The sequence below is a fragment of the Chenopodium album genome, chromosome 8, assembly GCF_948465745.1.
Source record: "Chenopodium album chromosome 8, dcCheAlbu1.1, whole genome shotgun sequence".
In the NCBI taxonomy this organism is placed as follows: Eukaryota; Viridiplantae; Streptophyta; class Magnoliopsida; order Caryophyllales; family Amaranthaceae; genus Chenopodium; species Chenopodium album.
The window spans coordinates 68,526,652-68,645,943 of record NC_137841.1 but is presented as its reverse complement, the minus strand read 5'-3'; the positions used below and the strand labels follow the sequence as shown (position 1 = coordinate 68,645,943).

The window sequence follows — 119,292 nt, the reverse complement described above, 5'->3', positions numbered from 1 at the left end:
GACAGCCAAAATCTTTCGCAAAAATATAAAAAACCGTCAGTAAAAATAGTTACGACAGTCAACTGTCGTAATGGGTTTGTCGTAGTTAGACCTGTCGCAGAATTTCATTTTTATGATAGTTTGACTGTCGTAAAGAATTATTACGACAGTTTTACTAATTTCAGCGACGGTTTTATATTTTGTAGCTAAATTTAATCTACGACAATTTAAAATCGTCGTAAATTACGACGGAAAGGAAAGCTGTCGTAAAAATGTTTTTAGGTAGCGACGGCCGGTCATCATAAATGGTCGTCGCAAAAAAAAAAAAATAATAATAATAATTAACGCACCACCACCCCCACTGCAACCTTTCCTACCACCATCCACTCACACCAACCCACTCTTCCCACAAAATTACATAAGAAATATTAAGATCTAAAAATTAAACCCAACAAACAAAAATCAAACACAAAGATAAATGAAAATATAAGATAAAATCAACAAAATTTACAAAACATCAAACAAGAAATACAAATATTACATCAAATAATAAAAACTTATAACAAAATCGAATAAAAAGGAATGAAAAAAAGACATTATTGAAAAATAGTACAAGATTTTAACAAAATAGCCACAAAAAGTCAAACAAAAAAGAAAACCACAACAAAAAAACACAAATTAAACAGAAAAGTAGGCAAAAAAATACTGAAATTAAACAAAAAAAAAAATCAAAAATTAAACAAAAACTACAATAATTACGAAAATACAAAAACAAACATACCTTCAACCAAAATAGCCACAAAAATGAAACGAAAACGAAAAATAAAACAACTTCCATGGTCAAATTTAAACAAAAACCACAATACTAAAAAGGAAAAATTAAAATATACAAACTTACCTTCGAAAATTTCATCTTCTTCGAGTTTTCATGGTAAATCTTGACCATTAAAAGTCCAGATCTAGAATTTTTATGGTCAAATTCGACCACATAAACTCCAAATTCACGAGATTGGACCTCAACACCTCAACTCATGAAGTTTCATGCTTCACCATTGCGAAAGAAAGAGAAAAAAACCCTAAGAAATTTCCTCCTCTTTCATTTATTTTTACATGATAATGAAAGAGGAAAGAGTAGCATAGAGAAAAGGTGTAGAAGAGTACAAAGAAACCGAGAGAAGATGGAGATATGGAGAGAGTAAATGAGAAATAGAGAGAGGAGGAGAGGAGCTGAAAATGAAGAGAGGAAGAGAGATGAGAGAGAAACTAATTCATCATATGTGAAAAACGGCCAAATAATATTAGGGTTTGGTGTGGGCTTGAATTGGGTATTTCATTATAATTAATTTATTGAAAAAAAACAACTTTACGACAACAATAAGTTTTAAAAACCGTTGTAAAGATATTTTTTGTACTCATTTTTAATGTCTATTGCGACAGTTTTATTGGCCAAAAACTGTCGTAACTTAAAAACAATTTATTGTACTAAAGATATTATTCAAATGTTTTATAATTGTCAAATATTTTAATTGGTTGTAATTATTAATATGCTTCCTCCATACATGTTTGTTGAGAGTTGATTAGAGTTTGAAAACGTGCTTATTAAAATAATTTGAACACAAAGATTAGAGAAAGGTTGAGTACTACGTGTATCGGTGTATATTCCCCTGAAAAAAAAAAGTACTACGTCTATAGATTTATTTGATTTGTTTGTTCATCTCCATGGCTTAATCTCTTCCTCAAAGTATGTCGGTGTTATTAATTTAAAAGAAAACAGACAAATTAAACAAAATCACCTCAATGTATCTGTTATTTTTTTAAAATCATCCTCTCTATGTACAGAGGAACAAAATCAATAAGTAAATGAAACCAAACTTAGGAAAAAAAGAAATCAAATTTTCATCCAATTGATAAAGAGGAGATATTATGTTTTAAAGGATCCTTCAACATCTTTGATTTTTTTAATTTGACTTTGATTTTTTTTGAACCTGCTTTATCCAAAGTCTAGATACGCCGCCAATGCCCAAATTCCCTTTCCCACCCCAAAAAACATCCCAAATATCCTTTTTTCATCCTCAAATCAATCATATGGATATGTTTATGAAGATTTTGAGTGGTTTTGGGGGTTGGAGAAAGCAGATGAATGGTTTTGGGGATGGGGGAGAGAGACTTAAGGTGGTTTCAATGCATAATTAAATAAATTTCCCTTACTTTGTCATTAAGGGTATATGGTGAATTTTTATAACAACTAAGGGTTATGTGGTGAATTTGAAAAATCTCAAGGTTATTTGGTGAAAACGAAAATTTTATAATGGTGGTTTAAAATTTGACTATCATAATGTTTTAATGATTATTTAGTTCATAAATTACACATATGTTTTTACGAAGTAACAAATTATATTACTTAATTGTTGATATAATATAATATTATCAACATTTTTTTATTTATCAAAATTTTAATTTCATTTATGTAATTTTTATTTTTCTTTTATGTAGAATTAAAATTTTAAAAAATTGTATTTGCATTGTAGACATTAGAAGACTAACTGTGTTCATACTATAATGTGAAAAAATGAACCAATTATATTATTTATCATTAAAAATAACATTGTAATCATATTCAAACAACCACCATAAAAACTTCCCAAGCAACAAATGTTTTATAATCAGCTCAAATTGTGACCTTTTACATCACAATTTTAATAGACAAAACTTACTATAATGTTTGCTTCGTATCATAAATTCATGATGCATGTATAATGTACGCTTTTGAGAAAATTTACAATGTTTCGCTACAACTCTCTGGATATTAATCCAACAGAATGTGTGACTTAGTCTCAATTTGATTACTACCAACATTGGTCGGACCACATGTGTAAATTTAATGATCTTTCCCTATAATAGACGAAAAGTCATGCATAATCGGCTTATTTGCAAACCATAAATTTTTGTGTACGAATTCCTTAGTAAGTAACGCTGGGATAAGACACGATGAGAATGACACCTTAAAATTTCGGTTACATGATTATAACCAATTTGATATAGATGTTAAGACAATCAATTATCAAATTCTGCAAGAGATGTCAATGTGTGGTTCCTATAGGCGATGCACGATCCGTATAGTTGATCCCTTCAAAAAAAAAAAAAAAAAAGCGAAATGAACATTATTGTATAAAAATATAAAGAACATGTAGTTAAAGTGAAAAGAACATGTTATAGAATTGTAAAGAATATTGCATAGAAATGTTAAGAACATTTAGTTAAAGTGAAAAGAACATGTTGTAGAATGTTAAATAATGTTCTTTATCTTCATGTTCTTTGATTGTCAGTATGTACTTTTATTTGTGACATAATATTAATTTTTTATTTTGAAATGTTCTTTGAATTTTGTCTTTAGATTATATATGGTGGTTGAATAAAAATAATGTTCATAATATTAAATATCATTATAGGTGAACAAAAATTCGGGTCGGGTCGGGCCGGGCCTTAACATAATATCTCGTGAACTAACTCGAAAAAATAGCTGGCTTTTCGAGCTTTTTTCGGGTCGGGCCGGGCTTGGAAGCATTATGCAGTCACCGTTACATGTTGCGGCTAATTTTGGGCATGTAAACTTTACCGAGGAAATAATAAAGCAAAAGCCAGAACTAGTAGAGGTGGTTGATCAAATAAAAAGATCATCACCCCTACACATTGCATCTGCCAAAGGGAACTTGCAAATCGTCGAAGTCTTGCTTGCGGTGAATCCGAGCATTTGCTACACACATGACCAAGATGGTAAGACGCCTGCTCATGTAGCTGCCATAAATGGTCAAATTGAAGTGCTTAGAATTCTTCTTAAGATGGAGCCACAAGCGGCTTGGGAGCGAACTATTGGTGGTGAAACTGTTTTACATTTGTGTGTGAAACATAAACAACCAAAGGCCTTGAAGTTTTTGATAGAAACAATGGATGATGGTGAGTTGCTTAACTTCGATGATGCACTTGGCAATACCACACAGAATATAAGATCTAAATAATTGTGTTGAAATTCAGCAAGCCAACCTATGGAGTTGACCCCACTAACGGGAATAGTTACAGAATAAGGCTTGTGGTAGTGATTTCATACAAACTCTGTTTTAGGTGGTAGTAAAGTTAAAAAAATATATAAATAAATAAATAAATAAATTAGCAGGTAGCAAATGTGAAACATGGTGTTTTTAGTGGTAGAAAATGTCAAAATTTCCTATATTTTAAGGTAAAGTGAATAGGATCAAAGTTCAAACTTTTTCGTTTGAATTAACTGGCATAATTTGACCAAATCCTTATCTGAGCTTTTTGTAGAAAGTATTAGCTCAAGTTTACCCAGAAAATTAAGAATAGCAGAAAAAGAAGAGGAAAAAGGGGGATGAATGTAACAGAATAGAGAGAGAAGAGATTAGAGAGAGAAAGAGAGGAAAGAGAAGGTTGTTAATTCATTTCATAAAAACCGTAATTACAACCCTTAATTCACTTATAAGGCATGGCCTCATAACAGAAAGATTCCTTAAGCCAGCTGTCCTAACTCCAAAACAGAACAGACAAAAATGCAAAAATAATCCAAAAATGAAATAACAGAAATAGCTTAACTACTTTTCCCGCCAAACTCAGGTTTTGGCAAAACACCCTGGCCTATATCATACGCTCCCCCTATAAAGACTTGACCTCAAGGCTTATCAACTAAGAAACCAGGAAATCTGGCCTCAAAATCATCCTGCAGCACCCAAGTAGCATCATGCCTTGGTTTGTTCAGCTATTGCACTAAGAACTGAACTTTAGGACCATCAGGAGTGGCGACAGTACAAGTGTCAAGAATGAGAGAAGGGAGCAACAAAGATTGATCATGTTGTAGAGTATCAGGGGGCACAACTGCAGTTGCAGGCAACACTCCTCGAAATGGCTTCAGCTGAGACACATGGAAAGCATTATGAATCTTAGCTGAACTAGGAAGCTGTAGCCTATAAGCGACCTTACCAACAGCAGCAGTGACCTTAAAAGGACCATAAAATTTAGCAGCCAACTTAGTATTACTCCTGTGAGAGACAGATTGTTGCCTATAAGGCTGCAATTTCAACCAGACCCAGTCATGAACTGCAAACTGCCTTTCTGGTCTTTTGTTATCTGCCTGCAGCTTCATCCTGTGCTGTGCCTTTAGTAAATTAGCTTTTAGGGATCTTAGGACTGACTCCCTTTTTTGCATGCAACGATCCACCACTTCATTCTTAGACTCTACAGGCAAGTAAGGCAGGTGCAAAGGTGGAGCCTGACAGTACACAGCTTCATAGGGAGTCATGCCTGCTGCAGAGTGAAAGTGAGTGTTATACCACCACTCAGCTAAAGGCAAGTATTTGCACCACTCCTTAGGATTCTCACTAGTCATACATCTCAAATAAGACTCCAAGCAACGATTAACTACCTCAGTCTGCCTATCAGTTTCAAGGTGATATGCAGATGACAAAAGAAATTCAGTGCCCTGCAATGTGAACAACCCTTGCCAAAACTGACTAAGAAAAACAGAATCCCTGTCACTAACAATGCTCCTAGGCCACTCATGTAGCTTAAAAACATAGTCTAAATAGACCTGAGCAACCTCTACAGCAGTAAAAGGGTGCTTAAGGCTCATAAAATGAGCATACTTAGTTAGGATGTCCACCACCACAAAAATGACATTCATTCCCATTGACAAAGGAAGACCTGTGATAAAATCCATGGATATATCAGTCCATATACTCTCAGGAATAGGGAGAGGTTGTAAAGCACCAGGTTTGGCTGCAGTGTCATATTTAGAAGCTTGACACACCACACATTTCCTCACAAACTGACTGATGTCCTTATTCATGCCTCTCCAATAAAACAAGCCCTGCATTATTTTAATTGTCTGATCTCTGCCTAAGTGTCCAGCTTCCATAGAAGAGTGGTGCCAAGAGATTAGTTTACCTTTCAAACTAGAATCAGGACCAATAACAGTCTTGACATGTCTTATTAGTAAACCATCCATCAAACTGAAGCCAACCGCAGCCTCACCTTGTAAGAGTTTTTGATAAAGAGCCTGAGTGTTCACATCAAGCACATAGCTAGCCTGGATTTGCTGAGACAAATTTGAATCTATGACAGAAATTGCAGACAGCAAAATCTCTGACCCAGACAACCTAGAAAGAGCATCAGCTGCAGTATTGTCCTTGCCTGCCTTATTCTGAATAACATAAGTGAAACCCATGAGCTTTGAAAGCCAAAATTGCTGAAAAGGGGTAGAGATTTTCTGCTCAAGTAGCCATTTTAGACTCTTTTGATATGTTTTGACAACAAATGGAGCCCCAATAAGGTATTTCTCCCATTTTTGGACAACAAACACCATAGCCAATAGCTCTTTTTCATAAACTGACAGCTTTTGCCATTTAGGACCTAAAGCTCTGCTAATGAAAGCCAAAGGATGACCATCCTGCATCAAAACTGCTCCAATGCCACATTTAGATGCATCAGTCTCAACAACAAATTGTTTAGAGAAATCTGGGAGTGCCAAAACTGGAGCACTCACCAAGGCAGCCTTTAAGTGTTCAAAAGCAGAATGGGCTGCATCATGCCACACAAAAGACCCTTTCTTCAATAATTCAGTGAGTGGCTTACTGATACTAGCATACCCCCTCACAAACTTTCTATAATACCCAGCAAGACTAAGAAAGCTTCTAAGCTCTTTGACATTCTTGGGGCAAGGCCAAGAACTAACAGCAGCAATCTTGCTGTGATCTGTCTCCATACCTTTTTCAGATATAAAATGACCTAAGTACTCCACCTTAATTACAGCAAAAGAGCACTTGCTAAGTTTGGCATAGAGAGAATGTTTAGCCATTAAACTGAAAACATTATCCAGATGGTGCCAATGCTCCTCTATACTCTTGCTATAAACCAAGATATCATCAAAGAACACCAAAACACACTTTCTCAATAAAGGCTGAAAAACAGAATTCATCCAATACTGAAATGAGGAGGGGGCATTAGTAAGACCAAATGGCATCACTAAAAATTCATAGTGACCCTCATGTGTCTTAAAAGTTGTTTTAAAGACATCATTTGGGTGGATTCTCAACTGGTGATAGCCAGCTTTGAGATCTAATTTGCTGAACACCACAGAACCAGACAATTCATCTATTAACTCATCAAGGACAGGAATTGGGAACTTGTTTTTCACAGTTCCCTTGTTTAGTTCCCTATAATCAACACAAAGTCTCCAAGTACCATCCTTCTTTCCCACCAATACCACTGGAGAAGCAAAGGGACTGGAGCTAGTTTGAATAATTCCCCTCTCAAGCATTTCATGAACAAGCTGTTCAATGATATCTTTCTGCTTAAGGGGATACCTGTAAGGTCTGATGTTCACAGCACCCCAACCTTGCTCCAACTCAATTTTGTGGTCAAAGACACCCCTTCTAGGTGGAAGAGCTGTAGGTTCCTCAAAAACCTTTTTAAATTTACTCTGTAGAGCAGACGGTTCATCATGGTCCTGTTCCTCACCAAAAACCTGGATCAAATAAGCAGGTTGGCTCACCTCAGATACTTTTGCTACATGCAGAAAACAAAATTGTGCAGCTCCAGATAATAGCTTTGAGGAAGGAGCATCTTGCAACACATGAAGCTTCTGAATAGGCACACCTCTAAGCAACATTTCAGAATTATCCATGGTAAATCTCATAGTCAATTGTTTGAAATCCCAAGATATAGGACCTAAAGTGCTCAACCACTAGATACCCAACACCATGTCACAACTGCCCAAAGGAATGAGCATGACATCAGCTGTGTACTCATGACTCCCTATAGTCCAAGTAAAGCCCTTAAAAATAGCTTGGCACATTAAGTGATTCCCATCAGCCACTAAAATAGATTGACCCTCAATGTTCTCAGTTTGACAACCCAAAGTTGCAGCTAGGTTAATATCAAGAAAATTATGGGTGCTCCCCGAGTCAATCAAGGTATGCAGTGGTGTACCCTTAACCATTGCTTTTACTCTCATAGTGTGGAAGTTCTGGCTGCCATTAAGAGCACACAAATAAATTCTAGGATCAACCTCCAGTTCTTCCAACTGAACCACAGCTGCATCAATCTCATCCAACCCAGGAATCTCAACTTGAAAAAGTTGAGGTTCTTTGAATTGACAAGTATGATTTCTGTCATAGGGGGCATCACAATAGTAACAAAGTCCCTTAGCAATTTTCTCTGCTCTTACAGCTGCAGGAACATATTTTATAGGCTTACTAGGTTTAGGTGATGTGTTTGGTTTTAGGGTTGGTGTAGGCAAAAGGGGTGGTTTCAAGGAATGAGAAGGGTTGGGAGTATAAGTGGATTTCTGGTAAGAAGGAAAGGATTTAACAGGCTTTTGAGAGTTAGCAGAAATTGATTCACTCTGTAATCTGGCATATTCAATAGCATCAGTAATAGTCTGGGGTTTGAAAGCTCGAACAAAAAGTCGAATACTAGGTTTCAGGCCACCAATGAAACTCTCCAGGAGATATTTCTCAGGTAAGACATAGCTGTTCTGTAGCATAACAGGCCTCAGGTTCTCAAATTCATCTACATAAGACTCAATAGAATCAACCCGACTGAGTTTATTGAACTCCTCCACAACATTGACTCCAGATTCATCCTTAAAACGACTACTGACATCAATAACAAAATCATCCCAATCTACAGCAGAACGAGCAGACAAATAACTAGTGACCCAATTCTCAGCCTTAGCAGTCATGTTAAGAGATGCTAAATCTACCTTTTGATTATCAAGAATCTTACAAAGATTAAAGTATTTAGTGCACTTATTAATCCATAGTCTAGGATTACTACCATCAAACTTAGGAAATTCAAGTTTAGGATTATACCCCAGCTTTGGTTGAGCAGATGCTGGTCACATAGGATTTGTGCAAATGATTCTACAACACAAGCCAGACTTAGCAGAAGAGCTCGATCAATCAAAACGATGGTCACCACTACACATGGCCTCGTCGAAAGGGCACTTGGAGATAGTCAATTTGTTGTTAGAAGCAAATCCTAAAATGCCCGTGATATTGATGGTAGCAGTCCATATTTCCGCCATATATGGACATACTGGTGTTCTTGCTGTTGTTCTTCGGGCAAAGCCACAGGCAGCTCTGGAGCTCACTAACGCCGGCGAAACTGTTTTTCACTTGTGTGTCAAACACAATCGGCCTGAGGCTCTTAAGTATTTGATAGCTTTCACAGATAATGATAAAGTGCTCAACTCCAAGGACAATGGTGACAATACCATCTTACACTTAGCAGTGGCTGCTAAACAACATGTGGTACTCCTAAATTCCTTATATTTCATTCTTCGTTCTGTTTATCATTTTTTTTTAGAGAGCCACAAGAGCAAGGGTGAGAATCGATCCCAAGATCTCTTGAAACTGGGAAAGAACTGAAACTCTAACCAGTAACCACTTGAGCTATCCCTCACTCGTAAATTTGAAAATTGAAAATTATAATCATGTCCACAACCTTTATGATCAATTTCGAACTTTATACTTAGTGGATCTAATTAAATGTAGGTTTAATTGTTTTAGATCGAACAAATTTAGGTTCGGATCCACTACCTAAAATATAGGTTTGCACCTGAATCTTATTAGACCTGAACTGGATTCAACACATTGTCATACCTAATTAAGACTAATTCAACAAGGTTCCACACACCTATTTTATTTTATATCACGTAGTATATTTTGTTAAGAGTATTTACTGTATAGTGATGTACTCTATTGGCTTGATTTATTTTGTGCGATAAGTCTTCTATTTGTGGGCTAAGGCGGTTGCTACACCTATGTTTATGTTACTCCTGCTTAGGTCTTGTTCTATTCACCTTAAAAAAAATAATATTCAGTAAAATTAATTTCAGTTCAGTAAAATTAATATCAGTTTATTAAAAATAACACTAATAAAATTCGGCCATAAGCCGTCGCAATTTTTGGAATTAGCGACCGCCATAAGCCGTCGCTAAAATTTTTTTTAAAAAAAAAACAAAAAAAAAAAAAGAATAATCGCACTACTGTACCCACTACCTCACCAACCACCGAAACCACCTTCACCCACTGCCAACCCAAACCACCTTTACCCACCACTTCTGCCCACCCTAACCACGGAAACCCACCGCCGCTCACTTGAAACCACCTAACCCACCACCACCGCCAACCCAAACCACCTTTACCCACCACAACTCCCCACCCTAACCAGTAAATCAACCGCCGCTCACCTTAAACCACCTCAACCCAACACCGCTCACTCGAAACCACCTCAACACCACTCACCCGAAACCACCTCAACCCAACGCCGCACACAAAATTATAAAAATTAAGAAAATTACCCACAAAATCAGAAATAAAATTATACAATAACTATACAAATTACAGAAAATTACCCACAAATTAGAAATAAAACAATAATATAGATCTTTCAAAAATTATAAACTAAAATTACAATAAAACAACACAAATTAGAAATAAAACAATAATATAGATCTTTCAAAATTAAAAACTAAAATTACAATAAAACAATTATACATAATCAGAAATTAGAATCAATAAATCTAGATCAACAATATAAACTAAATTAGTTATCAGATCTAGAAAACCTTGACTTCTCTTAGGCTCGTTCTTGTGACGGTGGAGGTCTTGTTATAGTGTGTGGTCGTGACAGTGGCAAGCAGCGTGGAGGAGAGAGAAATCGTCGGTGAAGCTTCTGATTTGAGCCAAAGCTTGAATGAGCAGTGATTTTCGGCTTCTTTTTCTTCAAGTCTCAAGTGCTTTGCTTCATTTTTCGGAAGTGAAATTCATAGAATTAGGAGATGAGAATGAAAGAGGAGGGGCGTGAGAAGGATAGAGTGGAGATAAGGAAAATGGAGGAAGAGGGTCGGCTGAGAAGAGAGGAAGAGAGAGAGAGAGAGAGAGAGGAAAGAGAGCGACTGTTAACCGAAAAAAAATAGGGTTAGTTTGAGTTGGGAAGCTTGAGCCCCTTATATACCCTATTTTAAAAATTAGTAAATAAACAATTACGACCGCTAAAACGGTCGCAAATCTGCGACCGCCTTAAAAATGGTCGCAAATGTTATAATCTGCGACCGCTTTATAAACGGTCGCAAATATTATAATCTGCAACCGCCTTAAAAACGGTCGCAAATTGCGACCGTTTCTATAACGGTCGTAATATTCGCCATTTGCGACCGTTTTTTGCGGTCACAATAGAATTGTTTTTATTTAGAACTATTTTTAACATGTATATTATTTTAAAGAAATTTTTAAATACCCTTGCGACTGTTAAATAGCCTAAAAACGGTCGCAAATCTGCGACCGCCTTAAAAACGGTCGCAAATTATAATATTTGCGACCGTTTTAATGACGGTCGTAAAAAAATGGTCACAATTTGACCGAATTTTAGTAGTGTAAGTTTAGTTCAGCAAAAATGATTTCAATTCAGTAAAAATAATTTTAGTTCAGCAAAAATAATTTCAGTTCAGTAAAATTAATTTCAGTTCAGTAAAAATAATTTCAGTTTAGAAAAAATAAGGTGAAGAGAACGGGGCCTAACTGTGAATAATCCTAACCAAGGAAATCAATTTCTCAAAATTTCGAATCTTTATATAATCATAGTTAATACACTTTGACTTTTTTCACTATTCATATAATCGTTATGATGACTTGATTAATTTACTAATTATATAAAAAAAAATTAAATGTTATTGTATAAATGTTACAATGTATACTTTCATAATGTATACATTGTTGAATTCGTTACAATGTATACTTTCATAATGTTAATTTTTCTAGCATATAATTAGAAAAAATTATTGGGAAAAAACCGTGTCTCGACCTGTGTGTTTGGTCAAATTGTAACACCTAAAAAAACACGGTGAGAATCGTCGTAAGATTCTAACTAGGGACATTAAAAAAAAAAAAAAAGTTTGATTGCATAAGAATGTTAACATGCCCTCTCTTATGTTTTCTCCTCATTGTTATGCATGCAGGTAGTAGATATCTTACTAGAAACAAAGATGGATAAAAATGATATCAATAGAAATGGCTTTACAGCGATGGATCTTTGTAGTCGGAGTACGAAAGAAGAGGTTGATATTAAGATTTGGAAATCCCTTAAGCGTGCCAAAGCATCAAGAAGAAAGGATACAGTAAATAGACACCGAGATTGGTTAGAGAAGCAGCGGAATGCTCTAATGGTGGTAGCCTCCCTGATTGCAACAATGGCTTTTCAAACCGGAGTTAATCCTCCAGGAGGTGTTTGGCAGGAGGATGATGGTACTACTCACAAAGCAGGCAAGTCCATTATGCAAGCAATGGATTTTGTGAGATATAATAGAATGGTGATTTATAACACAGTCGGACTGTTTTCATCTCTATTTGTCATTCTTCTCCTTATAAGCGGCCTTCCTTGTAAGCGACTTTCTGTGAGCGTTTTGATGATAACCATGTGGATTGCCGTAATAGCAACAGCATCGACTTACACTATCTCATTAATCTTTCAAGCAAATATTGGTGATCTTCTTTTTATGACCAAAACCGATCAAAACAACTACACGAACGCAAATAAATACAAACCAGTTACTAAAGTAGTAAATATATCTCTTGGAACTTGGATCATCTTTTTGGTAATTTTGGTCCTTGCACATTTTATGCGCACCATAATCAAGCTCGTCAAGGAAATGGTACAATCAGCGATAAATATATGGGATACGAGCAATGGAAGGAGCACAAGACCCCCACCAGTTTAAGAACTAGTAATATTTCTGTATTCATGTTTAGATTTCCAATTATGTTTGTGTTTGCATAGCAATCAGAGCATTCTGTTTATGTGTAGTATGTGAACCTTTGAATCTACTTGTAATTCGTTGTGCTAAGCCAACAAAGGGTGAGCCTTGTGTAAGTGTTATGCTTTGAATTAAATCTGTCAAATTTTCTATATGAAATTAGGTTATATATATATGAAATTTATTAGGATATATTATATTATTTTCCCATTATTATATTATATCAATCTTACTCTATCTAAACTTTTAAGGATGATTCTACTATGTCATCCCTAAACAAAAGGATCATAACATGATGATGTATCATGATATGGTTGGTTAATTTTTCCTTTATTTTTAAAAGACCAAATTGCTTTACCACACTCAAATCGATCAATTACAAATTTTGTGTCACGGCATAAGGAAAACCGATATAAGCCCTGCCTCATGATACAAGGAGAACCAATTTTTTCTGCCTCCTAATCTGGGAGAACCAAAATATATTGTCTCAAAAACTTATTTAAAAATAAATAAAAATACAAACTGAAAGGTCTTTGTTTTCACCTCGTCAACAACACAAAACTCACAGAAAATCACCTTGCATGATTATATTGGAGCAAGGAGCACAACTGCACAAATCACAAGCAACTTAATCTTATTCTCAAAGAGTGACAAAAGCCACGCATGATGTAATTGCATCTAGTCATCACCAACAAACATTATCAAAGCATCAACAATAGAAAGTGTGAAAATAAATCTACATATTTTTGGCTAAAGGTTTATCCCATTGAATTTTCTAACCCAACAGCAGGGGGAATTTTTGTGAACACTTTTAAGATTGTCAAATTTGTGGGAGAGAGATAATAGAATGTCTTTATAATTATTGATCAACATTAGAGTATCTATACTGTATAAAACATATGCTCAGTAGATGGGAAACAATAATCATTTTAAAAGTTATATTGAGAAATATTCATTCAATAATATTTTAACATAAATAATATTAAATATATTATTCTCCTAATAATAATAATAATAATAATAATAATAATACGAAAAATATATTACACTTATATATTTTCCGATAATATTAATTATCCCATAACACAATCTAATTCCATTATACTCCGCTTTACTTTATATTCATCTGCATACCTAGATATATTGTGATATAGAGCGATGAAAAACTTTTGTATACACCTGTTTTACACTAATACTAGTGTACATCGAGTAGTATAAGGGTAACTTTTAGCTAATTTTAGGGTAACTTTTTGCCTTTTTTGGATAACTTTAAATATAATTTTTCTATAAATAGACAACAATAAAAGTTTTAAAAAAGTAATTTAATTACATTCAATCACTAATAATTGATTTTCAGTCATTTAAAATGTTATTCTTTACTAAAACGTAGATAATTTTTTATTTGTATTGGGTTAATTTTATGCATATTGAGGTAACTTTTATTTATAGGATTTTTGATTACTTTATGCTATTTTTGTAATTGATGTACTCTAATTATTATAAACTTGATTTTTAAAGTTTGTGTAGAGCCATAGGGGAATGAAAACTTTTGGTTAATTTGATCTATAAATTTCTACAAGAGAAAAACCGTTTAATCCAGTCTTTTATGCGTCAACGCTTACTAAGTCAACACTAGGTTTTTCTCCTGAAGTCCTTTATACGCTTATTAATTAATTGGTTAGTGTATATGTTTACTTTTCAACAATATAACTACCGTTTACTCGTATTTTTCATCCGTCAACTCTTACTAGCTCGACCCTACTCCTGTCCTTACACGTTGATATTTATGTGCAATCTTACTACATTTTTTTTTAATTGCGGACTTTTAGATAATTTTTTAGGGATACTCAGTCAATTCCCCAGATTTCTGAGGGTATAATTGTCTTTTCAAGTAGCAGTGGAGGGGTATATGCGTCTTTTCATGTACTAATTGAGGGGTATATGTGTAATTTCCTCACCAAATAGTAAAAGCAAAAAAGCAAACAGTAATTAGACAGATCACCAAAAAGTACTGAATAAATGACCCTGCCTTTTTGTAGAAAATACATGTAAATACATGTATTAATCCTGTACATACATCTCTGCTGTATGCATATTCTTTTTGTTTATTTTCTTTGTTGTTAACAACTAGCTTTTGTCTCTTGTAAGCTGAGCTGTATTTTTTGCTTAGGCATGTAGGGTTGGTAAGTTGTCCTTGTATATATAGCATCTCAGTAGGTTAAAAAGGCCAAGAGCCGCAATACATAGAAATCAATCAAGATTTGATTTAATCATTGTTAGTGGTTTTCCATAAACAACCCAAAACAAATACAGAAAGATCGAAACTTTACATGGTATTAGAGCAGCAAGGTTGAAAAGCTTGAATCTTTCACCTTACTGTTTCAAAATCGAATCAAAAACAGAAGAATTTCTTGATCCTTGACGGAATGGCAGGGCAAGATAAGGATACAAAGAATGAGAATGGATATGCAGATCCATTGTTTCTTGCAAACTCTGATAATGCTAATATTCCTCTTGGGAACATTACGTTTAATGGAGAAAACTTTCTTAACTAGAGCAGGAGCATCAAGCTTGCAGTGGGATCTAAGAATAAGCTTGGATTCCTCGAAGGAAAAGTGAGTAAGCATAAGACTGAAGATCCAAGGTATGATCTTTGGGTAAGAAATGATTACATGCTGAGAGGATGGTTGTGCAGGTTTATGGATGAGAAGATTGCCAATAGCTTCACATACATAGACTCTGTAGAGAAGCTCTAGAATGAACTCAAGGAGAGATATGGAGAAACGAATGCTCCTCTTCTCTACTCTCTGAAGAAACAAGTTAAGAACCTTGAACAAGAAAATATGCCAGATCTGAGTACTATTTCAAGATAAAACGGATCTGGGATGAAATACCAGATGTGGAAGGGTTTCCTGAGTGCACTTGTACTGCTATGAAGAAATTCACCTGCCAGCTGCTAAAGAAGTTCTTGGAGATACAAGAAAGGAACAAGGTGATAGATTTCGTGATGGGATTAAACAAAAAAAATGAAAACATTGTTGGGAACATAATGGAAATGGACCCACTTCCAACTCTGAATAGAGCATTTCATTTGGTGCGGCAGGCAGAGAAGCAAAGACATATAATAGAAGGGAAGAACACGTCTCAGTCAAGTGCATTTGCTGTAAACAAAATGAATCAAGGAAGAGGGGCCGGAGGTTTTCAAGGTAGGGAAACAAGAGAAATGAAGATGAAAAAATGGTGTGAACACTGCAAAATGAAGGGACACACAATTGATGGGTGCTTCAAAATCCATGGTTTCCCAGATTGGTTCAAGAACGATCCAAAAGGAAAGGGTGGAATGAAATGTGCAGCCAATGCAGGAAGAGATGAGAGTGACTATGAGCAAGATGATCCACTGGAGAGTACAAGCAATGATGGAAATATAGGAGATGGGAAGCCAGACAGTAAACATGTAGCTGTTGTGGCGCAAGAAATGATGAAGATGTTCAATGCTCACCAATCCTCTAGAGCAAGTTGCAGTAAGATGGCAAATTTTGAGGGTATAATATTAGTCTCTAATGCTGTAATTTTTTCAAAAGCATATGGGAAAGAAATTTGGATTATTGATTCTGGGGCATCTGATCATATGTGTGGTAATGAAAAGGCTTTCACTTGTTTTAGACCATTAAGAAAACCTGTGAAGGTAGGATTTCCAGATGGAAATGTGAAAATAGTTGAGAAAGTTGGAGAGGTGAAGCTCTCAAACAAACTGATCTTGCATGATGTGTTATATGTAGAGGAATTTAGACACAATTTGCTTTCAATAAGTAAATTAATTGAGACTAGTAAAGTGGGTATAGTGTTTGATTCCGAAAGTTGTACTTTATAGGACCTTTACTCTAAATAAGTTGTTGGTAGAGGAGTGAAGGAGAACGGACTGTATAAACTAGTGGTGCAATCAGATGGAAAGCATGAAGCTCTAGGAGAGAAAGGAAAGAAGGAAAGCAATAATGCAGTAGTTGTGTGTGATCAAGATGTAAAGCTTAATGTTTTACATGCTAGATTAGTTCATAGTTCTGTCTCTAAAATGAAACATATTGATATTTGCATTTGTAATTCTACGAAGGATTTTTTTTGTGATGCTTTTTGTCTAGGAAAACACCATAAGCTTCCTTTCAAGCTAAGTAATGCAATTGCGAATGGAATTTTTGAGCTTATCCATGTGGATTTATGGGGACCATATAGAGTCCAAACTGTTACAAGTGAAAGATACTTCCTTACTATAGTTGATGACTATAGTATGGGAACTTGGACACATTTGTTGTCCTGTAAAGAACAGGTGAGAGAAATTTTGCAGACTCTCTTTAATTACATTGAAAATCATTTAAATGTGAAAGTAAAGACTCTTCGAAGTGACAATGGAACGGAACTGTTCCAAGCAGAATGCAGAAACATGTTCCGTGACAGAGGAATAGTACACCAAAGAAGTATTGCTGGAGTACCTCAGCAAAACGGAAGATTAGAAAGGAAACACAGGCACTTAATTGAGACAGCAAGAACCATGAGAATATGTGCAGGGATGCCTCGATATTTATGGGGTGAATGTGTGATGGTTGCTACACATATTATCAACCTCTTACCTAGTTCTGTATTAGGCTGGGAAACACCTTATGAAAGATTGCTCAAAAGGAAGGCAAACTATGATCACTTGAGGATCATAGGGTGTCTATGTTATGCATCAAATACAGACAAGAAACTAGACAAGTCTTGGAACAAAAGAGTGAGGTGTGCATTAGTTAGATATGCTAGTGAACAAAAGGGATATAGAGTATTCGATCTTGAGAAGAAAAAGGTGTTTGTAAGAAGGGATGTTGTCTTCAAGGAAAACATATTTCCATTTCTTATTTCAAATCAGAATAAGGAAGGGAAGAAGAAAATGCTGGGAGAATTTTCTGATGAAACCGAAGTGATAAATCTGACAACAAATCAGAGAGATCCTTTGATTGAAAAGATTGGTGATGAGCCAACCTTCAACGAGGATGAAATAGCGGAGGAAGAAAATGATATGGAGGTAGAAGAAGAAAACGTGAACCCGGATGATGAAATGCAAGAAACTGATGCTGTAGTAGAAAGTGAACAAGAAAATGTTGCTGAAGATGTTCAGCAACAGAATGAAGAATTTAAAAGAAGTACGAGAGAATCTATCATGCCACATAAGTTTAGAGATTATGTCTGTACACTTCCAAGTAGGAAGGGTGACTGTAACATGGCAGATAAAATTGGATTCACAGCTAGGGAACTTAGTGACTCGAGCTCATATTCCAAGGAATATGTAGGATCTTTGAACAATGTGTTCAAAGTAAAGGAACCACACAGTTACAAAGAAGCGAGAAAAGAGATAGAATGGGTGAATGCAATGAACAAGGAGATAGAAGCTCTAGAAAAGAACAAAACACGGGAAATGACAACTTTACCAGAGGGGAAAAAGGCAATAGATTGCAAGTGGGTGTATAAGACAAAGTTCAAGAAAGATGGAACAATTGAAATATTGAAATCTAGAGTGGTGGCGAGAGGAGATAGGCAGGTGAAGGGAAAGGATTACAAGGACACATTCTCACCAGTAGCAAAGTTCACCACAGTAAGAAGTTTGATTGCTTTAGCTTCTGCTCGAAATTGGAGTTTATACCAGCTGGATATAAACAATGTATTCTTGCACGACTTTTTGGAGGAAGATATATATATGAAGCCACCACAAGGATATACTAAAGGGAAAGAAGGTGAGGTATGCAAACGGAAAAAGAAGTTATATGATCTGAGACAAGCATCTAGACAGTGGAATCAGGAGCTTACCAGATTCCTCAAGGCGTTCGGTTTGGTGCAATCAAAAAGAGATCACTCACTCTTTACTAAAGTGAGAGATGGGAAAACTACAATGGTGCTTGTTTACGTTGATGATATGTTAATCACAGGTGATGAAGAGAGCTATATTGCAGAATTAAAGAAAGGTCTTGACAAGGCATTCACAGTCAAGGACCTCGGTCACATGAAATATTTCTTGGGAATAGAAGTCTCCAGGAACGAGGAAGGAATCATGCTAAATCAAAGAAAATATATCAATGATCTGGTGGAAGACACAAGTCTAAAGAACAGCAAACATAGCAAGTTCCCTATGCAAAGGGGACTTAAACTATCTATTGATACAGGGGACGTGATGCCACATCCTGAACAATATAGAAGAATCATTGGTAGGCTGCTGTCATATCTGAGATTAACCAGACCAGATATTTCTTACTCTGTACAGCAGCTAAGCCAATTCATGCAGGAACCTAGAAAGCCACACTTTCAAGCCACGCTACATGTGATTTCTTACTTGAAGGGAACAAGTGATTGGGGATTGTTCTATCCTTCAGGTTCTAAACTAAAGCTTACAGGGTTCTGTGATGCTGATTAGGGAACATGTGCGTTCATTGGAAGATCCTTAACAGGTTATTGCGTGTTCCTAGGGAGTAGTCTTATTTCCTGGAAAACAAAAAAAACAAAAGACAGTTTCAAAGTCCTCAGCAGAATCTGAATATCGAATTATGTCACATACAACTAGTGAATTGGTGTGGTTAGATGGTATACTCGAAGATATGAGAGTTTCAAGAAAACAACAATTTTGCGACAGCCAAAATCTTTCGCAAAAATATAAAAAACCGTCAGTAAAAATAGTTACGACAGTCAACTGTCGTAATGGGTTTGTCGTAGTTAGACCTGTCGCAGAATTTCATTTTTATGATAGTTTGACTGTCGTAAAGAATTATTACGACAGTTTTACTAATTTCAGCGACGGTTTTATATTTTGTAGCTAAATTTAATCTACGACAATTTAAAATCGTCGTAAATTACGACGGAAAGGAAAGCTGTCGTAAAAATGTTTTTAGGTAGCGACGGCCGGTCATCATAAATGGTCGTCGCAAAAAAAAAAAAATAATAATAATAATTAACGCACCACCACCCCCACTGCAACCTTTCCTACCACCATCCACTCACACCAACCCACTCTTCCCACAAAATTACATAAGAAATATTAAGATCTAAAAATTAAACCCAACAAACAAAAATCAAACACAAAGATAAATGAAAATATAAGATAAAATCAACAAAATTTACAAAACATCAAACAAGAAATACAAATATTACATCAAATAATAAAAACTTATAACAAAATCGAATAAAAAGGAATGAAAAAAAGACATTATTGAAAAATAGTACAAGATTTTAACAAAATAGCCACAAAAAGTCAAACAAAAAAGAAAACCACAACAAAAAAACACAAATTAAACAGAAAAGTAGGCAAAAAAATACTGAAATTAAACAAAAAAAAAAATCAAAAATTAAACAAAAACTACAATAATTACGAAAATACAAAAACAAACATACCTTCAACCAAAATAGCCACAAAAATGAAACGAAAACGAAAAATAAAACAACTTCCATGGTCAAATTTAAACAAAAACCACAATACTAAAAAGGAAAAATTAAAATATACAAACTTACCTTCGAAAATTTCATCTTCTTCGAGTTTTCATGGTAAATCTTGACCATTAAAAGTCCAGATCTAGAATTTTTATGGTCAAATTCGACCACATAAACTCCAAATTCACGAGATTGGACCTCAACACCTCAACTCATGAAGTTTCATGCTTCACCATTGCGAAAGAAAGAGAAAAAAACCCTAAGAAATTTCCTCCTCTTTCATTTATTTTTACATGATAATGAAAGAGGAAAGAGTAGCATAGAGAAAAGGTGTAGAAGAGTACAAAGAAACCGAGAGAAGATGGAGATATGGAGAGAGTAAATGAGAAATAGAGAGAGGAGGAGAGGAGCTGAAAATGAAGAGAGGAAGAGAGATGAGAGAGAAACTAATTCATCATATGTGAAAAACGGCCAAATAATATTAGGGTTTGGTGTGGGCTTGAATTGGGTATTTCATTATAATTAATTTATTGAAAAAAAACAACTTTACGACAACAATAAGTTTTAAAAACCGTTGTAAAGATATTTTTTGTACTCATTTTTAATGTCTATTGCGACAGTTTTATTGGCCAAAAACTGTCGTAACTTAAAAACAATTTATTGTACTAAAGATATTATTCAAATGTTTTATAATTGTCAAATATTTTAATTGGTTGTAATTATTAATATGCTTCCTCCATACATGTTTGTTGAGAGTTGATTAGAGTTTGAAAACGTGCTTATTAAAATAATTTGAACACAAAGATTAGAGAAAGGTTGAGTACTACGTGTATCGGTGTATATTCCCCTGAAAAAAAAAAGTACTACGTCTATAGATTTATTTGATTTGTTTGTTCATCTCCATGGCTTAATCTCTTCCTCAAAGTATGTCGGTGTTATTAATTTAAAAGAAAACAGACAAATTAAACAAAATCACCTCAATGTATCTGTTATTTTTTTAAAATCATCCTCTCTATGTACAGAGGAACAAAATCAATAAGTAAATGAAACCAAACTTAGGAAAAAAAGAAATCAAATTTTCATCCAATTGATAAAGAGGAGATATTATGTTTTAAAGGATCCTTCAACATCTTTGATTTTTTTAATTTGACTTTGATTTTTTTTGAACCTGCTTTATCCAAAGTCTAGATACGCCGCCAATGCCCAAATTCCCTTTCCCACCCCAAAAAACATCCCAAATATCCTTTTTTCATCCTCAAATCAATCATATGGATATGTTTATGAAGATTTTGAGTGGTTTTGGGGGTTGGAGAAAGCAGATGAATGGTTTTGGGGATGGGGGAGAGAGACTTAAGGTGGTTTCAATGCATAATTAAATAAATTTCCCTTACTTTGTCATTAAGGGTATATGGTGAATTTTTATAACAACTAAGGGTTATGTGGTGAATTTGAAAAATCTCAAGGTTATTTGGTGAAAATGAAAATTTTATAATGGTGGTTTAAAATTTGACTATCATAATGTTTTAATGATTATTTAGTTCATAAATTACACATATGTTTTTACGAAGTAACAAATTATATTACTTAATTGTTGATATAATATAATATTATCAACATTTTTTTATTTATCAAAATTTTAATTTCATTTATGTAATTTTTATTTTTCTTTTATGTAGAATTAAAATTTTAAAAAATTGTATTTGCATTGTAGACATTAGAAGACTAACTGTGTTCATACTATAATGTGAAAAAATGAACCAATTATATTATTTATCATTAAAAATAACATTGTAATCATATTCAAACAACCACCATAAAAACTTCCCAAGCAACAAATGTTTTATAATCAGCTCAAATTGTGACCTTTTACATCACAATTTTAATAGACAAAACTTACTATAATGTTTGCTTCGTATCATAAATTCATGATGCATGTATAATGTACGCTTTTGAGAAAATTTACAATGTTTCGCTACAACTCTCTGGATATTAATCCAACAGAATGTGTGACTTAGTCTCAATTTGATTACTACCAACATTGGTCGGACCACATGTGTAAATTTAATGATCTTTCCCTATAATAGACGAAAAGTCATGCATAATCGGCTTATTTGCAAACCATAAATTTTTGTGTACGAATTCCTTAGTAAGTAACGCTGGGATAAGACACGATGAGAATGACACCTTAAAATTTCGGTTACATGATTATAACCAATTTGATATAGATGTTAAGACAATCAATTATCAAATTCTGCAAGAGATGTCAATGTGTGGTTCCTATAGGCGATGCACGATCCGTATAGTTGATCCCTTCAAAAAAAAAAAAAAAAAAGCGAAATGAACATTATTGTATAAAAATATAAAGAACATGTAGTTAAAGTGAAAAGAACATGTTATAAAATTGTAAAGAATATTGCATAGAAATGTTAAGAACATTTAGTTAAAGTGAAAAGAACATGTTGTAGAATGTTAAATAATGTTCTTTATCTTCATGTTCTTTGATTGTCAGTATGTACTTTTATTTGTGACATAATATTAATTTTTTATTTTGAAATGTTCTTTGAATTTTGTCTTTAGATTATATATGGTGGTTGAATAAAAATAATGTTCATAATATTAAATATCATTATAGGTGAACAAAAATTCGGGTCGGGTCGGGCCGGGCCTTAACATAATATCTCGTGAACTAACTCGAAAAAATAGCTGGCTTTTCGAGCTTTTTTCGGGTCGGGCCGGGCTTGGAAGCATTATGCAGTCACCGTTACATGTTGCGGCTAATTTTGGGCATGTAAACTTTACCGAGGAAATAATAAAGCAAAAGCCAGAACTAGTAGAGGTGGTTGATCAAATAAAAAGATCATCACCCCTACACATTGCATCTGCCAAAGGGAACTTGCAAATCGTCGAAGTCTTGCTTGCGGTGAATCCGAGCATTTGCTACACACATGACCAAGATGGTAAGACGCCTGCTCATGTAGCTGCCATAAATGGTCAAATTGAAGTGCTTAGAATTCTTCTTAAGATGGAGCCACAAGCGGCTTGGGAGCGAACTATTGGTGGTGAAACTGTTTTACATTTGTGTGTGAAACATAAACAACCAAAGGCCTTGAAGTTTTTGATAGAAACAATGGATGATGGTGAGTTGCTTAACTTCGATGATGCACTTGGCAATACCACACAGAATATAAGATCTAAATAATTGTGTTGAAATTCAGCAAGCCAACCTATGGAATCGTTTAGTGGTCATTTTGATTTAGCGAAATAATTTGGCATGCAACCTCATCGATTCTTTATTAAATTATCAAGATTTTGTGACATGCAAAACCATGAAGTGAAATTATACAAAATTGTAACCCATCTAAAACATAATGTATGTAACATACCTTTCTAATTAACCTAAGATCCTATATGTACGACTTTTCTATATGTACGACTTTATTGTCTATTATTAAGATAAAAACACGAATGTAAAAGTAAAGTAAGAGAGAATGCAAACCTGAGGAGAGAAAGAAGCGAAGAATTCCGGTGACTCGACTGCACCGTCGGAATTCAACACCTCCAACTCTTCCCTAATTTGGTTGATTATTTTGATTTGCACCCAGAATATGGAAGCGTAAATATACCACAGTGCATGAATTCCTTCCCATATATACCACACAGAATATGGAAGCGCAAATAGAAAATGGCCAGACACTTGCTATAACAAGGCTATATGATGCAGCACTCGAGGGTGACGTACCTTCGTTGCTCAACTTGCTCGGTGAAGATGCACTTATCCTCAAACGATGCATCATCGGAAAGCCTGGAAGCTTTATGCAGTCACCGTTACATGTTGCGGCTAATTTTGGGTACTTAAACTTTACTGAGGAGATAATAAAACATAAGCCAGATTTAGTAGAGGTGGTTGATCAAATAAAAAGATCATCACCCCTACACATTGCCTCTGCAAAAGGGCACTTGCAAATTGTTGAAACCTTGCTTGGGGTGAAATCGAGCGTTTGCTTCACATATGATAAAGACGGAATGACGCCAGTTCATGTGGCTGCCATAAATGGCAATACTGATGTGCTTCATGCTCTTCTTCGAGTCGAGCCACAAGCTGCTTGGGAGCTTACTAAGGGTGGTCAAACTGTTTTGCATTTGTGTGTGAAACATAATCAAGTTGAGGCTTTGAAGATTTTGGTAAAAGTTATAGATGATGAATTGCTTAACTTCGAGGATTCCCGTGGCAATACTGTCTTGCACCTAGCTGTGGCTGCCAAACAACCCGAGGTAAGATAAGATTGAACATTATTTTTTGATATTTTTAGTCACTTTATTTATATTAAAAAAAAAAAATTGTTAGAAACTAGCTAATAAAACCCACATTTTGTGAGAGAAACTACCTAATAAATGGTAGTAAAATTTTATAAAATATTACATTTGGCTAAATTTTCAATGTTGATCTAACTTGGAGTTGACCCACCTTACCAAAAAAAAAAAAAAACCTAATTTTTAGCCAATTCAATATAAGATCTACACATTTTTACATACAAGCTAAACTAAAAGCCATTAATTTGAATTTTTGCAGAAGTATTGGGAACAATATACGAAATAATTCATCTGTTTATAAATACTTACAACACACATCTTTTACGGTATTAAAGGGGGCTCATATGATTTAATACACTTACAATGGAATTGAGATTGTAAATTGGGACGTATATGTGCTATAAATAAGGGTAGAAAATATTTGTTCCAATTATAGTGAGCTCTAAGTATTGTGAGTTTGTGACATTTCCATTTCAGTAAAGTGTTGCAACTTTCAAGTATTAAAAATAGGAAGAAGTATAATGGACGATATCATATTATTACATAGCTTACGATTTTATACATAAATTCATTGTTGCAGATGGTACAATTTTTAACTACCCTACAAAAGATTGAAATAAACGCTATAAACAATAAAGGATTAACAGCTGTGGACATTCATGAGCAAAGGAAAGTTCCAATAGGTGATGCTACGATTTTGCAATATCTCGAAGATGCCAAGGGATTACCCGCAAAGGAAGCACTAAAACTGAAAAAAGACCGCGCTTGGTTGGAGAACCAGCGCACATCACTAATGGTGGTGGCAATTTTAATAGCAACCATGGCCTTCCAAGTTGGAATTAATCCTCCAGGAGGCGTTTGCCAGGACACAAAAGGTAATCATCTTGCAGGTAAATCTGTTTGGTCGTATAATGGTTTTTTTTTATTATAATCGTAACACAATAGGACTAATATCATCACTAAATGTCATTCTTCTGCTTATAAGCGGCCTTCCATGCAAGCAGCATTTCTTGTTAATTTTGAGGATTACCTTGTGGATTGCTGTCACGTCAACAACATTGACTTACATGTGCTCAGTAATCAATTTAACATCTAATGGCTTGGGAGTTTATTTTACATTAGAGTGTTCTCTCAAAGTCTTTCTAGCGTTGATTGTTGCGATTCTCATGATGCATCTTGTGCGATTCATATGGAAGAAGATTAGTTGGCAAAAGAGGCAATCAATTCTAGACATTTGCAAGAGATGTTATCCAAGGTTAGAAAACACTACAAATGATTCAAATTCGAGAAACCCTGTTTAATGGTCTCTACTCAAACAATGTACTCTTACCATGATAATCAACTCCAGTCATGTTTGTTTTTCCAGACCCATCAACAATGTACTCTTACCATGATAATCTCAACACACTTATGTCATCACGTTCTTCACAATCTACTCTTACCATGTTTGATCAATAATGTAATACTCTTATTAATTAGCTTTCACTAAGCATCATCTCATTTATGTGTACCATCATACTTATTAGCTTGTTTGTGAAAATTGGTTGCTTTATTAGCTTATTATAATCTTGCTATCTTTTGTCGTAGCTAGAATATCACATACATATACATTCGTCTTTTTCGTGGAGATTTACTTTGTCCACGTCTTGTACAAATTTTAATTTAACACCATGTTGTTAGATTTAGTCTTTCAGATAGCATGACTAATGAAATTTATTTGAGCATGTAGAGCTTTACTCATTCCATTCAGTCATTTAGAAATATTATTCACTCTTGTATTTCTTTTAATGATGTCCACAAAAGTGCTAACTAGAAGCAGTGGCAGACCTATTAAGGGGCTTGGGTGATAGTGGCCCCACTTTTTTTTTTTTTTTTAATTAGGTAAAGGTATAAATTAATAGGTTAAATACAATTTTAAAACAACAAATAACAGTAATAGTAATGCATTGAGTTTATACTAGAAGTCTTAGGTTCAAGTCTCATACAAGCACTTTATTTATTTAGTGTCCCTCCACACTAAATATTCTACATCCGTCACTGTCTAGAAGGTTAATTCGATACGGAGGGAGAGACTACACAAACTTAAGGTATGAGCAACTAAGTGACTCCGTCATATATATATATATATACACTCCATGTTTTGTGGTTCAATTATTGTTTAAAATCTTAAATGTCATCGTGGACCTTAAGGCAACAGTATAACCGTATAAGACACGAGGAAAAAAAAAAAACAGGACATGAGTTTGCGATTTCACTTTCAAAAGGACCCATATCCCCATAGTTAGGAAAGGTGGAAGAGTTACACACTGACTATTGACAAAGAAAAAGGTGAATTCTCATGCTCATGTAAGTTGTTCGAGTTTAGAGAAATATTGTGTAAGCATATAATTCGAGTAATAGAGTTAGAGGATATAGCTCACATCTCATAGAAATATATTTTAAAATGCTGGAGGAAGGATGTTGTGAGGTGATACGAGGGAATTCATGTAGCATACTATGACCTTGACTCAAATCAAGTTCAAAACGTAAAAGAAATAACCCTTAGAAATAAATACCTAAGCACGCTAGCCATGCACAACGACACTGCATTTGCTATGTATAAGGAAGTCACAAATAAGATTAGAATTGAGTTGGAGGATTTAATGGGTATTGAGCGTAAAGATAATGATGCACACTGCTGGTGGGATGAATCTTCACGCAAAGTATTTGGCCGTCGAAGAGTACGTCCAAGGGAACAAAACGAAAGGCACTTAAAAAAAAAGTGTAGTACCCGTTGAAGGTGGTACAAAGGACCCTGTTGATAAGAGAAAAGCTGGTAGGAATAAAAATACCCGAATCCTAACCCAGCAGAGAAAGGTGGAAAGTCAAAGAAAAAGTTTAAATATACTTCAGAAGAAATTACATGTAACGAGGTAACCTGGTGAATTTGACTATTATTCTTTTAAAACAATTACGTATATAATTTACATATTACTACCATAACAAAAATAGATATTTTGGTAACACCAGCTTATAGTAAGGAATAATATTAGTAACCATAGACTTTAAATCTGATTTAGTACATAAATCTGATTTGGTACATATACTCACTCCGTGTTTTAATAAGTGTTATACATATCAAAACCGGCCGTGTTTTAATAAGTGTTACACTTCCTTTTTTGGCAAAAAGCTACATTAAAATATTATATCTCTTTCCTCTCATGGTGTCCACCCAAACCCACTACTACTTTTTATTATTATATATTTCCTCTCACATTCATTACTTTTCAATAAACTAATAACCCCACTATCTTTCTTTTACAATTTTTTAATACTCCAACTACACCACTTACCTCTTTTATTATTTAAGTCAATTAAATTGTCTAAAACTATGTGTCGATCGAACTGTAACACGTACTTAAAAAAACACGGAGGGATATATATATATATATATATATATATATATATATATATATATATATATATATATATATATATATATATATATATATATATATATATATATATATATATATATATATATATATATATATATATATATATATATATATATATATATATATATATATATATATGTATGTATATATGTATGTATGTATGTATGTATGTATGTATGTATGTATGTATGTATGATGTATGTATGTATGTATGTATGTATGTAATAAAATATGATACAAATAAGCATAAAACATAAAGACAACAGTAATAATTCTCCTCAAACGGCTCGTCCTATTGCGCGCATAAGAATACCTAGTTATATTAAGGTTACTTAATAAGTATAATAAGGGAATGTCAAAAAATACATATATAATAATGAGTTACTAGGTTAGTATTATAAAGATTACTTTGTCAGTAATATAGGAATTACTCGTTTTTTTATTATAAGCGCTCACACGGTGTTGTTAGTCGCGTAAAAAGAGCACTATCACATTTTTTAAGGTTGAACAACAAAATTTACTTATAACTTGGAAACTACTTAAATAATTATTAGCTTAATACACTATAAGAAATAGGCCGATTTCCGACGGAAGTGTTTCGACGGACACGAAAATCCCTCGCAAATCGCAAAATTTCCGACAGAATAAAATAGTATCGGCAATTTCTGATGGAATTTTATTCCGTAGGAACTTTCTGACGGATTTCAAACGGTTCCGACAGAAATTTTGTAGGAAAGTATATTCTGACAGAAAAATCCGTCGGGAATAAAATAATTTCCGACGGATTTAAATCCATTGGAAATTTCCGACGGAATTTTCCGTCGAAAAGGCATCTGACTATATTTATTTCAAAAAAAAGAAAATTTCGTATAAATAGCTAACCCTAAAGCAAACCCCTCATTTCAGCTCCAATTTCTTTCTCTATCTCTTTCCCTTACATCGCCGCACTCCCTCTCTCTCTTCATCTATCTTATCTCTTTATTTCTCCTCTCTCGGTACTCCATTATCTCTCCTTCGCTGCTCCCTCTCTTCTCTTTATCTCTCTTTCGCTACTGTGTTTTCCAGCCAAACTAGCCCATGAAGCATCCCCGATTTATTTTCCGACCAAGCTCCCGGCGTGTTTTTTTATATATCTAATTTATGGTTTTAAGGTCAAGTTCGACCATGAAAACGCTAGATCTAGCTAGCATTTTCATGGTCGAATTTGGCCTTATATAACCAATTTCAAGACTAATTTCGGTTGATTGTGGTCGAATTGTTGTGGTAAGGGTAGTAGATCTACAATTTTTATCTTTTGTTTTCAATTATTTTTGTTCTAAATTTATCTTTTTTTTTTTTGTTCTGTTTTCATTTTTTTTTTACAGGTTTCTGGTTTACTAGATCGAATATATGTGGTTGTGGTGGCTGTTGGAGTTCGGGTTTTGGGTGTTGGGTTGGGATTTTAATTTTTTTTTTCTTTTTTTTTAATTTTTGGGTTGTGATGGTTTGTTTCGGCGGTGGCGGTGGTGGTTTTAGGTGGTTGGTGGGGTGGTTTGCTTAGGTAGGGTGGTAGATCTGGGCTCATTTGTGTGGGTTAGGGTTAGGTGGGTAGGGGTTCTGGTGGTTGTGGGTGGTGGAACGGGTTAGGGGGGAAGGTGATACGGGTAATGAGGGCTGGTGGTTAGGGGCTTTTTTTTTGTTTTTTTTAATCATTTTCTGAGGAAATATCCCTCGCAATTTTCCGACGGAATTATTCCGACGGATTTTTCTGCTGCCGAAAAATCTCTTTCGACGGGATATTCTGTTGAAAAGTGTTTCAGAAGGATTTCCGTCGGAAGTGACCGTTTTTCCTACCAAACCTTTTCTGACAACCACTTTCGACGGAAATTCCGTTAGAAACCCCATTTCTGACGGATCTTTTCCGTCGGAAATAGGCTTTATCTAGTAGTGATAGCAATGATCAGACAAACTCCCCCCCCCCCCCCTCTTTCCTCTCTCTGTCTCCAATTTCTTTTAAAGTTATTTTGGTTCAGATGGTCCATTAATATTGTATCGGAACTAACGTGACATAGAGGTGGGTTCGAATCTCATCCACCCCTCACCTTTAAGCACCTTTAAGTGGAATATTAAGCGTTGTGTATGAGGAGGGCACATGCTGCATCCACACTTCAACCCCATCCACACTTCAACCCCAATGGGCTATCGTGTGAGGGGTGTGATAGAGTATAAAACATAATCCTAGGCCTCAACTATAAGCTTAAGCTTTTGGTTGAGATGGCCCATTAACACTTAATTTCGGCTTCAAAAGCTAAAAGGATTATTTTGGCTAAAGAAGAGTTCCTAACACTTGCAAGAAATGTTTTGATTATAATTAGGATTTTAAGTTTACCATAAATATCTATGGCAGCGTAAAATTATAAAATTATGATGAGAGTAAATAAACTAATTATGAACTTCAACCATTAATTTAAGTTTTTTTTTTTTTTTTTTTTTTTGATGAGTTAATTCTATAACGTGATATCGACGCCAATATGACAAAGGTCACAAGTTTGATTTTTATCTACTCTTTCCTTTAAGTAGGATATTAAGCACTAAATATAATAGTTGGGACCCATATTACATCCACACTTTAAGTCTAACGGATTCTCATGTGAGAAGACGTGATAAAGCTAAGTATATAAATCAATTTTAAACCTCATCCAATGAGATATAATTTAACTGTTTTTTTCATTATGTATAATCATCAAATGATGATCAAAGTGACTAAGTAATTAGTGTCATGACTTGAAGAGTCATGAGTCAAGATTAAACTACTAACAAAATATGAGGAATGAAGTATATCTTTCACTTTAGGTCCTAAAGGTTACTAATTGGCCGGATTAGTAAAATTTAAATTTTCCACGACAAAACAACCACTCCCAAATACTTGAATTGGTTAGTCTAACTTTACTTTTCCACAAGGAAACTGGAAACGACCAATCCACATTCTTGTTTTTATGTTACGTTATATATCTTTCACTTTAGATCTTAAAGGTTATTAATTGGTTTGTCTGATCCATTGTCAACGATTGATAGCTTGTAATCCATTGCTGAAGGCCTAAAGTTCACTACACGTCTACACTCGGAAATTAATTTGCAAACTTCTACACGTCTACACATTGAAATTAATTTGCAAACTTTGACAACTTTCACGTAGCAGTATTTATCAAGACGTTGTATGGAATGTTATAGACTCCTCTTTGATAACTTTAGATTATAAATAGAAAAAGGATTTATTGGAAAAATGATAAACATAGCCTTAAGGACGGATGAGGGCTATGTTGTATAAGAAGCTAAAAAAGAAAACATAGAGAATATTGAATAAATTATTAATATTAATTACATATTTACATCGATCTTTGCGTGATTTTTTCATGAATTCTCAACTTAATTACATTTTAGGAAAATATTTAATACTTATATATATCCCCCCCCCCCCCTTTTTTTTTTTTTTGAAATATTTGATACTTATATATATCCCTAAGAACTACATATATCATTCATTTATTTACTTCCTCCTTGTTTTTATTTTACAACAAAGGGTACTTGAAAAAAAATGATAAGAAAATTAGGAACAACACATTTTTCAATGCGGGGCGATTCATATTGTGTAGTCGTTTGTTACCCAAAAAAAAAAAAGAAAAATTTTTGAAATATTTGATACTTATATATATCCCTAAGAACTACATATATCATTCATTTATTTACTTCCTCCTTGTTTTTATTTTACAACAAAGGGTACTTGAAAAAAAATGATAAGAAAATTAGGAACAACACATTTTTCAATGCGGGGCGATTCATATTGTGTAGTCGTTTGTTACCCAAAAAAAAAAAAAAAAAAAAAAAAAAAAACGAGTAAGCCTTGTAACACTTACAGAGTAACCCCTATTATAGTGACATAATAATTCTGTATTATACAAAGTAACCTATAAAACACTGATAGAGTAAACTTTATATTATTGACTAAATAAACTCTATAACCCTAACCAATTGGTTGTTGGTGTAGTGGTAATTGGGATTATACTTGGTGGGGAGGACCCGTGTTCGATCCCCCTCAATAACAATTGGGAGGGGACTGGAAACTAACCACCCAGAACTAATCCCCAAATTCGAATTAGCCCAATTAAAGGGTAAACCGGGTAGAACACCAAAAAAAAAAAAAAAAAAAAAAAAAAAAAAAAAACTCTATAACCCTAACAGAGTAACCTATATAACACAAATCGAGTAACCCCGTGGTGAATGACAAATTTAAGTTAGAGGTTTGTTATTATTACTATGGTATCATTACTTTATTTTTGAAATACAATTAGGAACTGTATTAAATGTTTACTTAATTAGTAGAAGTTATAAGATGGCACACCAAGCTAGTCTGGCTCCTAGAGAGTGATATAGTCTGGAATCTAGCAGCTAACCCCAATGATTGGAGCAGTCTGATGGACTTGTTATTTGAATTGTATATGTTATCTTGTTACTCTAATGGGCTTCTTATGCCATATGACGATTCATGTACTATGTTTTCTTCTAACCTCTTTGATGAGGCATAATTAATCTAGTGGAACCTCTTTAACCAAAAAAAAAAAAAAAAAGAGAGAGAACGACATTAAATGCGAGTTATGAAAAAAAAAATTAAAAAAAATTAAAGTTAACATTGTTAGGCCCATACTTCCAATAGGGCTGCAAAGTGTAGGGCTGCCACCAAGAAGACCTAAACACCAAGCTAAGATGAAGAAAGATCAAGCTAACGGCTTGATTGACACAAATAAGGCAATAGAATCAATCAGTAAATCAGCAAGGCAATCATGCTAAAAACACATGGAAGCATAAAAGGCAAGGAGAATAAATCACGAATATCTTCCCGCACAACTCAACACACCAACTCTGCAGCACTGAACCTCTCAACCCAGCCAATACCCACCTTTGACCCCACTTCATCTGCTGCCGCACAACAACTCACATCCCCCTCTCCAACCATAACAGCAGCCCACAAAAAGGAGCTAATTGCAGCAGCTAAGCGCCAGCAAGAGTGAATCGCAGTCGCCGCAACTTTCAATTTCAACCCCAATTCGAATTGAATTCAAAGCCCCAATTTCAACCCCAATTCAATTTTATTCCATGAAACCTAATTCCCAAATCTACCTATTTACCCCAATTATAGTGAAATTTGGTTGAATTTGGTGAAAGAAATGTGAATTGTAGTTAGGAAAGCGTTTTTAAAGAGAAAAATTGAGAAAAATCAGTCAAAAGGAACAAAATAAGCGTTAGGTGGGTTCACAGATGGAAAATCCACCGAATTTTTATAATGGGTGATAATCTAAGCATTTATTTAATTTAAGGGATGATAATTTAAAATAAAAAATTAAACGGGTGGTTAGTTCGAAAATGGTTACATTTTTTGGTGGTAATTTAAAAATTTTCCATTTTATTATTTTAAATTTTATAGGTAATAATATATGGCTTGCAAATTAATATTTGTTGTGATAAGCAACTGAGCATTCATGAAAATTAAAGTGTATGGATCAAATCTTTAATTAACCTAAGCAATTTTTGTAACAATATATGTGACATGTCATTGCTCATGTGGCACCACCTCACACTAATACTAAGGAAGAGATGACACATGTCAATCACATGCAATCCCTTTGAGTTTTAATAATGATATAGATTGATTAATCTACCTACTTTAATTACTAGTCCAAAAGAGTACTACAGTATAATCCACATTCTTGAATAGTCAACGATTATCAGCTGGAAAAAGGTTGTACGTTTGGAGTAAGCTTCCAAGAAAAATATGTCCCTCCCTATTCATTGATGTATTACTAGGATTTATGAATGTGTTGGGGAAATTGTAAATACTTTTGGAGGATACCTTGAGACAAGTTACTAATCTATAGCCGATAAGAAGGTCAGGATAAGATATGTTCCTTTTATGCTTGGTACCTATGACAGTGTTTGCTATGAATTGAAGTTGAATATGTGATTATTGAGTTTCTTTATGAAAAGTAAATCCTAGTAACACATTCATAAATCCTAGTAATACATCCTTCCAACAAATTTGCGACCGTTTTGACGGTCGTAATAGATTATTTTTCTTTTACAATTATTTTACACATGTAATTTTTTTTAAAAAAATTGTTCAAATACTCTTGTGACCGTTTTTTTGGCCAAAAACGGTCGCAAATTGCAATTTTTGCGACTATTTTTATGGCGGTCGTAGATAAATGGTCGCAATTTGGCCGAATTTTAGTAGTGTTGGAAGTAATAGAAGAAGACATGATATTGTTATCAATCACCATTATCGATCAAGAAGAAGAAGCAGTAGAATCAGAGATTAGGGACCAACGATTACAACCCTTGCCTTTCATTGTTGCTTTGTACCAAGCAATCAACCCATAGCTTAACTACCAAAGCTATGCTCTCCCTTGCCTTCTTGAACTACTCTACACACTACAAAACCTAACATGATGGTCAACAGCTTAACTTCAAGGACAGCGATGGCAATACCGTTTTACACCTAGCAGTGGCTGCAAAACATTATGAGGTACTCCCTCTGTCTCAGCATGGCTATATTTGTATTTTGAGTAACTTAGCTAACAAAAGTCTTAAAATGTGGTTCCTAAGATCTACGCCTAGTGTCTATATAATTGCATCGTGTGACCCTATCTACACTAATAAAAGTAATTATTGCATATATGATCACATGAACATGTGAAAACTTCATTTTTTTCGTATTACTAAGTCATTTAGAATTTTTAATTTTTACTAATATATAATTATAAGTTATTTTGACTTTTACCACATGACAAAAACCCAAAAATTGCTTTTACCACCTCCACAATCAAAAGTTTTATTTTACCACCTTATAAAAAAAAATTAAAATTAGATTTTACCACCACAACCTAATTCCGGTGACGGAAAATTGCTAGGACTACTCATCCTTGGGCATGTCATTCGTCTATTATATAAATTGATCAAGCAAATATTACGGCCAGTGATAAGAGGAGTTAATCGTTGTACCCTGAGGCCTAGATACCATCCACCAGTTTAACATTTTCACTTGTATATAGAAGATTTATATACCACAAAATTCGACATATTAGTGTACTACATATACTATTGTAAACATATGTTCGTCAATATGGTTTTTTTATTTAGCCTTGCATGATATGAAATGCATACATCGTTATTGATTGTGGTATGAGACCATTATTATGAACTGAACTGTAATACAACTGAATATGGTGCAAAACTATAGTTTTGTGTCAATGAATTGCTAAATTAAATAGACATTTTCTCATTTAGCTAGTAGTCGTTTTCCTTCTTTAAATGGTTAATTTAATTGATAATTTCGAGTATCGTGATCGTTGTTTAAATTACCACCACAAGGATGTACCACCACAACTATGTCAAACGATATAATTACATATAGTTACGTACTCTTTTATTATATCATACATAAGGCTTTTAGATCAGATCAGTTGCCACTAAAATATTGATCATTAGTCTTTTTTACATTTTACAACAAATAATGTCATTTAAAAATAAACAAGTATGACAAAGATATACTTCGACCTCTATAATAATGGCATTTTATTTTTAGGAAATATGTTAATATTATCTCGTAAATATTCTGTAAAATATATCTTGTGTATTTTAGGTTATTCTCATGATTAGGTTGTAAACCCTATATATATTGATTTAATGAGAATGCCTCCGCTAAGGAGAATTACACTATTCTACATGGTATCAGATTCTAACTAGGGTTTTCTCTTTCTCAAACCCTAAACACGATCCACGGCCTCCTTGCCGTCCACCATCACTCTCGGCCAACCTTCCCCCTCAACCTCCATGGGCGATACTCCTCCCCCACCTCCTCCTCCCCCTCCCTCACACACCTTCCACCCGGCATATGCCGCAACCAACATCAAAAACCTCATGTCTGTCACCCTTGATCAACAGGAGGTGCAATATGCCACTTGGGTCGAGTTATTCCAAATCCAAGCTTGTGCCTTCAACCTTCTAGATCACATTGATGACAAGGTTTCTCGTCCGTCAGACATTGATGATGCTTCGTGGAAGAGGTTAGATGCTATCGTGAAAATTTGGATTTATGCCTCAATTTCCAAAGACCTTGTAAACACTATCATGAAACCGGGTGCTACGGCACTTGATTTATGGAACCATCTCAAGGAGATTTTTCATGACAATAAGCATACTAGGGCAGTATATTTAGAGGAGCAGTTTAGTACTACCAAACTTGAGCAATTTGCAAACATGTCAGATTACTGTATGCATCTCAAACTTCTTGCCGATCAATTAAGCAACGTCGACAACCCGGTCTCCGATCGAAAGATGGTTCTTCAATTGATCGCGGGTCTTCCCGAAGGGAAATACGACACCGTTGCTGCTTTGATCTCCCAAACCGAGCCTACCCCTACTTTTAATAAGGCCCGTTCTATGTTCATTCTAGAGGAGACAAGGAAAAACAAGCAAGAGGAACATGGGCACGTCCTCATGGCTCAAAATTCCGGTGGGACCACCTCCACCGCCTCCGGCAACACCCAGACGCCGCCGGCAGACCAGCAGCACGCCACCAGCAAGGGCGGTCGCGGCCGCGGCCGTGGCAGCAGCAAAGGCGGGAAGGGCAGGGGACGTGGTAAAAACCCCAACAACAATCAACAACAGCAGCCCAACCCCAATGGGCCTCAGCAGTGGCAGGCCCAGCCAGCGCACCACAATGGCAGCAGGCCCCTCAGTGGGGAGCCCAGCCACCATGGCAGCAACAGCCCGGGCAGTGGGCCTCACTACCCTGCCCGTGGCCCACGGCCCAGCAACAGCAGAACCGCAGCTCAGCTTCTATCTTGGGCCGACCCCCTCAGCAGGCCTACTATGCGGGCCCAGGACAGCACGGTCATGGTCCTCTTATGTCCCCAACGGAATTGGGTCAAGCCTACAGTTCCATGAGTCTCCAACCGCCGGATAACGGATGGTACATGGACACGGGGGCCACTTCTCACATGACACGTGACTCGGGTAATTTTTCTAAACTGTTTAATTTGAGCTTTCCTCAATATATTGTTGTTGGTGATGGCAAACGGATTCCAATTTTGGGTTATGGCAACTCCACCACTCCCTCACCTAACCCACCCTTTTATCTCAAGCATGTCCTTTATGTCCCTAACATAATTAAGAATTTAATTTTCGTTAGACAATTTGCTTGTGATAATTCTGTGTCTATTGAGTTTGACCCTCTCGGTTTTTCTGTGAAGGACCTTCATTCGGGGACAATTCTAGCGAGGTGCAATAGTGTGGGGGACTTATATCCTTTTTCAACATCTTCCGCTAATTATGGCAATAGTCATCTTTCTCTTGCTGCAATTTCTCCTTCAACTTGGCATCATAGACTTGGACACCCCGGCGATCCTGTTTTTGATTTTCTTAGGAAAAATAATCTCATTAATTGTAATAAGAGAAATAATTCTCATTTTTTCTATTCTTGTCCTTTAGGAAAACATGTACGGCTTCCTTTTAAGCCCTCTACTTCTATCACTTTTTCACCGTTTGACATTGTTCATGCAGATTTATGGACATCTCCTATCTCTAGCAAATTGGGTCACAAATACTATCTTGTGTTGCTTGATGATTTCTCTCATTTTCTTTGGGTGTTTCCTATGAAATATAAATCGCAAGTCTATGATATTTTTTCTCAATTTTAGAGCATATGTTAAAACTCAATTCGACAGAGATATTAAATCCTTTCAAAGTGACAATGGGCGCGAATTTGATAATTCTCCTTTTCACCAATTTTGTGCGACTAATGGCATGGTTTTCCGCTTTTCTTGCCCAAACACTTCTTCACAAAATGGCAAAGCCGGAAGAATTATTCGCACTATTAACAATATGTCTCGTACCATACTCTTTCATGCCTCTCTCCCCCCTTCCTTTTGGGTATATTCTATCAATATGGTTGCTTACATTCTCAACATTCTTCCCTCTACAACCATACAAAACAAGACTCCAACCGAAATTTTATATCGTAGGACCCCTACATATGACCATCTTCGTGTCTTTGGTTGTCTTTGCTACCCAAATTTAAGTGCCGTTGCACCTCACAAACTTGCTCCTAGGTCTACACCATGTGTGTTCTTGGGGTTTCCTTCTAATCATCGGGGGTATTTGTGTTATGACTTGTCTTCTAACAAAACAATCATCTCTAGGCATGTGACATTCGTTGAGGACATATTTCCATTCACAAATATTAAAAAGTTTAGAAATGTAGATTATGATTTCTTAGATCATTCTACAAACACCATCAACCCCATGCTATTACTACCCCACGTAACTGCTGGCCCAACCACACAAATTGGCCCACAAAACACACAACTCCCTCACTCTCCAATTTCCCCTACTCCCACGCCAAACCAGAGAGGACCGCAGGTGGGCTGCGGTACATCAGGCCCAGCCGCAACCCCCCTGCAGACTCCACTGTCCAGCCCACCAAATTCCCCACAATCCCCCCTCTCCACTCCAAACACAATCCAATTTAGCTCACTTCCACACCCAAGCCCAATTCCTCATACAAGAGCTGATATGCAACCCACTCACACAATGCACACACGTGCAAGGAGTGGTATTTTCAAACCGAACCCGAAGTATAATCTCACGGCTCACTCTATATCTCCCATTCCAAAAAATCCCAAACTAGCCATGCTTGATCAAAATTGGAATGCCGCCATGAATGAGGAATTTAATGCTCTTACTAAACAGCATACTTGGGATCTTGTTCCAAGACCGGAAGGGGTCAATGTCATTCGTTGTATGTGGTTATTCAAACACAAATACAGGGAAAATGGTGATTTGGAGAGACATAAAGCAAGACTTGTTGTGAATGGCAAGTCTCAACAGGTTGGTGTGGATTGTGATGAGAATTTTAGTCCTGTGGTGAAACCGGCGACTATTCGTACTGTTTTGAGTATTGCTTTGGGTAGGGACTGGCCTATTCATCAATTGGATGTTAAAAATGCATTTCTTCACGGTGATTTAAAAGAGACCGTTTATATGCATCAACCACCGGGATTTGTAAATCCCAAAGCTCCCACACATGTTTGCCGGCTTAATAGATCTCTCTATGGTCTTAAACAAGCCCCTCGGGCTTGGTATCAACGATTTGCTAATTATCTCTTGCAGATTGGTTTTGTTTGCAGCAAAAGTGATAATTCCCTCTTTATTTTGCGACATGGTGCTAATGTTGCATATCTCTTGCTATATGTTGATGACATTGTTCTTACAGCTTCCTCCGAACAACTCAAGTGTGATATTATTGCTCTTCTCAAGTCCGAATTCTCCATGACTGATCTGGGGAAGTTGAGTTATTTTTTGGGTGTTTCTGTAACCAGAACAAAGGATTCCATGCTCCTTTGTCAGAGTAAGTATGCAGAGGAAATTATTCACAGGGCAAATATGGATAATTGCAAGCCGGTTGTCACTCCAGTCGACACTAAGTCGAAACTTAGTGCTCATGATGGTGAGCCAATGAAGGATCCCTCTCTTTACAGGAGTCTTGCAGGTGCTCTACAGTACCTAACCTTTACTAGACCAGATATTGCTTATGCTGTCCAACAGATCTGTCTTTTTATGCATGCTCCCAGGGAACCTCATTTTAACGCTCTTAAGCGTATTATCAGATATATTAAAGGCACTTATGATCATGGACTACATTTGTACCGTTCTGCACCTACGAGACTTATTTCATACACAGATGCCGATTGGGCAGGCTGCCCGGACACTCGACGATCCACTTCAGGGTATTGTGTTTATCTAGGTGATAATCTGGTCTCTTGGTCCGCAAAACGACAAGCTACATTGTCCAAATCAAGTGCCGAAGCAGAATATAGAGGTGTCGCTAATGTTGTTTCTGAATTATGTTGGCTCCGAAATCTACTTCTTGAGTTACATTGCCCTATTCGACGGGCATCCTTGGTTTATTGTGATAATATCTCCGCCGTTTACTTATCTTCTAATCCGGTACAACACCAACGTACCAAACACATTGAGATGGACATTCATTTTGTACGCGATAAAGTTGCCCTTGGAGAGATCAAGGTGTTACATGTTCCGTCTTCATCTCAATATGCGGATATTTTCACGAAGGGGTTACCTCGCCAACTATTTCTAGATTTCAGAGACAGTCTCAGCATTCGACCTCCTCCCGCTTCGACTGCGGGGGTGTGTTAGATAATATGTTAATATTATCTCGTAAATATTCTGTAAAATATATCTTGTGTATTTTAGGTTATTCTCATGATTAGGTTGTAAACCCTATATATATTGATTTGTAATGAGAATGCCTCCGCTAAGGAGAATTACACTATTCTACAGAATTGCTAAATTAAATAGACATTTTCTCATTTAGCTAGTAGTCGTTTTCCTTCTTTAAATGGTTAATTTAATTGATAATTTCGAGTATCGTGATCGTTGTTTAAATTACCACCACAAGGATGTACCACCACAACTATGTCAAACGACATAATTACATATAGTTACGTACTCTTTTATTATATCATACATAAGGATTTTAGATCAGATCAGTTGCCACTAAAATATTGATCATTAGTCTTTTTTACATTTTACAACAAATAATGTCATTTAAAAATAAACAAGTATGACAAAGATATACTTCGACCTCTATAATAATGGCATTTTATTTTTAGGAAAATTTCACAAGAATAATTCAACCTTTGCCCCGTTCTCCTAAAATAATCCAACCTTTGAATTAACCCTGAATAATCCTAAGTTTACTATATATTTTCCTCTACCGATCCTATTTGACTGGTTACCTGAACTTCAGGTAACTTTTTTTTTCTTTAATTTTTTCCCTCCCTTCTTCCTTTTCCCCTCTTCACCTCCATTTCAAGCTTTCAGCCTTTAACAATGGCTCCCTCACCTTCCTTAACCTTCCCGCCACCACCTCACATCACTATCAACCCACCCCGTCAAGACGTCAACTAGCCCGCCCCGCTACCCTCTCCTCTCTCCATCAAACAACCCACCACATGCTACCCCCTTTGCAATTAGCCTGCAACTCAGCCACCACAACCTCCGCCACCACTTACCCCACTACAACCAAACCCAGACCCTAAACCTTTCCCCTACTCCTACCCATACTCGAACCACCAACCTCGATCCCCTAGCCGAAACCATTGAACCCTGTCCCACCCAAAACCCGAAACCCCAACCCCACCTACCTAGAAACCGAAACCCCAACCCGCACCATTGTCCTTCTCTTCTCTCTCTTTCTCAATTTAATTTGGGGCTGAATTGGTTGTGGTCGTACATTGTTGATGTTGTGGGTGTTGCTTGCGATTGAATTGTGGGTTGGTAGTGGATGGATGTTGTATTTGAGTGGTGATGTTGGTGGTGTTGAGGTGGTTGTAGGTGGTGGTACCATAGATAGTGGTGAGTGGTTTAGGTGGTGATAATGGAGGAAGGGAGAGGAGAGAGAAACGAGCAGGAAGCTTTTTTTTTTTTTTTTTTCTTGTTTTTTTTTTTTTTTTTTTTTTTGAAACAAAACGAGCAGGAAGCTAAGGGGAAAGGAGAAATAATTTTTGTTTATTGTTTTTTTTTATTATTATTATTTTCAATTAAAAATATTGCCACGTGGATGGTAACCGGCTATAAAGGGTAAGGTGACCTACTAGGGTTGCTGGAAGAAAATAATTGTAAAGTTAGGATTATTCAAGGTTAATCAAAATGTTGGATTATTTTGGGAGAATGAGTGAAAGGTTGGATTTGGTATGAAATTTTCCTTATTTTTATCATTTATGGTAGTTCTTTTTCATAGATTATCTTTCAATGTTGCATGTTATATTAATTAGGCTAGGTCTATATTATTTTTTAAATTTCCTACGAATGAGTAGTGTACAACACTCCTAGATGATATTGTTTTTAAAATTTCCTACGAATGAGTATATGTTTAAGCTTACTTTTCCAAAAGAGGACTATCAATTAGTACATATCCTTGAATAGTTAACGGTTCCTTATCGGTCATTGTTGACTCTTTTGTCTACCATGGTCGATTTGATAAATAATGCCGATATGTTAAAAAAAAAAATATGAGAAGAAATTGCGTAAAATATTTGGTGAAAGGAGTGGGAAAAAAAAAAAAAAATTATATGTACTTTCATTATTGTATTCACTAAAAAAAAAACAAAATATAATACTCTTTGTAATCTTTGTAATACATTTAAGAAATACAAACTACAAAGACTATATGTTCAGAAATGTACACAAAGACTATATATTGTAACAAAAACTATATAAGGTATGTAGTAATACAAAGACTATATATGTTCCGAAATGTACGACATATAAAGCATAATATAATACGGAATACATTTCAGAAATATTGTACTCGTATTGTATATATCAATGTACTCCCTTCGTTTTTAAATACTTGCTCCACTTTCCTTATCCGACCGTTCTTAATTAAGTACTTGCTCCATTTCCTTTTTTGAAAAGCTTTTACAATATTTAATTCATTTTTCATACTTAGTGGACCCAATATAATACTCTCTCTCTTCCTATTCTTCCACTACTTTTGCTTTTTACAATTTTTTTATTTTCTCAACTACCCCATATCTCCATATTTTATTACTTTCTCCAATTTATCCTAAAACTCTGCGCATGAAAGTATTTAAAAACGGAGGGAGTATAAGGTAGTGTCTCACTTTCTCTTAAAGATACTTATTATATATATTAGATTTACTTCATTTTTTTATTATAGTAGTTTTTTATAATAAGGATGATAGTTTTTTTTAATATAGATGTTCTAGAAAAAAAAAATCTAATTTGGTCTTAGTCTCTCAGACTACGGTGATATAACTATTTCATACTCCACTCCCTTTGATCTCTATTATTTTATTTTATTTTAATGATGTAATGGTATATTGGTATACCCTTGAATTTTATTTTTTTTTAACAAAACCCTTGAATTATTAAATTAAGTTTCATCATTATATCTTTCACTTTATAGTAAAGCAAACCTACTATAGGGGTCTAAAAGGTTAGTCTAACTTTAAATTTCCACAAAAGATTACACGGAATCGTCAGCGGGTCAAACTTATTTTATATTTCCACAAGAAGACTACACATTTAATATTCTTGAATTGTCAACGGGTTAATCTAACTTTAAATTTCCACAAGAAGACTACACATTTCATATTCTTGAATCGTCAACGGGTTAGTCTAACTTTAAATTTTCACAAGAAGACTACACATTTCATATTCTTGAATCGTCAATGGATCAGTCTAACTTTAAATTTTTTATCACAAGAAGACTACACATTTCATATTCTTAAATCGTCAACATGTCAGTCTAACTTTAAATTTCCACGACAATACTAGCGTTTAGTAGTATAGCTTATAGAACAACAAAAAGTAATAATAATGGAGTAATAAACAAAAAGGAGGCGGCTAAAAAAAGAGAGAAGATAGAAAAAAAACAAAATAAAAACGGAGGCGGCTATAAAAAGTCTTGATAATAATAGTCTTTGCTAGAAAAAGGTTCGCTATTTGGATTGAAAATTCATAATAGAGACTAGAGAGTGAAGTAGTGAGCTTCCATGAAAAACATGAGAATTAAAAGATCTATATTCATTGATCCAACATTTTTTTTTCTTACCCGGCCCATAAATAAAGGCTATAAAAGAGATAGAGTAAGGGCGTGAACAATTGCAAGTAAACTTCCATTGCATGAAAAATTCAAAATACTTCCTATAATAAACCACACAAAATATGGAAGCACAACAAAGAAGCCAGTTACTCCCTATTACAAGACTATATGATGCAGCACTCGAGGGAGACGTACCTTCGTTACTCGAGTTGCTCGGTAAAGATCCACTTATCCTCGATCGATGCATCATTGGAAAGTCGGGAAGCTTTATGCAGTCTCCGTTACATGTAGCAGCAAATTTAGGGCATGTAAATTTTACTAAGATGATAATAGAAAAAAAGCCAAAACTAGTAGAGGTGGTTGATCAAATAAAAAGATCATCACCCCTACACATTGCCTGTGCTGAAGGGCACTTGCAAATCGTCGAAACCTTGCTAGACGTGAATTCGAGCATTTGCTACACACATGACCAAGAGGGTAAGACGCCTGTTCACGTAGCCGCCATAAATGGTCAAATTGATGTACTTAAAGCTCTTCTTAAAGTAGAGCCACAAGCTGCTCGGGAGCGAACTATGGGTGGTGAAAGTGTGTTGCATTTGTGTGTGAAACATAAACAACCACAGGCTTTGAGGTTTTTGGTAAAAACGATGGATGATGGTGAGTTGCTTAACCTCGATGATCCCCTTGGCAATACCGTCTTACACCTAGCTGTGGCTGCCAAACAACCAGAGGTAATATGAAAATGAACCACGTACTATAACTGTAATTTAAATAATCAATTATTATTTATTTTTATTATCCAAACAAAGTGATAATTATTGTTAGTTTGTTACTATACCACACACCATATTGAAAATATTAGTATGGATGATCAATCGAGACTTTGGTAGACTCACCACAACCTTAAAAATGCACTTGTACTCTAAGCCTAGAAAATCACATTAGACGAAATTTAAGAGACCTTATAGGTGAGGGGAGTGTTGAAGCATAAATTCCCTAAGAACACATGTAGTTTCCAACATTATTAAAGACATAAGAAAGTCGTGTCTATTTTATAAGGCTAATTGGTTACTCCCCTCATTACCATATGATTTTGATGTGGAATCTCCTTAGTCGAATAAATTGCATACTCGTGGCTGGAGTGGCCCAAGGCCACCTTTAGCACACCCATGAAAAATACGAAAAAAAATGTTGATCAAATTAAAGAAATTGATTATCCTTAGCTTTGATGCTACCATGGCAAATACCAAGCTTTTTTCTTTTCTATTTTTTTTTTTTAGTTTTTAGTTTATTTTTTTTTTTTTACTTTTTCTTCTAAGTATATGTGTCACATAAAATAAAATAAAAAGGTATAACTTCCCATAACTTTTCCTTTGTAAGTTTGAAGTATCATCACAACTACATTTAAGTTTAAAATAAAAGGATGAAATTGGGCAATTAAAACAATAGATAATATGATACATGCATGTTAAAGATTAATGGTGTGGTCAAAAAAAAAAAAAAAAAAGATTAATGGCAACCCAATTAAGAAGAAGGAGAGTTTGGTCCATAAATAATTTAAGGCCTAATGAGGTTCTATACTAAAATCAATTGGTGATAGTAGGTGAAACCCCCTAACTTATAAAGTGGAATCATTTCTTATTTTTCTCCAATGTAAAACACTCACAAGTTAATTTAATTTGCCTTCCTCAAAAAAAAAAAAAAAAAAAAAAAAAGTAAATTTAATTTACAATGGGTTTCAACAAATATATATTGTAACATATTGACTTTTACAATAGTTGACGTAACTCTACTACAACTTTCTACTATGATTTATATGTAATGAACAAAAAAGTAATTTTAGATGTTGAAATTAAACTAGATTATTAAATAACTTACAGTTTATACTTCAATTTGTTGATATGCAGATGGTAGAATTTATAATAGTACATCCAAATATTAGAAAGAATGCGGTTAACAAAAATGGATTAACAGTTGTGGATACTCATAAGCTAAAAAGTCGGAAGGATTCGATACAAGATGAAAAGATATGGATACTGCTTAATCGTGCCAATGCGCTATCCGCAAAGGAAGCACTGAAAACGACAAAAGAGCGTGCTTGGTTGGAGGACCATCGCACATCTTTAATGGTGGTGGCATCCTTGATCGCAACCATGGCTTTCCAAGTTGGAATTAATCCCCCGGGAGGCGTTTGGCAGGATACAAAAACATATACTAGCCAACAAGATATAAAAGAATTAGGATTACATAAGGACCACAAAGCATATGCAGGTACTTCTGTATGGTCATATGGTCATCATTTTGATTACAATAATGTACTAGTTAGTAACACCATTGCACTAATATCATCCCTAAGTGTCATCCTTCTCCTTATAAGTGGCCTTCCATGCAAGCGACTTTTATTATCGGTTTTGAGGATAACCCTTTGGATTTCTGTCACGACAACAACATTGACATACATGTTCTCGGTATCCAATCTAACTTATGGAGAAGGCGGAATTTGGACTGCATTAGGGATTTCTCTGGTAGCTTGGCTAGGGTTAATGGGAACTATACTCGTGGGACATTTTTCGCGATTCATATGGAAGCTTATTGGTTGGTTAAGGAGGAAATCAATAATGATGTGTTATCCGGTGAGGTCAAAAAACACTACAAATGAATCAAATTTGATCAACAACGTATGATAGTCTCAACACAAGGTGCGTCGTCTTCACATTAATCGTGAGCTACTCCGGCCATGTTTGTTTCCCGGCTGTTCAATAATAATGTACGAGTATTACTTTGGTTGATTAGATTGCATTAAGCATGATTTTATTTATGTACCGTCTTCATTATTAGATTGTTCATTGTCAAAGTTTGTTACTTTACATTTTATGTGTAATACATGAGCAAACATCAATTATAATTGGCCCATCTTCTTTTATAATGAGAATGCCCTAATCTACTACAAAATTACTTAAGCTCACGTCATAACTAGAATGCTATACTCTTATATACTCGTCTATTTTTGTAGGAGGAGAGGTTGTTATATAAATATATACACCCAGGTATACCGTATATCAATGAGTATTTGTTCACATTGTGATAATTGTTTTTCATTTTATCATCAAATAAAAAAAAATAAAAAATAAATAAATAAAAAAAAACCTAACCTTAGGTTAGTTGGGTGTACGGTACACCCGGGTGTATATAACAAATTCTATTGTAGGAGATTTACATTGTACATCTCGTTTTGTACTAATTTTAAACCATGTTATGTTAGATTTTGTCTTTCTGATAACATGAATAATGAAATTTATTTGAACATAAAAAGCTTTACCTCTTCCATTCACAAATCATTCATTATTCCTATTTATGATGTCCAAAAATATGTACATCTTGCACCTAGGAATACATAAAATCTTTCATCAACATAAATAAACCTTCAAGTTAATTGATATTTTTATTCAACCCGTACAACTCATCACATAATTTTGACCCCTCAAGTGAGTATCTTTATTTTCTCTCACTCTAATCTTGATCCAAAACTATTGTAATGTGTACCCGGCCTCTAATGATCTTTTAATCAATTTATATTATAATTTGTATACGTACATATTCCTTTTTCCCTAGGCTACTATATGTGTGTACTACTTCCTCTGTTGTTTTTTACTTGACTTGTTTCTTTTATCACGTTTGTCAATGCAAAACTTTAACTATCAATAACTTTAATTCTCCATAAGTAAAAATTATAAAAGTTATATATAATGATAGTACTTATTGAGACGAATTCAAAAAGATCCAACGTGAATATGTTTTTTCTTATATATTCTTCATAAAAGACGGTCAAAAAAGAGATGGTGAATAGTGTTAAAATCAAAGCGGGTCAAGTAAAAAAGAATGGATGAAGTATATAATTACATACCCGTTTTTAATTCACACTTTAGGTAGGAACTAGTAACTAATTCCGTACCTTTCGGCAGCATATGACACGGAGCAAGAGTTTGCAATTGCACTTTCATAGGATGTAAAGGCCTAGTTGATCCCCTTTCCTTGCACTTTTATCATGGGTGAAGATGTTACTACTTATATTAGTGTATTGTACTTGAATCATTGGATTTAATATTTAAAAGTTCTTCTTTCAATTTCTCTCCCCCTCATCTTTATTTATAATTTGATTTCAACATCTTTTCCATACTCCCTTTTTTCCTTTGATTATTAAATTTGCTTAATGAGTTAATGGTGTGTTATACTGTTAAGCCATATAATGTATATAGTATTGGGCCACTGTATAAGCCCTAATCTCCACTCTTAGGTTGTATATATACTTTGTGCATAACGTAATACAACATACGGAAAATCATTCACTATATTCATCTTTTCTAATTTGACATGGTATCGGAGCCAAAATCAATCTAAACCCTAAAATTATAATTTTTTTTCTAATCCTCATTATCAATCTCAAATTCTAAGTTCTAATCTCTTAAATCAATTTCTATTTCTTTCTTTCTGGTTCGATTTTTTCTAATTCCTAATCTCCACGACCAATTTCTAATTCCTGTTCCCAAAGTTACATTTTTGTTTTCTTTCGGATAGTAGTTTGTAGGTGCTGCATATTTGCACTGCGTGGGTTGCTATTCTACTACTTCTACTACCGTACTTGATCAATATAACACTATGTCTTCTTCTATTAAATCCGATCACACTGCTAATTTGTCCCCTAGTACCTTTCTACATAAGCGACGAAAAAAATCGAATTTATATTGCACCCATTGTAATCGTACGGGACACAATTATGATGGTTGTTTTCTTGTTCATGGGCTACCCGAATGGTGGCTGACCAAATACGACAGCCAAGGAAACTGTACGGCTGCTGCTGCCCCGTTATCTACTTCTTCCCCTGCCGCTCTTACTCATACTACTTCTACTGCTACTACTATTCTGTCACCTGCTGCTGTCCTTGCTCACGCTACGGCAGCAATTTCCTCTACTCTTAACACTCATTGTTCGTCAGACACAAGGATGGGTGATTATTTTTCACTATCTTGGATTATTGACACGGGTGCCTCCTATCATGTGACGAGTGACGAGTCTTCTCTAATTGATACTAAATCAATTTTCCCATGCCCCGTTGGTCTCCCCATGGTGCTCAAGCAATTGCAACAAAGGAGGGTCGTGTTTTCTTGGCGGATGGAATTATTCTTGAACACGTCCTATTTGTTCCTAAATTAAATTGCAATTTGATTTCGGTGTCTAAATTGATTGATGACACTCACTGTTATGTACGATTCACTAATTCTTTATGTGCCATACAGGATCAAAATTCGGGGAGCCTGATTGGAGGCGGTGAACGAATAGATGGACTCTACTATTTCCGGCGTCTTCCAAAAGTATGTGCGGTTACGGAACCGGAGGTCTCTACATTTGATTTATGGCATCGCCGTTTAGGGCATCCGTCAGAAAGAATTGTCAAGTTACTTCCTTCTATTCGAGGTAGTTCTCATAGTCATTATATACATAAGGCATGTGAAATTTGTCCTCAAGTTAAATAAACTCGTGATAGCTTTCCTATAAGTGATAGTCGTGCTAGTCGCATTTTAGAATTGATTCATTGTGATTTGTGGGGGTCGTATAAGACTCCGTTTACATGTGGTGCTCATTATTTTCTGACTATTGTCGATGATTTTTCAAGAGGTGTTTGAGTGTATCTGTTGAATAACAAAACCGAGGTCTATTCCTATTTCTGCTCTTTTTTTGCTATGATTAAAACTCAATTTGATGTGTCTATGAAGTGTGTTCAGAGTGACAATGGTACGGAATTTAAACACATGCTTCCCTATTTTGATGAACATGGCATTTTATTTCAAACTTTGTGTGTTGGCACTCCACAACAAAATGGCCGGGTTGAGCGCAAACACCAACATATATTGAATGTGGCTCGTGCACTATTGTTTGAAGGCAATTTTCCAATTGCTTTGTGGGGTGAATGTGTTCTTGGTGCCGTGTATTTGATTAATCGTACTCCCTCTAGTGTACTAGGCAATAAGACACCATATGAGGTCTTGTTTGGCAAAGAACCTTCTTTTGATGAAATGTGAGTCTTTGGTTGTCTTTGTTTTGCTCATAATCAAGGGGCTAAGGGTGATAAATTTGCACCTCGAAGCCAAAAGTGTGTGTTTGTGGGTTACCCTCATGGCAAAAAGGGTTGGAAGCTATATGATCTAGACTCGGGTGAAATTTTTGTGTCAAGAGATGTTAAATTTCATGAGAACGAATTTCCGTTTGTCACTAGTTACACCTCTACTGATACAAGCAATGATGGTACCAATGGTGTTGATGCTGATTTCTTAGACGACCTTGAGCATGTTTTGGCAATTGGTGAGGCTGCCCTTGACACCGAGGCCACGGACAGCCCCCACCGCCGCCCTAATGCGGCTCATAGCCCACATTGCAGCCCTACTGCGGCTGCTACCGCTTCTGCCGATTCTGTTTTTGCCTCTTCTGCTACTGCTTCTTCCTCCGCTTCTACTACTGCTGCCCTTCACCCTGCTACTGCTTCTGCTGCCTCTGTCACCACGGCTGCAGCTTCTGCTAGCACAGCAGCCACTGCCGCTTCTGCCAGCACAACAGCCACTGCCAGTGCTGTTGCTGGTTCTGCCAGCACTACTGGTGGGTCTGCCAGTGCTGCTGGTGGGTCTGCCAGCACGACTAATGCTAATTTTGCCTCGGACAACACCCCCGTGGCTGGTCCTCATCACTCTACCTATTCTTCTTCTATTGATTTGGGTCGTGGACAACGGGAACGACATCCTCCGTGTTGGCATCGTGACTATGTTTTACATACTATTTCTCTTCCGAGTTTATCTATCTCTACATGTTCACCATCTCCCCTGAGCTCCTCAGGTACTCCCTATCCTTTAGCACACTTTGTGAATTGTGATAAATTTTCTTTGTGACATCGTGTATTTATTGCAGCTATAGATACGTCAGTTGAGCCTCGTAATTTCAAGGAGGCTATGCAGGACGAAGAATGGAGAGAAGCGATGCTAAAGGAAATCTATGCATTGGAAAATAATGAGACTTGGTTCATGGAAAAATTTCCACCGGGAAAGAAAGCTCTTGGTTGCAGATGGGTTTACAAGGTTAAACTTAATTCTGATGGCTCAGTTGAAAGATTGAAGGCTCTTCTTGTTATATTCAGTAATCATCAAGTTGAGGGAATCGATTATAATGAGACATTTGCTCCCGTGGCTAAAATGGTCACCGTTCGTATTTTTCTAGTTGTTGCTTCCGCGAAAAATTGGGAATTGCACCAAATGGATGTTCATAATGCATTCCTTCACGGTGATCTTGATGAGGAAGTTTATATGAAACCTCCTCCCGGGTTTCATGTTTCTCAACCTGGTATGGTGTGTCGTCTTCGGAAGTCTCTATATGGCCTCTGACAAGCGCCTCGTTGTTGTTTCTCTAAATTGGCCACCTCTCTGAAAAGGTACGGTTTTCTGCAATTGTATTCTGACTACTCTTTATTTACTCTGAATCATGGTGTTATTCATCTGATGTTGATGATATGATAATCTATGGGAATAATTCTTCTGCAATTTCAACATTTAAATCATATCTGAGTGAATGCTTTCATATGAAAGATTTTGGTGTTTTGAAATACTTTCTTGGCATTGAAGTTGCACGGAGTCCGGAGGGCATATGTTTGTGCCAACGGAAATATACTCTTGATATTATTGCAGAGTCTGGTTTATTAGGGGCACGTCCAGCAGGTACTCCTATAGAGCAAAACCACACTCTGGCAAAGTTAGAGACACCTCCTATTGCAGACCCCGAAATGTATCGGCGTCTTGTGGGTCATCTGATCTATTATTTGTCATTCACTAGATGACCTGATCTGGTGTATACAGTTCATATCTTATCCCAATTTATGCAGCAACCTCGTCAGGATCATTGGGAGGCATCCCTTCGTACGGTCCGCTACTTAAAGGGTTGTCCGGGTCAAGGGATTCTATTGAGTTCAGATTGTGACTTGCATGTGACAGGTTGGTGTGACGCGGATTGGGCTACTTGTCCTTTGACGAGACGTTCCATTACTGGTTGGTTAGTGTTTCTTGGTAAGTCTCCTATTTCTTGGAAGACTAAAAAGCAAGATACTGTTGCTAAATCTTCTTCGGAGTCCGAGTATTTCTTGATGTCTAAAGCCACTGATGAGTTAAAATGGTTGAAGGCATTGCTCGAAAGTTTGGGAGTTTTGCATCTGCGGGCGATGAGTCTCTTTTGTGATAATCAATCTGCATTATATATTGCGCAGAATTCGGTCTTCCATGAACGTACTAAGCACATTGAGGTTGATTGTCATTATGTACGGGACGCCATTCAGGATGGGACTATTAGTCCGTCGTATGTAAAGATCACGGAACAACTAGCTGATATTTTCACTAAGGCTTTGAGCAAAAACCAATTCTTGTATTTACTTGGCAAGTTGGACATTTGTGATTTGCATGCTCCAACTTGAGGGGGGGGTGTTAAGCCATATAATGTATATAGTATTGGGCCACCGTATAAGCCCTAGTCTCCACTCTTAGGTTGTATATATACTTTGTGCATAACGTAATACAACATACGGAAAACCATTCACTATGTTCATCTTCTCTAATTTGACATATACTTTGAATTTTTAAAGTTCCTACTTTGTATCTTTTCACTTTAGATCTCGGTTATTAATTGGCTATTTATCACTACCTACTTTACTTAGCTTCTTCACAAGATTATTACCGTTTACACTCCACATTCTTGAATCGTCAACGATTATTAGCTGATACCAAATGCTACGACTTCCATTATTACCTTTTTTTTTTTTTTTTTTTTTTTTTTTTTTTTTTGAGAATAGCAACCGTTATTGCTTAATTTCACTACAAAGTATTAGTTATATATAGTATACATCCCACTATTGACTTGTCAACCCTTGCTAGAAAAAGGTTGTTTGGACTTTGGAGTGAGCTTCCAAGAAAAATATGTCCCTCTTTGTTGATTGGTCTTACATTCTTATTCATTGGTATAAAAGAAATGAAGACGCGCTTAATTATTACAAGCATATTTGTTTGTTTTTTTTTTTTTTTTTTGAAAGAAAAAACTTCTTATTACAAGCATATTTGTAATGCAACAAATTCTTTCCCATAAATTAAACATCACAAAATATGGAAGCACAAATAGAAAGAAGCCAGTTACTTGCTATTACAAGACTATATGATGCAGCACTCAAGGGAGACGTACCTTCATTGCTCAACTTTCTCGGTGAAGATCCACTGATCCTCGATCGATGCATCATTGGAAAGTCGGAAAGCTTTATGCAGTCTCCGTTACATGTTGCGGCTAATTTTGGGCATGTAAACTTTACCGAGGAAATAATAAAGCAAAAGCCAGAACTTGTAGAGTTGGTTGATCAAATAAAAAGATCATCATCCCTACACATTGCCTCTGCCAAATAGAACTTGCTAATCGTTGAAATCTTGCTTGCGGTGAATCTGAGCATTTGTTACACACATGACCAAGATGGTAAGACGCCTGTTCATGTAGCTGCCATAAATGGTCAAATTGAAGTGCTTAGAACTCTTCTTAAGATGGAGCCACAAGCGGCTTGGGAGCGAACTATTGGTGGTGAAACTGTTTTACATTTGTGTGTGAAACATAAACAACCAAAGGCTTTGAAGTTTTTGATAGAAATGATGGATGATAATGAGTTGCTTAACTTCGATGATTCCCTTGGATATACCATCTTGCACTTAGCTGTGGCGGCCAAGCAATCCGAGGTAAGATGAAAATGAAGCTATTTTAGTAATACATAAGTACACAACTTAAATTTTTTTTTTTTTTTTTTTATACAAAGAAAGTATGAATTGAAGTACTTGTATTAATTACTCCCTCTGTCTCTATTTTTTTGCCCATTTGATTTTTCACAGCTCCAAAATGCTTCTTAGAATACATATATCTCCATTTTCATTCACGTAAAAACTATAAATGTGGTATTAATAAAATATACAATTCATGAGCTCAATCTAACAATGCAAGATCATGAGTGACTATATTATATTTTATAGATTAATTGTAATCTAAAGTCAAAGTTTACAAAGTTTGACCCAAAAATTGACAATGGGTCGGACAAAATTAAAGGGACAATGAGAGTAGTAACCAACTGATAGGCGTGTCGCGTACCTAACAAAAATAAACCTAACTATACCACTACTATGTAGACGGGCAAGTAAGGGTCGGATCCCAAGAGACTATGGTTCAACTAATTAATTAAACTCAAGTAACTACTAAGCGAGTAACCAATCAATAGCGATATTCAACCAATCTAATTCTAAACAAAATAAACTAGAATAATCAAGATGAAATAAATCAATTAATAAAATCATCCAGAGTTAAGTATCACCACTAGTATGAATACTGCAAAGATAAATCCCTACCCCAATTAATCAGAATAATAATACTCAAAGGAAGGACGTGCCCTTGAAAATACCAATAAACCTCTTCCGAGTATTTATGGCTTCTCTAAAATCCAATCAAACCTATTTCCATGGTATCATGCAATTTAGAGACATTAAACTCAACATCCATACAATCCTAGCAATCCATCCTACCTATTTCCATGGAGAATTTCATGCCCTTATTGAATTTAATCAAACCATCTAATCTCAACTTCCATTGATAAATAAGATACTTGGTTCAATCAATATCAAATTACGTCTAACCTAACATTGATAAATTAGCACAATTCAATAAGAAAAACAATTAATCTAATTAAATAAGGAATTGGGGGAAATCATGCATTACTCGTAACTAGGGTTCAACCTAACCCTAGAATATAAATCTACTCACTCATGATTAAATTAACAAAATAATCAAAAGACATAATAATATAGGAAAGAAGAAATACTTGAATTAATGGAATTGAAGATGAAATCTTGAATAAAGTAAATCTAAAATTGAAGGGAATTGTAGAATTCTTTAACTCAATTTTACGAATCCAAAAGAAAAGTGCTCTAATATGCCTAGCCGAAGCCTATTTATATCCCTAGGAATAAGTAAAGAAGTTTCCTAAAAATAGGTCTTCCAAACCGCCTCAAACTTGGCTTTGATGCTTCGTCAGGTGATAGCCACGGGTTACCCAAAGCTGCTGGGGCTTTTCCACGGCCAACCCGTGGTGTCTACTGATCTTGGTAGGCTTCTCTTGAGCAAAAAGGAGGAGCCACGACCAGGCCAAAGCTTAATGTAACAAGCCACGACCAGGCCAAGGCTAGGCAATTTCTACACAATACTCCTTCAAAAGCAACTTCAAGCTTGGAATGTGACCATATGATGTTGGGCTCGTAATCTCCTACATGCTCCTAGCTCACTTAGCTTGCAAAGGTGCTTTTTTTACGCGTAAATCCTACAAAATAAAGAAAGAGAGCACGAGGAGAGCAACGTCGAAATATAAAGAAATATAGCTCTAAAAGATTAAATATATAGAGAGAATATGATAGAAACACTCAAATATAACATATAACAATGAGTATATAAATGTGTTATCAAATTCCTCCACGCTTAACCTTTACTTGTCCTCGAGGAAAGAAAACAAAACTAACCTATAAAGCAATAAATCCTAATACTCACTGTCGTAGGAATCACGATTGCACTTAGCATGTGCAACAAGCCCTTTAAACCCCTAGGCTACCCTAGTGGACGAGTTTGGTCTCGTGAAGGTTTTCCGAAGGCATAGCTACAAAGCCAAACCAAGAACTTCCAAACCAAATTGTTCAACCAAGTGATTAAATTGAAATCAAAATCATTTTAATTCAAAACTCAATTTATGTATCACAAATCAATGACATGGATGAAACGATAAATTGTAGCACCCTTCAATAACCAACCAATCTCGCCACTTCCTTTCCTCAAGCTTGAACCTTCCCTAAGGATGCTCAACCATATTAGCTCAATGCTTCACTTTGATTTGATGAACTTTGTCAAGACTTGCACAAAATCTTGCCCTCCACCGTTTTAGTGACCAATTTGCAATGGAAATCAAGAGGACTTTCGAAGGGTAGGCTCGGGTGATAAGGTAAGAGTGATGTAAATTCGGGAATGTGGTGCTTAAAATCAACCCAATAAAAACTTATACATAATACCCTTGTATGGGATATGCACGAAATCAAGAAATATCATCCATGAGATTAAAAACAACAAATTTCCAAGAATGAACGCATTGCTCTTCCTTGTCAACTCCAATGATTCAATAATAACATTCGCCCTTCTTTATTTATTTATTTTTTTTTTTTACAAAACTCTCTCTCTCTCTCTCTCTCTTTTTTTTTTTTTTTTTCATAACACCTTCATTCACCCCTTTTTTTTTCATAACACCTTCCTTCGAATAGCTCATCATACAAATCGATATAACATGCCTTAGCAAAATACTCTTCTTATCCAAACAATTCATTACGAAATCATAATCTTGTAATACAAGGGTAGTCAAGAAAGAAATAAATAAGGCTCAAAGTGGCTATCAAGAAGGGATGTAACATATTATAAATAAAACTTCCTAAAGATGACTCTGAAAGCTCTAAATAACAAAAATATGCCTCAATCATATTTCTCAAACATTTCGGTAATCGATCTCAGGAAGCTAAAATGCAAGTCTCAATTAGGGCGATCAAAAAGGAGGGTATTCGATTTGAGTCTTACGAGGTTCGTGGCCCTCCAATAGGTACTTATCGCACAAGAGGAAAGCGAAACCATCTTACCACAAACAATTGTTATCAAAAAGGATTTACGCTACTTATCGAATTACTCAAGCTAATGCCAATCAATTCATTTTTTTTTCTTTTTTTTTTTTTAAAGAAGAAATCACTTGTTTCACATTTTGGAATGAAAACAAACCTCAGGATCACACTAAGACAACTATAAACTACAAAAGCAAGGTCCAATATATATAATGAATATACCCTCCCCCACACTTGAGATTTGCAATGTCCACAATGCAACAATATATCATATAGAGAAGGGAGAGGTACTTACAAAGCCTCATAGAGGAGGGGGATGAGGAGGGCTTGAGAACCCTTGTTGTTGGAGCCAAGTGTCAAGACGGTGTAATGTCGTGGACATAAATACCATTTGCTCCTTGATTTGTTTTTGCTCATCCTTGATTTCATCAATAGAGCCTTGGACCTTGTTAATAGCACTGATGAGAGAGGACACTAAAGAGGGGCTAGCAGTCTCATGAGAATTTGGGAGATTGGACTGCACGGGATTTCTAGGAGGTACTATCAGATCCGGAAGGTTGGGCTCTCTAGTAAGGGATGAAATATTATTGAATGAACAATTATTCGGATCACGCAAGGACATAGCTTCCGGAGAGGGCAACTCATCCTCACCATCATCTCGAATGCTCCATAGGATAGTGCCTTCTGTTTCCTTGATCCAACCCATTGTCGAACAAGAGGCTAGATTCAAAACATCGGTACCTTGTACACTTCCTTCGGCAAGGAGTTCTTCTTTGTGCCCCAAGCTAAGAGCAATAAGTGTGACATATCCTCCTTGTACAATTGCTCCTCCTGTATTTCTTCTATTGGCTAAGGTCTCCATTTGCTTAATGAGGAAAGCTCCTGTGTTAATTTCCTTGGCATGGAGCATGCTGTCAATGAAAAATACATCATCCTTTCGAACATTACCACCATCATGACGTCCAAGCACGGTACAAGATAATAACCGTTGAACATAGCGAATGGCGTGGTGGCGAATGAAACTTCCCTTAACTCCATCCTTATTCCAAGGCACTCCACCAGCAATAATTCTCCAAGTATCATCGGCATACCAACGCGTAGGAGTACATCTCAAACCGGCGTTTGGTAAGCCAAGAACAACATTCAACTTCTCTAAGGTCCAGGTATGCTCTTGGTTGTATAATTGGAATGTGATCGAACCATGCTCACAACCTTTCCCATAGGTAACATTGGCCTTTAAAGAACTTAAAAATTCTAGTGTGATTCTCTTATATGTGGGAGGCTTCTTTTGAATAAAGTCACCCCAACCAATGTTATTCACAAGCCAACTAACATCATGCTCAATGTGTAGGGAGCGTAAGGCATTAGCATCACAAAACCGAGTAGCAACTACTCCTCTAGTAAATAGCCTTTCAAACTTCTTCTTATGCTCATCATTTTTAAACACAATGTCATAGTAATCAATTTCTATTGGAGCCTTATGCTTGGGAGTAAAAGAAGAAGATGGAGTTTTACCCTTGGGAGTGGCTGAGCTGCCTTTCGAAGTAGAGAGTCGACTCCTTGGATTAGCGGTCTTGCCTTTCGAAGTAGAAACCGTAGGAGTTCTCTTCCTCTTACTTGATGTGGTACGCCCCATGAATTGAGTACAAGATCAACTAAGCAATACCCACACCGTCTTTGCGCCGAAAATCGATTCAATTTTTATTTTTTTTTCAAATAAAATCTTCAAGCTCTTGAATCTGTGCAATTATTTACTGCAATTGAAAGAGATAAAGGTAAAACAATCAAGATCTTATGAATCAACCTACCACTCAACTAATTGCTCACAAATTGCCACTTAAACAATAAATAAAAATCGGAACCTAGGGTTCGATGGGTAGTGACAATTTATGAGCAAAAGAAGATTGAAATTTAGATGATATTGGAACAGTTTTATGGGAAATTTGTCAAAGAATTGCAATTTAGAGAAGTAAAGAAACGAAGGAGATGATAAACGAAGAGCAAGTCATGAATATAAGGGCTGCGATGCGTCCGATTGCTGATGAAACTTCGTTCTTTTTATTTTCTTTTGGGGTAGCAGATATGGGCCACGATCCGGTCGTTGCAATGGTTGAAGGGCCATGACCAAACCGTGGTATCTACTGTCTTTTTCTCAAACCTTGCCTTTTTTTTTTTTTTTTTTTTTCAAAATACAAGCAGGTATACACCACGGCGATAACGTGGCTTCCCCTTGTTTCCACGCCAAGCCCAATACTCCAATACATATGTGAAATTGTTGCTGCAGCCTTGTCTTCTTATATAATATGATGTCAGCTATTACAAATCCATTAGCAAACCAAATTCCACTCAAAACTTATTCTTGCACCTAATCAAATTAGTGGAAGTAAAAGAATTAGTTAGGTAAGAATAATGATAATAATAGCATTAACTAATTCTATTACTAATACTAAGGTACTAGTACCTGCTAGTCCTACTACTAACTAATAAGCTCTAAAATAAAACGTACTAACTTTTTTTTTTTTGTTTTTCTTTTTTTTGTTTTTTTTTTTTTTTTTTTTTTTGTTATTATTTTTTTTAACTAAGATAAAAAGAAAAAAAAGATTAAAAAAGAAAATAAAATAAATTGGGTTGCCTCCCAAAAAGCGCTTGTTCTTAAGCTCGACCTCCTTTTTGCTCAATTGTGTTGTGATGGGGTTGCTAGTATAATATCCACTCTCTCCTCGATTGGGTCTCCAACTCGGTAATGCTTCACCCTTTGACCATTAACCTTAAAGGTACCCCCAGATGAATTCCATAGCTCAATAGTACCATAAGGATAGATCTTCCGAATCTTAAATGGACCTGACCACCTAGAGCGGAGTTTACCAGGAAATAATTTCAGTCTTGAATTAAATAGAAGGACTTGATCTCCCTCCTTAAATTCTCGACGTATGAGACCCTTGTCATGCCATCTTTTTGTTTTCTCTTTGTACAACTTAGAACTCTCATAAGCATCTAGACGGAGCTCATCTAACTCGTTAAGTTGTAACAATCTTTTCTCACCTGCTGCTTGAGCATCAAAATTAAGGCTCTTAATTGCCCAATATGCACGGTGTTCTAGTTCAACAGGGAGATGGCAAGCTTTACCATACACTAGTCGATATGGGGTTGTACCAATTGGCGTTTTGAATGCCGTTCGGTATGCCCATAGAGCATCATCAATTTTTATCGACCAATCTTTTCTTGTCCTAGCAACAATTTTCTCTAAGATCGATTTAACTTCTCGGTTCGATACCTCGACTTGACCACTAGTTTGTGGGTGATAACCAATACCAATCCTATGTTTCACTCCATACTTCTTCAACATTGCTTCAAATCGATGCTCCAAAAAATGTGTTCCCCTGTCACTAATCAACACACGTGGTAAACCAAAACGAGGGAAAATAATTTTTTTGAAAAACTTACTTACCACACGCGCATCATTGGTTGGAGTAGCAATTGCTTCAACCCACTTTGAGACATAGTCAACGGCCACTAAAATGTATCGATTTCCATAGGAGGAATGGAATGGTCCCATGAAATCTATCCCCCACACGTCAAACAACTCGACCTCGAGTATGTTATTGAGTGGCATCTCGTGCTTCCTTGAAATATTACCAGTCCGTTGACAACGATCACAAACCTTTACATATGAGTACACATCCTTGAACAAAGTGGGCCAGTAGAAACCACATTGTAAAATCTTCGCGGCCGTTTTTGTAGGACCTGCATGTCCACCACAAGGTAAGTCATGGCAATGAGATATAATTTTGCTTACCTCGCCTTCCGGAACACATCTTCTTATCATTGCATCCGCACATAGCCTATAAAGGAATGGATCGTCCCAAAAATGTCGCCTTGCCTCATAAAAGAATTTCTTCTTTTGTTGAGATGAGTAACCATGGGGCAATGTACCTGTGGACAAATAATTAGCTAAGTCAGCATACCAAGGTGATTCAATTTGAGAAAGTGCTAATAAATGTTCATCAGGGAAAGAATCATCAATGGGGAGGTCATCTCCATCCCCCTTATCGAGAAGGAGGCGAGAAAGATGGTCTGCAACGACATTCTCAGTCCCTTTTGTGTCCCGTATCTCGATGTCATAATCTTGCAACAGAAGGACCCAACGAATCAACCGCGGCTTGGCGTGACTCTTAGTCATCAAATATTTCAATGCGGCGTGATCCGTGTGAATTATCACCTTCGAACCAACAAGGTATGAGTGGAACTTCTCTATTGCATAAATTACTGCTAGCATCTCTTTTTCAGTTGTGGCATAATTTATTTGGGCAGAATCAAGAGTTTTACTAGAGTAATAAATGGCGTGAAGTTTTCTATCCTTCCGTTGCCCCAAGACGGCCCCTATTGCATAGTCACTCGCATCACACATAATTTCAAATGGCAGGGTCCAATCCGGGGGTTGCATAACGGGAGCGGAGATCAATGCTTCCTTCAACCTGTTAAAAGCCTCAAGACAAGCATCAGTAAATACAAATGGGGCATCTTTGGCCAAAAGCTCAGTTAGAGGTCTAGCGATTTTCGAAAAATCTTTAATAAATCGCCTATAAAATCCTGCATGACCAAGAAAACTCCGGATTCCTTTTACAGAATTAGGAGGGGGTAGTCGCTCAATGACCTCTATCTTTGCTTTATCAACCTCAATACCCTTATTTGACACCACATGGCCTAGAACAACTCCTTGTTGTACCATGAAATGACATTTTTCCCAGTTCAAAATTAAATTGACTTCTTTACATCTATGGAGCACCTTTTCCAAATTTTCAAGACATACATCAAAAGATGTTCCATAGACAGAGAAGTCATCCATAAAAACTTCCATGGAATGTTCAATAAGACCTGAGAAAATTGACATCATACAACGTTGAAACGTGGCTGGAGCATTACATAATCCAAATGGCATTCTTCGATAGGCGAAGGTGCCATAGGGACATGTGAAAGTAGTCTTTTCCTGATCGCATGGACGGATGGGAATTTGAAAGAAACCAGAGTATCCGTCCAAGTAGCAGAAAAAGGAATGCTTAGCCAAACGTTCAAGCATCTGATCAATAAATGGAAGGGGGAAATGATCCTTCCGGGTGGCCTTGTTCAACCTCCTGTAATCAATACACATTCGCCAACCTGTAACAGTTCTAGTGGCGATTGGCTCACCTTTGTCATTCTTGACAACGGTCATACCTCCTTTCTTTAGAACTACTTGTACAGGACTAACCCACTTACTATCTGAGATAGGGTAAATTATTCCCGCAGCAAGTAATTTAAGAACCTCTTTTTTTACTACCTCCATCATGTTTGGATTAAGTCGTCTTTGAGGTTCTATGGAGGAGGTATGATCGTCCTCAAGAATTATCTTATGCATGCAAAATGAGGGATTAATACCCTTAATATCATCAATGGTGTACCCAATAACACTTTTGTATTTTCTCAAAACAATGAGCAGTTGCTCTAATTTTGTGTCATTAAGCTCAGCATTAACAATAACAGGATATGTGTTATTAGGACCAAGATATGCATATTTAAGAGTAGAGGGAAGGGGTTTCAACTCTACCTCGGGAGGCGTAGTACCCTCCCCAACACTTGATACACTAAGGACTTCCTTCACTAGAGCGGTGTTTGGATTTGCTTTTCCTTCCTCAAGTAGCCGCGTGTACTCCCTTGTTTCCCAATCTTCCTCACTGGTGCTTCCTACCAACACCGTTTCCAATGCATCATCTGTCTTGATTAAGGGAAGTTGCTCACGTTCTAAATCATCAAGGACATCTACTTGGTAGATAGTCTCTCCCATGGAAGGAGTTCCCATAGCATTCAAGAGTGAATACTCCATTTTCTCGTCTCCCACCTCAAAAGTGATTTTTCCATTCTTCATATCAATGATTGCACCTGCAGTGGCTAAGAATGGTCTACCAAGTATAATAGGGACATGTGCATCCTCTTCCATCTCCATCACAACAAAGTCACATGGGATAAAGAATTTTCCCACACGAAGAGGAACATCTTCAAGTATACCCAAGGGAAATTTAACCGACCTATCTGCAAGTTGTAGAGACATGCGTGTAGGCTTTAGTTCACCCATTTGAAGTTTCTTGCAAATAGAGAGCGGAATGAGACTCACACTTGCACCAAGATCACATAATGCCTTGTTGATCTCTATATCCCCAAGCTTCACTGGAATGGAGTAGCTACCTGGATCGCCTAGTTTCTTAGGAAGTGTATTTTTCAAAATTGCACTACACTCTGCATTCAACGCTACTGCAGCATTCTCCTGTAGCTTCTTCTTGTTAGAGAGCATATCCTTTAAAAATTTTGCATAAGATGGCATCTCAGATATTGCATCTAAGAATGGAATGTTGATGTGAAGCTTTTTCAGAATATCAAGAAATTTTCCATACTTTTTCTCTAACTTAGCTTGAGCCAACCTTTGTGGGAAAGGAACTGTTGGCACATATGGAACAAGTGGTGGTGGAGTTGATGCCTTTGGCTCTTCCTCAATCGCGCTACCATCAACCACCTTCTCTTTATTGACTACCTCTTCAACAAGCTCCTTTGATGGCTCCTTCATGGGGGGATCTTCCAACTGCTTTCCACTCCTCAAAGTCACAACATTCATATGCCCCTTTGGTGGTTGCTCTGTTTGACCCGGAAAAGTGCCCGGAGTCTTCAAAGATTGGCCAACTTAATGAGCAAGTTGACTTATTTGATTTTCCATGAGCTTGTTCTGAGCTTGTAGTTGTTGGATGTTGTTGTTCGTTGTGGTGACAAAGTTCTCAAGCATTAGCTCAAGGTTGGATTTTTGTGGAGGTGGTTGCATAGGTTGTTGGACTAGAGGTGGTCTTTCTTGGAAACCGGGTGGAGCATTATAATTATTGTTTCGAGGTGGTGGTGGAGGTGGATTTTGTTGAGCTTGGGTATTCTTGTAAGAGAAATTTGGATGATGTTTCCAACCTTCATTGTATGTGTTTGAGTGAGGATCATATGGCCTTTTGGGATTTGAAGTGTAGAATGCATTGGCTTCCTCAATCGACATCTCATGTGAATTTTGTGGGCAATTAGGGGCAATGTGACCTTGTACATTACACATTTGACAAGTTTCAGCAGATGAGCCAGAAGATGCCGCTTGGAACTTGTCAAACTTGCTTGTCAATGCCTGCATAGAACTAGTTAAAAGGGTTAGAGCATCAACATCATGCATACCTCCCTTTTTAACATTGCGTCGTCCTCCTGGATGATAATTATCATTTGTCGCCATCTTCTCAATTAGCTCCTTTGCCTCAGTTGGGTTCTTAGTCAAGAGAGAACCCCAGACGCAACATCAATATAGATTCGGAATTCATGAGTTAAACCATTGTAAAAGGTTTGGATCAACATCCATTCAGGAATACCATGGTGAGGGCATTGTCTCTGCAATCGCTTGAACCTCCTCCATGCTTCATATAAGGACTCATCATCTGACTGCCCAAAAGTAGATAGCTCATTTCTCAACCTTGCAGTCTTTTCTTGTCCTAAGAACTTGACTAGAAAAGCTTTCACCAATTTGTCCCATGTGTCAAAAGAGCCGGTACCTTCATCTCTCAACCATTCCTTCGCCCTATCCCGTAATGAGAAAGGAAAAAGGCGAAGTCTAATAGCATCATCTGTAACACCATTTAGTTTCATAGTATCGCACTTCTCCAAGAAACTATCAATGTGACTGACAGGGCACTCATGAGGCGTGCCTGCAAACGAATCATTAGAAATGAATTGAATGAACTGTGGTTTCAATTCAAAGTTCTGAGCAGTGACAGGTGGTCTGACAATACTGGAGAGGAGTCCGGTTGTGGTATCAGGAATACCATACTCCAAAAGAGACTTTGTTCCTGGATCGACCATGTTTCTGTGGTTTTGATTTCTCCTTCTTCTTCTACCTCCTCGTCTCCTTGCAGTTGCTTCAATTTCAGAATCAAATGGAATTAAATCGTCTGACCCTGAACGTCGAGTTTGCATGCAACAAAGAACTAAAAGAAAAGAAATCAAAGACACAAGAGACAATAGCCGAAGCAACAAATAAAGCTTAGTAAAAACGAATCACAAATAACTAGTCTAAAACCGTCAGTCCCCGGCAACGGCGCCAAAATTTGATAGGCGTGTCGCGTACCTAACAAAAATAAACCTAACTATACCACTACTATGTAGACGGGCAAGTAAGGGTCGGATCCCAAGAGACTATGGTTCAACTAATTAATTAAACTCAAGTAACTACTAAGCGAGTAACCAATCAATAGCGATATTCAACCAATCTAATTCTAAACAAAATAAACTAGAATAATCAAGATGAAATAAATCAATTAATAAAATCATCCAGAGTTAAGTATCACCACTAGTATGAATACTGCAAAGATAAATCCCTACCCCAATTAATCAGAATAATAATACTCAAAGGAAGGACGTGCCCTTGAAAATACCAATAAACCTCTTCCGAGTATTTATGGCTTCTCTAAAATCCAATCAAACCTATTTCCATGGTATCATGCAATTTAGAGACATTAAACTCAACATCCATACAATCCTAGCAATCCATCCTACCTATTTCCATGGAGAATTTCATGCCCTTATTGAATTTAATCAAACCATCTAATCTCAACTTCCATTGATAAATAAGATACTTGGTTCAATCAATATCAAATTACGTCTAACCTAACATTGATAAATTAGCACAATTCAATAAGAAAAACAATTAATCTAATTAAATAAGGAATTGGGGGAAATCATGCATTACTCGTAACTAGGGTTCAACCTAACCCTAGAATATAAATCTACTCACTCATGATTAAATTAACAAAATAATCAAAAGACATAATAATATAGGAAAGAAGAAATACTTGAATTAATGGAATTGAAGATGAAATCTTGAATAAAGTAAATCTAAAATTGAAGGGAATTGTAGAATTCTTTAACTCAATTTTACGAATCCAAAAGAAAAGTGCTCTAATATGCCTAGCCGAAGCCTATTTATATCCCTAGGAATAAGTAAAGAAGTTTCCTAAAAATAGGTCTTCCAAACCGCCTCAAACTTGGCTTTGATGCTTCGTCAGGTGATAGCCACGGGTTACCCAAAGCTGCTGGGGCTTTTCCACGGCCAACCCGTGGTGTCTACTGATCTTGGTAGGCTTCTCTTGAGCAAAAAGGAGGAGCCACGACCAGGCCAAAGCTTAATGTAACAAGCCACGACCAGGCCAAGGCTAGGCAATTTCTACACAATACTCCTTCAAAAGCAACTTCAAGCTTGGAATGTGACCATATGATGTTGGGCTCGTAATCTCCTACATGCTCCTAGCTCACTTAGCTTGCAAAGGTGCTTTTTTTACGCGTAAATCCTACAAAATAAAGAAAGAGAGCACGAGGAGAGCAACGTCGAAATATAAAGAAATATAGCTCTAAAAGATTAAATATATAGAGAGAATATGATAGAAACACTCAAATATAACATATAACAATGAGTATATAAATGTGTTATCACCAACGATAGTGTAGAACCACATAGACACGAGAAAATCAAAGTAAGGAGGATTAAGACCATGCTAGACCCAACCACAACTTCAAAGTTGAGGATATGGGACCAAATATTTAAACCCTATGGGATTAATGGGGAGGATCGGATTTGAGTTTAAACATGTACTTGATGTAGGTCTGATTTGAGTCTAACAATTACAGATTTAAAGTCAACATACGTTTGCCCCATGAACCTGTACATATATGTTTCTCAAATTTTTTTGTATAATTACAAATTATGCTATATCATACTATGTATTTTGTATTTTATGTAGCCATTTATATACTTCCATATGATTATTGACTCTAAAGTATAATGTACTTACAAATAAAATATTTTAACATTAAAATAATATTTTGTCCATCAATTAAGGACCGGACTTTTATTTTAACTTTCTATCCATCATAAAAATAAAAATTATTATAAATGTGTTTTTTTTTTCTTTTTGTCTATTAACCGACCCTTGAGACCCCAACTCATCAATTTTTTTTTTATTAACTCTATGCTAGCTTCCCGCAACTTTCAATATTCCTTTTATTTCCAAGGTAAAATAAAAGGAATAAAAATGCCAAGCAAAATAGTTGGAAAGTAAATTGTTGTGGATTAATCTATAACAAATTTGGACTTTGGACCTAATACACCTAGTAAAATGTTATGGATTGATACAATTTAAAGCTTATCAATTTGATATGCAGATGGTAGAATTTTTACTCGGACATCCAAAGATTAAAAAAAATGCTATTAGCAAAAAAGGATTGTCACCTGTGGATATTCATAAGCGAAGTCGAAAAGATGTGATACAAGATGAAAAGATATGGAAACACCTCAATCGTGCCAATGCATTACCCGCGAAGGAAGCACTAAAACCCAAAAAAGACCGCGCTTGGTTGGAGGACCAGCGCACATCTCTAATGGTGGTGGCATCCTTGATCGCAACCATGGCCTTCCAAGCCGGAATTAACCCCCCGGGAGGCGTATGGCAGGATGATTTACCCTATTCGGGTACAATAGATAAAATGACGGGAATGTATATTGGCCATGATGCAGGTACTGCTATATGGTCATATAGTAAAGATACTGCTTATAGTTTTGCACTAATTAGTAACACAATAGGACTAATATCATCACTAAGTGTCATCCTTCTCCTTATCAGCGGCCTTCCATGCAAGCGATATTTCTTGACATTTTTAAGGATAACCTTGTGGATTTCTGTCACGGCAACAGCATTTACATACATGTTCTCGGTATCTAATATAACTCACGATGACGGCGGAATTTGGGCTGCTATAACCATCTCTCTTCTAGCCTGGCTAGGGTTAATGGGATTTATACTCTTTGGACATGTTGTGCGATTTATATGGAAGAAGATTAGTTGGCGAAAGAGGCAATCAATAATTAAATTTTTCAAGAGGTGTTATCCATGGCAAAAAACAACTACAAATGTATCTAATTTAAGCAATCATGTATAATGGTCAAAACTCACTAATGTGTGTCGTCACAATCCATCTTAAGCTTTAGCTTTTTGTAGCTTTACATTCTACATGTATTAATGTATGCAATAATCAATTCCAATCGGCTTATCTTAATTTATAATGATACTGCTCTTATTTACTACGTAATTATTTAAGGGGCTTGCCCAGTTGATCTTTATGATTAACATATTTGGTTAATCTAGTGCTTACTCATACTACCCAGCTCATATTTGTGCTTCGTCAGCCGCTTAATCACCAAGAACGCAAGCCTAGATCCTAACTTTGTTTACTAACGGTAACAATAGTAGTGTTCAAGCTGCTTCCTCCATTGAAGCTACCATACCACAATCTTCATCATCTCCAAGCTACAACCAATAAACCGACCACCGACACCATCAATACCACCATTTTTGGCGGCTTTGTCGCCGAATTAAACGAAAACTCTAAGAAGAAAAGGTGAAATTAAGGGCTTGGTTAACCCCAAAGGTTAAAGGTGACCATTTTTCCTTGAAATGACTAACCTAGGGAGCTTTTTCAAGAAGCGCTTGGACATAATTCTTGCCGACGTTGGCGGATGAGAGATCGATTTAAGTACGAACACCACCACCACCCGTTGCCGGAGTCATAACTAGTTGTCGCCCAACACTAATTTCAGTTTCATTGTCACCGCTACACCCTCCATCACCGGACCTACTACACACCTGCCATTGTTGGGACTTTGAGAGAGAAGAGAGAGAAGGAGGGTGGGGATTTGGGGCTTTGAACTTAGTTATTAACGCCATTTTATTGCATAGCTGGCAATATGAACATGTCATATGTGCAATGACATTACTATCCTTAACTTAATGAATGAAAAGACACTATCACCCCTATGATTGACAAATTATGTTAATCATGAAGATCAACTAGTATTTTCCCATTATTTAAGCTTACAATATATAGAATTTTGTATGTTCTTACATTATTGTCGTAACTCGTAAGAGCTAAGTATTATGTTCACGGCTCGCGTGTATAAATTTTTACACTACGATACGTATCTATACACTTTATCACATCCTATGTAGATGTAGCATGGGCCCCATTCATGCTTAATATTTTACTCTAAAAGAGATAAAGATAGATGAGATTTGAATCTGTGACTTGTTTGTCATATTGATGTACACTCTTGATATCATGATTGTTGAGACTCAAGAATAAGTTATACACTATATTTTACCTAATTCAAATGATATTCTATAAAAATGATTTATGTTTAATAAAAAAATAAATAAAATTCAGCAAAAAAAAAATTAAAAATAAGAAAAACAAGTTAACTTCTGTTAGTAAAAATAAATTTTGATCATGTATTAAAAATTAATAACTTTAATGAATAGATTTAATGAAGAATAAAATTTTAGTTTTAATCCATATTGTTAATTCAAGTTCGGTAACCATAATTTAAGTTCAGCAAAAATAATTACATATTTTAAAAAATCAACATACATACGAAGTATTAAGCAAACCCTTGCATTTTTGCCAGCCTTTTCTTAAATGTTTATTTGGTGACGATGCAGATGGTAAGATTTCTACTAGAGCAAGGTGACAAGATAGATAAAAATGCTATGAACAAGAAAGACAAAACAATAAGGGATATTTACGACCTAACAAAAATTAGGAAGGATGATAAAAAAAACTGATGAGAATAAATTAAAAATAAGTTGTTGGGAAACTATTTTAAGAAAAACAGGGAGAAATAAAGAGGATGAATCAACAGAAGCTAAAACAGACAAGGAAATCAAGGTATTACTTAAAGAGCACAACACATTACGAGCTGAAAAGGTGCTAAAGCGCACCAAAGACAAAAAATGGTTGGAGGAGCAGAACACAGCTCAAATGGTTGTGGCATCTTGTATTGCAACCTTGTCGTTCCAAGTCGGAATAAATCCACCCGGAAGCGTTTGGCAAGATAATAGTGATGTTCATGAGGCAGGCACTTCCATAATGTCATATGATAGCGATGTAGGTTTATACAATGTCGTACAAGTTAGCAACACAATCGGACTTATGTCATCTCTAAGCATCATCCTCCTCCTTAATAGCGGCCTTCCTTGCAAAGCGACTTTTTGTGTTCATTTTGAGGGTTACTTTGTGGATTGCTGTAATCGCGAGTGCAGCTACTTACTTTTTCACGATAGGGTACCTTACAAATGAGCTTTGGGACAAAGCTGCCTTGGTTGATAATGTATGGTTGGTGCACCCGGGTGCACCATGCGCATGGTGCACCCGAAAAGAACATAAGGTATATTTAAAAGAACATGGACAAAAAAAGAACATTATATATATTTATAAAGAACATGAGCATAATATGTTCTCATGTTCTTTAAGTTTGATGATTATGTTCTTTGAGTTTGAACTATATGTTCTTTATATTATACAATATGTTCTTTATATTATACAATATATTCTTTAATGTATGTACATTTAAAAAAAAAAAAAAAAAAAAAAAAAAAAAAAAAAAAAAACCAATCACTCGAGTAACCAGAAAAAAGAACATGTTCTTTAATGTATTATCATGTTCTTTTTGTAAAGACTTTATATTCTTTGGCTAGAGGTGATCAAAGTTATAACGGCCCGACCCGATTTTGGACGGGTTTTGGGCAGAATTTTTTCGCCCCCAAAATCTGGTCGAACCCGGCCCTTAAATTTAATTTATTGGGCGGGTTTGGGAATGCATTTTATGCGTTTTAGTTGATTTTTTTACTCGACCTGAAAAGCCCGCATGGCCGGACAATTTTGGGCACAAAAACTTTGGCCCAAAATTTGGCCCGACTCAAGAAGTGAGCTGATTTTTTAACCTTGGCCCGACCCACCCAATGATCACCTACATCTTTGTCAAACACGAACATGTTCTTTTTTGTCAAATATAATGTTCTTTTTCAAACACGTTCAACACCTAAATAACCATGAAAAATAACATGTTCTTTTTTTAAAGACTTTATGTTCTTTGTACTGTCATGTTCTTGTCAAACACAAATATGTTCTTTTGTCAAACATAGGTATGTTCTTTTTTTAACACTAGCATGTTCTTTTTTTTGCCCATGTTCTTTAAAATATGTCTAATGTTCTTTTCGGGTGCACCATGCGCATGGTGCACCCGGGTGCACTATACTATTTTCACTTGGTTGAAGCTATGGAGTATTCCGTCGAGATCTAGCTATGGCTCATGTTAGTGATACTCTTTGGACATGGTTTGCGCTTCATATGGATGTGTCTCGGTCATAAGTTGAGGTTAAGAGTTAAAAAAGTTTTGGGAACTGAAGATTTATGTTAATATGTTTAATTCATCGATCACTAAATAAGTACGTACAATTAGTCCAATAAGGCATGCTTAATTATTAAATAAAATATACCATCGTGTGTGTTTTCATATAGATTTCACAATGTACTTGGTCATAAAATGTTTTATGTGTGTTTTCATACTTGGTCATCAAATGTACCGTTCGTATTTGGGAAGGTGTACATAATCTTGCAATAGCAACCTTAGAGATTTTTATTCACCTTCTTGTACAAGTAAATATATTGCTCTTTTTTACATTTTTTACAAATACAAAGATATATCACTATTATATTTTACCCTGATCAAGTCGCATCATATATTTCTTATATGATCGCAATATACTATTTATGGAGAAGTAGGTTATCAACTTTTCAAATTTAGATTGTATCATTTAATGAGATCATCCTATAATCAATGAGCTACGAGGAGCTTTATTTTTGCAATCTCCTAAGCTTTTTCAATGCATTACAATCAAAGAAGGTGCTAAAAATGTTAGTAAATCAACGATAGATATATAGTTGTTAAAGAACAAAGATAGTGGTAACAATGGCATAGCAATGTCAAGTGGCAGCAACATGCATGATAACAATTATAATTACAATAATGTAGGCCATGTTGAAGGTTCTTCCCTGCAACAGAAACCAATGCATTTTACATTTGATTTGGGTTAATTAGCTGATATTAAGAAAATCTCACATGTGAGTAGAATTGTTATCCTTCATTAAACGGATATAAAACAATAAAAGTAGGGAGAGGGGGAAACCGGGAAATGTTGGAACCGTATCCCGCATTAAAGAAACAGTACAAAAAAAAAAAAAAAAAAAAAAAAAAAAAAAAAAGTTATGTCTACGTCTCCAAGCCCATTTGACTTTATCAATTCAGTGAACTCTTGTTATGATGGGTACGATGTGGCCCAAACCCATTTGTGCGTTTGTGACTTTTGTACGCTATGTTAATATTTTCATTTTGAGCATCAATGATTGTAGCATCGGATACTACCTTCAATTTTGAAAATTTCTGTGAGATTTTTCAAAATCTGGTTTGGTAGTTTAACAAATTAACAGTTTGAGTTTATAATAAATTATTTTTCCTTTCCCCCTACCTGTGCTTGCTTTGACAAAGCCCATATAGCAAGTAAAATACCTTTTGTATTCCAACAAAATATTCCATTCTTTTCTTTAAAAAAAATAATAATAATAATAATAAATTAAAAATAAAAAAATTCCATACAATACTTTTACTTTAGACTTTTAGTGCTGGTCAACAGTAGACTACTATAAGGTCTAGACTAATGCTAACAATATTACGTCACGCCAATGAACTCATCAATGTTACGTCACGTCTCTTGAATTAAAAATAATTGGATTAAAAACAATTAATGAATTCTTTACAAGTAAACAAACTATTGAAGTAAAACTAAAAGACAATAAACCCAACAAACCATTTTTAAAATCAAGCAAAAGGAATTCTCAAATCCAATTTACCCCACACCCCACCGCCATATTTTAATAATGAATTCACCAACATATACCAAAAGGGAAGGAAAAAAAATCAAGGGCTCCACTATTTTTAGCACTCATGATCATTGTGATCGGTAAAATGAAAAGGACAAAGAATTGGGAGTCACATTCTAGCAGTTCACCAATAAAAGTATCATAATTCAATTATTCATAATTCAACACGAAAATTCCACGGAACGTATCATAATTCATCATACATGCACCTTTAGTTGTTAAAAAAAAAAAGGTGTGAAGAACACAAATTAGCACCACACACTTTTAGACCCACACGCCAGAGACAGCATACACTAATTACAACTCATACTTCCATTATTTATTTTTATCAAATTAAAGCTAGAAAAGACAAATCTAGTGCTCTACTAAACACTCATTAAATTTGCATAAGAAGCCACTCAGTAATTCACTTAAAAAGCAAATTCCTACAACATACAATAATAAAAAACACAACTATTGGAGTGGAGGATATATTTTGGATATATTTTGGGAAATTATTAGGATATATTTAGTTTCCATATTATATGCTTAGTATATATTTTATGCCTAGCATAATATCTTTTTGATATCTTTGACTATTTCCTAATTCTATCGGGTTTGGAAACGATGTATTATTTATTGGCCATGGCCATCATGATTGCAATTCAAGTGATTGAGTTTATTCAATTTATCAAATTCTCTCTATATTTTAGCATGGTATCAAGAGCAGGTTAAAATTTCTTTTTTTTTTTTTTCCAAACTCATAATATGGCCGGGGATGATGAATTATCTCCTATGTCACCCCCTCTCACACGTGTGGTTTCTGGAGTCCAGGGGGGGAAATATTCAGTCCATGGTGTTTCAAATGCAATTACGGAATTGCTTGGTAATGTTAATGTTCCCGATAATCGTTTGAATGGAAAATTTGATGCTACCTCTTGGATTATTGACACAGGGGCAACTCATCATGTAACCGGAGACAAATCTTGGTTGTTTGATACACAGTGTCTAGAGTGTCCTGTTGGTCTTCTCAATGGTGACACCGTATTGGCTTCTTTAATTGGTTCTGTTCGTTTGTCGGACAAGTTTATTCTAACCGGGGTTCTTTATGTTCCTAATTTGAGTTGCAATTTGCTTTCTGTGTCACAAATTATCGATGAGCTTAATTGTACTGTCCAATTTAACCTTTATATGTGTGTTGTACAGGATCAAACGAAGGAGCTGATTGGAACGGGAGTTAGGAGAGACGGATTATTCTATTTTAGCAATTCAGATTCGGTGAATCACGTTGATGTGGGTGAAGCAAGGACGACCTTGGAGTTGTGGCATCGTCGAATGGGTCATCCCTCAGAAAAAGTGGTTAAGTTACTTCCTCATGTTAGTGGCAATAAACATAATCTTTCTAAAGGGTGTGAGGTATGTATGCGTGTTAAACATCCTAGAGATAAATTTCCTTTGAGTGATAGTAGAGCTTCTAGGGTTTTTGAGAAAATACATTGTGATTTGTGGGGTCCGTATCGACATGTTTCTTCGTGTGGAGCTCGTTATTTTTTAACTATTGTTGATGATTATTCCCGAGCTGTTTGGATTTACTTGTTGGTTGATAAAACTGAGGTTTTTCGAATGTTTTTAGCATTTGTTGCTATGGTTGATAGACAATTTTCTCAAACCATTAAGGTTGTGCAAAGTGACAATGGCACTGAATTTAATTGTTTGCATGATTATTTTAGTGCTACTGGAATTATTTTTCAAACCTCTTGTGTGGGGACTCCACAACAGAATGGGAGAGTTGAGAGAAAACACAAACACATTCTTGAAGTTGGGAGAGCTTTAAGGTTTCAAGCCAATTTGCCTATTTATTTTTGGGGGGAATGTGTTCTTGCCGCTGCTCACCTAATTAATCGTACACCTACTCCCTTGTTACAAAATAAAACTCCATTTGAAATTTTGTTCAATAAACCTCCCTTATTTGATGCCCTTCGTACTTTTGGATGTTTGTGCTTTGCTCATAATCAGAAAACAAATTGGGACAAATTTGCAAGTCGAAGTAGGAAATGTATTTTTGTGGGATATCCCTTTGGGAAGAAAGGATGGAGATTGTATGACCTTGAGTCAAAAAAAATTTTTGTGTCACGTGATGTGAAATTTGTTGAGGAAGTGTTTCCTTTTTGTAGTCCGGAAGTTGTGAATATAGAGTCCACGAATTTTGATCAAAATAATGATGTTCATACGGATTTCATGGAGTATGAGGTGTTTGATGATAATGAAGTAGTTATGGGCGACGAGAGCATTTTACAGATCAATGAAAAAGCTGTCACGAGTGTCGAAAATATTGTCCAACACACGCAGCAGCCCGAGACAGACCATGCCGCAGCCTACCCGCGGCAGCAGGGGCCATCCCGCAGGCAGGCCGCGGAGTCTGCTGCCCAACAGCCTGTCTCCCCGCAGGAAGATGCCGCGGGCGTGGGCTGTGAAGCCGCGGGCGCGGGAGGTGAGGCCGCGGGCGCGGGGTCGGCTTCCCAGCAGCAGCCCGTTAGTTCTGCCTTCCCCGATGGATTTCCATCGGGCGATGGGTCGAGCGATGGGTCGAAAATCCGTCTCCGTCCACTCCGTCTCCAATCCCTCCTTCAGGTATGCCTTACCCTCTAGCACACTATATAACTTGTGACATGTTTTCTGTGAATTATCGCAAATTTCTTGCAGCCGTTGTTTTGGGAAAGGATCCAAAATCCTTTAAAGAAGCAATGAAATCCGAAGGTTGGCGACGTTCTATGAAAGAAGAAATAAGGGCATTGGAAGATTATGGAACTTGGACATTGGAGCATCTTCCTCCCGGCAAGAAAGCACTAGGTTGTCAATGGGTGTATAAGACGAAATTTTTGTCTAATGGTGATATTGAATGTCTCAAGTCACGTTTGGTTGTTTTTGGTAATCATCAAAGAGAAGGTATTGATTATGGTGAGACCTTTGCTCCGGTTGCAAAAATGACTACTGTTCGCGCTTTTCTTGCTATAGCAGTTTCAAAAAACTGGGAGATTCAACAGATGGATGTTCATAATGCTTTCTTACATGGTGATCTTGAAGAAGAGGTGTACATGAAATTACCTCCAGGTTTTGAGAGCTCAGATTCAAGTTTGGTGTGTCGTTTGAGAAAGTCTTTGTATGGGTTGAAACAAGCTCCGAGATGTTGGTTTGCAAAGCTCACTACAGCTTTGAAAGGGTACGGTTTTATTCAATCTTACTCTGATTATTCTCTTTTCACATACACTAAAGGCAATGTTCAGATTAATGTCTTAGTTTATGTTGATGATCTTATTATTTCTAGGAATGATTCCGCTGCATTAACTATGTTCAAAGCTTATCTTGGTGACTGTTTCAAGATGAAGGACCTTGGTCCTTTGAAATATTTTTTGGGCATTGAAGTTGCTCGTAGTAAATCAAGTTTGTTTTTGTGTCAACGAAAGTACACCTTGGATATTGTTTCTGAAGCAGGGCTCTTGGGTGCGAAACCAAGTGGTTTTCCGATTGAGCAGAACCACAAGCTTAGTCTTGCTAGTGGTGAGTTACTTGCGGATCCTGAGTCTTATCGTAGACTAGTAGGGCGGTTGATTTATCTCTCGGTGACTAGACCAGATTTGGCATATTCGGTTCATATTCTTTCTCAGTTTATGCACGAACCTCGGATTGAGCATTGGGAAGCAGCTCTCAGGGTGGTTCGTTATTTAAAGGGTACTCCAGGACAGGGTATTTTGTTAAGTGCAGATAGTGACCTGACTTTGCAGGGTTGGTGTGATTCAGATTGGGCGGCGTGTCCTCTTACCCGTCGTTCGTTGACTGGTTGGCTAGTTTTTCTCGGTAAATCTCGAATGAGAGAAAAAAGGAAAGGGAAAGCGGCGATGGATAAGGGAACTGGCCGGCGGTGACTTCGAGATCTGACCGGCGGTGGCTTCATGCATGTGACTGCGAGTTTGAGGAGAGAGGTGATAGAGTATAAAACATATTCCTGAGCCTCAACCATTGACTTAAGCTTTTGGTTGAGTTGATCCTTTAACATGGTATCGGAGCCAGTGTGACAGAAAAGTCACGGGTTCGAATCTCATCCGCCCCTCTGTCAAAAGTGGAATTAATTCGCACCAGGTATGGGTGAGCCCATGTTGAGTTGGTCCTTTAACAAGAGGAGGTAATAGAGAGAAGCAGATGAGAGATAGATGGCGGCGGCGATGATGGTTGTTGAGAATGACAGAGACGCTCAAATTGACGGGGGATTTCGAAGCTTGGTTATTGAGAACCGGTGCCACTACCTTGTTGCCCATTTGTGTTTTTCTACTAGTATACGGTCATAATTTAAAAGTTATAGTGGCTACCAAATTATTGTAGCCACTAGGTTAGATCTCGTGTCATACATAGTAATTTTTAACACTTATCATTAGTTTAGTACTACTATTTAGTTGCAAAATAGGATGAAAGTTATATAATTACTAAATTTAAAAAAATATATATTACACTAAAGAAGACAAAGGGAGAAATACAAGCACGACTAAAAAAAACAATAGATTATATCACAAATTTATAAATTAAAAAATATATGTTATTGCAGTATTGTATAAAAGAATAATATCTTTGTTGATCGGTTGAATGTGTATGTATAAATGGAATACACTTACCAAATAGGAAAAGAAATACTTGTATTATTGTATAGTAAGTATTAAGTACTTCTCTAAAAAAAAAAAAAAAAAAAAAAAAAATACACCAGGAGATGATATGTGTTACTCGTGGTCTCTCTTTTAATATATAGTTATTGACTGTAAAATTTTATTAATGTAGTTTTTTAATACGAATGTTCTAAAAAAAAAAAAAAAAAACTAATTTGGTCTAAGACTACGGTGATATAACTATTTCATACTCCACACGTCTCCACTCCTGGCCCTTTGATCTCTATTAAATTTTTTTAATGATCTAATGTTATATTGGTATACCCTTGAATTTTTATTTTTTATTTTTTATTTTTTTTGACGAAACCTTTGAATTATGAAATTAAAGTTTCAACATTATATCTTTCACTTTATTGTAAAGCAAACCTACTATAAGTCTAAAAGGTTTGTCTAACTTTAAATTTCTACAAAAGATTACACATTTTATATTTTTGAATCGTCAATGGATCTATCTAATTTTATATTTCCACAAGAAGACTACACATTTCATATTCTTGATTAGTCAACGGTTCAGTCTAACTTTAAATTTTCAAAAGAAGTCTACACATTTCATATCCTTAAATCGTCAACGGTTCAGTCTAACTTTAAATTTTCACAAGAAGATTACACATTTCATTTTCTTGAATCTCGTTAACGGTTCAGTCTAACTTTAAATTTTCACAAAAAGACTAGACATTTCATATTCTTAAATCGTCAGTGGGTCAGTCTAACTATAAATTTCCACAATGATACTAGCGTTTAGTAGTATAGCTTATAGAACAACAGTACAAAAAGTAATAATAATGGAGTAATAAACAAAAGGGAGGCGGCAAAAAAAAAAGAGAGAGAATATAGAAAAAACAAAATAAAAACGAAGCAGCTATAAAACGTCTTGATAATAATAGTCTTTGCTAGAAAAAGGTTTACTATTTTGATTGATAATTCATAATAGAGAGTAGAGAGTGAAGTAGTGAGCTTCGTTCCATGACAAACATGAGAATCAAAAGATCTATTCATTGATCCAAAATTCTTTTTATATTACCCGGCCCATAAATAAAGGTTATAAAAGAGATAGAGTAAGGTAGTGAACAATAGCAATAAGTAAACTTACATTGCATGAAAAATTCAAAATACTTGAAATAATAAACCACACAAAATATGGAAGCGCAAACAGAAAGAAGCCAGTTACTTCCTATTACAAGACTATATGATGCAGCACTCGAGGGAGACGTACCTTCGTTACTCGAGTTGCTCGGAGAAGATCCACTTATCCTTGATCGATGCATCATAGGAAAATCGGGAAGCTTTATGCAGTCACCGTTACATGTTGCGGTTAATTTTGGGCATGTAAACTTTATCAAGGAAATAATAAAGCAAAAGTCAGAACTAGTAGAGGTGGTTGATCAAATAAAAAGATCATCACCCCTACACATTGCATCTGCCAAAGGGAACTTGCAAATCGTCGAAGTCTTGCTTGCGGTGAATCCGAGCATTTGCTACACACATGACCAAGATGGTAAGACGCCTGCTCATGTAGCTGCCATAAATGGTCAAATTGAAGTGCTTAGAATTCTTCTTAAGATGGAGCCACAAGCGGCTTGGGAGCGAACTATTGGTGGTGAAACTGTTTTACATTTGTGTGTGAAACATAAACAACCAAAGGCCTTGAAGTTTTTGATAGAAACAATGGATGATGGTGAGTTGCTTAACTTCGATGATGCACTTGGCAATACCGTCTTACACCTAGCTGTGGCTGCCAAGCAATCTGAGGTAAGATGAAAATGAACGACGTACTATAATTGTACTTTAAATAATCAATTTTTATTATCCAAAAAAAATGATAATTATTGTTAGTTTGTTAGTATACCACGCACCATATTGGAAATATTAGTAAGGATGATCAACTTAGACATTGGTAGACTCACCACAACCTTAAAAATGCACTTGTACTCTAGCCCTAGAAAATCACATGAGACGAAATTTAAGGGACCTTACAGGTGAGGGGAGTGTTGAAGCATAAATTCCCTAAGAACACATGTATGTAGTTTCAACATTATTAAAAACATAAGAAAGTCGTGTCTATTTCATAAGGCTAACGGGTTACTCCCCTCATTACCATGGGATTTCGATGTGGAACCTCCTCAGTCGAATAAAGTGCACACTCATGGAGTCATGGCTAGAGTGGCCCAAGCCCGTCTTTAGTACACCCGTGAAAAATACGAAAAAACTGTTGATCAAATTAAAGAAATTGATTATCCTTAGCTTTGATGCTGCCATGGCAGTTACCAGCTTTTTTAAAATTTTATTTTTTTTTATTTTTTAATTTATTTAATTTTTTACTTTTTCTTCTAAGTATATGTGTCACATAAATTAAAATAAACTAGAGACCCGTGCAAAATGCACGGGATATATTTTATATTAGAAGCAATCAAATATATAATATAAGAAAAAATATACTTTATTTCAAATAGGAAAGTTGATTTGATGTAGTAACTTTAGCCATGTTTTTTTTAGAGTTGTTGTGGTCTGATTTGCTTTATAATGCTCTGTTCAAATCTGCTCTATTAAGTATAATTGTATAAGTAATTTGCCGACACCTGTTCTGCTCTATTAAAATCTGATATTCTCTGCTTTGCTCAGAAAAAAAAAAAAAAAGGAATGACTCTTATATGTGGGTGCTCCTTTGTTAAATCTATTGAGGTTACCCGTTCTGTGTTATACGGGCTACTTAATTAGTATCATACAGTCTATTTGTTATCTTGCAAGTAACTATTCGGTGAGGCTAGTCGCGCAAATAGCTTGTTGTACAATTTTTTTTTGCTTTAATGATTAGGGAAGTGTGGGTGTGTTAAATTTATAGAGGTTACATATTCTGTGTTATAGGGGTTACATAGTTAGTGTCATCACAACTACATTTTAGTTTAAAATAAAAGGATGAAATTGGGCAATTAAGAAATTAGGTAGTAAGATACATGCATGTTAAAGATTAATGGTGTGGAAAAAAAAAAAAAAGTAATTAAGAAAGAGGAGAGTTTGGTACACAAATAAGGCCTAATGAGGTTCTATACTAAAAACAATTGGTGATAATAGGTGTAACCCCTCTAACTTATAAAGTGGAATCATATCTCATTTTTGTCAATGTAAAACACACACAAATGAATTTAATTTGTCTTCCTCATTTAAAAAAAAAAAAAAAAGTTTCAACAAATATATATTTTAACATATTGACTTTTACAATAATTGACGAAACTCTACTACAACTTTCTGCTATGATTTATATGTAATGAACAAATAAGTAATTTTAGATGTTGAAATTAAAACTAATTATTAAATAACTTACAGTTTTATACTTCAATTTGTTGATATGCAGATGGTAAAATTTATAATAGTACATTCAAAGATTAAAAAGAATGCGGTTAACAAAAATGGATTAACAGTTGTGGATACTCATAAGCAAAGTCGGAAGGATATACAAGATAAAAAGATAGGGACACTGCTTAATAGTGCCAATGCGCTATCCGCAAAGGAAGCACTGAAAAAGACAAAAGAGCGTGCTTGGTTGGAGGACCATCGCACATCTCTAATGGTGGTGGCATCCTTGATCGCAACCATGGCTTTCCAAGTCGGAATTAATCCCCCGGGAGGCATTTGGCAAGATAATACCGGCCATAATGCAGGTACTTCTGTATGGTCATATGGTCAAGGTTTTGATTACAATAATGTACTAGTTAGTAACACCATTGCACTAACATCATCTCTAAGTGTCATCCTTCTCCTTATAAGTGGCCTTCCATGCAAGCGATATTTATTATCGGTTTTGAGGATAATCCTTTGGATTTCTGTCACGGCAACAACATTTACATACTTGTTCTCGGTATCCAATCTAACTCATGAAGGAGGCGGAATTTGGACTGCATTAGGGATTTCTCTCGTTGCTTGGCTAGGGTTAATGGGAACTATAGTCGGGGGACATTTTTTGCGATTCATATGGAAGCTTATTTGTTGGCTAAGGAGGAAATCAATAATGATGTGTTATTCGATAAGGTCAAAAAACACTACAAATGAATCAAATTTGATCGACAACGTATGATAGTCTCAACACAAGCCACAAGGTCCGTCGTCTTCACATTAATCGTGATCTACTCCGGCCATGTTTGTTTCCCGGCTGTTCAATAATAATGTACGAGTATTACTTTGGTTGATTTGATTGCATTAAGCATGATTTTATTTATGTACCATCTTCATTATTAGCTTGTTCATTGATGTCAAAGTTTGTTACTTTACATTTTATGTGTAATACATGAGCAAACATCGATTATAATTGGCCCATCTTCATTTATAATGAGAATGTCCTAATCTACTACAAAATTACTTAAGCTCACGTCATAACTAGAATGTTAATTATATTCTTATATACTCGTCTATTTTTGTAGGAGGAGAGGTTGTTATCTAAATATATACATCCAGGTATACCGTACACTTATAAGTATTTGTTCTCATTGTGATGATTGTTTTTCATTTTATCATCAAATAAAAAACAAAAACTAACCTTAGGTTAGTTGGGTGTATGGTACACCCGGGTGTATTTAACAAATTCTATTGTAAGAAATCTACTTTGTTCATCTCGTTTTGTACTAATTCTAAACCATGTTTTGTTAGATTTTGTCTTTCTGATAACATGAATAATGAAATTTATCTCAACATATAAAGCTTTACCCCTTCCATTCACAAATGTTATTCATTCATTATTCCTATTATGATGTCCAAAAATATGTACATCTTGCACCTAGGAATACATAAAATCTTTCATCAACACAAATAAACATTCAAGTTAATGGATATTTTTATTCAACCCGTACGACTCAATAACTCATCACATAATTTTGACCCCTCAAGTGAGTATCTTTATTTTCTCTCACTATAATCTTGAAAAACTACCTAATAATTTTAACATTAAAATAATATTTTTCTCGTCAAAAACTACCTTTTAAAAGAATTTTTTTTGTGAAAAAACTATATAATTAAAAAAAATTGTAAGAAAGTACCTAATAAAACAAAAATGTTGTAAGAAAATACCCGTTAAAGCAAATAATATATGTTGTAAAAAAGCTATTATTCGTCGGATGTTCATCTTTGACTAATTTCTCCGGTGTTGGTTATGCTTGGCCTGTCACATGATAGGTGGCATTGTTGGTAGGGCATGGAAAAATAAAGGTTTTAAAAGTTCACCTGATTGGCAAGTAGGTGGTCAATGCCTGAAAAATTAGTCAACGGTGAAAATCTGTTGAAAAGGTAGTCTTTTACAACATTTTCATTTTAATAGGAAGTTTCTTACAACTTTTTTTATTAGGTAGCTTTTCACAAAAAATGGCTTTTATTAGGTATTTTTTACAGCATTTTTTTTATTAGGTAGTTTCTCACAAAAAAATGGCTTTTAATAGGTATTTTCTGACTATTTTTTTTTGCTCATTTGATTTTTCGCAGCTCAAAAATGCGTCTTAGAATACATATATCTCTTATCCAAGTAAAAACTATAAAATAATGGTATTAATAAAATATACAATTCATGAGATCAATCTAACATGATCATACATGACTGTATCATCTTTTGTAGATTAATTGTAATCTAAAGTTAAAGTTTACAAAAGGAAATTTTGACTTTTGCTACCTGTCAAACAGGTCGAATTCACTTTTGCTACCCATCAAAACTTTTATTTTATTTTACTACCTAACATACGCCCTTTTTTTGAAATTTGCTACCACTGAACGGAATCCGTTTATAATTCCGTTACCACCTTCATTACAACCTTCCGGCCACCACTCCCTCCTTTGCCACCGTACAAGCCTCCCTGTTAGCCACCAATTTTTTTTTTTTTTTTTAAATCAACCACCCAAGAAACCAACCTTGCCCCCTCCCATTAGCCACCCAGCTCCCTCCTCCCGACCGGCGACCACCGAACCCATCCCACCCCTTTTCCCCCATAAACGCAACCCAACCCCCTCCCTTTTCCCCTGCTGCCCCGACCCTAGCCACCACACCGAAACCACAATCAAAGATTCGAATCGCCGCAACCACCACCACTCTTCTACAACACTTTGCTCCAAACCCTAACGAATCGACCCGCCTTAACCTTTTCGGCCACCCTAACCCCTAAACCACCACACCACAACTTTTTTCGGCAAACTTAAATTGATTTCTAGACGAGGTTCGATGGATCTGCGATTTGCTCTGATTTCGGGAATTGATGTGGGTGGCAGCGATTGGTGGTTTGAGTATCGGTGGTTGGGAATTGATTTTGTGCGGGTTGAGTGAGGAGGTGGCTGCAGGGGTTGCGATTGTGGGCTGGTATTTGGAGAGTAGCTGCGCGTGGTGGCTGATTTGGTTGCGAGAACGGGGAAAGGGAAGGGGGGTGGGTTCGGTTGGCAGCGTAGGGGTGGGGGAAAGGGAGGAAGGTGGGTTCGCGCCGGCACCGACCGAATCTCTGGGCACCGGCCGCCGGCAGGGGGGAGGGAAGGGGTGGCAATTGAGGGGAGGGTGGCAGGGGTGGGTGGTTTATTTTTTTTGTTTTTTTATTTTTAATTTATAATTATTTAAAAAAAAAAAAAACTTAACAGAATTATTAACGGATTCGTTAAGTGGTAGCAAAATTTAAAAAAAGGGCATATGTTAGGTAGTAAAATAAAATAAAAGTTTTGATGGGTAGCAAAAATGAATTCGACCTGTTTGACAGATAGCAAAAGTCAAAATTTCCTTTACAAAATTTGACCCAAAATTGACAATAGGACGGGCAAAAATAAAGGGACAATGATATTAGTAACCAACTATAGTGTAGAACCACGTACATACACATGAGAAAATCAAAGTAAGGAGTATTAAGACCATGCTAGAACCAACCACAACTTCAAACTTTAGGATATGGGACCAAATATTTAAACCCTATGGGATCGATGGGGAGGATCGGATTTGAGTTCAAACAATTACAAACCTAAAGTCAACATATGTTTGCCCCATGAACCCGTACATATATGTTTCTCAAATTACTTTTATAAGTACGGATTATACTATATCATACTATGTATTTTGTACTTTATATATACTTCGTATGATTTTTGACTGTAAATTATAATGCACTTACAAATAAAATATTTTAACATTAAAACATTAAAATAATATTTTGTCCATCAATTAACCACAACCCTTGAGACCCTAACTTATCAATTTTTTTTTTTTTTTTTTTTTTTTTTGGAAAACATTATTAACTCTAACTTCCATAATTAGGGTTGCGCCATACTTGGAACTGCTTGTGCTAAACCTTCCGAAATTGATATTGCCTGATTTAGATTTCCAGCAATAGAATGGGCTTCCATTTCTCTATGTCAACCACACCAAAATCTTAAGGAGGTCAAGTTGCTTGGTTTTAGAGGCGATCAATATATGATAGAATTTATTACCTATCATATTAATAACGTCGTTTCTCTTCAAAAAATTGGTGTTTATCTATACGCTCTCTGCATATTTTCAGGTATCTCGTTTCAAGATAAAGAAGATTTAATAATACAAGGTTATGGATGGAATGAAGATGAAGCTAAGTATTACACGGATTGTGTGTTATCTCTTAGGCGAACATTGCCTCCAAATGTCCAATTGTTGTTTTATGATGAATGAGCTTGAAATTAGAAAGTTAATGTTGGCAAAACTACTAGTACGTAGTATTTGTTTTTAATTTTTACCAATATTTTTCTTAAACCTAGGAGTAGGCATATATAGCTCTATTGAACTAATTGGCAAAGAATTACAAATACATATTGACATCACATTAATTTTTTCAATTCTAATGTAAAAGTGAGTAATGGGCTTTTGGTCCTTGGGCCTCGGTCAACCGAAGCCCTAAATACGGCCCTTAAAGAATTATCAATTGATCAATATTCAAATGGTTGGTGCGTAAAGGTTACAACGCCAATTCAATATTCGTTGAGTGAGATTTACATATATAACTTTCGCTCACTTTACTAATCGAATTTTCTTTAATTAATCATAGCTTGTCTTCATTATATTGCGGAGTTATTTTATATTTATTTATTTATGTTTTTTTTTTTTAGGCCGTGTATCACATTTTGGCGCCCTTCAAGCCTTTTACACTTCACAAGGAGATGATAGGCAAGTGATCAAGCAATCATGCATCAGCATTCAATGCCAATGTGTGGTTCCTACAGACGTGGGTACCTTGCATCGTACAACTGTTTCGCGAAAAGAACATATTACACACATGTAAAGAACATACCGTTGTAATGAAAAGAACATACTATTAAAAAGTAATGAACATATATCTAAAGTAAAAAGAACATATTTATATTAAAAAAGAGTGAAAAGAACATATGTTCACGTTCTTTAATTGTCAATGTAATGTACTTTTATTTGTGATATAATGTTAATTACTTATTGTGAAATATTCTTTGATTTTTTTTTTAATTATGGTGAATATACATAAATAATGTCCATTACATAATATTTTCATGTACTTTATAAATATTACGGATGTTCTTTAGATGTATAAAAAAACTTAAAATTGGATGTTCTTTACAAAACAGTATATGTTCTTTACAAAACAGCTTTATGTTTTTTAAAAAACTGCTACATGTTCTTTCCGCGTTTTTTTGTCTGTACCTTGCTAGGTACATGCTGCTATACCTTAAAATTTTCAATTCAATGCTATCAACTAATTAAGTCATCAAAATGATTATTTATATGTAGGTGAATTGAATAAAGTAAAATAGTGTGTAAGTGAGATTTGTCGGTGAATAAAATGTTACTACGTAGTTTATTAAAAAAAGATAGTGAGATAATACTACGTAGTTTATTACTCCCTTTATTTTATTTTATTTATTTATTTTTTTTGACAGCGCAATATATGCGAAAATATACTATCCCCCAATGATGAGGGGCCCATGATGTATCCACACTTCAAATCCAAGGAGCTCTCGTGTGAGAGGGCGTGATCCAAATATATTTTCTTGGGTTTCAACCATTAGCTTAAGTTTTTGGTTGAGTTGGTTTTTAACATGGTATAAAAAACCAGCATGACTTAAAGGATTACAGATTCAAATCTCATCCACCCTCACTATAAAATGTTATAGTTGAGTTGGTCCTTTACCATAGTCTATTTCGTAATTAACTTCACTGTAAATATGACATAAGATATATTATAATGTATAAATATGCTATTATTACAACATTAATAAATATGATAGGTTACAAGTCGAATTATAATAATATTCCTTAAGTGTAGTCGTACAAAGTTACTCATTCTTTCCTTCACCAGCTTATTATACAGATTGTTACCTTTTATTTATTTATTTATTTATTTATTTTTTTGAATAATACCTTTATCTTTTTTGGTTGATATATTATACTACACTCTTTACAAATAACCAACTTTTGAAATACTATATATATAGAAAGCCTGCAATTATATTTTCATTAAGCCTAAAAGAATTTGCTAGCTTTTTATATTAATTTTTTTTATATAAAAAAAAAAAAAAAAAAAAAAAAAAAAAAACGCAATTCAAAATGTCAAAACAAAGTGAAATAACACAAACACTTTCTACAAACATATATGAAGCCGCACTTAATGGAGATAAAATTTACTTACTCGATTTGCTAAAAAAAGATGCATTAGTTCTCGACCGATGCATCGTTGAAAAATCATGCACCTACATGCAATCTCCATTACATATAGCTGTTGAAATGAATCATTTAGATTTCGTAGAAGAAATTCTAAACCGAAAGCCAAAACTAGCCGAGGTGGTTGATCAAATTAATAGATCAACACCACTACACATTGCAGCTGCAACAAAAGGATCGTTCGATATTGTCAAGAAGTTGCTCGAAGCGAGACCTAACATGTGTTTCGTGCACAACCAAGATGGAATGACGCCCCTTCATGTTGCGGCTGTAAATGGTAACACTCAAGTGCTTGAAGTGTTCCTCGAGAAGAAGCGTCAGGCTGCTTTGGAACGAACTGCGAGAGGTGAAACTATTTTACATTTGTGCGTAAAAAATTGTCAGGAAGAAACATTGAAAGCATTGGTTGAAAGTACATACGATCTTGAGTTACTTAACTCCCAAGATAGTGATGGCAATACTGTCTTGCACCTTGCTGTGGCTTACAAAGAAACCGAGGTAACATCAAATCTAACACTTATGTACATATTGTTTTACATGTACTATACGTATTATGTGTTACATATTGTTTCAATTTTTACAATTTTTACATATAGTTCTCTTCCAATTTATACACATTGTTTTACATGTACTGTATGTAACTTTAATCATTAACATCTTTAATTTCATATTAGTGACAATTATGTGTTAGTTTTATAAAGTAAAAGGATAAATGAAATAATAGTAGAGGATAGATGGAATTGAAAAGCTATATTATAAATTGCATTAAAACCAACTAACTATATAGCCGCTGCCTACCATATCATATAACTAATATATAAAGCTAAACTTTTAGCCAGGTCACCAGGCAGCGACACTTGGCGTTCTAACTTTTCGCCAAGTGTCGCGCCACGTTGGATAGATTTAAATAGACTTCATAAGATAAAAATTAGTGTCGCGCCACCTTTGATAGATTTAGATGGATTTTATAAGATAAAAACATTAGTTAAAAATTCCATTTTCAATCAAATTAGGATAGAATTTTAGAATAAGTTTGTTGTTTAGAGTTTTATTTTCGATAAAATACCAAATAATAAACTTATAATTAGGCCACAAGACAACATTATCATTTAGCGTTTTAACTTTTCGCCAAGTGTCGTAGCACGTTGGATAAATATAGATAGACTTTGTAGCAAAAAAAAATTAATTTAGAATTTTATTTTCAATCAAATTGAATTATAAAATAGTTTTATCTTAAAAGTCCATAAACAACCCGGGCAACTAGTATAACATATAACAATAATACCAAACAAAGCTAAATTATACTAGTAGGAAGCATAACTCAACTAGTATAATACGAAACCCACCAAACCATGCACTACACTCCTAACAATGTGCTACTAACTTATTACTAACTAATCTAGATACTAGGAACATGAAATAAATATATTTGAAACATTCAACATTATGAAAATTTGATATTTGATGATATTTACGCGTACATATTAAAAACAATTGTACATGGTGACCTTGTTATAATAGGAAAATACCAGCCAATAGAAAATATACCACAGTCATGAATATATATATTTGCTTACAAAAAGTGAGACTGAGCTAGAATTTGGATTTTATGGTAGTTATTAAAATGATAAAATTACTATGCTTATTTTTGTGGGTTGATTTTTTATTTTTTTATATGTTAAAATTACTTATAAATGTTGTTTCAAAAAAAAAAAGTTAGTTATAAATGATTTTTCTCATTAATTTTTTTTATAATTAATTTATAGAATATTTTTCAATTTTAGTGATAATAAATATAGAATTTTGTAAATTAATTAGGAAAATTATAAAAGTTTCAAAAATTATTTCAAATAAATAGATGAATTTTAATAATTAGATAAATGATTTATAATTAATTTTGACATCAAACAAATCAAAATCAGCAATAAAAAAATTAAAATAATGATAGCTATACGAACTTCCTGCGGAAATATCAACTAATGGGAAATCTAACATTTTATACAAGTTGGTTCAAATTAAATAAATTATGTATAATTATTTATAAATCAACAAATTACATCAAACTACGTATATATTTGGACATTATTGACACATATAATTATTGATATTGATATTAATAAAAAATTTATATCACTTTTCTCATATTAACTTATTCAATGATAAATAACTTATTATTTCTTCCTCTTTCAAATATTTGTAACAAGTATTTGTTTTACAAAAATAAGTGGATCAATTAACTCCTTTACCTTGAACATATATCCACTCCTAGTATCATTATATCAACTACCAACATTTAACTAATCCTTGCATTTTTGTACCTGTCTTTCTTATCTTAAATTCATATTTGGTGACGATGCAGATGGTAAGATTTCTACTAGAGCAAGGTGACAAGATAGATAAAAAAGTTATGAACAAAAAAAACAAGACAATAAGAGATATTTTCGACCTTACAAAAAACAGGAAAGATGCTAAGGTTATAAAAGCTCATGAGAATAAATTTAAACTATGGTGGTATAATACTCTTTTAAGAAAAAAGGGTAAAAATAAAGAGGATGAAGAAGATAAATTGTCAACAGACGAAGAGAAAAAACTACGAGTAGCTGAAAAGGAAATTAAGGACTTACTTAAAAAGAACAATACAATACGAGCTGAAAAGGTGCTAAAACGCAGCAAACAGGAAAAATGGTTGGAAGAGCAGAACACAGCTCTAATGGTAGTGGCATCTTGTATTGCAACCATGTCTTTCCAAGTCGGAATTAATCCACCCGGAAGCGTTTGGCAGGATAACAGTAATGGTCATGAGGCAGGCACTTCCATAATGTCATATGATAGCGATGTAGGTTTATACAATGTCGTACAAGTTAGCAACACAATTGGACTTATGTCATCTCTAAGTGTCATCCTCCTCCTTATTAGCGGCCTTCCTTGCAAGCGACATTTTGTGTTCATTTTGAGGGTTGCTCTGTGGATTGCTGTAACCGCGAGTGCAGCTACTTACTTTTTCACGATAGGGTACCTCACAAATGAGCTTTGGGACAAAGCTGCCTTGGTTGAAGCTATGGAGTATTCCGTCGAGATCTGGCTATGGCTCATGTTAGTGATACTCTTTGGACATGCTATGCAGCTCATATGGATGTTACTTGGTTATAACTTGAGGTCAAAAGTTAAAAAAGCTTTGGGAACTGATGAAATATATTAATACGTATGTTTAATCATTGATCACCTAAGTACAATGAACTAGTCCAATAAGGCATGCTTAACTATTAAATAAAATGTACCATTGTGTGTGTTTTCATATAGATTTCAGAATGTACTTGGTCATAAAATGTTTAATGTGTGTTTTCATACTTGGTCATAAATTGTATCGTTCCTGTTAGGGAAGGTTTACATAATCTTGCAATTGCAACCTTAGAGCGAGATTTTTGTTCACCTTCTTGTACAAGTAAATATGTTGCATTTTACAAGAAATATCACTTTCTTATTTTACCTTGAGTTGAGTCGTCTCATATATTTCTTATATGATCGCAATAAAGTATATATGGAGAAGTAGGCTATCTACTTTTCAAATTTAGTTTTGTATCATTTGGTATTTTGGTGAGATCATCCTATAATCAATGAGCTACGAGTAGCTTTAATTTTGCAATCTCCTAAGCTTTTTTAATGCATTACAATCAATCAAAGAAGGTGCTATTGTTAGTAAATCAATGATATATAGTTGTTAAAGAACAAAGATATTGGTAACAATGGTAGAGCAATGTCAAATGGCAGCAACATGCATGATAACAATTATAATTACAATGATCTAGGCCATGTTGAAGGTGCTTCCCTGCAACAGAAAATAAACCATTGCATTACACATTTGATTTGGGTTAATTAGATGATGTTAATAAAATCTCACATGTGAGTAAAATTGTTATCCTTCATTAAACAGGTGTAAAACAATAAAAGTAGGGACAGGGGAAAATGTTGGAAGCGTATCCCACATTAAAGAAACAATAATAAAATAAAATAAAATAAAAAGTTGTGCCTACGACTCCAAGCCCATTAGATTTTATCAATTCAGTAAACTGTTGTTATGATGGGTACGATGTGGCCTAAGCCCATTTGTGCATTTGTGACTTTGTACACTATATTCATATTTTCATTTTGATCATCAATGATTGTAGGATTGGATACTACCTTTAGTTTTGAAAATTTTTAACACTATGCATATTTCATCCATGTTAAAAATTTCTGTGAGATTTTTCAAAATCTGGTTTGGTAGTTTAACAGCTAGGTTGCACGAAAACGGAAAACGGAAACGAAAAGGAAAAGGAGAAATCGGGGAATTAGGAAAACGAAAATTATTAAATTATGAGAAACGGGAAAACGAAAAAATAAATAAATATTTACTTAGAATAAACTACTAATTGATTAAGGACCAAACTTTTTCTCTTTTCTAATACATGTCCCACCATCATTTATCTTTCTCTTCTTCCCCAGCAATAAGAATATATATGCAGACAATTCAAGATCATCAATTGCGAATAAAAACTAAAATTATTCATCATAATAACACAAAGTAGTTTAGGCATTTCCTCTAACTTCTAATTAATCTTCTACAAACGGCCATACGGGAGTCACGCAGCTCAACGATAACGATGATGGTAAACTGCAGTTTTCCCCTTTTTTCTCAAATTAAAACAAAAATAAACTCCAAATCACCAAGATTTAAGTGCTTTTTAAAAAAGAAAACGCTGTTTTATACCCTTTCCAAGCTAAGGTTTCCAAACTTTCAAATAATGTGAGACGTTTTGCAAAGCCATGAAACTTTCAAATGCATTTCGAAATGAACATAAAACGTTTCCAAAATATATCGTACGTCCATGATTTTTCACATTTCCGTGCATCATAGTTTAACAGTTTGAGTTTATAATAAATTATTTTTCCTTTCCCCTACTTGTGCTTGCTTTGACAAAGCCCATATAGCAAGTAAAATACCTTTTGTATTCCAACAAAATATTCCATACTTTTCTCAAAAAACAAAAAATAAAAAACAAAATATTCCAACAACACTTTTATTTTTATTTAGACTTTTAGTGCTGGTCAACAGTAGACTACTATAAGGTCTAAATTAATGCTAACAATATTACGTCACGCCAATGAACTCATCAATGTTACGTCACACGTCTCTTGAGTTCTTATTTTATTTTATTTTTTTTCTCTGAAATACATTTCAAAATTTTCGCCCTTGTAATTTTTCCCCCAGGGTCTCTTCATTAAAAAAAATAAAATAAAAAATGAGCAAAAATGTTAAATGTCTTTTTATTCCTTTTATGCTGAAAAGAGTATAAAATCAATGTCATGATAATTGTTTTAACTACCACCATAAGAATGTACCATTATAACCAAACATGTCAAATATAATCACATATAATTACATACTAGGTTAAAATTCCCTAAAATAATTGTTAAATATAATTACAAGAAATTTTTTCACAAGGTAATGACAAGTGTCATGAAATGATTCACTTTTACTATAGGTTAATAGATAGATGCGCTATAATGACAATTGGTAATAAAATACTGGTCATTGGTCTTCTTACATTTTACTACAAATTATGTCATTATTGTAACTTCTTTTTCGTTAAATCATCTTTCAATGATGCATATTATACAAATTAGACCAAGTCTTTTTTTCTACGAATGAGTAGTGTACATCACTCTTACTATAATGTGTGGTTTCTGTAGGCGAATGCAGGATCCGCATGGTGCATCCCTTAAAAAAATTGGAAAGAATAATGTATAGAAATGTAAAGAACATTTAGTTAAAGTGAATAGAACATATTATAGAATTATAAAGAATATTGTATAGAAATTTAAAGAACATTTAATTAAACTGAAAGAACATGTTAATAGAATGTTATATAATGTTCTTAATTTTCATGTTCTTTGATTGTCAGTATAATGTATTTTTATTTGTGACATAATATTAATTGTTAATTTGGGTTAGGCCGGCTCCTTAACATAATATCTCGTGCCCAAACCCGAAAAATATAGCGGGATTTTTGTGCATTTTTCGGGTTGGGTTTGGATTTTTTACTAAAATGCAATGCATTTTTAGGCTTGTCCAAACCCGCCTTATTTTCGGGTCGGATTGAGCCGGGCTGAAGTTGACCACCTCTAATTATCGTGTTTTTTTTTTTAATTAATATTAAGGATGTTCCTTAGATATATATAAAGAACATAAAGTTTGATGTTTTTTTTTTATACAAAATAGCTATATGTTCTTTACAAAACAACTATATATATTCATTACAATACAAATATATGTGATGCTCTTTATAAAATAGCTAGATGTTCTTTATAAAAAAATTATATGTTCTTTACTGAACAACTAAATGTTCATTCTGTTTTTTTTTTTTTAAAGAAAATGAATACACGGAGCATTGTGCATCCGCCTCAGTGGAAAAAAATTCACTCCTAGCTACGAGATGATCTAGATATAAAACGTTATAATTAAATTATATACGTTTAGGCTTACTTTTCCACAAGCTAGAGTTAGGACTATCAATTACTCGATCAGTCCATATCCTTGAATAGTCAATGCTTTCTAATCAGTCGTTGACTCTTTTGTCTACAAGGGTTTGATCAATAATTCACAAATTTGGGTGAAAGAGATAATAGAATGATTTGATTATTATTCATTACTGATAATAGTAAAAACTTTAAACAAATATTCTATTCATCAATGAATATTTGTTTAAAGTTTTGTTTAATAGAATATTTTAATAGTCAAAACTTTAAACAAAGTTGTATACTTCGTATCATAAACTCATAATGCATGTATGATGTGTGCTTTCGAGAAAGATTATTTACAATGTTTCGCTGCAACTTCCTGGATAGATATTCATCAAACAGAATATGTGGCTTAGGCTCAATTTGAGTAATTCCAACGTTAGTTGGACCAGATGTGTAAATTTATTGATCTTTCCCTATCATGGGCGAAAAGTCATGCATTAATGCAAACCATACATTTTTGTGTACGCACTCCTTCGTAAGTACCCTCTAGAATAAGTTGTCACAATGGGAATATATGATATATCTTTAACATAAATAAATCTAAATATTTTATTCACGTAATAATATTAATATGAAATATATATCACACATATATATTTTCTGATATCTCATATCTCTATTAAAATTATACCTTAAAATTTCATATACAAGATTACAACCCATTTGATATTGATGGTAATTGTTAAAAGACCATCTCAGTTATACTTGGTCTTTCCCTCTTAACAATTTCTAAGGGTTAATAAATAATAATATTCATTTTAATTTCATGACAAAGCAAGCATGTTTTATATGAACCAAAATAAAAGGAATATGGAGTACAGTACATTGAGCGAGGGAATTAATTGTCATTTATAATAGGATTTTTTTTGTGAAGAACTACCTTACACATTACAGTTTTTGTGAAAAACTACTTTTAAGAAAAATGTTATAAGAAACTACCTTATAAAACTATGCATAATGGTATACTTAAAGTACTATCCAGACAACATTTTCTTTAATGGTACATTATACATGTATAATAGTACACAAAAATGTAATATTGTACCATTAAGAGATTGAATATACCATCTTATCTCAAATTGCCCTCCTATGTGTATGTCAAATACGTAGGCCTTATGTGCCTAGATGCACTCATAAAACTTAGATGTTATAAGAAACTAATTTACAAAGCAATAAATGTTATAAGAAACTAAGGGTGGTTTCCAAAAAAAATAAATTAAAATTTAACAAAAAAAAAAAAAGGGTGGTATAGGTGATGGTGGATGAGTACAAGGTTGTAGAGATAGAGACAACTATCTTACAACTTGAGTGTTTATATATATGTACATATTCATAAATTTCAACATACTCATCACTTCAGGCTCATTATAAAATTTCAACCCCTTAATTAGCCTTCCAAAAAAACCAAACAAAGTTAATATATAACATGACTGAAAAGTTAACAGACAATGTATCCCCATTAAATGAAGCTGCTAATCGTGATATACGATTACATGATGCTGCACTCGAAGGAGATGTAGCTTTGTTGAAAGAATTGCTCGAAGAAGATCAACACATCCTAGATCGCAACCGGTGCATGGCTCAATATGGTTGCTCTCCATTACATGTATCCGCAAATGCTGGTTGCATAAAATTTGTGCAAACGATTCTACAACACAAGCCAGACATAGCAGAAGAGCTCGATCAATCAAAACGACGGTCACCACTACACATGGCCTCGGCGAAAGGGCACTTGAAGATAGTCGAGTTGTTGTTAGAATCAAATACTAAAATGTGTTTTGCCCGTGATATTGATGGTAGGAATGTTGGAAGTTCTTCATATAAAATAAGAGGGGTGGGGAAAACAAGAGAGAGAGAAAACAAATGAAAGGGGAAAATCCCACATTGGTTGGGGGGAAAGGTTTTTTCCTTGTTTTTATATTGTAGTGTCTTAACACTACTTAGTTGAGTGAGTGGGAGTTAAGTGTTACTCCACACACACACGCGCGCGCCGAGCCGGGCCGGGTCGGCCTCGGGTCTTGGGGAATGCGATGCGCGGGCGTGGGTCCTTGTTATCTTTTTGGAAGAATTTTATATCTTTTTCCTTGTTAAACAGAATATTCTTTTTATGTCTGTTGGGAATATTCTTTTTTGTCTGTTGGGAATATTCTTTTCTGACTGTTGGGATTACGGAATTAAGTCAGTCATTAATCCCTTGATTATAGTTGATTAATTAATTCCTTGTTTCTTGCTTACGTTGTTGACTGGTTGAATGAATCTGGTCGTTTTCTTAGCCAGATTCGTACCTCGTTTTACGTTTCATGTCTCCCTTCTTCTGCCTATATATACTCGTTGCTTTTCCCAGTCAAATACACACAACACATTCAGTTTTCTCTCCTCTCTAAAATTATCTACACTCGAGTTTCTTCTGTTCTGTTTTCTGGGCAAGTATTCTGAGTTCCAGTCGGGTTTGTGAGTGCACATAAACTCCGGCGCCGTGCTTATCCTGGAGGGCGACCGCTTCTAGTCTACTGCACCGGGAGGTAGCGCGGAATCGTCTTTTAGGTCAGTGGTTTTCCACGACGCGGCTATTATCACTTTGGTTCACGCATCAAGAGATAAGTAATTTCTGTTTTATTGCTTAGTACTATAACAAGGAACGCAGTCCATATTTCCGCCATATATGGACATACTGGTGTTCTTGAAGTGCTTCTTCCGAAAAACCCAGAGACAGCTTTGGAGCTGACTAATGCCGGCGAAACTGTTTTTCACTTGTGTGTGAAACACAATCGGCCTGAGGCTCTTCAGTATTTGATAGCTTTCATAGATAATGATAAACTGCTCAACTCCAAGGACAATGGTGACAATACCGTCTTACACTTAGCAGTGGCTGCTAAACAACCTGGGGTACTCATATATTCCTTTACTTCATTCTTCGTTCTGTTTATAATTGCATCATTTTATTTTCACAATTTCTGGACACAGTTATTTTAAATACTCAACCTATTGATGAATAATAGGAAGGCAGTACAAGCCATTCTATTCACTCTTTCCCCTAATTTGTCAAACACACTCTATTCAACACATTGTATCCACCTGAGAGAGTGAGGGATAGCTCAAGTGGTTCGAGCTTCCCTCCCGGTTTCAGGAAATCCTGGGAACGATTCTCACCCCCGCCATTATGGCTCTCTAAAAATAATAATAATAATAATAAAGTAACACATTGTATCCACCTCCTAAAAATTAGTTTTATTGCACAACATGCCCTCATTTATGTTTTCTCCTCATTGTTATGCATGCAGTTAGTAGATATCTTGCTAGAAACAAAGATGGATAAAAATGCTATGAATAGAAATGGCTTTACAGCAATGGATCTTTGTAGTCGGAGTACGAAAGAAGAGGTTGATATTAAGATTTGGAAATCCCTTAAGCGTGCCAATGCATCAAGAAGAAAGGATACAGTAAACAGACGCCGAGAATGGTTAGAAAAGCAGCGTAATGCTCTAATGGTCGTAGCCTCCCTGATAGCAACAATGGCTTTTCAAACCGGAATCAATCCACCAGGAGGTGTTTGGCAACAGGATGATATTAAAAATAATTACAAAGCAGGTAGTTCCGTTATGCAAGACAAGAATAGTCCGATATATAATGGAATACTAATTTCTAACACAATCGGATTGTTTTCATCTCTGTTTGTCATTCTTCTCCTTATAAGCGGCCTTCCTTGTAAGCGACTTTTTGTGGTACTTTTGATGATAACCATGTGGATTGCCGTGATAGCAACAGCATTCACTTACACTATCTCAATATTCTTTGAAGCAAATGTTGGAAATCTTTTAACCAACAATTATCAAAACGTCGACCCCAAGTACAAACCAGCTCTTTTAGTAGTAAATATATCTTTATATAGTTGGATGATCTTTCTGATAATTTTGATCGTTGCACATTTTATGCGCACCATAATCAAGCTCATCAAAAAACTGGTACAAGCAGCGAAAAGTTTGTGGAATGCGAGCAAAAGAAGGAGCACAAGACCCCCACCAGTTTAATGGTTGTCATAAGAACTAGTAACATTTCTGTATTCATGTTTGGATTTCCAATTATGTATGTGTTTGCATAGCAATGCGAGCATTTTGTTTATGTGTAGTATGTAAACCTTTGAATGAATTGAATTTGCTTGTAATTTGTTGTACTAAGCCACCAAAGGGTGAGCCTTGTGTTAGTGTTATGCTTTGAATTAATTAAATCTGTCAGATTTTCTATATGAAATTAGGTTATATTATTATACATGCTCTATTCAACTAATCATATTATATCAATCTTATTCTATCTAAACTTTTAAAGATACTATATATCATTTAATAACTGTACTAGGGCTGTCAAAAGCTGACACAACACGACAACTTGACACGAACCCGACACGAAATAAGCGGGTTTGGGTCAAGAATTCTCGACCCGTTTAAATAATTGGGTCGACACGAATATGACACGTAATTAAACAGGTTAGGTTTGGGTTGAAATTTTCAACCCGAAACCGACACGCATAACCCGATTATGTAAATGGGTTGAACGACAACCCGTTAACACGAACCCAAAACGCTCAACCCGATTATTAAGTAGAAAAAGAAACCTGAATTTTTTATTCTAAACTTTTTTTTTTAAACATTATACTAAACTTGTACTATACTGGTTCTATAAAGCATTAGCGCTATACTTAAATTTTGGGGATTGTTTGGCGGTTTATTTTGACGGACAAATAATTATTTTTTTTTTAACTTTTTTACATTTCACTTTTTCACTTTAAAGGATTCTAGATAGTACTCAATTACTCTTTATTTAAGACTTAATCATATATGTAATCCGTAAACTTAAGTACTGATGCATGTTTTAGAAGTTGTCATTTTGAAGGTTGGGACTTGGGACAACTTTTATGTATCGGTTGGGTTGCTAAAACCATTATCTTTAGTATCTTTTGCCAAAATAAGTAGCTTTAATCACTTGTAGTATCGTTAATGATGTATGTCTTTTTAATTATTAGGTTGAATATTAATTAGTTTACTATATATTATGTGGGTTAAAAGGTTACCCGGGTAACCCGTTTAATAAATGGGTGAGGTTTGGGTCAAGGGTTTTCAACCCGTTTAATAAATGGGTTAGGTTTGGGTCAAGGGTTTTTCAACCCGTTTAATATTGACACGAACACGAACACAACACGACACGACACGTTTGACAGCCCTAAAATGTACTACGGCCACTCAAAAATTTTGTTGACAAGTCTTGAATAATGACTTAGCTTGACCAAGATAAGAAATAAGTGAATGAGGCTTCGAATAGTGATTTAGCTTGACCAAGATAAGAAATAAGTGAATGAGGCTCAATATAAATTAGCCAATAACATAAATCACATTCCTTTGGCGAAAATAACAACATCGTTTAGCACAAATCAAACTTGCAAATTTTCGGAAAATCTGACAATTGTTTAAATTTTGTGTATAAATTGGTTATTCTACCTAATTTAGATCTAGGGTATAAATTGGTTATTTTACCTAATTTACTTCTTTACAAGATATTACCAGTTCCTTCACATTCTTGAATCGTCAACGATTATTAGCTGGATTCCAAATGCTACGACTTTGATGTATTTTGTACATTAGCACAAGTGCATATAGGTAAGACAGTAAGACGTACAAAAGGAATAAAAATGGACATTCAAAATAGTTGGAAAGTAAAATGTTATGGATTAATCTAGAACCCATTTGTACTTTGGACCTAATAGACCTATTAAAATATTAAGGATTGATACAAAACTTACAATTCTATCAATTTGATATGCATATGATAGAATTTTTACTTGGACATCCAAAGCTTAAAAGAGACGCTATAAGCAAAAAAGGATTGTCAACTGTGGATATAAATAAGCAAAGTCGGAAGGATGTGATACAGGATGACAAAAAAATGACAACCCCTCAATCGTGCCAACTTGATTGGCCTGAAGACATCTCAAGCAATGCAAGCTCGATATTTGATGAAGGTATTCAAGAGAGGAATAATGTACCAGAGCCCCATAGTCATTTATGACACACAAGCTACCCACATTATTGCGTCCTGCAATGGTACGCCTGTAAACCTGAACTTGAAGAACTATTGATATGATAGACTCAATTTGCATTGGTTGTGGAGGAGGGGTCCACAAACTAGGCTTTGGAGCTTCCACACTAAAACCAATTGACAATATTAGAAGTAACTCCTCTACCTTATAAAGTGGAATTACCTCTCTTCTTTATCCAATGTGGGGAGCTACAATGGGTTTCAAGGAGGAGGAGAATTTAGTCCACAAACTAGGCTTTTGGAGCTTCCACATTAAAACCAATTGACAATAGTAGGAGTAACTCCTCTACCTTATAAAGTGGAACCACCGCTCCTTTTTCTCCAATGTGGGACACTCACAAGTGAACTATAATGGGTAAAAATCGGAAGAGGATAAAGGACCATAGCAATGCACTAATGGTGGCAGCATCCGTGATCACAGCCATGGCTTTTGAGATCAGTATTAGCCCTCCTAGAGGCTTTTGGCAAGAAGATGCTTCTTCGCCAGCAGCTTCGCCAGCATCTTCCCCTTCAGAACAACATCAGGCAGGTACGTACATACAAGAAAGATTTGAGGGTTGGATTCTGCTAGTAATATGGAACACAATCGCATTTGATTCATCTCTAAGTGTCATCCTTCTACTCATAGGCGATCTTACCTATAGCCGACTCTTTGTCGCAGTTTTGAGGTTCACAATATGGATTGCCGTTACAGCAATAGCTGTGACTTACGGGTTGATACTTGAAATGTCGCAAAGTGGCAAATATGCTGGCTCATTTAAGGCACTAATCACGCCTATTTTTGTTGTTGTTGGTTCAATATGCTTGATGATAATTCTGACCCTTGTTCATACCCATAACCTCATAGTCAAGTTCGTCATTAAACATCCCATTTTCAGGTCATGTTTCAGAAAGTATTTTTGCTGTTCTTGCGTCAACGACCAGAACGCCCTCCTTAATTAATTCCCAACATCATATACACTCGGATCGTTGGAGATAAGTGAGAGTTCTCCACAAGATTTAAACACACAATTTTTACAACTAAGTGTCTTTCTAGTTACCACCAAGTTATGTAATTTATTATGCAATTTTTTGGATACAAAATATTATTATGTAGCAAATGACAATATTAACAACAAATTTAATTACAAGAACATTGAATCATAAATTACAACGTATATTAATGATCAGTTCCATATAATAATTCAGGGCATCGCCCAGGCTGAAAAACTAGTTTATACTTCCTCCGATTTTTAATAGTTGCAACACACTTTTTAACGGTATTTAAGAAAAGTGAGGTTCACATAATTTAATACACTTTAGATTGGAGTGAGAGGTTGTTAGGAATATAATTTAGTGGGTCATATGCTTTAAATAAGGGAAATATTATAACTTTTTCTCCAAATAACTTTCCAATTATAGTGTATTGCAACTATTATGACATTTTTATTTTAGGAAAGTGTTGCAAGTATTAAAAAACGGAAGAATTATTATATTTCGTATACGTGCATATTCCTTTTAATTTTCCCTAGGAAAGCTAACATATGTCTATGCACTAAAATTACATACCCTTTTTTAATACACATTTTAGGTAGGAGCTGGTAAGTGATTCCTTACCTTTTGGCAGCATATGACACGGTAAAAAAAGGGCAAGAGTTTGCAATTACACTTTCATAGGATGTAGCGGCCTGGTTGATCCCCAGCTTCCTAGCTTGCACTTTCATCATGGGCGAAGATGTTGCTATGTATCATTACATTGAATATTTAACCGTTCTTCTTTCTCTCCTCCTCATCTTTATTTATAATTTGATTTCAACATCTTTTCCATACTCCCTTTTTTCCTTTGATTATTAAATTTGCTTAATGAGTTAATGGTGTGTTACTTTGAATTTTTAAAGTTCCTACTTTGTATCTTTTCATTTTAGATCTAGGTTACTAATTGGTTATTCTACCTACTTTACTTCTTTACAAGATTATTACCGTTTACACTCCACATTCATCAACGATTATTAGCTGGATACCAAATGCTACGACTTCCATTATTGCTTTATTTCACTACAAATTATTATTATTACTATTTTTTTTTTTTTTTGAGGGATCACTACAAATTATTAGTTATATAGTATACATGCCACTTTTGACTTGTCAACCCTTTGCTAGAAAAAAGGTTGTTTGGACTTAGCTTTAGAGTGAGCTTCTGAGAAAAATATGTCCCTTTTTATTGATTGGTGTTACATTCTTATTCTTTGGTATAAAAGAAATGAAGACGTGCACAATTATTACAAGAAAACTTGTAATGCAAGAATTCTTTCCCATAAATTAAACGTCGCAAAATATGGAAGCTCAAATAGAAAGAGGTCAGTTACATGCTATTACAAGACTATATGATGCAGCACTCAAGGGAGACGTACCTTCATTGCTCAACTTGCTCGGTGAAGATCCACTTATCCTCGATCGATGCATCATAGGAAAATCGGGAAGCTTTATGCAGTCACCGTTACATGTTGCGGTTAATTTTGGGCATGTAAACTTTACCGAGGAAATAATAAAGCAAAAGCCAGAAATAGTAGAGTTGGTTGATCAAATAAAAAGATCATCACCCCTACACATTGCCTCTGCCAAAGGGAACTTGCTAATCGTCGAAATCTTGCTTGCGGTGAATCCGAGCATTTGCTACACACATGACCAAGATGGTAAGACGCCTGTTCATGTAGCTGCCATAAATGGTCAAATTGAAGTGCTTAGAATTCTTCTTAAGATGGAGCCACAAGCGGCTTGGGAGCAAACTATTGGTGGTGAAACTGTTTTACATTTGTGTGTGAAACATAAACAACCAAAGGCTTTGAAGTTTTTGATAGAAATGATGGATGATAATGAGTTGCTTAACTTCGATGATTCCCTTGGATATACCGTCTTGCACTTAGCTGTGGCAGCCAAGCAATCCGAGGTAAGATGAAAATGAACCACTAGCTTAGCTATTTTAGTAATACATAACTTATAGTTTCTTTTTATTTTTATTTATTTTTTTCCTTATACAATAATTAAAGTATGAATTGAAGTACTTGTGTTAATTACTCCTCCTGTTCCTATTTTTTTGCCCATCTATTTTTTTGCCCATTTGATTTTTCGCAGCTCCAAAATGTGTCTTAGAATATATATATCTCCATTTTCATCCAAGTAAAAACTATAAAATAGTGATATTAATAAAATATACAATTTATGAGATCAATCTAACAAGATCATATATGACTGTATTATCTTTTATAGATTAATTGTAATCTTAAGTTAAAGTTTACAAAGTTTGACCGAAAAATTGACAATGGGTCGGGCAAAAATAAAGGGACAATGATAGTAGTAACCAACGATAGTGGTAGAACCACATACACACGAGAAAATCAAAGTAAGGAGGATTAAGACCATGCTAGACCCAACCACAACTTCAAAGTTTACGATATGGTACCAAATATTTAAACCCTATAGGATCGATGGGGAGCTGAGGATCGGATTTGAGTTCAAACTTACTTGGTTTAGGTATGATTTGAGTCTAACAATTACAGACCTGAATTCAACATATATGTCTCTCAAATTATTTTTATAACTACGGATTATGCTATATCATATTTTGTATTTTATATATACTTCGTATGATTTTCGACTCTAAACTATAATGCACTAACAAATAAAATATTATATAATGCATTAACAAATAAAATATTTTAATATTAAAATAATATTTTGTCCATCAATTAAGGACCATACTTTTGTTTTAACTTTCTATCCATCATAAAAATAAAAAATAATATAAATGTCTTTTTTTTTTTTTTTTTTTTTTTTTTTTTTTTTTTTTATCTAATAACCACAACCCTTGAGACCTTAACTTTCTTTTTTTTTTTTTTTTTTTTTTTTTTTTTTTTACTTTTTGAAAACATTATTAACTCTTAACTTCCCGCAACTTTCAATATTCCTTTTAATGGCCAAGCAAAATAGTTGGAAAGTAAAATGTTATGGATTGATACAATAATTTAAAGTTTATCAATTTGATATGCAGATGGTAGAATTTTTACTTGAACATCCAAAGATTAAAAAAAATGCTATAAGCAAAAAAGGATTGTCAGCGGTAGATATTCATAAGCGAAGTCGGAAGGATGTAATACAAGATGAAAAGATATGGAAACACCTCAATCGAGCCAATGCATTACCCGCGAAGGAAGTACTAAAACCCAAGAAAGACCGCGCTTGGTTGGAGGACCAGCGCACATCTCTAATGGTGGTGGCATCCTTGATCGCAACCATGGCCTTCCAAGCCGGAATTAACCCCCCGGGAGGCGTATGGCAAGATGATTTACCCTATTCAGGTACAATAGATAAAATGACGGGAATGTATATTGGCCATGATGCAGGTACTGCTATATGGTCATATAGTAAAGATACTGCTTATAGTTTTGCACTAATTAGTAACACAATAGGACTAATATCATCGCTAAGTGTCATCCTTCTCCTTATCAGCGGCCTTCCATGCAAGCGATATTTCTTGACATTTTTAAGGATAACCTTGTGGATTTCTGTCACGGCAACAGCATTTACATACATGTTCTCGGTGTCTAATATAACTCATGATGACGGCGGAATTTGGGCTGCTACAACCATCTCTCTTCTAGCCTGGCTGGGGTTAATGGGATTTATACTCTTTGGACATGTTGTGCGATTTATATGGAAGAAGATTAGTTGGCGAAAGAGGCAATCAATAATTAAATTTTGTAAGAGATGTTATCCATGGTCAAAAACAACTACAAATGTATGTAATTTAAGCAATCATGTATAATGGTCAAAACTCACTAATGTGTGTCGTCATCACAATCCATCTTTAGCTTTGGTTTTTTTGTAGCTTTACATTCTACATGTATTAATGTATGCAATAATCAATTGCAATCGGCTTATCTTAATTTATAATGATACCGCACGTAATTATTTAAGCTTACAATATCTAGAATTTTGTATGTGCTTACATTATTGTTGTAGGAGCTAAGATTTATTATGTTCACGGCTTGCGTGTATAAATTTTTACACACTATGATACATATCTTTATACTTTATCACATCCCATGTGGATGCAGTATAGGCCCTGTTGACCCTTATGAGGTTTTGATGATGATGTTAAGAATTGAGCAAACTTCCTTTTAATAAGGTTTTTCTAGTGTTGTGATGTTGGCAGGTTCAGTAAGCGTAGAGGGCTGAAGTAGGAACTGGAACAAAGGAACTTTAGAAGATCCATGAGGACAAGTGAAGAACAGAAGAAGAGTTCCAGTAATGGAACTTCCCGAAGTTTCTCAACAGGAACTTCAAAACGGGTTGTAACGACCTGGTTCCGGTGTAATGCTGGGGCAAGCCTCAATAACCAAGGATCAATGCAAAGATCAAGATATCAACTGAAGAAGACGGACTTCATAACTTATAGTTGTGTAAAAGATAAGTTTGTTTTCGTAGGATGATGTAAACATATAAATGATAGATATGCATGGAACTTATTAGAAATCAGATAAAGCTTGGCAAACTAATTAATTCGTAAAAGATAACTTTAGTTTTATGAAAAAGTACTTAATTGATTTTATCTTATAAAATCTGTTTTGATTTGGTTTTATCTTTTTCATAAAAACTTATCTTTTAATTAAAACGAATTTGATAAGATTTGGTTTTTAAATAAAACGGAATTAAATCTGTTTAGTTTCGGTTTTAAGGAAGATAAGATCAGATTTCTGTTTGATCTATCTTGTTTGCGAAAACCCTAAGTTTGAGAAGCTGAGAAACTCCTATAAATATAGAAGTATTTCAGCTTAGCAAAATGAGAGTTTTAAGCGTGAAAACCACTTAGTGCTTAAGAGTAAGTTTGCCAAAGGTTTAAGCTTTATCATTTTGATTTCGGGTTTCATGTGTAGCTTTCCATTTATGTGTTAGAGTGTGTCTTTGAGTTGTAATTGGTTTTGGGGTGAGATTGTGGATTCTCTTAAATTCACACAAGTGTATGAGTTTGAATTCTCTAAAATTCGAGTGGTAGCTGTGAGTGCACAGTGAGTGAAAGGAACCTGAGAAGTGTCTTGGGTCACCTAGGAAGTGTCCTGGGTAAAGGGAGAAAAAGGGTCCTGAGAAGTGTCTTAGGTCTGGTAGGAAGTGTCCTATCATAGAGTCAAGTGTCCGTGGTGGAACTTGCAAAGCAAAGGTCTATGTAATAGGTTGTACTAGGAGAGTTGCCTATTATAGTGGAATTTTTTTATAAGTCCCAATAGGGCCGAGGTTTTACTTCCAGTTAGGCACTGGATGGTTTCCTCGTAAAACTTGTTGTGTGCTTTAAGTTTTCTTTACGTTTTAATTGCTCATTTCCGCTTAAGTTCCACGATTGAAACCTACTACTATTCACCCCCCCTCTCGTAGTAATTCATCTAAACTAACAGGCCCCACTCATGCTTAATATTTTACTCTAGAGGAGATAAAGGTAGATGTGAGATTTGAATCTGTGACTTGTTTGTCATATTGATGTACACTCTTGATATCATGAATCATGATGGTTGAGACTAAGGCCCTGTTTGATTCATCTTAATTTTGCTGAACTGAAATTATTTTTACTGAACTGAACTTATTTTTACTGAACTTAAATTATTTTTACTGAACTGAAATTATTTTTACTGATTTTCTATTGTAATTCTTCTTTAAGAAAACTGAATTTTACTGAACTGAACTTATTTTTACTGAACTGAAATTATTTTTACTGAACTGAACTTATTTTTACTGAATTGAAATTATTTTTACTTAATATTATTTTTTTAAGGTGAAGAGAACAGGGCCTAAATTATATACTTTATTTTACCTAATTCAAATTATATTCTATAAAAATGATTTATGTTTTGAGAAAAAAAAAAAAAAAAAAAAAAAAAAAAAAAAAGTGGCCAAAATTTGCAATTGCACTTTCATATATAAGATGTACTGTAGTTGCTATGTTGATTCATCCCCTTCCTTGCACTTTCATTATGGGAGAAGATGTTACTACATATATTAGTGTTCTATACATTGAATTATTGATTGGATTGAATATTTAAGAGTTCTTCTTTTCCTCTCTCTCTCATTTTTAATTATAAGTTCATCATCTTTTCCACACTCACTTTGTTTCTTTAATTATTATTAAATCTGTTCCTTTGAATTTTTATGTTAAAGTTTCCACCACTTTGTATCTTTTCACTTTAGAGTTAAGTTATTAATTGGTTAGTCTACTCCCACTCTTGAATAATCAACGACTATTAGCTGAATATCAATAGCTACGTCAACCCTTGCTAGCTAGAAAAAAGTTGTTTAAAGTAAACTTCCAAGAAAAATATTTCCGCCCTATTCATTGATCTTGCACTCTTATTAATTCTTTGGTATAAAAGAGATGAAGACGTACGAACTGCAAGAATTCCTTCTCATAAATTAAAATACAACACAAAATATGGAAGCACAAACAGAAAGAAGCCAGTTACTTCCTATTACAAGACTATATGATGCAGCACTCGAGGGAGACGTACCTTCGTTACTCGAGTTGCTCGGAGAAGATCCACTTATCCTTGATCGATGCATCATAGGAAAATCGGGAAGCTTTATGCAGTCACCGTTACATGTTGCGGTTAATTTTGGGCATGTAAACTTTACTAAGAAGATAATAGAAAAAAAGCCAAAATTAGTAGAGGTGGCTGATCAATTAAAAAGATCATCACCCCTACACATTGCCTGTGCTGAAGGGCACTTGCAAATCGCCGAAGATTTGCTTGCGGTGAATCCAAGCATTTGCTACACACATGACCAAGATGGTAAGACGCCTGTTCATGTAGCTGCCATAAATGGTCAAATTGAAGTGCTTAGAATTCTTCTTAAGATGGAGCCACAAGCGGCTTGGGAGCGAACTATTGGTGGTGAAACTGTTTTACATTTGTGTGTGAAACATAAACAACCAAAGGCCTTGAAGTTTTTGATAGAAACAATGGATGATGGTGAGTTGCTTAACTTCGATGATGCACTTGGCAATACCGTCTTACACCTAGCTGTGGCTGCCAAGCAATCCGAGGTAACTTACAATTCATGGGAACCATTAGCTATTTTAGTAACTTATATTGTTTTTTCTGTCCTTTATTTTCTTCTTATACAAACAAATTAAGGTCTTGTTTGGTTGCAATTGGAATTAACTTTCCAGGGTAACTTACAGTTCATGGGAAGTTACTTCATTCTTGCAATTCCTAAGAAAGTAATCTAACTTGTTTGGTTGATATTACAAAAATCATAATTCATGGGAATTTTGAATGACCTAGGAGGGTTTACATTATGTGGGAACTTTAAATGACCTAGGAGGGTTTACATTATGTGGGAACTTTAAATTCCCGTGGAATTTCAATTTTCTCCATTTTGCACTTTTTGGGTTAACCAAACAACACCAATTTTACATTTCTAGAAATTTTGAGTTCCCATAAAATATTAGTATAACCAAACAATACCTAAGTACTAAGTACTAAGTACTTGTATTAACCAACGTTATTGTAGAACCACATACGGGAAAAATCAAAGTAGAGAGGAATCGAGGATCAAGAATTCAAGACCATGCTAAACCCAGCCCCAACTTCAAATTTGTAGACATTGGACCAAATTTTAAAACCCTATGGGATTGATGAGGCAAGGATGGGATATGAGTTCAAATAAACATATATAAATGGTTTAGGTCTAAAATGAGTCAACTCATATTTAATAATTTGCGCCACTAACCCGTACATATATTTTTTTTTTTCTAATTATATATATATATATATATATATATATATATATATATATATATATATATATATATATATATATATAAAGCTAAACTTTTAGCCAAGTCACGAGGCATCGACACTTGGCGTTTCAACTTTTCGCCAAGTGTCGCGCTACGTTGGATAGATTTAAATAGACGATTAAAAAGTTAATTTAAAATTCTATTTGGATATAATTTTAGGATAAAATTGTTAGTTTAGAGTTTTATTTTCAATAAAATACCAATATTTCAGAGGTACAAATTGAATTATAATTTTGTTAAATTTTTTTTGCTAAAATATAGCAAATCGTCATAAAAGCACATCAATTCCTAACTAATTTTGTATCAATGATATGTTTAAAAATTTGACACATAGATTAAAATTTTATCTTCAATAAACAACCCGAGCATTGCACGAGGCACAAAACTATTTATATAAATGACCATTCAAATAGTTGGAAAGTAATATGTTATGTATTAATAATATAAATGGCCATTCAAATAGTTGGAAAGTAATATGTTATGGATTAATATATAAATGGCCATTCAAATAAACATATATATATATATATTGAATAATAAGAACTAGGAACTAAACTCAGTCACTGATCGCATTCCATCTAATGGCTCACATTGCACCCGCTCTCATTAATGGCATTCTAGTAATTTCGCTGTTTTTAAACTTTTTTCCAGTTTTTTTTAACTTTTAAGACTGTTTTCATTTACTTTTACTAAATTTTCATTTACTTTTGAAAAATGAAAACTACTTTATAAAGTTAAAATATTACAAAAAAATGTCATTAATGATACGGGAAGCATATGAGCGGTCCGATTAACATGATTTAAGGGCCTAGATTAGTTCCTAGTTCTTAGTTTCGAAATATATCATACTACGTATATTGCATTTAATGTAACCAATTTATAAATTTGGTATGATTTTTTACAAATGGATATTTTAATAGTTTGATTAAATTAATATTTTGCCCGTCAATTAAGGACCATACTTTTGTTTTAACTTTCTATCCACCATAAAAATTAAAAATAATATAAATGTCTTCTTTTTTCCCTTTTTTTTTTTTTTTTTTTTTTTTTGTGTATCTTTTATTTACAACCCTTGATCGAGACTATAGCTAACTTAATTATCATTTTTATACTACGTATTTATTTACCGAAACTCTAACTTTTTTAATATTGTTTTGCTTCACAAGTTTGATGTATTTTGTACATTAGCACAAGTTCATCTACAGTAAATTAAAAGGAATAAATTCTACAAAAAAAAAAAAAAAAAAAAAAAAAAAAATCAGAAGGAATAAAAATGGCCATTCAAATAGTTGGAAAGTAATATGTTATGGATTAATAATCTAAAACCCATTCGGACTTTTGACCTAATCGACCTAGTGGACCTGATCTAGATAAGGGTCTGAATTTTTTAAGACCCAAGACATTTGGCTGAATATTGATCTAACATAAAGTACACCCACTGTCCCTTTATTAGATCGATAGAGGCATAGAGCCAAGCATAGTTGCATAGAGCCGTACATATATACACCCACTGATAGAGTATAAAACATATTCTTGGGCCTCAACCATCAGCTTAAGCTTTTGGTTGAGTTGGTCCTTTAACATGGTATCGGAGCCAGCATGACACAAAGGTCACGAGTTCAAATCTCATTTATACATCAAATCTATATGCAGATGGTAGAATATTTACTTGGACATCCAAAGATTAAAAAAAATGCTATAAGTAAAAAAGGATTATCAGCTGTGGATATTCATAAGCAAAGCCGGAAGGATGTTATACAAGATGGAAAGATATGGAAACTCCTCAATTGTGCCAATGCATTACCCGCGAAAGAAGCACTACAACCCAAGAAAGACCGTGCTTGGCTGGAGGACCAACGCACATCTCTAATGGTGGTGGCATCTTTGATCGCAACCATGGCTTTCCAAGTCGGAATTAATCCCCCGGGAGGTGTGTGGCAAGATAATTCATCAGGTACTGGGAATGAAATAACAGGAATATATAGTCGTCATGAAGCAGGTACTTCCATATTGTCAGATAATAATGATTCTGCTTATGGTTTTATATTAAGTAGTAACACAATAGGACTAATATCATCGCTAAGTGTCATTGTTCTCCTTATAAGTGGCCTTCCATGCAAGCGCCATTTCTTAACATTTTTGAGGATAACCTTGTGGATTTCTGTCACGGCAACGGCATTGACATACATGTTCTCGGTATCTAATCAAACTCACCAAGACTGCGCAATTTTTGCTGCAATAGGTAGCTCTCTCATAATAACCTGGATAGGGTTAATGGGATCTATACTCATTGGAAATGTTGTGCGATTTATATGGAAGAAAATTAGTTGGCAAAGAAGGCAATCAATGATAAAATTTTGCAAGAGGTGTTATCCATGGTCAAAAACAACTACAAATGTATCTAATTTGAGCAATCATGTATAATGGTCAAAACTCACCAATATATCCTTAACTTTATCAAGTTTGTTGCTTTACATTCTTCATGTATTAATATATATATTCACTCATAAATTACAATCGCCTTATCTTAATTAATTTATGATGATGGCACTCGTATCTACTAAAGAGTACGTAATCACTTAAGCTTGCTTACTACGAAATAGAATTTTTAGTTAGTGTGTAGTACTCTACTCAGACAGCAAAAATGTTAGTAGATAGATCTTGTTTACAAGAAAATATGCTTTACTTACAAACATTTCTAGACGTGAAAGTTATTAATCCTCTTATTTCTTTAACACTCTCATTCTAATTTTAGTTTATGTTGGTCCTATCTTTTTACTCACTAGGTCACTATATCTTTTAATCAATAAACACTACATATATATGATCATTGGATAAACACTACAGATGGTAGAATATTTACTTGGGCATCCAAAGATTAAAAAAAATGCTATAAGTTTCAATTTGACTAATTCCAACGTTAGTCGGACCAGATGTGTGAATTTAATTTATTGATCTTTCCCTATAATGGGCGAAAAGGCAACCATAATTTAATTTAATTTAATTTGACTAATTCTAACATTAGTTGTCGAAGTTTGCTATCACGAATAACGATCTTATTTGGGAGTATCTCATATTCCCATGTTCCTCTTGAGGAACGCGTGAGAGAAACTGTGCTGCTAAGTTCTTTTACGTCTTGTCTCAAAAAAAAAAAAATTCTTTTACGTCTAGTTAGAGAAGTCCCACATTGGAGAAAAAGGAGAGGTGGTTCCACTTTATAAGGTAGAGGAGTTACTTCTACTATTGCCAATTGGTTTTAGTGTGGAAGCTCCAAAGCCTACTTTGTGGACCAAATTCTCCTCCTCCTTGTTCGGCTGCCCAGTCCCATTTCATATTAAAAAATAAAGAGAGAAAAGAAGTCTTGTCTTTGCCGTATTTGTTAGAAAGAAGTCAATTACATGCTACTACAAGGCTATATGATGCAGCACTCGAGGGAGATGTACCTTTGTTGTTCAACTTGCTCGAAGAAGATCCACTTATCCTAGATCGATGCATTATTCGAAAATTGGGAAGCTATATGCAGTCTCCGTTACATGTGGCGGCTAATTTAGGGCATGTAAACTTTGTTAAGAAGATAATAGAAAAAAATCCGGACCTAGTAGAGATGGTAGATCAATTAAAAAGATCATCACGTCTACACATTGCCTCTGCTAAGGGGCACTTGGAAATCGTCGAAGTCTTGGTTTTGGTGAATCCGAACATGTGCTTCATACACGACCGAGATGGAAAGACGCCTGTACACGTAGCTACCATAAATGGTCAAGTTGAAGTGCTTAGAACTCTTCTCGAACTAGAGCCACAAGCTGCTTTGGAGCGAACTATTGGTGGTGAAACTGTTTTGCATTTGTGTGTGAAACATAAACAACCAAAGGCTTTGAGGTTTTTGGTAAAAACGATGGATGATGGTGAGTTGCTTAACTTCGATGACGCGCTTGGCAATACCGTCTTGCACCTAGCTGTGGCTGCCAAACAATTACAGGTAATATGAAAATAACCATTATTTTATATTCCGATAAAAAAAAATTAAATAAATAAAAATAAATAAATAAAATAATAATAATAATAATAATAATAATAATAATAATAATAATAATAATAATAATAATAATAATAATAATAATAATAATAATAATAATAATAATAATAATTGATAAGTTATAGTATGATCTAGGAAAACAAAGTCAATGGGTAATATTACAAAAATAATTGCCAATGATATTATTTTTATGTACTTGTTTAGATTAATCATTTTATGTAGAAGTAATGTGAATATCATATAATAACTAATACTTCCTCCGTTCTTTTTTTATTGTACCATAAGGGATTTTACGCTTGCCAATGCATTACTTTAGCTATCAATATCTTCAATTGTACTTTTGTAAAAATTATAAAAATTTGATATTTGAAAAGTAGTGTTCGATACGAATCTAACTAGATCCCACATGACTATATTTTTCCTAATGTATAAATCACAAATGATGGTCAAAGAAGATTAAGTAAATAGTGTAAAAGTCTTAATGGCACAATAAAATAAAAACGGAGGAAGTATATAAAGTTAAACTTTTAGCCAGGTCACGAGACAACGACACTTGTCGTTCTAATTTTTCGTCAAATGTCGCACCACGTTAGATAAATTTAAATAGACTTCATAAGATAAAATAAAAAAATTAAAAAAAAAATAGTTTAGAATTCTATTTGTATATAATTTTAGGATAAAATTGTTAGTTTAGAGTTTTATTTTCGATAAAATACCCATATTTCAGATGTACAAATTGAATTATAATTTTATTCAAAAACTATATATTAGATTATAATTCTCAAAAATCATCACATATATTTTTATATCGTAATTTTTTTTTAGCAAAGGAAGTAGTCTAAAGCATAAAACATTCATTTATAATATATACTTCAAAGTTTTGGATTCGAATCAACCTAAGGTTGTGTTTGGATTCAAGAATTTCATTTGAAATCTAGAATTTCAAATTTGGAATTTGAATTAATGACATTCAATTCCAAATTCTCTGTTTGGAAAAAACTTAGAATTTCAAATTTATCAAAATTCTCTCTTCCTTGCTCTACTCTCCCTGACATTCAAATCCCCCAACTTGTTCATACAAATCTCATTCCTCCTCATGTTCATCCAAATCCCCAAATTGTTGACCCAATTAGATGAGAAATCGGCATCAATCAACCAAAATCTACGGTCATTATTTAGATTATGACATCAATCAACCCAAATTGTCATTCAAATTAACATATCAATGGTCAGAAAATTGTTTTTTTAAAAAAAAAAAAAAAAAAAAAAACCATTAGTAACTTTTCGATCGAGGAGAACGCAAACAAGCTGCTTTAATGGAGGATAGAATCTTCAGTAATACAGAGTACATCGATGGAGGAGAGAGAGCTAAGAAGTTGCTTCAATGGAGGAGAGAGAAAAAAAATTGGGGAAACCTAAAAAGACCTAGGAGAGAGAAATTGGGGTAATTTTTTTTACTCGTGAGAATTTGAAATGACATCTTATGAGATAGAATTTGCAATTCATTGATTTGGATATAATTATTTCATTGCTTGGATTTGGCCCAAATCAGAATTTCAAATTTTTGTATTACCCAAACAACTCATTTGGCCCGAATCAGAATTTCAAATGAAATCCTTGATACCAAACAGACCATAACGGAATTTGAACATTTATTTTATTTGATTTATTTTTCTCTAATTTTTTTTTAATGTATTAAATTAAATCGAACATTTTCACCAACAAATTATTAGTCATTACATGCCTACTAGATAGCACATCGTCATAAAAAGCACATCAATTCCTAACTAATTTTGTTTCAATGATATATTTTAAAATTTGACATATAGATTAAAGATTTATTTTAAAATTTAATAATAAACCCGGGTGTCGTAAGGGGCACAAAACTAGTATATATAATGGGTAAATAAGGAAAAAGATATTAGTTTATAGAATAGTTTAAAAGAAAATTTTGCAAAAAATAAGTAAATCAATAATTAACTAAGACATACGTCATTCTCGATCTCCGTTTTAGTATACAGACATATAGTTATTGATTAACTATAAAGTAGGAACGAATCTAGTTTATGACCCTAAACTATAATGCAGCTATAAATGACATATTTTAATTTATTGGTTTAATTTAAATTATATCTTCATTCAAATAGCGAACATGCTTTTGTTTAACTATATTTTGCAATAAATATTAAAAATAATAATCTACATATCATATAACTAATAACTAATATATAAAGCTAAACTTTTAGCCAAGCCACGAGACTACGACACTTGGCATTCCAATTTTTCGCCAAGTGTCGCGCCACGTTGAATCTACATAGATAGACTTCATAAGATAAATTAATTAGTTTCAATCAAATTTGGTTAGAATTTTAGAATAAAATTGTTAGTTGAGAGTTTTATTTTCGATAAAATATCAATATTTCATAGGTATAAATTAAATTATAATTTTATTCAAAAAAATATTAGATTACAACTCTAAAAAAAATACCAATATTTTTTTTGGTGTTTAGAGAGCCCATAAGGATAGGGGTGAGAATTGATCCCAAGAGCTCCTAGAATCGAGAGGGAAGCTCTAACCACTTGAGCTATCCCTCACTCTCATAAAATACCAATATTATTATTAGTCATTTACATGCCTACTACAAAGTTTAAATTGTTACAAAATCACATCAATTCCTAACTAATTTCGTATTAAAGATATATTTTGAAATTTGACATATAGATTAAAATTTTATTTCAAAGTTTTAAAAACAACCCGGACATTGCACGGGGCACAAAACTAGTACTTATTATATACGGAAGACTACAGTTATCATAGAATTATTCCAAAAGTACACTTGTCGCATCCACAATGGACAAGCCGTAAATTTATATGTTAGCTGAATACATTTTGTTCAAAAAGATTTAGTACATTCCTGGACTATTAGTCTATTATTACAAGAATTCAATTTTATACTTCATTTCGTTAATTTGCAGATGATAGAAATAATAATAGCGCATCCGAAAATTAAAAAGAATGCAATTAACAAAGACGGATTGACAGCTATGGATACTCATAAGCAAAATCGGAAGGAGGGTATACAAGATGATGAAAAAATATGGCAACACCTTAATGATGTCAAAGCGTTACCCGCAAAGGATGCGCTAAAATCGAAAAAAGACCACGATTGGTTGAAAGACCAGCGCACATCTCTAATGGTGGTGGCATCCTTAATTGCAACCATGGCTTTCCAAGTCGGAATTAATCCCCCGGGAGGCGTTTGGCAGGATAATACCGGCCATGTAGCGGGTACATCGATATGGTCATTAGGAGATGATTACTATGATTATACATATGTAGCTGTCAGTAACACGATAGCACTAATATCATCTCTAAGTGTCATCCTTCTCCTTATAAGTGGTCTTCCATGCAAGCGACAGTTATTATCGGTTTTGAGGATAACTCTATGGATTTCTGTCACGGCAACAGCATGGACATACATGTTCTCGGTATCCAAATTAGCTTATAACGGATTCGGAATTTGGTCTGCATTAAGGATCACTTTCTTAGCTTGGCTAGGGTTAATGGGAACTATACTCGTGGGACATTTTGTGCGATTCATATGGAAGCTTATTAGTTGGCGAAGAAGGCAATCAATAATAAGATTTTGCAAGATGTGTTATCCGGTAAGGTCAAAAAACACTACAAATGAATCAAATTTGATCAACGTATGATAGTCTCAACACAAGCTAAGGTATGTCGTCTTCACATTCATCGCGTTCTACTCCAGCCATACATGTTTGTTTCCCGGCTGTTCAAAAATAATGTACGAGTAGTACTTTGGTTAATTAGATTGAACTATGCATAATTTTATACTGTACCATATTTTCATTATTATCTTGTTTGTGAAATTAAAGTTTGTTACTTTGTATTTTATGTGTAATATATGAGCAAATATTGATAGAATATGAAACACTTTATATTCTGTAATTATTATTTGTGTAATTATGTAGAGAGACTCTTCATTATTCTTGTACATTTGCTAATAGGAGAGGCTGACGGTTAGATAGCAGAAGGAGGCTACGGCTTATGAAAGGTCCTAGATCCTTGGGTTGCGGAAATTAGAAAGAAAATTTCCGATTGGCTCTGATACCATGTAGAAAATCTCCTTGAGAGATGCATTCTCATTCCTTCAATATAAATAACAAATGTACAAGAATAATGAAGAGTCTCTCTACATAGTTACACAAATAATAATTACAGAATATGAAGTGTTTCATATTCTATTTTCATATTCTATCAAATATCAATTATAATTGGCCTATCTTCATTTATAATGAGAATGCTCTAATCTACTACAAAATTACTTAAGCTTGCGTCCTAAGTAGAATGTTATATTCTTATATACAATTACTCATCTATTTTTTTGTAGGGAATTTACTTGAGCTCGCGAAGAAGATTAGTTGGCGAAAAAGGCAATCAATGATTAAATTTTTCAAGAGGTGCTATCCATTGGCTATCCATGGTCAAAAACAACGACAAATGTATCTAGATTAAGCAATCATGTATAATGGTTATTGGTTAATACTCACTAATGTGTGTCATCACAACTACAAATTTAACTAGATTAAGCAAGTTTGTTGCTTTACATTCTTCATGTATTCAATCATAAATTACAGTCGCCTTATCTTAATTAACTTAAAGAGTACGTCATCACTTAAGCTTGCTTACTACGAAGTAGAATGTTTAGTTAGTGTGTTAGTGCTTTACTTACTCAGCAAAATGTTAGTTGATAGTGGGATCAAACAAGAAAATATGCTTTACTTACTAACATTTCTAGACTTGAAAGTTCTTTTTCCGCTCATTTCTTTAACACTGTGGGGGTGTTTGGTAAGTGGGAATTGAGGGTGGGATTGGGAGTTTTAATCCCAATATAAAAAATAAGCCTTGTTTGATTGGTGGGAATGAGAATAAAAAGGGGTTTGGGAATGAGATTATTTATGGATGAATTCCCACCATTTTATTATCTAGGGAGGGTAGGTAATAAATGAATGGAAAAGGGGAAAATGACATTTTTGCCATTAATGAAAGGGGATTGTTATTTGTCGCTCCCATTTTACCGGTAACGCTCCCTTTTTTTCTTGAAATTTCAATTTTACCCCTAATATATAAATACGGTTTTTTCCTTCCCGGCCAACATTTCTCACTTCTTTACTTCTCTCTCTAACTCTCTTACTCTCAAACTCTCTTACTCTCTAAAACAATATTTTTTTTTTTTTTTTTTAAAAATTCAAAAATTATTCTTCATTTTTTAAAAAATAACAATCATCATAAACACAAAAGAAAATGGGTGATTCGAGGCAGATTAGGCTGAGATTCGGAGGGAGGACCTTCGGCGGCGGTGGTGGAGGCGGCGGCGGCGGCGGCGATGGTGGAGACGAGGTATTTTTTTTTTTTAATTTCGGATCTTTTGGAACTTCCGCCCAAAATTTCCGGAAGTTCCATGGAGGATCCGCCTGGAATTTCCGGATCCTCCATGGAACATCCGGAAATTTTGGGCGGAAGTTCCAATTTTTTTTTTTTTTTTTTTTTTTTTTTTTTTTTTTGGCCCGTAAATAAAATTGTTAATTTTATTTTTTTTTTTCGGATTTTTTTTTTTTGTTATTTTGAAGTGTTATGGTGATTATTGTTGATATTATTATTATTGTTGTTGTTATTATTGTGCTAATTATTATTGTTATTATTATTAATATTATTATTATTATTATTAGTGTTATTATTTTTAAAAATATGATTAGTATTATTATTAAACTAATTTGATATTAGGGTTTTTATGGTTATTGTTGTTGTTTAATTTTTTTTTTTTTTTTTTTGTTGTTGTTGTTATAATAATATTATTATTAGTGTTATTAGTAGTACTATTATTAATATTTTTAATTATGATTAGTATTATAGTTGTTGATATTAGTGTTATTATTATTGTTATTATGGTTATTGTTGTTGTTGTTAATTTGTATTTGTTGTTGTTGTTGTTAGTTATTGTTGTTAGTTATTGTTGTTGTTAAGGTTATATTTGTTGTTGTTAATTTGTATTTGTTGTTGTTGTTGTTGTTATTATTATTATTGTTGTTATTGTTATTATGGTTATTGTTATTGTTATTACTAAAATCGGATTATTTTTTAATTTTATGTAGATCGAGGGTTCTGGTGCTCGACATGCAATATCACGACGTCTGAATGCGTCTGTTAGGAGACAGACATCTCGATCTTCACCGGTTCAGCCCGAGCAGCAGCAATACGGGTCTACTAGTGGTTGGTCGAGAGACCAACAGTCTGGTAGTAGTCGGCCCTTGTACTCTGCAAGTGGAGCACCTATATCTGACGAGGAAGACGAATGTTCGGCTAGTCATGCTGGTGACCGGGATGAAGAACAGGACCCTCAGGATTTCCATATGGTATATAGGGGTCAGTTTGGGAGATTTGTTGGTAGTGGGTCGAGTCAGCCTACTTCCAGCTCTGCAGAGGCATGGTTAGTGCAGGAACCGATGCCGGGTGGGCCTGAGGATGGGTCAGTTATCCCTAGTTTTAGCGGTCACGTGGCACGGTATATCTGGATGGAGCAGGAGCGTAGTGTTTTGCGCTGTTTGAGTAGGACAAAGTTATGTTCTGACTTGTTCACTTGGCGAGGCCGTCAATCTGTGGAGGACATTGCGGCGATTGATGCTAGTTGGTTGTCTCACTTGCCCGGCCTGATGTTTAAGAGACTTGATTGGCCGTTGATTTCTGCTTTTGTTGAGAGGTGGCAGCCAGATACGAACACCTTTCACATGCCATTTGGGGAGATTACGATCTTGCTGCACGACGTGTACAACATACTTGGGTTACGGGTTGTAGGCAATATGGTGTCCACTACTCCTAGCACGGACGTGTTACGGGACGCGTGCTCGGTCACCATGGATATGACTCCAGATGATCTGTCTGAGGTTTGCGGCACAAAGACCATTTGGCAGGGTAGTGGGGTGTTGACTAATAAGATTTTTGAGTCGACATTGGCGGTCGACCGGGATTTTAGTGAGCAGCTTGATGCATACTTGTGGTTAGTGCTTGGAGGTACACTGTTTGTAGACAAGAGTGGTAACCGTACGCATCCTTCCTTTCTTCACGAGCTAT

The 119,292-nt window shown here is 34.9% G+C and overlaps 6 protein-coding genes and 1 non-coding gene across 7 annotated transcripts; all 7 read left to right on the top strand.

Moving 5' to 3' along the window:
- The first annotated feature begins 8,972 nt into the window (after nucleotides 1-8,972).
- Nucleotides 8,973-12,766, top strand: LOC145555413 (uncharacterized). Its single transcript, XM_081617157.1, has 2 exons — nucleotides 8,973-9,299; nucleotides 12,008-12,766. Exons 1-2 carry the CDS (start codon nucleotides 8,973-8,975, stop codon nucleotides 12,764-12,766), a joined length of 1,086 nt encoding a protein of 361 aa, XP_081473283.1.
- Nucleotides 12,767-23,905: 11,139 nt separating this feature from the next.
- LOC145555412 (uncharacterized) lies at nucleotides 23,906-25,649 on the top strand. The gene is made up of 3 exons (XM_081617156.1): nucleotides 23,906-24,514; nucleotides 25,134-25,443; nucleotides 25,558-25,649. Exons 1-3 carry the CDS (start codon nucleotides 23,906-23,908, stop codon nucleotides 25,647-25,649), a joined length of 1,011 nt encoding a protein of 336 aa, XP_081473282.1.
- An 18,042-nt stretch (nucleotides 25,650-43,691) lies between these two features.
- Nucleotides 43,692-46,607, top strand: LOC145556400 (uncharacterized). Its single transcript, XM_081618050.1, has 2 exons — nucleotides 43,692-44,406; nucleotides 45,583-46,607. The coding sequence occupies exons 1-2, from the start codon at nucleotides 43,798-43,800 to the stop codon at nucleotides 46,357-46,359; spliced, it is 1,386 nt and encodes a 461-aa protein (XP_081474176.1). The 5' UTR covers nucleotides 43,692-43,797; the 3' UTR covers nucleotides 46,360-46,607.
- Nucleotides 46,608-63,829: 17,222 nt separating this feature from the next.
- On the top strand, nucleotides 63,830-63,936 carry LOC145557236 (small nucleolar RNA R71). Its single transcript, XR_014092282.1, has one exon. It is a non-coding gene; the product is annotated as a small nucleolar RNA R71 (small nucleolar RNA).
- Nucleotides 63,937-73,029: 9,093 nt separating this feature from the next.
- LOC145555411 (uncharacterized) lies at nucleotides 73,030-76,184 on the top strand. Its single transcript, XM_081617154.1, has 6 exons — nucleotides 73,030-73,677; nucleotides 74,278-74,752; nucleotides 74,965-75,207; nucleotides 75,346-75,481; nucleotides 75,587-75,654; nucleotides 75,754-76,184. Exons 1-6 carry the CDS (start codon nucleotides 73,030-73,032, stop codon nucleotides 76,182-76,184), a joined length of 2,001 nt encoding a protein of 666 aa, XP_081473280.1.
- Nucleotides 76,185-78,110: 1,926 nt separating this feature from the next.
- Nucleotides 78,111-84,618, top strand: LOC145555409 (uncharacterized). Its single transcript, XM_081617153.1, has 3 exons — nucleotides 78,111-78,722; nucleotides 80,323-80,629; nucleotides 84,476-84,618. Exons 1-3 carry the CDS (start codon nucleotides 78,111-78,113, stop codon nucleotides 84,616-84,618), a joined length of 1,062 nt encoding a protein of 353 aa, XP_081473279.1.
- Nucleotides 84,619-86,507: 1,889 nt separating this feature from the next.
- LOC145555408 (uncharacterized) lies at nucleotides 86,508-97,463 on the top strand. The gene is made up of 5 exons (XM_081617152.1): nucleotides 86,508-87,132; nucleotides 88,994-89,831; nucleotides 94,587-94,998; nucleotides 95,835-96,081; nucleotides 96,477-97,463. The coding sequence occupies exons 1-5, from the start codon at nucleotides 86,521-86,523 to the stop codon at nucleotides 97,221-97,223; spliced, it is 2,856 nt and encodes a 951-aa protein (XP_081473278.1). The 5' UTR covers nucleotides 86,508-86,520; the 3' UTR covers nucleotides 97,224-97,463.
- The last annotated feature ends 21,829 nt before the right edge of the window (nucleotides 97,464-119,292 follow it).

Coding starts and splice junctions, on each gene's coding strand:
- LOC145555413 (XM_081617157.1), top strand. CDS start 8,973: ATGGCCTCGTCGAAAGGGCACTTGGAGATAGTCAATTTGTTGTTAGAA. Junction 9,300..12,007: donor TGGCTGCTAAACAACATGTG/GTACTCCTAAAT, acceptor TTATGCATGCAG/GTAGTAGATATCTTACTAGA.
- LOC145555412 (XM_081617156.1), top strand. CDS start 23,906: ATGGAAGCGCAAATAGAAAATGGCCAGACACTTGCTATAACAAGGCTA. Junction 24,515..25,133: donor TGGCTGCCAAACAACCCGAG/GTAAGATAAGAT, acceptor TCATTGTTGCAG/ATGGTACAATTTTTAACTAC. Junction 25,444..25,557: donor AAAAGGTAATCATCTTGCAG/GTAAATCTGTTT, acceptor CCATGCAAGCAG/CATTTCTTGTTAATTTTGAG.
- LOC145556400 (XM_081618050.1), top strand. CDS start 43,798: ATGGAAGCACAACAAAGAAGCCAGTTACTCCCTATTACAAGACTATAT. Junction 44,407..45,582: donor TGGCTGCCAAACAACCAGAG/GTAATATGAAAA, acceptor GTTGATATGCAG/ATGGTAGAATTTATAATAGT.
- LOC145555411 (XM_081617154.1), top strand. CDS start 73,030: ATGGCCGGGGATGATGAATTATCTCCTATGTCACCCCCTCTCACACGT. Junction 73,678..74,277: donor ATCTTTCTAAAGGGTGTGAG/GTATGTATGCGT, acceptor GCTCATAATCAG/AAAACAAATTGGGACAAATT. Junction 75,482..75,586: donor CTCACTACAGCTTTGAAAGG/GTACGGTTTTAT, acceptor TATTATTTCTAG/GAATGATTCCGCTGCATTAA.
- LOC145555409 (XM_081617153.1), top strand. CDS start 78,111: ATGGAAGCGCAAACAGAAAGAAGCCAGTTACTTCCTATTACAAGACTA. Junction 78,723..80,322: donor TGGCTGCCAAGCAATCTGAG/GTAAGATGAAAA, acceptor GTTGATATGCAG/ATGGTAAAATTTATAATAGT. Junction 80,630..84,475: donor TAATACCGGCCATAATGCAG/GTACTTCTGTAT, acceptor GCATATTTTCAG/GTATCTCGTTTCAAGATAAA.
- LOC145555408 (XM_081617152.1), top strand. CDS start 86,521: ATGTCAAAACAAAGTGAAATAACACAAACACTTTCTACAAACATATAT. Junction 89,832..94,586: donor GGGAACTGATGAAATATATT/AATACGTATGTT, acceptor CCCCTTAATTAG/CCTTCCAAAAAAACCAAACA. Junction 96,082..96,476: donor TGGCTGCTAAACAACCTGGG/GTACTCATATAT, acceptor TTATGCATGCAG/TTAGTAGATATCTTGCTAGA.